We start from the raw sequence: 144,179 nt of genomic DNA on the forward strand, positions 1-144,179 counted from the left end.
TTAAGATTATTAGTTTTTGCTTAATTAAATTTAGGAAATTGGTTGCTTATACATTTCGCCACAATTATAAATGAACAAATACTTTAACATATTGAAAGAAACTGCGTTTAGCATGTACTTAAACCACATGTGCGGGAAACAAGAATATTTCACTTAATAAACAGTCGTCTAGGGGTGGAAAACGGGACGAATGTGGTGACAGATAGGGAAAAAGATGTCACAGATGTGAAGCACCGATGATGAGGCCGACACTTTAAAGTCAATAGCTGCGAGTAATGGCAAAGGAAGAGCCAACAAGTCAGGACACACATATTTCAACACCATCTACCACATGATTTGCATTTGTCTCTTTGCGCTTTATTGTTTTGACTTGTTTTTTTGCAAAAGAGGGCTCCGCCAAAGAAAATAAGCATCTATAGGGTTGCAGAATGGGCTTGACGATTGCCACGGGCAACCGAAAGAACAACAGAAAAGTTAAAATAAAAAACTTGAGATGATACTAAAGAAAACCAATAAGAAATTTGTGCAAAAAAATGTATATAAAGTTGAAGTGCCGCTGCGGTGCCAAGCAAAGTTAAATATATATTTTTGGCCAAGGGCATATCTATTTTTAAACTTTTCAGTCGTTTTCAATTTTCTTTTTTTCATACTCTCCCTCTCTTAAGCTTTTGAGCCCGATTAAATTGCATCAGTTATGAATCGAATCCTCCTGTCTTTGCTGAATCATTGATCATCGTCACAGATAAATGCGTCACTTGTTGTCAGGTTTGGTCTGATTTTGGCTATAAAGCAAAATGCTGACTAAATTACCTCATCTAATTACCCTCATATATTTATTTAGTATGTGCCAAGCAACTAGTTTACGGCTGATAACAAATTTGACCCCAATCCAAGTAATTGTAACGACTAATAATTAATTGATTTAACATATTTTACAAATTAAGTTATAGAATCGAAATAACACCTACGCAAATGGGTTCACGTAGTGACATCAAATGTACTGGATAATTGGCGAAATTATTTGTATTGATAACTCATTTCGATTCTTTATCACTGGGCAAATATTTGTGGTTTATATTCGTACTTTGTGGATTTTTCATATATTTGTTTATACTGATTACATTATCTCCAGGTGGTGGTTACATTCTTAATTAGACATTTCATTGACGTGATTTGACAGCTTGTTTTTTTTTTCCCCCAAAAATCTCTCATCTAATCTCTAATTTATGACTCGAAATTTGCACACAATATGTGAGAAAAGTAAATGTAAAGGAGCAAAAACAAAAACCCTTGAAATGCAAATGTAAAATTAAAAAATTAAATCCCTCAAAACCGATTGCCGCTTAAGCCGGAGTCTGAGCCTGAGGTTGAACCTCAGAGCTAACAATGTCCAATTCCTGTTCTTCACCAGCTTCTTCTTCACCTTCTTCGGGAACTTCATCTAGTATTTCACCCATAATTATCTCCTCGGCCAGTTGATATAGTTCACATATGTCCTGAGGGGGATTTTTAAAAATTAGTTTGAATTATTCGTTTCCCTCCTCTACCACCATTCACTCACCTTGGCATTCCTAAGAGCCACAATTTTCTCGTCTTCGAAACGCAATTGATCGTATTGCTCTTTAGAGATTAATAGGCCTCGATTGAATTCATCTTCCATTTCAGCCTCCAGCTCCTCGGCGTATTGTTGCTTGGCCAAGGTAAGACTGATGGCATCTTCGCTGGGTATTGTGTCATCGGATATATCGGTGGCATCGTCCATGTATTTAGATTGCAACACACCCGGATATTCGGCTGTGGACACCGATGGCTCGTGTTGCAGATCCATACTTGTTGCCAGCATATCAGCTTCGGCATCCATTTCCTCCATTAGCTCAGATAGTTGAGAGGCCACTATAGAGGATTTGTGTACCTTTGTATCTTTAGATTTATCGTCCAATTGATTGCGAATTCTTAGTTCCGTTTCTCGGAATTTTTGTCTATAGATCGAAACCGCGAACTGATGAAAAGAAACTTGCGCTTAGGCATATATATATACATACCTGGCTCGGACTATGTTCTGTATATCCATTGGATCCGATGAGAAAGGCTTAGGTGTACGCAAGGAGCGCTCCTTCATTTTGGCACGCTCATGCTCAAGGAACTGCTGAAGGCTCTGTTCACAGTCACGCCAGTCTTCGTTCTCGATGCTATATGTTGGGGGGGGGGTGAGGGGAACGAAAAGTTAAGTTTTCATTAGCCACGATTTGTGAATATTCAACTCATGCATATTAATGGACTACGCTGGCATATAAGGCTTCTTTATTCCCCTTCTCCTACCACTTTTAATAAAGCTCGCGAGCGCCTCTAAGGCCAAGGCTGGGGTCTTATCACTTTTGTTTACTCTCATGCTAAATGGGTTATGCGAATAAAAAAAGTTAGGGAAAAATAAAAGCAACATAAATAACGATTCCATTCTTTATTTTTTCTTAAAGTAAAACTCAATTACTGTAGATTGAAACTTTACCCCATATAGATTTCATCATTAATATGCATACTTTTGGCTTAATTTTTGATTTATTATCATTTTTTAGTACTTTAATATAGCGTATAAGAAATGTCAACTAACGGAAATTCATTCGAAACCTTTTTTCATACTTTTTTGTTTATTACTTCATCCCCCAACAACGCCTACCTACCTAAATCCTTAAAAGCCCCTGGCTCATCGTTTCACTTTAATTCTCAGTATCGCTGGGGAAAAAGAATACAAAAGTCTCTCCGTAATGTTGCTGCACCTTTATTCTTTTGATTTAACTGCTACAAAACGTTTTATGTAACCTAATTATTTGAAAATTAGGATGTCTTCAAGGAAACGTGAATTATTAGTATACGAAACATTTATGAGATTAAACTTTGTCCACTATCTAATGCACAATAAATATATAAGTAGTTATCTTTAGTCTTGAATTAGTTTAAGATTAAACAACGTGTTCATCTGAAACGACTTCACCAAATAAGACGATTGTACTTTGTCACAAGCAACTAACCTAGCATACAACTAGAATAAGAGTCAGCCACACACGTTATGGAAAAACACTTGTAATTTAAAATATTTAATAATAGTTTTCAACCCTCGAAATGGTGGCTTGGAGTCTGTACAATAAGATAATTGTCACCCCCTATTACTGTGTATAGGGAGTAGGGATCCCAGCCTACTAATCATTTATAAACTTTTCCAGGACTATACGTGAATTGGATAAGGAATCAGACTTTAGAATCCAGACTTCATTGAGATTAGTTGAGTTTATCATACTAACATATCATTACTTTGAAGCTCTTTCCCAGAGGACAGTGTGATTTTGGTCATACTCGTGCAGTAATAGAAGCCCCTACGACTATATAAAGCACAAGTTTTCTTGATCAGCTCAAAGAATCCTTTGGAGGACATACTATGCTGAAGTTAATCTTTTCATGTTCGCAATTTTAAAGAATTAAAATTAATTTTGAAATATTTGAGAATATGAGAGTCTCTCCCTCAGTAAAAAACCAGAGGGCCGGGGCTAACTTCGACCGCGTCAAAGTTTGTATACCCTTGCAATTTTTTTGGTAACTCTTTCCTTACCTATAGCCATCAAAGTGGAAAAACGTTTAAGCTAAAAAGGCTAATGATTCCGAAAGAACGGCCAACAATCTTAGCATAGGAAATAACGAAGATATTGATCAAAGTCACTGTTTTCCACCGATCGTTCCTATGGGAGCTATATGATATAGTTACCCGATCCATATCAAATTTTACACAGTCATTAACAGATATATTAAACTAACAAATGTTTAATTTGAAAGCAATCGCGTCAAAAGTAAAGAAGTTATTGACAAAAGTCACTGTTTTCGACCGATCGTTCCTATGGGAGCTATATGATATAGTCACCCGATCTCGATCAAATTTGGCATAGTCGTTTATATGTGTAATTAACTCACCAATATTAAATTTCACGACAATAGCTTAGAAAATAACGAAGTTATTAAGAAAAGTCACTGTTCGTGACTTTGCCATTTGTATGGGAGCTATATGATATAGTGATCCGATCCGGCTGAATCCGAGATATACAACGCCTGCAGTATATACAAGCCTACATGCAAAATTTCAGCGCTGTAGCTCTTACGGTCTAGGAGGAGTTTGCGTTGATCCAGACGGACGGACGGACGGACGGACGGACGGACGGACATGGCTATTTGAACTCGTCTCGTCGTGCTGATCAAGAATATTATACTTTATGTGGTCGGAGATGCTTCCTTCTATGCGTTGCACACTTTTGACCAAAATTAATATACCCTTTTTGCAAGGGTATAAACATACATAGATGATCCTGCCTACATTTAGTTAATATTATGACCAACTTTCAGCTATCACAATCTCCCGATTACAGGTGCCAATATATAGCCCTTGTTTCTTGTTCTTATTTTATGTTGATTTCAATTCTTGATAGTAGAAAGATCTGTCTAGATCTGGTAAATAGACTTTTAGAAACAGAATTGTTGTTCGACTTTAATTGTGCTTAAATTTTAATAGAGTTTAAAAAACATAAAGATTTAAAGACTTCTTACCACAGAGTTAGTAAGTATATCGAATGTGATTTTATAACAGATTGTACCCTTAGTCCCAGGACTTACCGCAATAGATCCATTCCCCTTTCGGCATCCTCCAATCTGTATTGCTCCACAAGCAATTTCTGTTGCCGCTTACGTTCCTTTTTCTTGGCCAAAAGTTCAGCTTCCTTGGCGGCATATTGAAGACGTTCCCGCTCCCATTTGACACCCTGCTGCTTGAGCCGCTCTGCATTCTTCTCACGGCTAGTCTTGAGCTATAGAAAATACAAAGACGGGACAAACTATTAAACTGGAATTCTATTTCTTATGGAAAAAGGCAATTATATCAGCACCTTGGAGCGCTCTTTCTGTATCTCCATATTGGCATCTTTGTTGACCATAAATATGGGATCATCGGCTAGTTCATCGGGTATAACATCTGTTTTCCCCTCAATAATCAACATGCGTTCTCTTTCCACTTCTTTCATCTATATCGAAATGACGAGAACGTTTTATTAATCAAGTTTAATGATGAGTCATAAAAATACTGATAAAATATTTCTGGCAAGCATCTGCTGTTAATTTGGAAACCAACTGCAGGTCTAAAATGATGGATGAGGTGGAATGGAGAAACACGCCTCTTACGCCCCCATTTGACACCTTTTCTTTTAGCCCGCATTGCGCACAAGTGCAATGGAGTCTTTCGAAACTTTACTTTCCATTACATTCAACTGCAATTTGTTGGATATCTATCAGGACAGACGAATCTCTCTAAGTATCTGTTTCCTCTGCAATGAAGTACTTATATAGTTTACACTTTGCATGTCTTGCAGACATAAGGAAATCGAATGACTGGTAGTTGACTACACTGAACGAAAAAGTTGCACAGAAATCTATTAAATCTTTTTGTTTTTTTAGAAACCCAATCTCGCTGGTTACATAAACCAATCAATACGGTAATCTATTAGTTTTCTCGCAGTGTAGGGCCGAAATTTTTATTACTTTGACAGCTTTGATTTTAGTGGCATTTTCATGTTGAGAACTCATTGAATTCAATTGTTTTGTTCCTACAAAGTCTGGGCGTAGGTTTATGGGCGTGACTTGAAAAACTTTTTAGGTGTTTGGAGGGCGTGACTAAAAGTAGACTGCTCACTAGGAACTTAAGCAAAAGTTAACACTACAAACACGTCACACAGTCAAAAAAACTACAAGGCTAAATGACTATACTTAAATTGACTTTTAGCTAACTTTAATAACCTCCTCTAATTTTGAGTGCATTCATCCAGGTCCTTGAAAAATAAGCTCAATTCTCTCTCCCTCCCTTTGTATTATGACGACACATAAATTTACAGCAAAAATAGAAATGGGCAGAAAAAGTTTCTTTTACGTGACAAAATACTTCAAATTTGAATTTGTGGAAACCCTTTTTCATTTTGGGGAATCGGGGAAAATTAAATTACCCAAAAAACATACAAATTGGTCTCATTTGTTTGTTAGCTTTGGGTTTTAGCCATGGCTTCCCTTATTCACTTACCTCGCGGGCCTTGATTCGGGACTGCAGCTGATTGCAGTAATCCTCCTTAATACGTTGACGCAACTCTCCCATGTAGGCTCTGTCCGTTAATTTGACCACATTGGTGCCCATTAGACGCTCCAGACGAGCGCTAATGCGCGGCAAATTGAAACTGTTGAATTTGATGGAGAAGACAATTTGAAAGTCACCGTTAATGAGTGGTAAAAAAAAGAACTAAAACGTGGCTTTATGTTTTGGGGTTTTTGTTTCCTCGTTGTTTGGTTAATTACAAATCACAAACAAAACAAAAAAAACCTTGCCACATGGGTCCGCCAGGACACCGTGACGCTGTGTATTTCGCGCTTGTAACTGTTGGTAACGAATGAGGTCGTCGTCGATAGACGGGGTTTTTCTGTATTTTTCTTTTTTCCTTTTTTGGGGAGTTGCATATAAATTTGTGTGTTACTATAGCACTGGGAAATTCTTCGTTTTGGGTGGATTGCTTTTTTTTTCTTCTTACTTTTATTATTTTTTGTTGCCAAAACACCCGAAACTAACCGACAACACAAGGACAAGGAGTCGCTTAAACTGCCATTTTCGGTTCGCTTCCACCTCATGCCTAACGCTCATGTCAAAACACCAGCTACGAAATGTAAAAAGACGGCTCACAGTGGGCTCTAATCGCATTAGAATCAAGTTTAAATCTAAAGCGATCACAAACACAAAAGTGCTGCTCCCAAAGGTATGCTATAAAGTGAACGAACTGGGAATGACAACAAAAGTTAATAAGTTATGTTAATAAAACTTAAGCACACCAAATTGAACTCATAAATCGATTTTTATTTGATTCTCGACAATATCGACAATAACCACTGTGTTTTGTCTATACTATATAGCATTACACATATAGCATTTCTTCGTGATTTGCAACAACAACACCAGCAATTTAACGTAATTCTAGACATGCATCACACACAGTTGAGGAGCTTGAACTAAGAGAGAGCCCAACTGTGGGGCAGGAAGGCAAGAAAAAATGTCTTGACTTTCGCTGGGCTATTTAGCAGATATCATGGGATACTACCTTAGACAAACATACTACATATGAGCGGGGGCAGGGGGTGGTGGGGTGATACTTAAATATATGGTAAATAGTCATTTCTATGTCTTACATGTCTCATAAAACATTTTTGGCGTACCCTTAGTAAGCCAGCCAGGTCATGAATACAAAAAGAGAATGCAAAAACACCCACGACTACAGATCACAAAGGGTTGTAGTAGTTAAATATGATTGTCATATTTAGTTGACAATTAGTACTGCATATAGACAATAGCATTGAGCAGACAGCCAAAGTTTTGTGGCCACATTAGATTGCCTGACTCTTGGTTGATACTATAGACAACTCTTGGTTGTGAGCCAACAATGTGCTTCTACAGTTAAATTTGATTTAAGCCCAATCCAAGGGATAAAGGTTATGGTATTAGTAGAAGGCTCAACAACTGCCATTGGTATATCACATATATTTTTAGATTTAAATTCTTAAAATTTCCACTAAAACAAATCTGGAATTAAGGATAATAGTATGAAGTAGTTTTTATATTAATAGTATATAAATTTGTACTATTTAGTAAGTATAGTTTATATTAATAGTATATAATATATATCCCTGCAGCGCGAAAGGTTGTGAAGTTAATACGAAACATTGACTCGGCTTTTAATCAAGAGTATATATATCTTATTTCTTCTCTGTGTTCCAAATATTTGACTAAAATTAAAATATCCTCTAAAAGATTATACAAAAAATATCACATAAATGTCATAAATATCAAAAAAATTAATAATATTTGATCTACTTATGGTACCTAAGAATTATGTTTTGGTCATTTCATCCTAGAACCAAGGCTATTAACTACTTAGCTTAAGACTTCTCATTTAAGGCTTTTCATTTAAGAAGCACTTTTTTTGGGGTAAACTTCCAGATTCATTAGCCACTACGGAAAATTGAAAACCAAAAGAGAAAAACTAATAATACAGTTAATAAGATAATTTACATATAATAAATTTCAAAGGCATTGCTCTTTCTCGTAAAAGTCCCATTTGCACACTAGCGCACCTAACGTGCAACTCCGCTCCCTATTTTCTTACTTTTAATACTAGAGAAAATAGTTTCAATAGTTTTCTTTTCCGAATTACAGGGGCTTTGTCGTACGTATTTGAACTAAACTTGGTCTTTATACACACTATTCAAGTCAAAATTCCAAATAAGGGAGCTCAAGGTTTCATAGTTTCGGTTGGAGATAGTTTTCTATTTTATGTAATATATTTTCCACCCATGATTTAGATATAAACTTTAAAATGTGGGATAGAGAGCTTTGGAAAAGCCTTTTCCAACTCATATCCTACCTAGCATTTGGAAGAGGTTTGACAGAAATCAACTTTAATTAGTCTATATTGGAGAACTGCATGAATAACATTACACAATGTTCCAAACAAAACGAATAAAATAAATAAATGCGACTTCGACTGATTTTCTAATTTAAGTACGAAGTATTTTTAAAATAAATGCGATTACTTTATGTTAGGGATGGTTAAATTATAACTCGAGTTTAATGGTGACTTTTTATCGAAGTGATAAAAAAGGTATTTTAATCGGGAATATAGTGCGTCAGCAAATAAAATTTTTTGTCTTGTTATTTTGGTATTTAATTTCAAAATCGTATTTAAGTTTTCTGGTCTTATGGTAATTATACAACACTTCTTTTTTATTGACTTTCTCCTGTTGTCTGTCTCTGTTGTTTTCGATAAAGCTTGGTTTGCCTCAAAATGTCCCAAATTATATGAGACAGTTCAAATTGAATCGAGTGTCTTTGACACTCATTTCATTGCCTTTCCTTTAACAGAGGTAGATATTTATGAGATCTGACAAATATGTACACTTATTCATTTCATTGAATAGTTACCACTTAATCATTTTAATTCAATTCATATGGATTCATGCAGCTCTCTATGGTAATATTCTACTTGTTGATAGAAGATTAATTGCATAGTTGATCAAAAAAAGATTCGTTCAATATTCAAAATGTAACTCCAAAATGAGTTGCGCACAAATCAAAATATGACTAAACGACAAAAAAGATAAAAATTGTCGTTTATGATTAAGAATATGATTTAAAAAGAGTCGAAACCGATTAAAAGAAGGGGTTAAAAGCATCATATCAAGAGGATAAATGGTTAGGGTACTATTTTCGCTCCGACACAGAAATCTCTATAATCAAAGAACGTGCTCATTTCAATCAGAAAAAGGTTTCGAAAAAGATTCCTATATGAACAGATAATATTTTATGTTTATTATGCTTGAGTATTACACTGAAAATTTCAATCATTCAAGTCTTGATTCGTTCTGCAATTATCTCGAAATAATAAACCTTGGCATTCTTCGTTTGATTTCTTGCATTGTCTGATTTAAAGTTTAGCCCTTGCAATTTCATTCCCAATCAAATATCAACGCCAACAAAGCACTTATTTATAGTCATTCAACAGCAACAAAGTTGATGTCGTTGTAGGTCTTTGATGTGTTCACCAAAAACCAATTCGAACCCCACGAAAATCGTAGCTCGTAATAGTTGAAAGTCGTCAAAGTTCAATTCAATAAATTTTCAATATGCGAACACAGGTGGTAAAGGTGGTGTACATATCCTTATACCTCCCCCTTCCCCCTGGTGGTTCCCACCATTACCCCATCAGCATTGACATTGATAATGAAATATCAGAAGGATATGTACGCTAGTGTTCGTCGTCGTGGTTGTCGTATCAATAAGTCAACCCTTCTACACATGCATAAATTACGGCTTTGAGTATTGCCGGAAAGGGGAAGCCCATCTATCTATCTGTCATGTCTAATGTGACCTACAAAATCTCAAGCACATGCAGAAACAATGTAGTTTGAACTTGACGAACAGGGCGGGGGTGCGAAAGGAAACCAATAAGGAAGGAAGCCATTAGGTGGGATTTTCACATGGAAGTACACATGTTTGTATCTATGTATATTACTAGGTGGGCTTATTTCTTTTACCCTGATCTCTTTCAATGCAACTCTTATTCTCTCTCTCCGCCTCTACCTCTCTCTAGAGGGAGAGAAGACATTTACAGGGGTCACGAAAATGATTTATGTCCCACCTATTTGTCATGGCTATACACAGATATTATTATTGTCATTACAACTTAGTCGTGCGTGTATGAATTGGCTGTTCCCCTAAAAGGATATCCCTGTAGGCAATATAAATTTGAGTGAAATATTGTCTACCGTTTAATATACTTATACATATATTGACTCTTTACGTACAAAGTTTTCAATGCAGTCATTTCTAGTTCTACATACTCAATATATTATATGCGTACAAAAATATGTTTCATAATTATTAGATAAGCACCTGCACTTTCTTCCAGCATTGCTTAATATTAATTAAAAATGTTTACCTTTATAAGCAACCTTCTACGGACCTAATGTTATATACATACATTCAATCCATTAGAAAAATTTGGAAATGCCGAATTCATCCATTAATAATTTAAAACAACAACTTGCAACTCATTTCTGGTAAAAATTTGATTATGATTCATTTCATTGACTGAAAAAGTACAAACTGGAAATCCAACAATAGAACTTGACATGTAAAGTGGGATCCTAAGATCCTGCTTAGAATTATTAGAGAAAAACCCTTTATCAAGATGTACAATGTACCAAAAATGTTCACTTTCGTTTTGTGGTTAATCGTAATTTTTGGTTCTTGTATGTAATTCTGGTGGTCTTTTCACCTGAAGATTTGCACCATGAATAAAAGTAAATTCAATTTCACGATAAATGATTTATAAAAATGCGATAAACAATTACATAGTTTTGAAACTCCTCTCTTAATTAAAAATCGTTTTTGATTAAGATCAGAAATGAGAACACGACAATTTCACATTTTCCAAATGTACAATAATAATAAATGTCGGTATACTCGTAATACCCTAAAGGGTCAGTCTCAAAAAATTGAATTTTCAACACAAATTAGATAATTTGAAAATGTTTTCAAGTGTGAAAGTAAGAAAGAGCGAAGCGTCTTCGTCTTCCCCACATAAAATCTTAATCAGTACAATAAGAAGTTATTGTTCTTCCCCTGTCTCTTTCGTCTGGATCAACGCAATCTCCTCTTATTGTTAGATCTTTAAAGCTATATATGTATAATGCTGATCCATTGCTTGTAGGCTCATACACAACACTGCAGGCATTTTATAGCTTTTATCAAGTCATACCAGTTCACTTTACCATATAATTCGGATATAATAAAATAGTCCAAAATATAGTTTCACTTCAAAGAGCTATGTTTAAAGGTCAGCGCCAAACTTAATCAAGATCGGATGACTATATCATACACATAACTTCTACGGGAACGACGGCTCGAAAAAAAACTTTGGTCAGTAAAACTTTTGTCTCTTATTCGATTATACCTAAACTAGGCACTTGACAAATTAAAATAATAAGCAATATCTCTTTAACATTCATAGTTATATCAATTATGGTTATAAAATACCTATGATAAAATTACATGTTGGGCGGCTTTTAAAGTCAAGAGGAAATTGTAACAGAAAAACTAGACAATACAAACACGGACGGAGTTAAGCACACCTTTTGCGTTTCTCTTTCCAAAGAAAACAAGTCTCCGAAATCAATCACCTCAAGCAATTATATTCAAGTTAATCTGGATTATTCAACTGAATCTGAACTATCTATATATTTGATCAAATTATATATTTTTGTTTAAAGGCAAAAGAATTTTATGTCCTGTTCAGTTAAATTTGAACATCATTATGAATTTATATTTCATTATTAATTTAGGTATATATTCGATTGGCTTAAAGTCAAACATTTTAGTTTTTCTGAGATATTCTCAATCAAGTTGGTTATTAGGTTAACTAGCGGTGCCTTAAAATTACCCTATTTAATCACAATTTGTGACTTTTTGATGGGGTAGACATGAAAGTGTTTGCCATATGTGCATTCTACAAAGGATGGCCTATACAAAGTACATTAAAACTGGGTGGCATTTCCATGATGTTCACACTTAAACTCCATCTGCCTTCAAGTTTTCGTCATTTCATTTAAAGGAACGTCATAAGGTCGCTACGTTTCGTATTCGTGTCATCAAAAGTTTCATTGATTACATTTATGACTTAATTAGAGCGTTCTGAATGCGCTAAACTATATTTACAGGGCTGCTCCACTATCACCCACTCTCCTCTCCTTATCCTCCTCCTGTTTCTCCTCCGACACTAACAATAAAAGTCTTTTGTAAAAATGGAAAGAGTCGAGTCGCGTTGAGTTTGAGGGGGGAAGGCGAGGCGCAGTAAAACGAATGCAATGCTAATTAATGCGTGAAACGTGCATAAATTTTACCACCCAAGACTTGACATTTATGCCCATTAAAATTGATAATTGCAGCACGTAGGACGAGGTTTTTGTTGCGGAAATCTAGCGGGACAATATGAAAGTATGCTGAAAGGGATGATAACGGAAATAGAAAAAATTACCCATCCTCCGGCTCCAAATTGCACTGAACAAAGTCTATGAGAAAATCCTCTTCGACTTCAAGATCTTCCAGTATGGTGGATGGTTTTTTAGATCTTTTTCGCTTGCTTATCATTATCCAGGCAACGCAAATCACTTTCGCGGGGAACTTTCAACCAACAGAGACAACCGGCGAATGTCGAGCCCTTTCGACTGGCTTAACTGATTTTCTTGCTATTTGAGACTATGCGTGTGTGCTTGGCGTTGACACTCGTCGTGTGTGCATGGATATATGAGTGTAGATATTTTTGGGGAGCAAGGAATGGGAATTCCACTTTCATTCTTTAATGTCACATAGCCCAGGTATCCTTCCCATGTGCTCCTTTGCCGATGGCGGCGTCGTCGTCGTCCGCATCGCATGTTTAATGTTAGGCGTAATGACATGACACCAATGTCAATATTATAACAAAATATATACCACCGACTAGAACGCAACGCAGTGTGTGTCAAGTCAACAAGTTCTCGCATCTTGATACACTTGCAAGTTTACATGGGTTAGAGACTTTAAGGTAAAAGCCTAATGCCTTGGCTCTTTAAATTGTCATTCGATGACGTTTGACAGAAAGCGTAACGCGAAAGGAGATCGATCCATGATCAACAATCGATTAACTTTAAATCTAGAGTTTTCGTCCCATCACTCTTTTTCGTTAATCTTAAGATTAATCGGTAGGACCTAAATTAAAGCTGTTTAAATAAACGGTCCTAAAGAGGTATTTATCTTCAGTGTAAAGAAGTAAGAAAAAAACAAAGTCTTCTTTATAGACAGGTGACAACTCTGTCTTTGTCTCATTCTCCTACTCATTCATTTATGCCTCTTCTAAGCCTTTGTTTTGCTTCTGTTGTTATTTTCTCTCTTGCCTCTTTTTGTTCATTCCGACCAACTGTCGGTGTTTATTTCACCGTTAGTTCCATAGTTTTGTCCCCGCAAGTCCTTCTCTTTTTAGCCTTTGGCACACGCGAAATCGGTTTCGCCCTATGGCTAGAAGGGTGAGGAACAGATGAGGGAAGGAAAGTCATTGTCTCACATTACTATGTGAAACCAGATAACAATTTTGCTTTATGACCAGATTTCATGCCAACAAGACATACAATAATTTCCTCTAATCGACTTTGAGCGCGGAAATTGAGCAAACACTTTTCAGTGCATACTCTTTAAGACGCGGCACAGTGCGGGGTCGGCGGAAGGAAACCGAAACTTGTAGTGAGATGTTTTTGACAAAGCCCAAAAGACCTTCTGGCCACGTTTTACGTGTCATTTCCGGTTTAATTTGCATCGGCATCTCTTCAGACGGTGACTTTATATGCACAGAGATACATTTCAATGTATTTAATTTCCCTTGATTGTTCTACCATGCACCTTTTGTTGCTTAAAGCGTCCTTGAAAACATACTTTTAATTTTATACAAATATCGTTGGTTTAATTAAAGTTCCCAAAAGACGCCAAGAACAAAGGCTTTAGGAAAGATGGTTTTGAAAATTACCAAAAATTAACTATGAGTCTCAAGAATTATCTGACCAATTTGCTGCTGTTTTAATTTAACTTAATTTTGATTTATTACAATTTGCAAGAACACATTCCATATAATTATTATAACTCTTCACGCCAAATATTCAAAATCTTTACTTTATTGAAGCTTTCTTGAAAGCTCTGAATTCGCCTGAGGCGAAATCTTTATCAAAACAATTGTTGTCGATAAACACAAACCTATCGATATTTTCAAAACTGGGTGGGAACTTGTTATAGATATACAAAGTTTGGTTGTGCGGCTTGGTAAATTGTGTTTAATAAACATGGAAAAAGCGTGAGTTGAGTGTGCGGCGAGTACACTAAAAACTACAAAAATGTCCACGAAATATTCGCTAATTTTGTTAGTTTTCTTTATATTTAATAAATATACATAGGTCTAATCTTTCTAATTTATAAACGATATGTTGAATCACATTCTTTTTAGACTAAGGAAACATTATTATGTTGGTGTAGTAAAAAGGCACCAATCATAAGTTTAATTCTAGAATATCTAGGAATTCGGCATAAGTTGAGATTACATCATCTAATACAATTTCATTTTATATTATATACATTTTATATTATAAAACAAGAAATTACCAAAAAATAGGTTTTCTGAAACAACTTGGGGGTCAATAAGTGAAAAACCTAACCCAAAAATACCTAGATCCTAGATAGTGGTTTAGTGGAGACCTACTCAAACTATAATAATGTTACTTTAGGTCTTAGCCGCGACCTAAGTGGCGATTTTCCTCCCATAAAAATTACTTAAAAGGTACTTCCATCGGGGATATTGGAAAGGCTATTCAATTAACGAAAGGAAAAACCGTATAGGAACTCACATAAGGCAGAGTGTCAGGTTGTGGACCGGATTTTATTACATTTTTATATACGAGCGTGAATTTGTCATTCCAAAGCTACATTCCTTACGCAACTTTTTTGCAAAGAAAGCAAATTGATTTTAGCAAGTCATCATTATTTGTAACTGACTTTACAAAGACAATTCTTTTCTTAAAATAAAAATAGACCAACAAGTTGGCCACCTGTAACAATACATACGTAAAATTTTTATAAAATAATAAAAATTCTTCTACAAGCCTTCTGTAAATTGATGAAACAATTAGCCCTCAGTCGTCTAAACTGACAAGAAAATTGTGTTCTTTTTCTGGATTTTTTTTTGCAGTCATTCTTTCATTCACCCAGAAAAATGGCTTAAAGAACCTAACTGCTTTGAAATTTAAACAACGAATTGTTTAATTAAACAATGAGACAAACTTAACAAAAATGCAGGAATATGTTGGTATTTATAATACCTCAATAAGGAAGAAATGTATCAAGAAATTTTAAAACACCTTATTCTATTAAGATTGTATTGTTTTTGAGTCACTTTATTTGTACGTCAAGTGGAAATCCTGAAAACTTTCGTATATAAAACAGCCTTGTCCAACAAGTTACCAACAATTAACCAAATCTGTGTACGAGAATTTTGGTTTTAAATAAAAGAAAGGCTTATTTTGAGATACCTTTTTTAAAAAGAATTGGAGTCGAAGATGCTTCCTTCTGTGTGCGCAAAAATCTGATTAAAATGAAAATATCCTTTAAACAAGGATATAAATAAGTTTACCGGATGAGCCAAGTATATGCCAAGTGAGATCGGAATGGAGAAACATATTTGTTTCAATACACAACAAATGAAAAGAAGCCATTAATATACCTACAAAGGGCAAAAAGTCATGACTTGATTTGACTACAATTTTCTTTTCGATATACTTTGGCTTATAGCATTTTGGCTAATCGCCTTCAAATATTTCTAAGTTTCCTCCGTATTCTAAGATTTTTCTTACTTGCACTTGACCAGATCTTGTAGATCTTCCGGCGAAAGGGCATACTCGGGATCCAAACTAATTTCCCGTTTCTTTCGACGACGAGCAGTCCGGTGCTTGGTTCCTCCGGAGCGTAAGGCCACAGTTAGATTATCACTCGATTGGACACTTGTATGAAAATCCTGGATGGGATCTGCGACACCGACACCGACACCTCCAATGGATCTACGATTTGCACCCCGCTCACCTTCACCATACTTTCCACTGCCCGATTCACCGATGTTCTTGATGCTGCCGACAATCTCCTCCGCTTTCGTCTTCTCCGCATAACTGTCTCGTCGCCACGAAGGGGTCAGAGTACGTATCACATTGTGGGTGTCCACGAAACCCTCGTAATTGTAACGCTTGCGTAGACTCAGACTCGATAGATATTCCAGAGTTTGCCACACATTCATTTTGTTTGAACTGTAGCAGGGCTCATTGTCGACTGACCAGCCGTTGTTGCGTCGAGCTATACGTTGGGCCAGTAGCATTGTTACCGTGGTACAACCCCCGCCCGGCGGTCGGGCTGGAGCCCATTCTCCCCCATTGGACGAAGAAGCAGGCGTAGGAGCTGAAGAAGAAGGAGAAGCAGAAGCACCAGCACCACCACGACCAGCAGCAGCAGCAGCAGCAGCTGTGAGTGACATATGCGGAACAGTTGGAGAAGACTCCTGAAAGTTTGTTTAACGTCAAATTGAAATGTAATTAAGTTGCCTATGCTTTCCTTCCTCTTCCGGTTGCTTATGACTTTTAAAACTCCATTCTCATCAACGACCGAACTTGATGGGCGAGTGTAGAGAACTGCTGCATATCCAATTCCAACTGGAGGATCCATGTCATCATGGCGTTGCGTGGCTGCCACGCGTCGCCGTCGTCGTCGTCGTCGGCGTTGTGCTTATTGTTTCCATTTTGGCGCCATTAAAAATAATATCATTCTGATTGAGTGACGCGCCGTTTAAGTACTTTCTTTTTGCCTATTGTTGTTGTTGTAGTTGTTGTTGTTGCTGTTATTGTTGTCCTCGTACTGACACCATTTTCCGCTCTTTTCTTTTTGCCTTTTTATTTTCCCCGTGTGTTGATTTCTTTCCCTTTTTTTTATTGAACACGCAAAGTGTTTGGCTTCCACAACACTTCTTATTATTACTACCAAAGCGGTACGCAAGTGTTTAGTCGAACTTTGAGTTATGACATTGCTAATGGGAATCTAACGCCCTGGCACTAGACCTAATATATACATAAACGTGCAAATTGTGTGTATGTATGTATGTACATCTATGTATGTTCTTCCAAAGTTCTTTCAGTCCCAATAGTGATGATGGTCTTGATAATGGTTATCGATAGACGGACTGATTTTCTGTGTTAACTGAATAGCCTCTAGAAAAATCGACCACTTTTTATTATATAAAATCTTTTAATGAAATTAATTCATGATCTTTTTGTTAGATATTCCATCACCATTGGCTCATACTAATAAATCTATTTCCACTTTTCCAGTCTTTACGATAATCGTTTTCTCTCTAATTTATAGCTACTCATATTTGGTGCACATTGTATACCCTGCATACAACATGGTATATTGAAGTTGCAAATCTACGCGACAGTCAGAAGTAATCGTTTCTGTTCCCTATAAGATGTATATAATCTTGAGTAGCGTCAACAGACGATTCGATCTATTCGTCATCGAGTCACCAAGAAATCAGATGTAGGATTATCAAACTTACTACGCAGACTTTTTAAAGGTGTACGTTTATCACGTTTGCCCACCAAATTAAAAAAAAATGAATTTGAATTACATATGTCAATCAGATTCCCATCCGTCTTCTTAATCCTTCCTTCAGAAAATTTCAAAGATATTGAAAGTCAAGTGTCCAAGTAAAGACGTATAACTTACAATGACTCAACTTTTTGATCACACGAATAGACTAAAGTTCTAACACAATCTAGAACTGTCTTTTAAAAATTTTTCCGCAAACTTTTGTTAAGCAGATGATATGTAAATAATGATGACACAAAACAAAAGCCGAAAAAATGAGATTAATGAGTTGACTCGAGATTAAATCAATTATTATTTTGGAAATTTAATTCAGTCTTTATTCCAGTTTTAATATTCCCAGCATTTGTAAGTTTGAGCAAATAAAACAACTTTTCGCAATCGGAAATGCCAAGAAATTTGCCAAAAAAATGTGGAGGAGAAGTTCAGGCTATTGGTCTACAGTGGGTGAACAACTTCGGGGGCATATCGAAGAGTCAGTTGCATCACAAATCAAAGCAAATTTTCGGTTGTTCTTTGAACACATGATTTTATTGTTAAATAGGAGAGTCCCAAAGTATAAAACAAAAATGTTTACACAAAAACTACAACATTTTGCAGCTTTGTTTTATAAAGACAACAGTAACCCCCCAAGCCATGCTTCAAGATTCAGCTGACATTAAAAACTTTCATAAATTTAAAAAAACTTAAACCACAGCGAAAAACTCTTGCCAACAAATTGGAGTTTCCTCCAATTCGAGTCGAATAAAATTAGTTAAAAGTTGGACTAATCGTATACAATCTGTTTTTGGGTTCCAAAGCCTCAGAAAATATAAAAATATAAACTTTAAGGGGTCGGAAACGTCTTCTTCTGTGGGTTACAAACATGTGACCCATTTTGTAATAACCTCTGAAAAGGTATAATAATACATAAATGTACCGAAATCGATATTGCCTCAACTAAATAATTTTTTGAAGATTTCGGTCAATATAGATGAATCATAAAAGTAAATATATAATTTCGAAATATCAAAACATTCACTAAAGTGCTCATGATACTGATGGATATACATTTATCAGTAAATAGGGAAATGTATATCTGGATTTCGCATTTGGAAAAGGATATTCTCAAGTCGGTGTGACATGTATAACTTTATTTTGAATATTGATTTCTGATCTTAACCTTAACCGACAACCGGAAAGTTTCGCCTAATGAAAGTGAGCCCAGAACCAATTTCCTTTCCATTCACAACATATTCCGCTTTACCCCAATTACTTGGCAAAGTTTTTGCTGACAGCTGATGGGGTTGCACTTTCTTAGTGTTTTAGGACAACCTTACCCACCTGCCCCCTCCTTTGCCCACCATTTCATGAGGTTCATTTGCATTTTGTGCTTTTTCTTCGGGTATGGTTATTTTGGTTGGGTGTTTTCCCTCGGAACTTGAGCTATCATTCAATCTTGATGCTTAGTTGTTAGCATGGCGTGACGCCAATATGAAAAACAAAAAACTTGTAACCCAGAAATTAGGGACTTAACTTGAAAATGAAAGAGAATAGACATACATATGTATGTATATGTAGTTTCTTGAGAAGTGCACTTCCTCCTACAGACATACAAGCAACATGCACTTATAAGTCAGTGTATGCCCTTGGCTAATATTTCTAGGTGTGGCTGCTGTGATGCAATTTGATGGATGCAATAGAAAAGAATTTTAATTGAATTGCAATTGATTGCTCATGGCTCATGGCGCCTGGCGACCTCGAGTGCACGTGTCAGCTATATGCAGATTTTGTGTTTGGGTATCTACTTTTACATAAAATACACCAAATATTTTCTTTACTCACGCAACAATGACATCGGGATCTTCCCACCATTTCCTATGCGAGGGCTGTAGCAAAAGACTGACTTGTCTCCAATGATTCTTATGCACTACCTAAGCGGAATATTGGATTAGAAATCGAATCGAATTGAAATATATTACGCACCTTGTACTTCTTTGGGTCATAGGCATTTTCGTCTTTCTCTGTGAACACCAAACGAGCCATTTAAAATATGTTTCTTTTTTGTTTTGTATAGTCCCTAGAAAAAATAATATATCTAATTATATAGAAGTGAACTTAATTTGATTGTATTGTGTTAAATGACTTAAGATTTTGTATTTATATATTTTTGGAATTTTGTATATGGAAGTATAAAGTATCGTTTACTGGGATCAACAAAACAGCAGAAAAACTTTTGCTGTAAACACAAGAAAATGCCACAAAATGTCTTACATACCTAAATAATTCCATTATTTGTTTTATTTTTCAACTCTTTATAAATTTAATATGCTGTTTGCATGACGAATTCAACAATTTAAAGATCATTTGACCAGTTTTTGGCTTGTTCTACATTGTTATACCCTTGAAAAGAGTATTATGAATTGTACAAAAGCCCAGAGACAATATCTTTACAGTTTTATAAGGTATATATGTATATATATGTTCTTGATCAGCATCAATCCAAACAAAGTAACTGATGGCGTTGAAACATGAAAGTCCATTAAATGTTCTAAGAACTAAAGTATAAATGGACTAGTTGTACCTAGAAATGCTATTCACTAAAGAGGGCACATTGTAGAGTTGACCGCTAGGAGCGCTTATGTGCTGATAATAGAGAAACAGATGGCATGGCGCTTGCTGCTGGGTAGTGGGAAGTCGGTGCAATACAGTATTCTTTTGCCTGCCCTCGTATCAGAGCCAATTTACTTGATATAATTAATACATATTGATGGAGAGAGATACAGAGAGAGAGAGAGAGGGAAGGAGAACATTTAGGGGTCGCATGTTCGAGCGGTGCAGCGTGTTGGTTGGCCACTGCGCTGCATAAATGCAAATTGGCAGACAAGCCAAAACGGTTTATCGCCCCAATGCCGGCAAAAAGAGAAAAAAAATAGTTAATTTCAGGGCAAACATTTTATTGTAGCTGATGAAATTTCAAAGCCAATTGGCGATAGATTTTCTACGTAGTTGAGTTTTTATCGTTAATACTCTTTTGTTGTGTACCAGTTTTATTTTATTGATTGAATGGGCCGATGCCGAAGCAAGGCTTTATCTTTGGTGCTTGTCAACCATGGTCCATGGCTAATTTGCCGTTTCAAAGAGATCTTGCTGGGAGGTCAAGAGGGGGCATTGTGTGCTTGGGGGCCCAGTTTCCGCATCTACATATGTGGAGACAACTTCTGGATCGAGATCGAACTATAAAAGCGGTTTCAGCCCCAGCAGATGTCAGTTAGTTTCGTTTCAAGCGTTGCTTAGATCACACACATCAAAAGTTAACATGAAGGTGAGACCAGGACACTAGAATCTTAACCATAGCCATTAAATTGGAATCCTCCCTGGATATTGATCGACCCCCACTTTCATTTACGTTTTCAGTTCGCCGTTGTCGTAGTCTTGTTTGCTTTGGCCTATGGAGCCCACAGTTCGGTGGTTCCTCTCTTGACCGCTGCCCATGGAGGTTTGATTGTCGGTGCCCCCGCCGTCGCCGGTTCAGTGGCCATTCAGGCTTCTGCTGTGCCAGCTGCTGTTCCCCTTGCCCTCTCCCCGGCTGGTCCTTTGTTGGTTCAGTCAAGCGCTGGTGTGGTTACTGCCCATGCTGCCGGCCCCACCATCATTGCCGGTCCAGGCCCAGCCATTGTTTCTGCTCATGCTCCCGCTATTGTGGCTGCCCCAGCTCCTGTTGTGGCTATTGCCGCTCCTGCTGCCAGCTATGTGGCCAAGACCCGTGGCGCTGTTCATGTGGCTCCTCTGCCCGGACATATCCAATCGGCCGCATCTGTCAACTTGGAACCCGCACCAGGCACCTTGTAAATCAACATCAACGAATCAGCCAACCAAATGGATTTAAATCTCTGGACCCCACGACCCCTTCTACAAGCTTTCATTTTCCTAATCGCTGCCAGTTGAACGATCTATTAAGGAGAGTTGACATCTCTCTTCCAACCACGCTTTCCATGCAATCTAAGTCATCCCCACTATACAACTATCCTTTCTATTGTCTTTTACTTTTTTGTTGCCCCTTGGAAAAATTGTTTCAAAATATAAAAAAAATAAACAAAGAAATGTTAAAACATATAAGCAAGGAATTATGTCTTCACTGTAGGCCTTACATCGATCTCAGATTAGTTATTTAAAAGATTTATTTTAACTTCTAACTTTTGTGTCTTAATTAGAAAAAAACTCATGCTCTCCCAACCTGCGGTCGACATTTTTCTGAGCTGCAATTGATTTGGACTAAATTGTATGAAGGATTTCTATATTTCACCTTCTTTTTGATCATCATTGATGGCACTAACGGACAGATTTGCTTTACAGGTTGCTACGTACATCTGGAAGACAAAAGGCAACGCCTCAATAGTCCGGAATAAAACTGTGTTCACCTGCAACATTTATTTAGAACTCTAAAATTTGTTACAAAAATTGTATTCGGCTCACCAAATCTTATAAAATTGGATTTCAAAAAGCCATTTTATTCATAAAGGTTTTTACTATGACTACCAAATTGGCGATGCTGATTTGAGAGCTTTTGAGACAGATCATACTGACCTTGTCAAAAAGAACGAGAAAAAATAGAATAAAACATATTCACTCTATTTAAAAGCTTCCAATCCTTTAAAAATCAGACGCATCTTTAAGTCATTTCAAATAGCTTATCATAGTGAGAAATGAAAAAGCTTTTTTGATCTTAGAAGTTTTAAGACTGATGTATTCCTACTTGATGTACTCGTTAAGGAACACTCACGGCTCTGCCTTAGCCCATCTGGATATATTTGGTACTGCACAATGGATAAAGGCAGCTACCTTCAAACCGAAAATGGATACAATATAAGATCCTTAGAGTAATGAGGCTATGAAATGACATTACTAAAAAATTTAATATCAATCAACTAAAGTACTATTCAAAATCACTCCCAAATGAGCTGGGAAATTCTCTGTCCAAACTAGTTCAAAATAAAGTGATAGAGCAACTTAATAGGTGTACTTATGACCCACACTTTACTAGTTTGTTGACCTAAGTAAGAATGAATATCTCAAATTTGATTGTAACTGATGAAAGAATACCAAAAATGCATGAAATTATAGAAAAAAAAAACAAGAAATTTCCACTGCAGATTCCTGTAAGGTCGAATCTGATTGTAGATTTACTTTACTATGACGTTTTAATAATAAAGGCAGTTTCTTTAATATTGCTTTTGTATTTGTATTTTTTTGTGAACAATTGAAATAGTATCTCAAACCAACTATATGACTATATACCACCCATGCAGTAAACTAGCTAATGCACCCACCCACCACTTAATGCGGCTTCAAAGTATCGTAATGTCTCCGAAAGCAAGTAAAAAACAAAACAAAACAAAAGAAAAACAACCCAGCTCCGATCGATTACCCTGTGAGAGTGAAGCAATTAATCAATTCCGGGGGCAGTGGAGTACGGGTGGTGGTACTCAACTACCCGATCGAAAGTCAAAAAGCAGGGGCGTTGACAAAAACCTCAACGCCATAGAAAAACTAAACCGACAATGCATAGCAACAATTCCAATAGCAGCAGCAGCAGCAGCAACAGTCGCCACCACCGCTGCAACCGCAGCACCACCAATAGCACCAAATGTGGCAGCAGCTGGACAACAAGTTGCCAACGTCGCGTCGACGTCGTCGTCGACGTCGTCAACTGGTTACACAAAACGAGAGTAAAATTAGAGCAGGGGGCCGTTTGCCTTGATCGTCGCACACTCGTCTCGCACTTGCAATTATTAATAGCAGCATAAAACAAAAAAGAAAAAAATAATAATAATAATAAAATGTGTGCAGTTAAATAATAAACTAAATACCATTAACAACTGGTTAAGTAATTTCATATGCAAATTTTCCTACAGGTCCGCCTAAGATGAAAGGGAAATCCGTCTTCAGTAAGGAAGAAAACTGAGGCAACTCTTTTCGTTCTGAAATTATCAAATCATCTTAAGCGATAAATTGGCGCCCAACGTAGTACTTTATGTAGATTTTTATTGAATGAAAATGGCATGTCAATGGCAAGAATTCAAAACAAACTCATTTTCCGTGCTGTATGTTCAAAAAGGTGTCAATTGGCGCCCAACGTGAGGCACCACCAGCAGCAGCAGCAGCAACAGCAACAATGTTGTCGGTCGGTGTGCTGTTTCTTGCCGTTGTTCGCTGTCGTGTTGGCAGCCAAGCCCCATACCAATCGCCCATAAATCTTAACGCCAAAGCCATTCACTTTTTTTTCTTTATTTTATTTTGTTGTTTGCTTTTGTTGCCATTTTTGCTGTTTTGCTTATTTCTCACTGCGTGACACGCAAATGCAAGCAAAAAACGCATGACGCAGCAGCCACAAGAAACTGCAACTGGGCTTCCTCTTTGACAACCAGCAACAAACACACACACACACCGAACACACACAAGTTCAAGTTTACGCACAACCTGGCAAACTTGGCTTCCTGCTCGGCGACAGGTTAACGCACTTAACGTTTTTGCACTGGTTTTTGACCGAGCGTACGCAAAAAATGTGGGCGCACTTCACGCATTCAACTACTTCTACTACTACTACTACCTCTATATACTACAGATCAGGTTTTGCGATTCAATTTCATTATTTTTGCGTCTGTTATGCAATTTTGGTGGGCTGTGTGGATGAGGATTACGATTCATATAGTTCAAAATGCAGGTTAATGGCTCAATGTGAATGGGAAGCGAGATATGGTTAAATAGTGAGTAAAAAGGAAAACATTTCAAGTGAATTCTTTCATATTTTGGCTGACAAAACTGATGCGACTCATTCAAATTTTGCCTATTAGCAGATTAAACTTCCATAGCCCGGTTTCTATGATTTCATAACATTGGTCTATATCTCGCACCTGCTTGTACTCCATCCACCCTCGAACAGCAACTGGTTAAGTGGCCTAAAAATAGTAACAACCTGTAAATATATTATTCAAACGAAAAGCCAAAGAAACAAAAAGCTAAAGACAAGTAACTATCTCGTGTTGCATGAAAGAGCTGCCATAATCTGAAACTTGTTGCACCCTCCATGCACCAAGGCAAAAGCAAAACCACTTGCACGTCATCTTAACCACACACCCCACCCCACACCACACACACACACACCCTTATATATATGGATAGATATTCCTATTGATAGAACTTGTTGAATATATTATAATCAATAATCATAGTTCGAGTTGTGACAGTTGTCAAGTGATCCAGAAATTGGTTAATTATTAAGCAATTAACTATGATTTACTTAGCATACTAATTGCTAGTCGCTTTAATTACCATTAGAGCTTGTTCAAGAGAGCATAACGGTTAAATTATATACGCAAAGAATGAGCGAGAAATAGATATATAGAGAAAAAGAAGGAGATAGAGAGAAGCGGGTGCTGCTGATTCGTAGGTAAATTGCATCATTACCAACTATTGCATTCAAAATTCGCACTTCGGAGGCCAACCCACTCGAAAATTCCTACCAAAGACCCAACTGGAATTGTGATTGTAGAATTAGTTACATTAATTAAATTAAATCGACTAACAGTTGTTATAGATAAAACATTTTCTCAATCTAGTGGGCTACAAAATACTCTTAAATTCATATGAATTTTACGTTGGATAGGCTCAAATATAAAGCCAAAAAAGGTCTTAAACGTACCCCAAAATTAAATTCTATGAATAATTTTAGACGACTTTTACCATGAAACATCGTGTCTTTAATTAATTCTTAGCCATCGCTTGGAATCATGACCTTTTGAGATTATGCTTTTTTTTATGCTTAAAACAAGGTAACAAATTTTTATGAAACCTTTTCCTCTATTTTTTTACAACAAAATTTCAAGGGTACTTTTGACTTTTAAGTAAAGTTTAGAAGTTTTTTTAGATTTGTCGAATATTCCTGTTAAGATTTTTCTATTCCATTTTTTCTTTGCTATGTAAATACAATCCATTGTACAAAATAAATTTCTAATATTATCTAATGTCGCAGCTGAGAAGAAATAAGTCATAACTCTAAAACGTAAATAGCTAGCTTTATGTCCTGATCCACTTTTTGAAAGTGGGAGCCAATCGAATTAAACTAATATTGTTGAAGACTATGAAAAGGACATGGTAAAGGTTTTATAATTCTTTGTAGAATCCTATTAACGCTTTTGGCCAAAAGAAAAATTGAGCCGCTCTAAAACACATTTTTAACTTGTGTGGAAAATATGAAAAATATTTAGCATATTTGAATAATACTTATACTTGTTATTTCAGTTTTCATTAAATGGCCAATTCTCCAAGAAAATCAACAAAGCGTAAAATGTATGCTTTATTCCCTTGATTATTTACCTTTAAGCTAACTATACACATTTCAGATTTTAGAAAATAATATAAAATAATTTTTTATTTTCACAATGAAGAACATTACGAATAATTGCCTTTTACTATATAAGTATGTAACTATATTGCTCAAAAACAATATTTCGTAGTTAATTATTTTTAAGAATTCAAACTTCAAAAGGACTTTATCAGAATAGAGAACTCAAATGAGACTTTTTAACAATAAATCGTCATAAATTCTGCATCAAATTGGTGTTTCAGTTTGCAAATGAATAATTTCAAATGGTCTTATTAACAACCATTAAAAAAAACAGTCCTATGAAGATAACATTTGAATTTTTTTATTTGAGACAAAGACAGCATTTACTTCGCATTGAACAAACAAGTTTTCGCATTTTAATTGTCATCATAAGCCAAAATTTCAATTTAGCTTACGGCAAATTTGTTTGGAACAGAGTTCTCTCACCCCACCATATGGGGTATGTTTTATTGATAAGTAAATCTACCCGAAATTTTAAAGTGTATGGAAATTAAATGAGAGACATGCCGAAAATGAAAATGGAGAGCAAAAAAAAAAAACACATTGCAGTTGGTGTGGGTGCCAAACGTTGCCATTGTTGCAACAAAATTCATAGCAAATCATTAGCAAGAGCAACGTAAATTGAATTCAAGCATGGCTAACATTGATTTGCCTCCCCTCTGCTAGAGTAGTCTTCCTCCCCTTCCCCAGCACCAGCTATTGCCCCTTCTGTCCAGCCACACTTGACCAATTCAGGCAAGTGGAAATCGGCATTAAATCCATAATTAGTTTTATGCTCTTTATGCGATTTTAATATTGAAAAACTGTTTGGTCGTTTCTTATTTTTTTTTGCTTTGTCTTCGTCGACTTTAGTGGGCGTTGCAGCTGAAAAATGTGATAAGGACTTTTTTATGTCTGGGGCATTTTTGTCGGATTTTTGGATTTTTGCATGATGCAATCGAGCAATGAGATTGCAACAAAGCCTGGAACTATAGTTGGGTGGTGCTGCTGCTGCGGCTTTTCTTATTGTTGTAGTAGTTGTTGTTGTTGTTGTTATTAAAATACCATTAAAATTGGGCCAAAAGAAAAAAAGTTATATCCATTCAGATTTCAGGTTTTTTGCGTTGGTGGAATAACAACAACAACAACAACAACAACAGCGGCCACAACATGTGCATTGTTCTCTCTCACCCATTTGGATTGTGCAACATATTTTTTAAGTAGGTATATGAATGAATATACACGTGTATGTGTGTATAAAGGTGTCTGATCCAAGTCAATTTCAATTTATACCACTTGACCAGACCCATGAACATTGGTTCCCTTGTTGACTCTGTTTATTCTCGCCCCGGATGTCATATTCAATCGATTGGGAGATGGAGTCGGAAACCAAGATCAATGCCAAAATCAACCGAGTGGAACTCTAATGCTGAAAACCATTGAGTGTTTGGAATTCTGTCAATTTACTCCACTGTCCAATGGGAGTGCCAAAGATTAGAAGCATTCGAATGGTAGACATTTGCTGTAATTGCTCACTGTAATTAGATAATTAGCTCCAACTAGATTAAATCAATCTTAAGTATAAGCACTACTGTGCTAATTCTATGCTGAGTAATAAAGCCTTTCTTAATCTTTGGACAATTAAAATATATTCATTTAAGTACACTCATTCTGTGCGTATGCAAAATAATTCACAATTGTTATTCGATTTAAAATTGAAATTGTCGAAGCTCTTATACCTTGTAGCCCACCAAGTGACGACGTCCAATCACTTCGCCCATGAAGAACCAGGTGATCACTTCAATGGTGACCAGAGTGTTTAGCCAGGCTTCGCGCACGGTTATTTGGCTGAAACGTTTACGCGATGATTTCATATCCTTTTTGGCCTTCTTTGCCGTCTCTTCGGCACTCTTCTGCAGCATCTTCAGATCGGCTGGCAATGGAGGAGCCAATTCGACTTTGGCATATTTCCAGAACTCATCCAAATGGGGGCGTGCCTGAGCCACAAGTTCTAGAAGAGTTAACAACCAAACTGTGTAGACTCAATGAGAAGCCACCAAAAAAGAATACTTACTATTGGCCAGAGCCGTGACCTTGGTACTTAATTGAGCCATTCTGAGCTATGTGTCTGAAAAATAGAATTTTAAAAAAATTTCGTTTTCAAACGACTAGCTAGCGAATGAGAGAGATTTTCAGTGAATTTTGTCTTCCACTTTTGACATGCAAAGGCAGGGTTACCTAGCTAATCGAAAGTTCTAGCTATACAGATGGCGCTGCTGGCCAGGAAATGTAAAAATTAGTGTTACCCTGCTAGCAATGGGACGTAAATATTTAAATAGCTATTAACAAAAAAGGCTAAAAAGCTAATGCCAAAATGAAATTCATTTTCATATGGCAAGTCTATTAAACAAAAACAAAACAGGTCGATTAAATTTTTCAACATTTTTTCAAACTACATGTTTTTGCACAATTTCTGGGCCAATTAGATGATGTTATAGAGCGATAAACTGACCAATCATTACAATAGTCTGGACAAGATCTACGCCCATTTTGTGCTTGCAAAAAAGAAACACAATGGTCAAAACAACAACAACAACAAAAATGGAACAGCTATTTATCTTGTCTATTGATCATCAATGGGGAAAAATCTTAAATATTAATATTGATATTTCACCATCATCATCATCCATTATAAATTATGGCTATCCAATCAAACAAGTCAAGTAAATTATTGCAATGAAGGTGAAGGGTTCTGAATTACAAAATCTCCGTTAATTGATCCAGTTGAACATTCCAATGCGACCCCGTTACAGTCATTCATTTGCCCTTATGCATAATCATATAAATACCGTTTCAACTACGTTTCTACTTACCTGTCAGGTTATGCAGCTGTCCAGCTAAAACGCACACACACACACACACATGCAGCACACCACACACATTTGACACTTTGACCCTCAAAACGTGGCACAAAGACAATTTCAAGTTGAAGCTGCAACACAAAAAAGTCTCCCAATTATGGGCATGTAGTTCAGTTCATTTGATTTGATATTTTGCATTTTTATTGTTATTTGTTTGCCGCTCTGACAGCGTTTGATTATATTTATTTCTGCTTTTTGGGCGTTGCCTCTACCGCATTTTGCCTCACCTGGGGGCGGGTGCTGCGGCGGGGGCGGGGTCGCTGTAGGCGACTTAAAATGAAACCAAACGGATTGCAAAAAAGCTAATTGTTTCTCTTAAGAACACTGAGAGAAATCATTGACTTGGCTAACAGAGAGAAACACCTAAAATTTTGATCTCTTAAAACGTAGTTAAAACTAATAATTGCTGTTATAAAGCTTAAATAATTGCGATTTTATTGGAAACAAACTTTACTATTAAAATGATTTAGTTTCGAATTAGCTGAATTTAGTTTAACACACAAGAATTCGCATTAATTTACCGTTTGTTATTGTTTGGCTCTAATTATGTATAGTTTAAAAAATAGTTTTGTTAATATACATAACACGAAGTTACTTATTTTTTATAAGATTTTGATTAATTATTGTCATTCGACGGGAAATTTAATTCACATTTTTGTATAGTTGAACAAAAATAACAATTTTAAATCAATTAGCACCTTATTGATTAGCACAAGAACTTGTGGTATAAAGTTAATTTTAGTCTTAGAACTCCAACTCACAGGTTTCATATAGAACGGCTAAGACTATGTTGACAAAACTTACGGTGCATTAGCTTAATACAATGACCAATGTTTTTTGAAAATCGCATAAAATCAAAATTAAGAAACGAAAAACTGTATGTTCCAAAAACTTTCTCGCCATTGTAGATGTCATTACCTTCTTTTCGAAGTTGAGTTGCTCAGATATCCAAAACTTTCAAAATCAATAAACTTTTTTATAATTACTAGCTCCAAGCTGTTTATTAAGACAAGAGCATACAATTTAGTCATAAGTAATTAGTTTATTAAGTTGCAATCAGATCAAAAAATAATTATAGGTACATACATATATGTATGTAAATGTTTGCCTCATGAATAAGAGACCAGAATCATCACAGAAATGAAAAATCTTTGATATATTTCTACTTCTTATATAAAATGAAATGTCATTAATTCAGTCCAATAAATTAATTTTACAAACGTTTGTTTGGGAAAAAAGATGCCAAGCTAGAAGAAAGTGTCAAGATAAATGGTTAATGTTATTTCTATTGCCAAAAATTATAATCTATAATTATATAAACACCGTTAATAGCAATTACTATTGTTTCTTTTGTGGCAATCAGGTTGAAATAGTTTGGAATAACTTGGAATATATTGAAAATTACGAAGGCAAAAGGATATTCGCAAGCATTCCGAATGGAGATCCACTCCTGTCAGAGTGCACGTTGGACAACGCTTGGACAAAAAGCCTCCCCCTACCTTCCTGCTATTTACACTGTGGAGTTAACAAATCTTTATAACTCGATGGTGAATAAAATTTGACAACGTATAAAAGAAAGCTCAAAAAATACAGTTCAATGGTCCGAAAAATATGAGTCTTGGTTATTAAGATTGAATTTAATTTTTGAAGGTATAATTCTAATCAATATTATTAAAATGACATAACTTATATTAAATAATATTTCACACTTAATATATGTTGCATTTGCAACATTGCATTTTTAGTAAATTCGGCGCTGCTATTTGGTAATAGAAAGTTTAAAAAGTTTAAGGGTTTAAGAAAAGACAGAAAGTTAAAAAGAATATTGTTCACCATGGCTACCATTCCTTCCGTTTGATTTAGAAAAAAGATTCGGTTCCTTCGAGGTGGTTAAATAAATAATAGATCCTTCGAAGCGACAAATCAACTGAAAATTTGGCCAAATCAATACAAAATATCTTGTATGTACTTTTTATAAGCTGGCACTCTAACGACTCGATTTGATACAAAAAGTATGCAAAATTTTCAAATCGTCATATTTATGTCCCAACAATTGTGGAGACATTTTGCAGAATACTGAAGAATTAACTCATTCGTTCTGATATATATTTATATCGTAACTTAATTCTTCCTAACATTGCATTTTATTTAATGGCCTATATCGAATTGTATAAGATATTTACCCTTTATACAATTTGACCATTGACCATTTTTGTTTCTATTGATTATTGTTTGCAGTGTACATAAATTCCTTGGATACTGCACATATGTTTGTATGGCATTAAGGGGTAAGTATTCTATGTAGAATTCTGTAAGGCTGAAAGGAATTCAAACAGTTATCAAACTTATAAGCATATAAATAATTATGGTTTTTGCTGCATGTTTCTCTGAATTGATTCGATCGATTAGGTGGTATATAGTATTCATATACAATGTATATAGAATCGGATTCTTGTTTCAAATGTAATTTGCGCAATTGCGAACCGCCCTCCTCCCTGCCCTGGCCCCTGGACATGGACTGGGGCACAGGCATAGGCATGGACTCAGACATACCCAAAGGCAGATCTCAGTTGGACGATCGAGGCAGAGCGCAGTCGCTGCAGCTGGCAGTGAAAGGTGTACAAAGTTTACTCCAAATTCTGCTTAGCTGCTGCTGCTGCAGCCGCTGGCACGAGCTTCGACATGGCTTGGCTTGTGCCTGGCCAGAGTTGGGCGTCGGCGTCTAGTTTAATGTGTGTGTGTGTGTGTCTGTGTGTGTTTTGTGTTTTTTTGTGGGGCAAATTCGTTTGGTGGGTTTAGTATAAAAGTTGCCACAATTTGGTAGTCGAAATCAGAATCAACTCGTTCGCCGAGCAATCAACACTTAGTTCTCCTTCTTCTAACTAAAGAAAAACCCCCAAAAACCCTCAACATGAAGGTGAGTAGCTCTCTTCCATCCTTTGGGGAGAAGTATTGTCTAAGAAGTCTCTTCTACCCCTCTCGATCCAGTTCGCCGTTGCCGTAGTCATGTTCGTCTGTGCCTTCGCCGTCGCTCAGGCCTCTTGGGCAGCTATTTCTCCCGGAGTGTCCTATGTGAACTCGGTGGCCCATGGACCTGCTCTTGGTCTTGGTCTGTGGGGAGGTCATGGTGCCTGGTGGAACGGTGCCCCCGCTGCCGTTGCTGCCCCATGGAACGGTAATGGCTGGAATGCATGGAACGGCGCTGCTGCTCCATGGGGTCTGACCGGTCACGGATGGAGCGGTGCTGCCATTCCCGGAATTGGCCTGTCTCAGGGACCCGCCGGACACGAGGGTGTCTATGTGGCCAAGACCCGTGGAGCCATCCACACAGCTCCCTTGGCTGGACACATCAACTCTGCCACTTCCGTGAATGTGGCTCCTGCTCCCGGAACTCTGTAAATATGAGAAGATCTCCACCACCATCACCACTATAACCGATGCCAAATGGAAGCGGATGCCATTCACTTCCTATATGACTTTCAACTTGACTCCACTTGGATATCTTCTATCACACAACTTCTTCAACTCTTCAAACACTTATTGTTAAGCACCACACACCGACCGATCTGAGTCCCTTCTATTTCCTCTGATACCGAATACTGAATACTGAAAACTGAGATCTAAAGATCACAAAAAAAAGCAACAAGTCCAACAACAATTACAAAAAAAGAAACCAACATAAGATAAAATGCCAAGTCTTTTCTATTCTTTGACGAAGTTTTCTACCATCTACGACTTTCCTTTCTCTCCTTCCAATCTCTGTATCTACTCTTCTTCCTCCACTTCTCCTTCTGTCTTCCCTTCTGTAAATACATCTTCTAGACGTTATACATTTGCAACAATTGACAAAGATTGAACAAAAATGTTATAAATAATAAACACACACAATGCAAGTGATTTTATTTATGCCAATAATTCCACAAATGAGTTTATTTTTTCTCCAAGCAATTCAATTCCCAAATAGCTCAAAGATAAAAACAATGAACAAGTTCTAGAAATGATGTCAAATGAAATCGAATCTAATCAAGTGATAATCAAAACTTTAGGAACTTGGGACTATAACTTTTATTTAAATTAAATTAAACTAACTCTGCCCATTTATGCTCTTACTTAAATTATTCGAATGTTCGAAATCCATTCGGTTAGAAGATAATTTTATGCATTTTTAATCGTCTCGATCTACCTTGCTGATGTGTGACCTGATAACATTGTTATTATTTAAGGCACACCCTGTTATTAGGAAGTTAATCAACAACTACAGCCTGGCCAATATACTCAAGGTACCCCTTGTCTACTAAAGACATTAAGTATAGTAGAGGCAATAAAGTACTTTTATTACAGAAATGGCTTAATATGAAATTGACTGCTGAAGTTGGCTCAACATTGTTGTTAATATAATATAAACTGGTCCATAATGGACGTGGTGTTCCATTTAGGTTCAGCATGCATAGTCGAATCTCTGGCTTTGGTTTACCCAAAATAAGTTTAAAACTAAAAAGAAAATAATTTAGGAATATATCTATCCTTTCATATTCAAATCGAAAACAAACAAAGAGAAAAGAAGCTTTAACTAAATGTGCTTTGCATTTAGTTAGAGTGATTTATGTGTAGATTTGAAATATATTTCTAGAAACTATTTAACAAATGACTCGTCATATAAATATTTCAACTAGATCATAAAACTAAAATCGCAACCTTGCGGCTATTTTGCACCTGTTTAAACATGACCTTGAAATTGCATTGATTTCATATCTTTATTGTGGTGGACGGGGAGGGGAAAGGGAGTGAAATATGTGTCTTTGTCCATTCTTAAGTGGCGGCTTAATCAAAATGTATTATTATATATCAAATACAAATCAACATTGTTTGGTCAATAAACGATAGTTAATCGTAGGTACTACTTACTGAAACGGTAGTCGGGGCCAATGTTCAATTCATTCACGATCCAATTAATTGACAACTCAGCCACAAAGTATTGGGACCACAGGGCGTATGCTTAATTATGCGAACGCTTAAAAGGCTAATTACAGAGACAAAACCAGAGACAGAGTCAGCTAAGTCGGCCTTCCCCCTGCTCACCTCCATCATCGGCAACAATCACCACCTGGTCCCCTGCAATCGAACTGATATAATTGTCGACATCTAATACATGGACAACACCATGAGTACTTAGCTAAATTATGGCAGCAACAGCAGCTAATTACAGATTATCATCACCAAGAATTCAACTTGAACTCTTTTCTTTTTTTTGGTCGATTGTCCACAATATTTTTTGCTCTAGCTATTTGCGTTGGCGTTTTCTTTTGAGGCCAGAATCAAAATGCATAAAAATCATTGGCGTACCTGACATTTTTTTGCAAAGGGAGGACTAAGGTTGATGAATTTGTATAAAAAATACCTTGAGGCTTGAAATCGTAATACATAAAAATAATAAATAGTATTCTATAAAAGTTTTTGTTTGGGGCTTGTAAAAGGGATAAATACATTTGTAGCTATTAGTAGTCCTATAAAAAACCATCTCACGGGTTGTTCAAGAATGACGTGAAATTTTTCGATAAGGGACGAAAATCAATAACCTATTTGGCGGTCGTTAGGCAGGACTAGTGCTAAGTCCATGGGGTCTATGAGTTCTATTTACATATATAGATTATTGAAACAATTTGTTACCATTAAGACTGCCTTCAGACTGATCTTCTGACTCATTGTGAACTTAAAAAACTAGTTTAAAGTCTAAAGAGAGATTTTTTGTTAAAATCTGTCCAGACTTGGATAATGATAAAATTAGATGAAAAACATATATAATATGGCATTAGCAAAAGTACACTCAAAAAGCAAAGCCGTAGAAGGGTTCATTGGGTGGGTCTTCAATCGTCATCTGCTCAGACCGGGGAGAAAATCCCTTCCAATCAGGATAAGTTCAATATTACTCCTTATTACCGTAAAATCAAACAGTTTTTGAAGATTTCTATTAAATTAAAATTCTTTCATAAGAACCAATAGGTATCATTCTTTTTAAACATCGTGTTCCTAAGGGTGATCCCTTATATAAATAAATCTTAAAAACAAAAGATGAAACTTCTCAAAAATCGATGTGATTTGAAAATCTATAAAACTAAAATGAGAACGACGAAGAAAAATCTTAAATGTTAAATGGGTATCCGATAAAACTGTTTGTCGTAAGGTTTATGGTTAATAAGCGGAAACTTAAATAATAGATTTCCCCCTTCGACTACACCCATGACGGTGTTTGATTTCCTTGCCAAACCGAGACAAGAAGAAACTAGTTTGGCATGCGGCACCCAAATGTTTTTAATTTTTATTTCTGCATTGTGTGTTTTTCTTTTTCGAATCGAATCGAAGTCAAATGAACAAAAACCACTTGGGACATAATTGAATTGTTTGTCCGTTTGTACGTTTTTGCCTTAAGAAAGATATTTAATGGATCTAGCAGAGCATTAGCCTTATTCAGTGGCGTGACTGTTTGTCTCCCTTCCTTCTGGCCACCTTAAAAGGTGTTATATAATGGCCACTATTCTGTCTGCGAATGGAACGATGTAATAATAATAGATATTAATAATTTTACTTTTGGTTCATTTCGCCTTATTTGTCGTGTAATCGATTGACTTATTTCAGGATATATGTATGCAAAATAGATTCTGCTCTGATCCAATATAGCAGTCATAAATCTTATAAAATGCTAATAAAAATCGAACAACAATTAAGTAATTAAAAAAGAGAAAAAAAAACTAAGCGTATTGACGCGAAGTGAAAAATCCATCAAAGCGACTTACCGGAACTGCAGCTGAAAAGTGGGTTGGGTCCCCTGCCCATGCATAATGTCAAGCAATGAATAGTGATGCGACTGGTTCCGATTTCCGAACTAGTTCTAGAAAGTTCAATTCACTCCAATCACAAATGGAAACAACTAATATCAAAGAATAAAGGTAATATAATGATTTATGCTTTGTTTGATTTACATTGCATGAAATAAACTAGTTCCTTCTGAACAAACCTAACTGTTCAGATCTATGTATGCATATATGTATGTATGTAGGTAGCTTACATGGGAGCTACTCGAGTTCAGGGTGAGATAATGAAAACAATGTCGAGGCGGGTCGTCGGGTGGGCGGTCTGTGTCATTAGCCGTGATCTCACATGCATGCTGCCGCTTGTGGTGTCCACTCCATGTCCATGTCTGGTGTGAACTCTCACTTTCTTGCATGCATCTGTATGTATGTATGTATGTATGAATGTATGTACATATGTACATACGTTAGTACATGTGCATATCTAGCTTCTTAGTTGGTTGATCGAGTATAAAACTGACTGACAGAACTGCATTGAGATCAGTTCAGAACAAGAGTTCATTCAGAGCGACCAACCAACAACCAAACCAAATCAAAATGAAAGTGAGTTTTCTATTGGAAAAGTCAAAGAGGTTATCCTTTCTTATCCTTCATCGTTTGACTACTTTCAGTTCGCCCTCGCTATTGTCTTCAGCCTGGCCCTTGCCATGGGAGTGCAGTCTTCAGTGATTCCATTGGTCTCTCAATTGGCTGGACATGGACTCTCCTACACAGCTGTCTCAGGACCCTCTGTCGTTGCCGCTCCCTGGGCTGTTCCCTCTGCCCACTGGCCCGCTGCCGTAACTGTTGGAGCCTGGCCACCAGCAGTCTCTCATGTGTCTCATGTTGCCGCTCCCGTTGTGGCCGCCCATGCTGCCTCAGTTGTGGCTCATGCTGCTCCCGCTGTTGTTGTTGCCCCTGTGGCCCATGAAGGCGTGTACACTGCCCAGACTCGTGGAGCCGTACACACCGCCCCTCTGGCCGGACACATCCAGTCGGTGGCTTCCATTAATGCTGCCCCTGCCCCAGGAACCATCTAAGTAATGAAATCTGTCTTCGTGCAATTTCTTAATCTTTGATTGAACCACCCCCCGCCTTGCCATGGAACTGCCTGATGATGATCCTTTAGACTTCTCTTTATTCTGAGAGAGATTAAAGCAGATTGTTGTCCTTGATATTTGTAAATAGACAGGGTACGATGCACCTGAATCAAAATTTCCTTTCGAATGCACCCGCTCCTAAAAAACTCTACGTTATTTATTTAGACAATAAACAAAGGTTTTCGAAAAACTTTACATACAAAAGAATGAAAAAAATCTTTTATTTTTAACATTTTGCAGAAGTAGCAACAAGTGGACAAATCTTGCAAATTCATTGGGGCCAATTCAAAACCAATTTTCAACTTCTTTTACATGCCTCATGAAGATCTAACAAGGGGAACTTCAGAAATGAAATGGCACTGCTTGGCAGTTATTAAGCAGTTCGATGCCCCGCCAAGGTTCTTGTAACATATAATTTTAGAAATTTTTGTGTAAATCTATTTACCTCACAATTAAAGGGTATTTTTGTTTCATAACCATAATGCAGCATTATATTAAATTCAATAAATGTTTTTTATTTCCATAACATTTTCTTTAATGTTTATGATCCCGGTTGAATATCAAAAACAAATTCTGGAATTCAGTATCTTGTCAATTGGTAGAATAATTTCATTCTAGGTTAACTTTCGGAAGTTGAAGATATTAAACATATAACGCAACTACGTTGCATCGTTGGTTCACAAATTTCAGTTAATAAAATCGATTTAACATTCGTTTAATTCCCCAATAAACACCCTAATTCCTGCTTCTTGCAAAATCGTCATCATTCAAAGTCCCTAAATTCCGCAAATGTTACTTTTGGGAATCCGAACAATTTAAAAATTGTTTAACCTAAATGCTTCTGCCGATATAAGAAATTACTCCTGATTTGATCAAATCAAATCCATTAACTGTCTTGGACTACCGATGAAAGTTCTAAAAAATACGAATTAATCTATGATCGTAATGTTTAAACATGTATCACCATTAAATCGATAATGTGTGAGTGCAACTTAAAAGTCAAGAAACGATACAAAGTATCTTTTATCCGAATATTTCCCATCATCATAATTAAAAAGACTTATGAAATAAACCTCTCATAATCATTAGCTTTTAATTAATCTTGCTGGTTTCGCCAATATGCGGTTTTTGTTTTAGATGTAATTGTAGGCTTACTTTAATTGATTTTAGGGACTATTTTATTGTTGTTGGGATGCAGTTACACTGTTCTGAATGTATGTATATATATTATGCGTAAATCGGCTCTGTGCTTATGATTTGCAAAATTACACATTTAACGTTTGAGATAGAATAGGTGTATTTATAGTTTTTAAGGTCTTAAGGTAATAAAATATTAAGGGTGAAAATTGAATCCGGGACAAATCGGATCGGAACGATACAATTAATAATAACATAAAATGCATATAGAAAAGTTATACTAAACCATTTTTGTATAAAAAAGAGTAAAGAAACATTTAAATTTAATGGCCTAAATTAAATCGAACATATCATTCATTCAATCAAGCAACCACGCAAAAAGCCAAGACCAAGTCCCATTAGCTTTTTGCAGGAGCATCAAATGAAAGCGAAAGGAGGGCTTTCAGTTTGTTTGTATAAGGACTCTTTCGTTTTAGTATATAAAACTAAAGATCTGCTGCTGGTGTTGCTGTTGGTGCTGCGGCTGTCCGGATCAGAATTTCCGCAGATCCAAGACAAAGACACTGCCATCGGAGGCACTAGCACCCACTTTGGTGCCCTTTGAGTTCCAGCACACTTCGAATATGCCGCCAGTGCCTTTGTAGCTATGCACTAATTGTCCCGTTTGTGTGCTCCAAATGTGCACGCATTTATCGAAACTGCCCGAAGCCAAGTGTTTGCCATCGGGGCTGAAGGCCACCGAATAGACCGGCTCAGTGTGCTTGGTTAATGTATGGATGCAACTGCCGCGCTCCACATCCCACAGCCGCACAGTTGAATCGAATGATGCAGAGGCTAGAATTAAGTTTGTATTCGGGTTATTTGTTCCTGGTCCGGTAGGTGACCACTTTATCGTGTAGATCTCCTTGGAATGGGCCTGCAAGTCGTGACAACAGTGAATCCGATTCATGCTCCATATCTTTAGTGTCATATCATCAGAACAGGATGCCAGCAGTTGGCCCTGTGGACACCATTTGATGGCATTCACTTCATTTGTATGACCCCGGAACGTTTTGATCGGTTCATTGACACCCAAACGACACACATGAATCCTTTGATCTGTACTGCATGAAGCGAATGCCTGATTCGACTGCCAATCCACATCCAAGGCAGGAGCACTATGGAAAGCAAATTGCTGGGTACATTGGCCAGTTGAGGCGTCCCAAATGATGGTGGTCTTATCCACCCCAGCAGAAAGTATATAATTGCCGCACTTGTTCCACTTCAGAGCAAAAATCGGACCCTTATGCTGGCCCAGAGTGGAGGCCAGCCGGCCGTCGGTATTCCAGATGCGGGCGTAGCCATCGTAGCTGCCTGTGGCCAAGAGTGAACCATCGCACTAAAATGTAAAAAGTTAAATGGATTAATGTCGTCAAGGAATCGGTAAGTGGCAACCAACTCACGTTCCAATCGAGCGAAGTGACATCTTTATTGCTGGGCACTTCGGCTCCTCCCTTTTGAATGCAATGCCTTAGAACCAATTGATTGGAATTTGTGTTTGCATCGGACATGTCCCAAATACGTGCCGTACTGTCACCGGAACCACTCGCCAATAGATCTCGACTGGGATTCCAGGCGCAAATGAATACCTCGCTCTCGTGCCCACGCAGGACGCGAGCTTTGGATTCTGGTATTTCAATGCTTTGATCAATGTCCATGGCTTCCACGCCCGAGCCAGCGCTAGATGGTCCTCCGACTGTGCCTCCACCGGCGTTGCCAGTGGATGATGAGATGCTGCCACCGGTGGCTGAATTTGCAGTGGATGTGGCCGTTTGGCCACCAGTTAATGTGGTTACTCTAGTAGTGCTAACTCCTGTAGACGGTGCTCCTACCCCGGTGGCTGCCTTGGCAGCCTGTAGTGCGTTAGCCGCTACAGTTCCTGCTCCTCCAGCTGCAGCTCCACCTGCTCCAGCCCCTCCGGCATTTGGTTCTGTTGCATTTGCGGCATTGACCCCTGCCGTTGTCTGATCTACGCCGGTGCTGGAATTGCTACTGTTGCCGTTTGTGGATGTGGTTGAAGTAGCATCGTCTGTGCCTGACGCATTAGCTGCGGTTTGACCAGTTGTCGGGGCAGTCGAACTTGTGGTGCCAGTCTCCGATTTCTTAGGCCCGCCTCCGGGTGCTGTTGCTGTTGCTGCCGAGCCAGTAGAATCTCCGCTAGCATTGTTGGACGAAGAGCCGTTATTTGATCCAATCGCAGATCCTGTGTTATTTGTGCCGCTTGTTTGGTTATTGGCATTACCTCCTGCACCGCCCGCATTGCCGCTGGAGTCCACTTCATTTATGTTGCTGTTTGGGTTAGAGGACGACGTATCTGTGGGCGTGACAGTGCCGCCCGTTCCAGCATTGTTGCCGTTATTGCCAGAGGCAGTCTTATTAGCTGTCGCTCCTGCTCCAGTTGCTCCCGTTGAATTGGTTCCTGAGCCCACTGCACCGGTGCCTGGTTCCACTTTAATCTCGGTTTTGGTATTACCTGCCGACTGGGCATTGCCGGTTGCATTGGAATTTGCATCCACCGCATTTGTGGCATTTGCATTGGAGGCCACGGACGGTTTGCCCGGTTCTGTTTTCACTGTTGGCTTGACGGGCTTCACTTCGGGCATCACAGCATCAATAAGGGACAACCCCTCTATGGGTCTGGCTACTTCGCCATCCTCGCCTACACTCCACTCCACTTCTGTGTAGAGCAGACCCTTCTGTAAAATAGTCAACAGCGCTGCGGGTGGAACCAAAGCACCATTGATGTTGCTTTGCGAAATGTGCGACTCAATGCCAAATACGTAGGCAGAATGAAGAAAACCTAAGACAAAGATAACAATTAATATCATTCGCACTATGCTCATTCCCCTCTCCTCTCACTCGGCGATTAGCTTACCAGACTCCTGTAGATATCGGTAAACCAGAAAGTTCACCTCGTCACTGGAGAAACTCATGACTACCAGGGTCAGAATATATCCTTTTATAAAAACTCTTCTTTTCGCTGGCCAATTTGTAGCAAAATTGTACAATATTAAAGACTGAGATTAGCGTAACACATGCGTCTTCCCCTCTACTGTCTTTCGTATACATTTAGCATAAGCACTTCTCCCGGCTCCAGTGTTTCGACGGCTTTTTATGTGGTCTCACTCTCTCTTTCTTGTATTTGTTTATTTGTCTGCTTTTGCTCAATTTACTTTGTAATGCAATTGCATTTTACATTCCGCTTTTTTCCACTCGACAAATAAAAAATGAATTTGCCCAATTTACGCCAGCCCTGGCAACGCTCAAGCGAAAATGGCGGCTCATGGTTAAAAGTACTAAAGGGTAGTTCTCGATTCTCGCTCGCCTCAAAAATTATTTATTTTAATAATTTTGTCTAAACTAACTGATCTTCTCTAAAGGCAGGCCGATACTGTGTAACGCTTAAGTAGGTGTTTACAATAAAATTCATTTTTTTGGTCTTTTTGTAGCTGCATAACTATTCGCATTTATATCTCTGACGTCATTATTGACGACATTATTTGCTGCCCTGTGCATTTTCTAGCCCTTGCAAGTGTGACCGTGTCTTGGCGGCATTTCAGACCGAACTGGAATGTGGCCACACATACGTACTTCTGAAACCGCCAGATGGCGGGCAGTTGCACTTACAGCGAGCGAGCGAGAGAGATGAAAAATCAATAGAAATTTTCAATGGTTTTTTCTAGTGGCCCACTGAAAAGAGTTTACAAAAATAAAACCGAAACTCTCAGCGTAATATAATACAAGTAAATTGCCCCATTAGCATTGGAGTTATATAAAGTTAAAAAACGATACGTGTGTAAACATTCCGCCAAAAACACAGCCAACACCCCAAGAGAAAAAAGTAACGCAAAGGAAACGCAAACGCAAACGACAAACCGCAAGCAAGCCAAAAAGAAGAAAAGAAATTTAAATTCCATCAAACACTTCGAATTTGTTATTGTTAAAGTAAGCAACTACAACAGCAACCACTAACAACGTTAATAAAGTTTGATTTCGGTTTGTTTTGTGCGAATAAAACGTCTTCGTCATCTTTCTAGCGAAAGAAAAAAAAGTAGAAAAAAATTCGTGACGTCGACTGCGGCAGCGACTGGACAGCAGCGACGTGACATGAAAGCGAAACGGGCACAAAGAGTGTTTAAACAAAAAGAATAAAAAAAAGATGCAGGCCGGTGGTCGCCTAAGGTCATTCATTATACTCAGAGAAAATGGGAAAAATATAGAAAACTCTGCTTTATCAACAGAATTTTTGATGGTTGCCAAGTTAATGCAGTTGCCAAAAAATTGGTTGTGTGTGTGTTTGTGTGGGTGTATAAGGGGGGCGTACATGTAAGAGTGTTTGTGTGTTTGTTTGGTAAATGTCAAAGTTTATGCTAGCTTCTCTTCTTTCTTTGATTTACCGCTATCAATTGATCAATGTTTCTTTCTCATCTAATAGAGCTTTGAAATTATCAGAAAAAGAGAGCGCAACAGAGCAAAAAACGTTAAACAACAATAAATAACAAAAACAACAAAAGAACAAAAAAAAAAGCAATTGCCATCTCCGTTTGCCGATAAGCAGTAGCAGCAGCAGTTGACCCCGCCCACTGCTAAACAGACGTTTTTCTTGCGCCCCCAAGTTTAAATAAATTTAGCGAAAATTAATAAGCTAACTACAATGGCGCCGGTGCGGGGGGATGGCATGAGAGGCCTGGCCGTGTTTATATCGGATATAAGAAACTGTAAGTAAATCCCTGAAAGAATTGTACACAAAACACCCCTACCAACTAAGATATTCATTATTTAATTCAATTTATCAATTACTTACAACACACACATACTTGAGTAAATTGTAAGAGTGAGAGAGAAACAGATTAAATCGAAGAGCTTTGCTTTTCTTATCCAAAACATACATACATACATACATATATATGCGGGTTCGGGGGGCGGAATCCGCTTCGTTTCTTTCTTCAATTACGGGGCGTTAGTATAGTATACACTTGATATAACGATCCAGTGTCTTCTTGGATCGTAATTGCATTCGAACGATCGTAAATAGAACCTGTCTTGCTGTTCAGTTTAACGACAGTTTTTTCTAATGTTATCAGTTTATTAACGATTTTACAGTTTTCTTATAAACATTGAACACCTACATACGTAGTGTACATGTAACAATAGAAATACAGCCTAAGCCTACCCTTATTGTCTAAGAGATGTCCCTTACACGAGTTTGCACTGTATATGTACATATGTATATGTTTATATTTATGTATGTTTATTTGGTGATATGCCTCAATTGTTTGCTATTTCAACTCGACGCTGCTTCACTTTGACATTCTCTTACTCTGTCGCACTTTCCGACACCCTGTGTATGTTGTCTGTATGTATGTGTGTGTCCCATTATCGTGAAGCTGGTTTCCTCGCCAGCAACATAAAGTCGGTGACTGGTACTAATTGGCGCCTATGTGACCAGTAATATACGATGAAAAGAAGAAGAGAAAGAGAGAGAGAGAGAGTAGGAGAGCCGCTCTTCCATTGATGATCTGAGCTAAGATTTAATTTTTTGTTGTTGGTTTTTCCCTTTATCACCAAAATCTCCTTTACTGACCTTGACCCATTTCACTATATTTTCGCTATTTGTCTTTTAGGTAAAAGTAAAGAGGCCGAGGTAAAACGGATAAACAAGGAATTGGCCAATATACGAAGCAAATTTAAAGGAGACAAAACTTTGGATGGCTATCAAAAGAAGAAATATGTCTGCAAATTGTTATTTATCTTTTTGCTGGGCCATGACATTGACTTTGGCCACATGGAGGCAGTCAATCTGTTGTCCTCCAACAAATACTCAGAGAAGCAGATTGTATGTATAACAAAAAATCATTGACTAATCTAAGTGACTAAAACTAAATTTACTATTTCAGGGCTACCTGTTCATCTCGGTGCTGGTCAACACCAATAGCGATCTGATTCGACTGATCATTCAGTCGATTAAGAATGATCTGCAATCTCGGAATCCGGTTCATGTTAACTTGGCTTTGCAGTGCATTGCCAACATTGGCAGCCGTGACATGGCCGAATCCTTCTCGAATGAGATTCCCAAATTGTTGGTTTCCGGCGATACAATGGATGTGGTAAAGCAATCGGCTGCATTATGTTTATTGCGTCTATTTCGCTCATCGCCAGACATTATTCCGGGCGGAGAATGGACTTCGCGGATCATTCATTTGCTCAACGATCAGCATATGGGCGTGGTGACGGCTGCCACCTCATTGATTGATGCCCTGGTCAAGCGCAATCCAGATGAGTACAAGGGTTGCGTGAATTTGGCCGTATCACGTCTCTCACGCATTGTGACGGCCAGCTACACGGATTTGCAGGATTATACATACTATTTTGTGCCAGCTCCCTGGTTGTCTGTGAAACTTCTGCGATTGCTGCAGAACTACAATCCCGTGACCGAAGAGCCCGGAGTTCGAGCGCGCTTGAATGAAACTCTCGAAACGATTTTAAATAAGGCTCAAGAGCCACCTAAGAGCAAGAAGGTACAGCACTCGAATGCTAAGAATGCGGTCCTGTTCGAAGCCATCAACTTGATCATTCATAGCGACAGCGAACCAAATCTCTTAGTGCGAGCCTGCAATCAGTTGGGCCAATTCCTTAGCAATAGGGAAACCAATTTGCGTTACTTGGCCTTGGAGTCCATGTGCCATTTGGCCACATCAGAATTCTCGCATGAGGAGGTGAAAAAGCATCAGGAAGTGGTTATACTCTCAATGAAGATGGAAAAGGATGTGTCTGTCAGGCAAATGGCCGTCGATCTTCTCTACGCCATGTGCGATCGCGGTAATGCAGAGGAAATTGTCCAGGAGATGCTCAACTATCTGGAGACAGCTGACTATTCCATAAGGGAGGAGATGGTTCTCAAAGTGGCCATCTTGGCAGAAAAATATGCCACCGACTACACTTGGTAAGTGGAGGGGAAATTACCAAATTACCCAAAATTAAATCTTTAATCGCTCATCGTTTTGCTTTAGGTATGTCGATGTCATTCTCAATCTCATTCGTATTGCTGGCGATTATGTGTCGGAGGAGGTCTGGTATCGGGTCATTCAGATTGTTATCAACCGCGAAGAGGTGCAGGGCTATGCCGCCAAAACTGTATTCGAAGCTCTCCAGGCTCCAGCCTGCCACGAGAATATGGTCAAGGTGGGCGGTTACATTTTGGGTGAATTCGGTAATCTCATTGCCGGCGATTCCCGTTCCGCCCCCTTGGTGCAATTTAAATTGCTACATTCAAAATACCATCTATGCTCACCCATGACCAGAGCTCTGCTGCTCTCCACCTACATAAAGTTCATCAATCTCTTCCCCGAGATACGATCGAACATCCAAGAGGTGTTCCGGCAGCATAGCAATCTTCGGTCAGCGGATGCTGAGCTCCAACAGCGGGCCAGTGAATATCTGCAATTGAGCATTGTGGCATCCACAGATGTGCTGGCCACAGTTCTCGAGGAGATGCCCTCATTCCCAGAGCGCGAGAGCTCCATTCTGGCGGTCCTCAAAAAGAAGAAGCCAGGTCGCGTGCCCGAGAATGAGATACGTGAATCAAAGAGCCCCAATCCCGTTTCCAATCATCAGAATGCCAATAGCCACCACATCAACAGCAATTCGACAGCATCCAATAAACTGAATAATAGCAATGCCCATGCCGATCTCTTGGGATTGAGTACACCGCCAGCCAATAATGTGGGGGGATCGAATAGCAACAGTAATAGCACCCTCATAGATGTCCTCGGAGACATCTATGGCACTAATAATAATGCCAATGCTGCCGTCTACAACACCAAGAAATTCCTCTTCAAGAACAATGGAGTCCTTTTCGAAAATGAGATGCTACAGATTGGTGTGAAGAGTGAATTTAGACAGAATCTGGGACGATTAGGTCTCTTCTATGGCAATAAGACGCAGGTTCCTCTAACGGTGAGTGGAAATTGAAAATATTTAATGATTCCGACACACTAAATCGGATTATCCATTTGTAGAACTTTAATCCTGTGCTGCAATGGTCGACGGATGAGGCGCTCAAATTGAATGTCCAAATGAAGGCGGTGGAGCCAACATTAGAGGCTGGCGCACAAATCCAACAGTTGTTAACCGCCGAATGCATTGAGGATTATGCCGACGCTCCAACCATTGAAATCAGTTTTCGTTATAATGGTACACAACAGAAGTTTAGCATTAAGCTGCCACTTTCCGTCAACAAATTCTTTGAGCCAACTGAAATGAATGCTGAATCCTTTTTTGCGCGATGGAAAAATCTCAGCGGGTAAGTAGCCTAGAACTCTTTAAACGATCCCATACTAATCTATATTATTGCTTACTTCAAAACCAACCAAAAAGAGAACAACAAAGATCCCAGAAGGTGTTCAAGGCTGCTCAGCCACTTGATTTGCCTGGGGCACGCAATAAACTAATGGGCTTTGGCATGCAGCTGCTCGATCAGGTTGATCCCAATCCAGATAATATGGTCTGTGCAGGCATTATCCATACACAATCCCAACAGGTTGGCTGTCTCCTGCGACTGGAGCCAAATAAGCAGGCACAGGTAAGTAAATCTTCTTTATTTCGATAATTAGCCACAATTTAACCATTTTATTTTTGTCTCTAGATGTTCCGACTAACCATCAGAGCCAGCAAAGAGACAGTGACTCAAGTGATTTGCGACTTACTGTCGGATCAGTTTTAAGATCATCTGCGCATCCCACAACCCATGAACACACACACAGACACACACAAACACACTTTATAAAGATGCACAATCCAAAATAATCATCTAGGGAAATATCAGAAGAGAGGGGAACACAGATTATGATCCCTTGCTTTCTTAACCCTCCACCAACACTCCACACATGTTGTATGTACCTTTCCACTCTAACTATTGCTAAATGCTATGGAGCCAGCTATATATATACACTATATAGGGACACTTTTTTCTAACTAGTTGTAAAACCCAGCCCTCTGTTTTTTGTTTATCCTAGTTTCCGTTTTTCCTACTTATTTTCATATATACTATTTTCTTGTAAATGTTAAGCTCAAAGTGTTGAAGAAGATAAAAAAGATAACATAATTCGATTATGTTATGTTGACAAATTAAATATATATACGAATATATATACATATATATATAGATTTATATATATTAATATAGTGTTGCATCAGTTCGAAGCAGTAGCAATTGGATATTATAAAAAAAAAAACAAATATAACTATACCTATAAATGTATATGTGTGTATATACAGATATATATACCTATATACATGAACATTCAGACAAAATACCCGCGTATATACTTAGTATATACCTCAAAAAGAAAGAAGAACACATAACGGAAAGCTTAAAAAACAAAAGAATCATATGCAAAAAATAAAAAAACAAAAAAATCGTTATCTAAATATTTATATATACACAAAAAAAAAAAAAAGAATATATATTGAAAAATTCATGTTTAGTGTTTTTGATTATGAGATAACGAGATTGAGATGATGATTAAAATCTAGGACTAGCTCGAATCAGGATTGTAAAATATTGAATTCAAATTGCACATTTTAACTAATTTGTATCTATATCATTTGTAATTATTTTGCATTATTATTGCTATTTAAATTTGTTGTATATTCGAGAATCGATATTTATAAATATTTACAATTCCACTTCGAGTTCGTCTGCTCTCAAATGACAATGAAAATCTCATTAAATGATAGACAAATAATTGGATGGTGAACAAATCACACACAGACACACACACAAACACATACACATGATCATTGAATCAATTTTTTAAATATTAAATTGTTGAACAAATCTAAAATGTAGAGAGGAGAATAATGGAGTAAAGTAAAGATAAACCTAAAGGCAACCTTCAAAATAATTATATATATCGTATAGCAAAAATTCTCAATTGATTCTTCTGTAATATTCTTTTGTTTTGTATACATGCAAACATACATACATACATACATACATATTCTATATACATTTGTACCATAGATAAACCTACATACAAGTACATACATATATACATGTTGTTGTGCCGTTTTATAGAGCACCAAGTATTAACTGATAATCCCTTGAACCAGATCCATGCCCACACCCACAGCCACACCCAGACCCCAGACCCAAAAGCAGCCATAAAAATGTGTCGAACAAAACTAATTCATGTAAACTAAACAATATATACTATATATTGTCTATATATTATATATATAAATAGATATTGAATACTGGAACTTGACATCTCTTATAATTCTCTCTTTTTTGTGCATGGAGATTTTTGGAAAACGTTTTCAAAAAGTGCAATAGTTAAATTGTTAAATGAATTCCACAAAATACACACAAAAGAACATTAACTAAAACAAACAACAACTACATATAGCAAATGCAGGAATTTAACTGTAAACGTAAAGAAAAATATGTATTTAAATAAATTAATAAATATGAACAAATATGCCTTTTCTATTGCAATGGGCAAAGTTTGAAGCAAAGGCAATGCCTCTATAAAGTCTCTGTATACAAAACCGGAACAATCTAAATATTTAATCTTGCGAAAAATTCAAAAAATCAGAGCTGACTACTAACAAATTCTACGGATTTCCTTGGCAGCAGTCAAGTGCTAAGAATCATATTTTGAAAAAGGCAAAATCATGCGCGTTGAGGGAAGCTTCTGAGTTAGTGATCAAAATTGAGGAAGTCAACATCTTCCTTTTTACTCACTCATTTATTTATTCAGTGACTCAATTGTTCTCCGACTCACTTGTTCACTAACTCACTAGTTTCTAGTCGGTGGCTTAGTAGAAACATACAAAATCCACAATTCTTTTGTCCCTGATGAAGCAATGCGAACTTTTTTTTAGTACATCTAAATAAGTTCTGCTGACTTATAACAATGATTGATCAAATAACACATTTTCTTAAATTTTTACTCGATATTTTCCGAATATTTTTAACTTTTCTTTAAACGAGAAAGAAGCTAACTTTGTCTGCACCGAAGTGCAAAAGGGCATATGCCCATTTTGATTACTTTTTACTTGTATTTAATTTAGTTTTCTAAATAGTTTTGTATTTTATTTCTTATATTATGAAAAATGTTTCACTAAGTCTACTTTAAGAAGATTTTTCTAAAATTCTACATAGATATTTTTCATAAAGGCTTTTCCATCGCTGTTTTCAAAAACGGCTGTGTAGATCTTATAGTGGTATTAGCTTAAATACCAAGTTTCTTTTCATTAGAGTTCTTATTAAGGGCGTGAAGTACACTTGCACAGACGAACAGTAGGACAGACTATTTCTACTAGGCTAGTTTATGGGTTCTGAAACATCCTTTGACTGCATTACAGACACCTGATTAATTAGACCCTTGCAAAAAAAGGTATACTAATTTTAGCTCCCATAGTAACGATCCGTAAAAAAGGGGGTTGATGCAAGCTAAACTCTGTCAATAGTATAGTCGGAGATGTTTTAACCGTTGCAATCTTTGAACTACCGTTAATGCATACATATATCCTTTCCACAAAGGTGTATGAACCGGTCAGGGACCTCTGAAAACAATAAAAAAGTGAACAAGAGAATCGAGTCAAAAGTCACCGAAAAAGTTAGTGAGCTACTAAACAATTGAGTGAAAAACTCAGTAAGTAAATCAAATTTTTTATTTATTAAGAAGATAGTCAGTCAACTTTTTTATCAAAGTTGCCCTAGCACCATTAAGAATTACTAAATCTTATCTTACTTTTTTTTACTTAAATTAAATTAATTTCTTATATCAAAAATAAATTAAAATTATATACCCCACGGTAAGTGTAAAAGCAGATGATGAATGCTTTAAATATTGGCCACGCCTCATACTGCCCTTGTTATCTGAAAACCAAATATTTCTGTAAATAATATTTGGAAGGTTTTGTCTATGCATTAATGAATTGATGATACTGACAAAGAGTTTGGAACATGTAAAAATATTATGGCCAAGGACTACAAGGGTATATAAACTTCGGCAAAGTCGAAGTTAGCTTCTTTGATATTTATTCATAAATTATGGATACAAGATTTTTTCACTAGATGGGTCATAAGGCCGTTGTTCGCCGGTGGCTGGCGGCATCGCTAGAGTGTTTGTCTTCATCTTCGAAAATGTTTTCACTTGGTGAATGGTATCCGAAGTCGGAGAGACGACTTATTTACCTTATTAACATAACTTCGATATTTTTGGTCCGATGTCATTAAAAATTGGAATGATTAACATAGTCAACCAATTGCGGGAAAGTGGGCCGAAAGTGGGCGTGGCGGATGTTATAAAAACATTCATTCTGGCTGAACACTACATTGGGCTACAAACCAAGTTTGGTGGTTCAAGCTTTTATAGTCTCTTAAATTTAGGTGCTCATACGGATCCAAATGTCTGGACATGGATAAATCGACTCGGCTGTTGATGCTGATCAAGAAAATATATAGTTTATACATTACACATATCGATTAAAATAAATAATTCAAGCAAACCGTTGAAGTATGAAGCACGACCACTGATTGTTTCAAAAAGTTTAACTACGAAACTCGATTTAGTAATTCTACCCATGGTTTTTTCAGTGGAATTAAGTATTCTTTGAAAGAAACCTTAGACATAAAACCAAGAAGCAAGACTTGGGTGACAAGACTAAGCGCTATATGGGACGTTTCATCTGGAAAAAAGTACCAGTCCAGTACCATCAAAGTACCAGTCTAATTCTCGTGGTAAGAATTGTTCATTGAGTCTGTAAATCATTGACCGGGTAAACAGCACCAAACTTGCGTTTAAAAAATACAAAGGTCCTTTCTCTAGATCTGCCTAGACCATCAAGATGACACTTACTGAGACACACATTGACGAACATAACTGTATCACCAGTTTGTAGTCATCCGTTGGTTAGCACATTACTCGATTCAGATTTAACCTACAATTAGTTTACTCTCTTGTCCTTTTTTGAAGTCATAAGAATATCCAATTCGATATATGTATGTATGCTAAAAGCATCATTATTTGAAATTCCAGTGGATTAGCCTGCCAAATGTTATTTAATAATGCCTTAACTCTCAGAAAGTTTCTTATTTTATAACTAAGCAATCTTTTTATTAACTTTTAGTTGGATTTATTTCTGCCAGTATGAAATCCATTTTCTGTTGCCTTCTTAATAATTGTTAGTCCAAATATGATCACAAAATTGCTTTATCAAGGACCAGATCCTATGTTTTACTCCATTATTGTTTCTTTATTATTACTTTATGTTAAAATGTTTATGTTCCGTTGGTAATTTGCATTGCCTGCTTTTGTGGGCAAACATCCGTTAAAGTTTGAATTAAGAGAGTAGGTGAATATGTTTTGTATTTGAATAAATTAGTTGTTTTCTTTATTGTCGCACACACTTAGTAGATATAGGTATATGTATGTATTTATGTGTATATATTATATTTAGGTATATACTATATAATATTGTATTCAGATAAATTACACAGTTTAGTTTTAGTTATTTTGTTTGTGTGAATGTGAACGTCTACAATATAATATGGGGATCTATAGTATTAGAATTAACGGTCTGGGCCAGGCAGACGCAAATGCAGCACTCCCCCTCCTTCGTCCTGTACAAGTTTCTTGCACTATCCTCTCTCTGCAGTAAATATTTAGTCTCTGTCGTAGTTCCTCTAAGTGGTAAGCTTTGGCATGCATTATATGTCATGTGATTTTTCTCTACATATCTAGCTACTCATTATATCTGTATAGATAATATATGTATGTATATATCGATCGGTCCAGGAGATTCTCCAGGAATACTGTGACGATACGTGTTGCGTTTCTCTGTCTGGTCATTCGATTTTTGTCTCTGTCTCTCTCTAGAAGCACTTGTAGTACCATTCCAGCTGTTTACGTTGAGCCTCCCAAATGCGTTGGCTCTCTCAAATGGCCGCCTCCTGTAGGTTCTCCTTGTTCTTCTGCAGCATCATCAATTCGCTAGGAGATTGCAATGGTTGGACTCCCGCACCGCCGCCGCCACCCATTCCCAGCAAACCACCCACCACTCCACCGCCTGTTGCTGCTCCACCGACGCCACTCATCTGATTGGGGCTGGGGCTGTCGCTGGCCTCTGGTCGCTGCAGCTTGCTCTTGCAATAGAATTGCTTGTGGGCCAAAAAGGTTTTCACATAGTTGAAGGATATGTCGCAGGTGGAACAGTACTTTTTCATGGCCTCCGCTGCAGCGGCAGCTAAAACAGGTGAAGACACAGGGGGTGGAGCCAAGACCAGCGAACTGGGCGGCGACACATCAATATCGAGGCCAGGTTCAGATTTGATGTGCGGTGTGGAAATGGGCGAGTTATTGTTCTCATGTATCAAGCTTAAGGTGGGCGGTGGTGGTGGAGGTAGAGCAGATGGCGCCACTGTGTGATCCATGGGCTCTGATTTTATATGAAAACTACACAAAAGAGTGGATTAGAAACTCAAACGATAAAGAAATAAATCCAATGTTCTTACCTTGCCACTTCCCCGTTGACCACATCCGGCAGGGAGTTGGCCAGGATGTCCTGTTGGTGGGAATCACGCGATTCGGGCGATATGGATGGTGAGTTTATGGTAGCCACATGGGGATGCAAAAGCTTCATGTGACGCAGCTAAAAAACAAAAGGAATATGGATTAGCTTCATTCGATTAAGTCTTTGCTCAGAGCTTACCACATTGCCCTTGTAGGTGGAGGCATAGTTGCAATATTCGCAATTGAAAATCTGTGGGGGATGCTGGTCTAGTTGATCGGGAGCTAAAGCTGAAGCTGGCAAATCTACCCCACCGCCACCTCCTGAGGCTGTCAAGGCGGCTGCTTCCTCTTCGAAGATGCAGGTCATGTAGTGCTCCTCGTTGACATCGCTGGTCTTCTTGTCGAAATGGGTCCGGATATGGGTGCGCATGCCCCGCAGGGTGTTGCCCTTGTATTGGCAAATGCTGCATCGAAACGCCTTAACCGTTCCATGCATTTCCATATGCTTGCGGGCGAGAGCAGCGCTGGGACTGACCACGCCGCAAACGGGACATTTGTTGACACTAGTTGTGGAACTAGTTGGAGTTCCACTCGTTACGGCACTCGCAGGACACGGCGAGTTGGCATCATGCGAACTCTTGCACTTCATGCACTTTTCCTTGACCACAATGAGGCGCTCATCAGCGGTGGGCGGCGGCGCAGCGGCAGCTGGAGCCGCATTGGCTCCCTTGGGACAGTAATAGTTCTGATGGGCTCTTAGATTATCCAGGGATGTGTACTTGATGCCGCAGGCTGCACATATCAATTGCTGATAGGCCACAGCTGGTGAAGATTCGGCTGAAGCAACTCCACTAGCATTCGAAACGCCCGCAGCTCCCGCTGGAGGTGAGGAGGATTTCGAATTGGAGTTATCGCCATCAACACTCCCCGCTCCTCCTCCTCCAGGTGTCTCCTGGTTGCGTGCCGAACAATAATGCTGCTTGTGGGCCAAATAGTTCTCATATTTGCAGAAAACGATGTTGCACTCCTTGCACTTGGACACGCCCTGTTTCACATAGATCTGCGGCTGATTGCTGGAACCTGTGACAGGTGCTGCAGGTGGAGGCGCTGCTACCGCCGGCGCTGTGGCCACTGAGCCTGTGAACCCAGCCGCCAGTTTGCCAGCGAGCTCGGCAGCCAATTTCAGTGCAAGTTCCGGATTCGTTTTGGCCAGCAGGGATTCGGTTAAAGCGTATTCCGCCGGCAACATGGAACGTAGTGGGGGCAAGTTGTCCAACAAATGTTGTTGCTGTTGCTGCTGCTGGGGCGGTGACATGGATGCTGTACTTCCGCCGCCCGAAGAGCTTCGTGCTGGTGCTGGACTCACGGCTCGCCGCTTTGGAGAAGGACTCATCGAGGGACTGCTGGGTAATGATGGGGCACAGACAATCTGTTCGGGTGTTACCACACGATGATTCTCATTCATTAGGAGATTCTCTTTGCCCAAACCCAAGCCAAAGCCTAGGCCAGCCATTAGGAGATCCGGTCGCTGGAGCAGAGCAGAGATGGGCGAACGACGGGACAATGAGAGATCCAATGGAACCGTTTCACTAGTAGAAGGAACTCGCATTACAGATTGCTTTTAAGGGGGGTTATCTAACGGTTTAACTTACCGACTGCCAGTGGCTTCTTTGCGTTTTACTCCCTCCGAGGGACTGCTCCTTGGTTTAGCTGCAGCCGTTGGCTGCTCCGATGTGGCAGATGATGATGCCGTTTCCTTGCCCGCATCCAGCAGGGGATTGGCCATGTTGAGGGCCGTCGCAAGGGGTTTAAGTGCTCCATTGTCGAGAGTAAAGCAGGTGGACTCTGGATTTACGATTCCCGAAGTTGCAGTGGTGCTAAAATGGAATGAGAACGACACGAGATGTTAAATTGTTCTTGCCGTGAAATCGGTTTTTGGATTACTCACAGTGGTCCGGGTATGAGACTGGCTGCCCTGATCAATGAGCAGGGCACTATAATGATTGGATTGGTGGGCAGGGCCAAAAACGGCTGAGGAGGCGGGGGCAGAGAAGCGGCAGCCGCTGCAGCAGCAGCAGCCGCCGCCGCAGCTACCATTGCGGGAGTGGGAGTCTTATTGGCATGATTGCGATTTGTCTGAGGACTTAGGGCCCCACTGGCTCCACCAGTTGTTGCTACAGCTTGCCCACCTCCAGCTACGCTGCCACTGGCAACGCTGGCAGCACTTTGGCCTTCGGGTTTGGGTGTCACTTGGCCATCCGATCGCCGGGAACTGCAATAATGTTGCTTATGCGCTCGATACGTTTTGATATTGTTGAAGCGGATATCACAGTCACTGCAATAGCGATCGATTTGTTGATGCTGCTTGGAAGAATCGAGGATTAGAGATGATGAGCTTGATTTATGATTTGCCTTCGTACAACTCACTTGACTAGAGGTGTCCTCTTGCAGGGGATTAATCCCCAATCCCACGCCGTTGGCCGTAATTGGCGGAGCTGTTGGTGGAGCTGTTGCTGGCGAAGATTGATGCATCCGCATGTGACGGTTGAGTGAGACCTTCTTATCCGCGCTGTAGGAGCACTGCGTGCAGGCATATTGCTTGCCCAGGCGCGGCATTTTGGCTGGCGGTTCGTTGGAGGAGCCGCTACTGCTTGCGCCGCTGGCTGCATTCGAGATTGACCCATCAGCAGCCTTCTCACCTCCCGTCTCGTCCTGCTCGGGCGTTTCCTTGGGACGGTGCGAGCAGTAGTAGGCCTGATGAGCCTCCAGGGTTGAGGGTGAACTGAAGGCTATGCCACATGGCAAACACATGAATCTCGCAGGCTTCAGCAGGGGTTCGACAAGCTCGGCTTGCTCAGTTGACGGTGGTGGTGGTGGGGGCAGTGAGGATTTGCTCATTGCTGGTGATCCAAGCAAATTGAGCTCCTTAGCGTCTGGTTTCAGGGCAGGATCGGAGGCCAGCAATGCATTCAACCGCAGTTTTGGAAGCGAAACTGCTGCCGGCAGCGGTGGCGGAGGGGGCGATGGAGGAGCAGGCGAATGACTTGTAGGTGACGGGCAGGGCGAAGGAGGTGTTGGTGGTGTTGCCGGTTGCTCCACTTTGGGGATTATCGATCCATCGACCACATTGATGCCCGTCGCCTCAGCATCGTCCTCAATCTTAGCTCTGGGACTGCGCGGTGGCGTCGTGGCCATTGATTCATCTTCTCCCTCCTCTTTTGCGTCTTGTTGCTGTTTTCCCTGTATTCGATTGATTTCCTCTAATTCATCTATAGACTCTTCTAAGGAATTCGTTTCCTCTTCGGCTTCTGTTGCCTGATCGCTTCCATTGTTATTGTTGGTTTGGTCATCATACTGATGCTCCTCGCCCAACTCGTGATCGGCTAAATCTTTGGATTCTAAATGAGAACAAGTCAAAAGTTTTCGAATTAACTTAGATTATTTTTCACTTTGCGGAACTTAATTTTAAAAGTATTTTAATGTAGTCTTTACAGTCATCCCATAACAACTCGAAATTGCAATAAAAGGGGCTCAAAACTGGATAGGAATTTGTAGTTGGGAAGAAAAACAAGGTTTTTATAGTTAAACTTGAAGTTAATATTTGAAAAAGGAATCATTTTGGATTACATATTTGAAATTTGTTGGGTAAGTTAAAGTTTCAGATGTGATTTTGAAGTATCAAGTTTCAGTTGCTCCACTTTTTGAAATACATTCCATTGTGGAGAAGATATATGTATATATTGATCTGTATTGCTTTAGTCTGTGGGACGGCGTGGAGTTTGAAAATTTTCCATCGTTTAGCTCATTAAAATTGCCGCTTTTTGCTCGATTGACCATAAACTAGAGTCAAGTCTTGGGAATCCTTTTCTTTGCTATGTGTCAACCTTAAGCTTTGGCAATTATTATCGAACAAATTGTCAATATGAGATCTACCTTCCCTCCCCTCTTTACACACTCACACACACACACACATACAATTCCTTTACACATTGAGAGGAGCTGTGAAAACAATGCGACAATGCGACCGAAACGATCGGTCGGCAGCGTCTGCGGCGGCTTGTTGTTGCTGTCTAACCATTTGGTTTATCAACAATTCGCCATCTGCACTCTTCTTGGCCGAGGATTACGTGGAAATGTAAGCTGGTACTCTTGTTGTTGTTGTTGTTGTTGTTGTTGTTGTTGTTAGAGGAAAAACTGTACATGGTGGTCAACTGATGATTAGGCCAAGAGACTTGAGAACTGACATCTGATTTGTTTTTAGTTTTTTCTGTTGGTTATTTTTTTTTTTGTTTTTGGGTTGTCCACAAAATATTATAACGACCCCCAATGGAAGGAATAGATGCTGGTAAAGATTAGGGGGAGAGGATAACAGAGGAGGACATTGGCATGGTTAGAGCGGCCGCAGCAGCAGAAGTCGATGGGCAACAGCCGCAGGAGATGAAGTTGATGATAAGAGGGCTTTGTAGCATTCGCTTCGCCAGAAATCGACGAGTAACATTTGGTTTACTTGTGCGGGCTACCTCCTCCTCGCCATCGCCATCACCTACCAGGCCCCCCTACCACTCCTCGTTCCCCTCTATCGACTGTCTTCTGCCCGTATTCCCCTTGGAACTCTCATGTTGCGCGTTGACCTGTCAATTGGTGGCTATTGAAATGTCAGCACAGCTTGTTCTGCCGTCTACAAGTTCGTCGCTTGAGTCTTTTGATTTGCCCAGGAAAAAAAAAGGAATGAAACATGCAACAAAAAAGGGGGAAGATCAGCAGGAGTACAAACAGCGACGCACTTGCCACACCAATTTCGGTTTCTCCCTTTTTTTCCGTATTTTTTTTGACGGCCTCGCCCTAATTGCCGCTGTCGATTTTCACGAATTCACACAATTCTGCACGTGAGCAAATCCCGAACCAACCAACCATCCAACATTCGCTCTCTTCCCCCCTCTTTCCCTTCGGTCATCTGTTTCAATATTCCTGCTGGCGGTGCTGCTGCCCTTTCTCCTTTTATTCGTGGGGCATTCCAGCGCATTCTGCTTATTTGTAAGATATTTATTGCCTTCGATTTGCCAGGCGATAAGCCGCACACGTAAAGTGTTTTGTTTTGCAGCCTAAAAAGAAGCGAGAGAGAAAAACACTGAAGGAGTGCGAGAGGGGACGACTAACAATGGGGGAAAATGCTCTCTCTCTCTCTCTGTCTGTGGCCCCTAGCGACAGCTGCCGCTGCTGCCAGAAGATTTAACTAAACTGATTGACCCCTTCCCCCCCTAAACAAAAACTGTTTTACTTCGCTGAATTAGTAGATGATTCCACTTTACAAAATCTCCAAAAGTAAAAAATAAGAAGATAAATAAGAAAACTATTTAAACTTGTGGAAAATATTCTAGAAAAAGGTTCTAAACTTATTTATGACACTTTTGATTATGTTCCTAAATTATTTTCTCCAATTTTCCTTCTTAAATTTTTTTTATTTTGCTGCTTAATTTTTGTTTATCAATTTTATAAAGACATTATTCGCTGGTATTTTCCATAAAAAATGATAAATTGATGATGACTTTCCGTTAAATTTGTTCAGGTTTTCAACTTTGCATAACGCTTTTCGTGGAGTTTCTTTTTGTGAACGGAACACACGGATCGTCATCGTCATGGTCGATCGTTTGTTTAGTCATTTCGTAACGTTACGCCGCCTCTTCATCTCTTCTCAATCCCCAGCCCCCATCTCCATCCCCAACCCCCGATCCCCGATCTCCACCATATGCACAACGCCAACAATTGTTTATCAATTTGTTAAATCAGACTTCGAAGTCGTCGCCAGGCCCCCATTGCAGTTGCTAGTGAGCGATCGATCCTCGCCGATAAGCCACACAACAAAAACACATACACACTCACACTCACACACACACACACGCTGGATTGTATTGTAGAGAAGGAGAGAGAAGAGAAGAGAAGGCGGAGGAGGAGGAGCTTCCACTTTTATCAGCCGGTAGATTATTGTTGCTGGTTTCTCACTTTGGCCGTAGTCGCTCGCTTCAGTTAGTCCCAGTGGTGGGCGTTATAGGCAGCCATAAACAATCGAACAATTTGGCCGATCTTGGCCCAGGAGGCCAGGCCAAGGCGCAAGGATCGACTTTAGCTTCAACTCCAACTCCAACTCCGACCCTTTGTTCATTTGTCGCTGGAGCCTCAACTCGGGGGACCGCCGTTGCTGCTAATCGTTCGAGGTCAGTTAACCCAAACCGAATCCCTGGCGTGGCGAAGGCGAAGCTCATTTTTGGCTGTATTGCGAAGAAGATCTTGATCATGGTGTTGGCGGTGGCATACCAGAGACACCAGAGCGAGTGGATGCTCCTAGATATGCCGATGACGACGCCAGTTTGTCTGGCATTTTTTCTTTGGTAGTCTCTTGCATTTAACACTTAAAATCTTTAGCTCATAACTAAACTGAGTGATCTAAAATTACCTAAATGTCATATAAAATTGCTCATCAAAGTTCTTCGGTACTTTAATCACATTTATTCGTTATATCTTCTTGATTATAATGACAAAGTTAAGATTAACTAGTTTAAATCACCTTTCGATAAAAATTACCTTAAAACGCCTTTAAGTACTAAACATTATACGTCATTTCAAGGTGATTATGGTTAGATCATAAACCTTCTTTAGATCAAAGTAGTAAACACTATAAGTGGAACTAAGTCCTAGTCCTACTTATCCTTACATCAAAGTGAACTGAATAAAGAAGTCGTACATTACTATATTGAATTTCTCTTAAATTCAAACTGAACTAAATGAATTTCAATGCCTTCAGCGAGTATAATTAAACAAATTTTCACAATCCGCAACAAGATCAGAAATTGAAAAACGTGAGCTAAATGAGTAAATGAATAAGACCCACAGGGGGGGTGGTGTGAAAGAAGGAGGCAACTGAGAGAGAGAGAGAGAGGTGGAGAGATCGGAAAGCGGAAAGAACGAGGCAGCTGCAACCGCTTGAACCAAACGCTGATAAGAAAAATCTTCATTTTAACGCGAAAATTTTGCCACCTTGCCCAAGAAGGAAACCTGGGGATTGGGATGCGAATTCGGATTTGTACTTGGACGACCTGGGAGAACTGCAAACTAAGACTTGGTTTGGGTAATCATCGCCATCTCAGCAGCAGCAGCAACAGCAAAAGGTTCCTGGTCTCTCTCTTCTTTGGCCAGTTTTGCTGTTTTATCAATTGTTATTAATCAAAAGAATACAACAACAAGAACTACAAAAGAAACAGCAGAACAAATGCAAAGAGCGCAAATTCAAGAAACTGATTTCTTTTTCATTTCATTTCACACTTTCAAGCAAAGATGATGGGAACAGGGGGAACCAAGGGAGCAGGGAGGGGCATTGGGAGGTATGTGGGGGTGGATGATCCGTGCAAATAATCAACATTCTCATATCTTAGGCTCGCGAGCTATTCGTGATTTACTTGCCGAATATGCTAGCCAGCCTCTCTCCACTCCCCTTCAACGATCCCCACTTCTTTTGGTTTCCCTTCCACTTCTTCTTGCTGTTGCTTCATTTTCAGCACCTTTTTAGCCCAGAGTCGTCTCTCAGCCTATGGGAACGAGCAGCAGACATAAAATTCTTTGATCGAAGGATAAGAAATTTGGTTACTTTTTGTGTTCGAATCTCATTCGAATTTTCGAAACTGCAGTTAAATTAGTTCGCTACGGGTAGATGTCACGGGTGCATACATATATATAAATAGTAGGTATATATATATATATAAATAGTATGTGTACTCTACAATCTTTGATCTATAGACGACTTAACCAGCAGGACTGAGAGAATGGAGGCCAGGCGATTCCTTGAAATCGCTCTCCAAGTCAAACTCTGTTTTTTTTTTCTTCTTAGCTTTGTCTTCTTTTGATGTCTTAATTAAAAAACGTGCAAATGATTCGAGGGGGGCAGGGGAAGGAAAGGGTAGACGAAGGGTGCAAAGGGTTTGCTGTGCACACAGAGTTCAATGTTGAGCAATTGATGCAACTGTTGAGATGTGTTTGCTGCTGTTGTTGTGTACTCTGTTGCATGGCACAGGAGCAAAATGATAAGCAACCGAAAGGGTAAAGACGGGGGCGGGCGGAGCGGGTGGAGAAGGAAAGGAAAATTGTCGCAGTACTTGAAAATTTCGTGTGAGCACGCTCAGCGTCGATTGTTGCTTGAGTCTGGTGATTGCTTGATCAGCAGCAGCAACAACAACGGCAGCAGCAGCAGCAGCAGCAATGGCAAATGCAACAGCAACAACTTTACTGGTTGTCCATTGCAGTTGCCTTTACATACATATATATATGTACATACATATATATGTGTAGTTTTCGTTAGCCTGTGTGATCAATTGCAATCTTCAATTTTTTTTTAGCTTCTGCTGTTGTTGCTAGTGCAGCAGCTCCCACCAACATATCACATGTTGCTGGCGTTGCCAACGAGTTGTTGCTGCTGTTGCACAAATTTAAATTGACCCAAGTGCAAGTTTGAATGTTGCTAATCTGTAATCGAGGTGAGAGAAGACTCAGTAGCCTGGCCAAGTTAACTAGACCCAGCAACCCAGCAACAGTCTGTTGCTAGTAACCAGACCAGACCAGCAACATGTTGCTCTGGTGGGTTCATAATTTGAGTTTATTAAACAAGTCGTTTGGAGGGAATTTGCATAAAAATGTTTCTTTTGCCGTTGGCAAAGCGATTAAAATCACAATTGACATTTACCTTAACTTTAGCAAACATTTAACACGGCAGAAGCATGTCACCGTAGCAACAGCAACAGAAACAGCAACAGCAACAACAACATGGCCAACATATGTAAGCAAATCGGGATCAATCAAATTGAAAAGTTCACAATTCAATAAAGTCCTTTCACCTCTACTCCCCTCCTCTTTTCCTATTCATCTTTCACTTGTTTTCTTCTTTAGCCTTCGACCCTTTTCTTTCTCTCTTTTTGGTTTTTGTCTTTTTTTGTTGTCATTTTTGACACGACAGCAGCAGCAGTAGTAACACTCAATTCGTGCAGGAGGCGTGGCCACGCCCACCCACTACCACCCAAAAGAGAATCGTGTCTGAAATTGTGTTAACTTCATTGCTCTTTTCTTTTTTCTTTTGCTTTTGGTTGCTGCTGTTGATGACTTTTGATGTGTTTATCATTTAAGACACGACAACAACAATAACAACTACATACAACCGAAACAAAACGGTTAAAGGCAACGAAAGGGGAGCAGGGGAATTGAGAGTTTTTTCTTTACTCCCTCAGGGGTGAACAGGGAGGGATGAAGCGCGAAAATGACCAGGAAACAAGCAAAAGAAAAACAAAACAAGAAAGGACCTCACAGAAAGACAGAGAATTGTTGCTCCTGGCGTTGACCAAAAGTTGCTAACAAGCGACAACAGCAGTAACAAGAATAAGAACAAAGCCAAAAGTGCCGCCAAGTGCAGCATAAGGAACCCAACCTCAAGACCTACCCTCCCCTCTCTCTGTCGCCATGCATTGGCTACCCATTCAACTGGCAACATGATTCGCCACGCAACCGGCTGCTGACTAACAAAAGCGGCAAGCCAGACACATCATTACCTACCAATTAGGCTCCAAAATGTGTGTGTGTGTGTGTGTGTGTGCTTGGAAGATGAGGAGCCTTTAGCTGCTCTTATGGTGGCACAAAAAACGCCGGCCCAGGTCGTTTACAACCTGACCATTGTCTGGGGGACTGAGGAGGAGTGGAAGACTTTGCTGACTGACAGACAGCAAATAAGCCATAAATGTAAAAGCATAAAAGCATAGGCGCAGTCAAGGGGGGAATATATAATTTGCATTTCTTTTATCATCTCTCACCGCTGATTACCTACATTTAGCGACAAACCTCTTTAAATCTCCGCCCCTGCCATGGGCTAAGGAAAAGGTAAACTCTTGAGAACTACCTGGCTTTGTCTTTGCCTCTGCTGAGGCGATGATGAAGTGCAAAGTGCTTGTTAAACAGCTTGTAATGAGTTTCACAAAATGTATCTCCAGTTTCCACACACACACACACACGCCACTCCCCCCCTCACACACACACTTGACTTGTGTTTAAATGTCCTTCTTTAGCCAATGCCAATTCATTGTAATTTATGTTCTACAAATGTTGATTGAATTTTGTGTACTGGATTTGTGCTATTTATGTTTGTTCTATACATATATCTGAAGGGGCTTTTGAGCACTCAATACCAATCCGTGATGATGATGATGATGAAGAAGAAGTATGAAATGGTAGCAATTGAGGAGGGGGCAAAGGAAAAGCTGAAGCCAGATGCAAACAGAAATGACAAATCAAAAGAGGACAAGAATGTATAAAGATTTCGTACAAAATGAAACTCTTTCAAAGAAGATATATATTATTAAAGTTAAAAGTAAGTGATTTTTATATATGTACTGGAAAATCGAGTGTAAATCAAGTTAAATCTTAAGCCGCTTAAACCGCTTTTTAAGGCTCCAATTGACACTCACTTTGACTTGAAAACTAAACTCAATAGATAAGGAATCTTCACAAGTTTTGAAACACTCTCAATTAGATTTAGAGATTTATATGTTTTCAAGTTGTAATGAAATTAAACAAACCCTAAAACAAACTAAACAGATGTAAGCATGGATTAAAGCGTATCTTAAAGGTTAATTCAAACTAATCGATCGTTTCAAAGTTTCATTTTAAAGCTTGAACTTCAAAATGTCGATTAGTTTAAATTAAACATACGGCTAGAATTAGTTAGGATTGAATCACATGGGCAAATATTACCGCAGATTTATAAACGAAATCAAAGCGTTAAACATTTCGGTTTAGAGTCCTTTTTAATATAACCTCAAAATTTATATTACAAGTTGAAAATGCCATAATAAAAAGGATTTACTTTGCCTTTCCTTAAAAAAGAAATGACATGATGAGAAGTCATATAATGCTTACTATATATGTACATACATAAAAAGAATTACAACATAAATCACACACACATGCACAAACACCACACACACACACACACACACACACATACACACATTTACGAGCTTGAATTTTTGTTTGTATTAAAAATAATATCGTCGTCTGGTCGACAAAGATAAGAAAATTTATCCAAAGGATTGCGTGTGGTGTGTTATGGCCACCACAAAAAAGTGGCCAACAACCAACCCCCTGTTCCCCAGCTCTGGTGGCCCTTCCCCCCCCCCCCCTCCATATCCCTTACCCATACCCCAGTTGGCCCTCATCTCTCATAGATTTCTTTTTCGGTTTTTATCTGCGCAACCGCAAGGACAACAAGACTTTCACATTTCGAGAGTTTTGAGGGCAAAACTCATGCCTCACACAGCCCTTAGGATTCGGCCCCCAAGTCGAACTCATCATCATCATCATCGCCATTGAAGTCAGAGCAGGACTTAGGCCAGGCCAAAAGCAAAAGCGATCTGTGGCCAACGATAAGAGACTGGAGGAATAAATTTCATAAATGCCGCGCCACAAAAAGGATTACGATTCACTACCTTCCTTCTTGGCCCTTTTCCACTTTTTTCACTCACTCTCCCTCGTTCTCTGTCAATATTGGTTCATATCCGTACAAAGACCAACCACGTCTCTAGTGTAATTTATTGTTAAAATGTGGCAATTTTATATTCCTTTTCTCCACCATCAACACATCTTGCTGGGAACAAGAAAAAGACTGTTCAAGAACGAAAAGAATATGTGAATATACATATACATTATATGTACCAATATCCAAAGACGATTCCAAATTTTTTAGGCATATGTCTTAATCAACCTAAAATACAGCTTAAACCGATTTAATCTGGACTTTTCTGTTGATTAGATTCAGATCAACTTAAACAATGGGGAATAACTTTTGTTTGGTCTGACCACAAGTTGATCTTTCGATACGATGGAATGAATATAGTGGAAAAATCCTAATCTAATGTTGGGCAAGTTTCAAAATTAATTTAGACAAAGAATTCTTTATATATTGTACTAGACACGAAGACTTTATGTAAGTGTGTTAGAATCGAATGATCGATCAAATGGCAAATGTTCAAACAAACAAAAAAAAAAAAACATTATCTGCTTATATCTACTAGGCGTATGCGTAATATTGCCTAGGGGAACAGAACTGAGTGGAGCTGGAGAGGATGTTTGATGAGACATGGCTGATAAGGCTGTAATGGAATTTTCGTTAGTTGTTGTTTTTGTTGCTGTTGTTGTTGGCATTGCTGTTGGTTGCCTCAGCCCGCAGCATTTTTGTTGGTCGAATCTCTTGTCAAATGATTAATTATATGCCGAAAAGCTATCTAACAATTTGACTGCGTTGTCTGTGTGTCATTAAAGGAGCCAAAGCAAGGCAAAAGCAAAAGCATAATAAAAAATTATGCCATAGATAAAATGCCATTAGAAGCCAAGCGAGAAAGAGAGAGCAAGAGAAATGAGGCAGAGTGAGTAAGTGAGGGGAAAGTGGAAAGAGGTAGGTGGTGCGGTGGGGGTAGAGGCAAAAGCGAGACAAAACTCACATGTGCCTGGCTTGTAGCTGGGGGGTCACTTAGCGCCATTAGAAGCCAACCAACGAGAGGCAGCAACAGCAACAACAACGAACCAACTAACAACCAACCAAAAGCAGGACAGGAAAGGATTGTAAAGGGAAGGGTGTGGGGTGTGGGGTGGGCGGCTGAGGGCACAGCTAGCCCAGAGCAACTGCAAGTATGCAATTCTGCAAGATAAGCCGAAGCATTCATGAATTTCATAGATAAAAACCCAAACACACAAACACACACACACACACACATTCGAGTGAGAGAGAATGCTAGAGATAGAGGAAGCGGCAGGAACATACACACAACGAAAGGAGAGTTGTGGAAGCGGCGGAGGGGGGACCAAGCGAGGACGAGTGAGATAGAGATGCGCTTACAGTACATTGCACAGGAGCAACAACAACAACAACAACAACAACAACAAAATCGGAGCGCCAAAAGTGAGCATCATCATCATCATCATCGTCATCAGTTCGAGCCACAGCAGTAACCAACAACAAATGGCTGAATGCCTAACTGGGCGGTCTGAATGGCAGAGTGTGGAGGAGGGGGCCAAAATGGAACACTAGCAGCACCATCAGCCAGTCCAAGCCAAGCCAAGCTAGCTCAAGGAATGAAGAACAGGGCTATACACTTTACTTCATAGTTTGATTGCAAATCTAATGCAAATCATAAGTAATTGATGGTCAAGTAATAACTACTTTAGATAATTATTTAAATGTAATTAAATGCTGAGTAAAATAAGAGAGAAACGAATATTGAAATGACTCGTAACATTATTTCTTTCATTATAAAAAGTAAATATAACCTTTCAGGATAATTCCATTAAGGACTTTAGCATTTAGTCACAAGCTAAACTTATCGAAGTAACCAAAGGAATGTGACCCTGAGTTTTGCCATACTTTTTGGTTTGGTTTTGGTTTTGGTTTGGTTTGGTTGATTTCGGTTCGTTCGTTCGTTGGTTCGTCGGTCGCCATGGAGTGTCAACAGCTAGATAAAGATTAGCGCAGACAAACGCCCACTTTTCGTTCGTTTTTTTATTTTTATGTCCCCCTTTCCTCCCCCTCCTACAGCCATTTGTACGCCCACTTGTCGGTCCTGGCCACTCAACTAGGTGGAGAGGAAAGGTTCTTTTGCTGCTGCAAATCTTTCACTGACGCAGCACAAATAGACCAGCACAAAAAGGCCAAAACCCGGCACCAGGGCAGGGGATTATTAATGATGAATGCTTGAGATGGCAGCGAAATGGCCTGGAATGTAGAGAGGGGTGGAGAGCGCGGGCGGGAAGGGATGCCTGTCGTTGTTGGATGACGGGTGAGGGGTAAGGGGAGGGGTTGACATTGGTTATGATTATAAAGTTGATATGAAATTGATGCCAGGTTAAGTCAAAACGCAAGCAACCCCCATTCGGACTTTGTCATTTCCGCGACGAGGGTTTGTCATCATCATCATCGAACCAATCAACCAACCAACCCCTTTGACTGGTTTTTTTTTTTTCCTAAAAGGGTTTATGTCGCTTTCGAGTTGAGGTGTCAAAAATCACACACAGTCAGGCCTAAGTCATAACTGGAATTGTTCAGATAAAAAATTGCATTAAATTAGAAGCAATGTTTCTTCTATTTTTTTCCTTTTGCCCCTTGTGGGTGGATTAAAATTTTTTATTGGCAAAGTATCAGCAAGGCACAAGCCAAACAGGATACCGGATACAGGACAAGGAGAGGTGGAGAGGTAGGGGAGGTTCGAAAAGAGGGTGGTCACAGACAGATCAATGAAAAGTTATGGGACCTAATGTGACTATTCTGCGGTCTGGCTGATAAAGTGTGGCTACAAAATGTCAGACATAAGGGAGTAGAGTTTCCTTTCACATTCCTTGGGTTGATATTAAACAATCTGTGAAACTCACCTCTACTGTCGACAGTCATCTCTTCTGTGGTATCGGAACAATCACCTGCAATGAGAAAAAATGAAATTAGAACGCATGGATTGAATGGATTGAATGGATTGAAAGATTGTCCCCGCGTATCGTCCCCAGTTTATTCTTTCCTAACTACCGATAATAATTGCTTCAAGTGAAACAATGTTGTATGTTCGTTTATTTGCCTTTTCTTTCGTTTCTTACGTTTCTTAGGCAGAGTCATATCGCGTTTATATCTTTTGTTTTGTTTTTCTTTTATTTCTTTTCAACGCCAGTAGCCTCCCCCCGCCCACCTCCGCCTCCCTTGCTCATGTGGCTCTTCTTCCACTTTTACTCACTCTTCTCTACGAGTTTCTCATTTTTGATTATATTTCGCTGATTATTCACTTCAAGGAATTATAATAACAATAATAACAACAATCCGCAGAATTCCTTTGGTTATTTTTTTAACATACACTCTCATACATATGTACATATGTATATATATATTTCTCCTTCGTTCGCCACAGATTGTAGATATGAAAACACACACACAGATACACACATGTCTGTGTGTGTATAAGTTGAGCTCTGGCCGTGGAATGAATGTGAAGCCACACAACGCAGATAGTCGACTGATAAGCAAACTGAAAGCTGGCTGGAATGGACATGATGCCGGACGTGGACGGTTGGACTTGGTCTTGGACTGGGACTTGGACTGCAAACTACTACAACTACTACAACAACTTGGGGGCAACCCTTTCCCTTAGAGTGTTGGCAACGTGTGTGTCGAAGAGCCGTCGAGATATTCATATGCAATTGGCGGGAATTTTCACCCACACACATACAAACTCGGACACGCATACACAGGTTGTTTAACCGAAGGTTAAATCATAATCTATTCTAGTTACTCTATCGAAGAAAGATTCTCCAACATTCATCAAAAGGTTAGTCGATGTAGTCAAAAGTTTTAGTTTATAAAGGATATAACTTTGAGGGTTAATTCACTCTGGAGCTTTGACTTCAAGAATTTACTGGAGTTGAGAATAATTTCTTCCTTTTAAGTGATATTTAGAGTTCAACCATACTTATCAGTCAACAAAATCTTCAGATTTTTTAAACTTATATATGAAATGTTCCCTCAATTCTATCGCAATTTACTTAAGTTACTAAAATTGATTTAACCACAACTTAACCAAAGGCCAAGAAACACATTTACCATTTTTAACCGAAGATTAAGTCACAACATATTCTAGTTAATCTTTTGGAGAGCGATTATCCAGGACTTTACTAAAAATTTCATTTGTTGAACTTAAGATTAGATGAGAATTTAATAATCGAGTTTCTTGGTAATCGTTAGTCTTAGTCTTTACACTTCACGAAATGAAGAAGTACTAATTCTGTTTATAGTCTTAATAATATGATAACTTAAACTGAAGGTTGGCTTAAGTAGGTTACTTTTATCTAGTAAGTAAAGCCTTATCAGCTCATTGAAAGATATATAAGCGAATTGCAGTTTAACCAAAGGTTAAATCAAACATATTGCAGCTTATTAAAATGTTATCACCGTGTTTTATTTAGTATTGATCTTACCTTTAGTGCAACTGCTAAGCATGGTTTAAATGTACATATAATATCTATGGTTATTCCAAAGTTGGGTGCATACACACATGTGTGTGTGTGTGTGTGTGTGTTTGTGATTGCACTGTATAGGTGGGTGGCTTTACCCACCTGGGGCTTTGCGCTAATCTCTGATTAGTTTACTTGGTTTTAGTTAACACTTCACTCGCGAATTGCACTAGATATTATTAAAATAATTTCTCAGTCTCTCTGTTACTCTCTCTCGCTCTCTCTCACTCTCTCTTGTTTTCTCTCTGTCTCTCTCTCTCGCTCTCTCCGTAGTTTCGTTATAACGCACTGAGCTACAGCGACGGCGCTGCGATTTTCTGTTATTTGGGTTGCTGTTCGCTTCGCGTTCTACAACAAACTGAAAACCTCTGGCCAGGCGTCGGTGAGTAATGAAATTTTCGTTCGTTTGTATCTGAGAGATACAAAGATATCGAGTTAGCCGAATGACGATGACGATGACGCCGACGACGACGTAGCAGAGCCGCACAGCTGATGTTTGTTGATGGCTGAGTATTGTATGGTGGATGGTGGATGGAATGGGATGGATGTATTTGTGTGTGTCTCTGTGTGTGTGTGTGTGGGGACGACAACGACGAAAAGTTGTTTATCTTTCATTTGCCAGTGTCTGCCAGTTGGTCTATCTAGTGCCCTATCTCTCTGTCTGTGTGCCCTCGCTGCCCGCGCTGCCTTGAGTCTCTCAAGTCTCTTTCTATATTTTTTGGATTCGTATCTTTCCTCCGCTCACTCGCCGGCTCTGCGGCTCGGTTGGCTGACAACTGAAATAAGATATCTCTGCTCAGAGTGCTGCTGCTGCTGTTACTCCGGTCGACTTCCTTCGTCGTCGTCGTCGTAGTTGTTGTTGTTGTTGTTATTGTTGGTTTGAAATTATTCGAAACAAAAACTGATAAAGCACTGATAAGAAGCGCAGCGCAGCGCACAGTTAGATAACATCGACGAATGAGTTGGTAAGCGAAGGCGAGGCCAAAGCAAGCAACCAACCAACCGGCAGCCGCAGCAGCGAAAAACGGATACACAAACAAAAAGCAGGCGGTGCGGTGTGTGTGTGTGTGTGTGTGTGTGAGTGTGCGAGAGATGCTTTTGACTGATATCGCGTCTACGGCTAATGGAATTCTGATTATTGCTTAGTGATAAGTGTTTTGTGTTTAATTGTATCTGCTATGTATCTGTATCTGCCTGCCTGCCAGCCTTGCATATGGAACGACGGAACGTGAATGACGTGAGTGAGTCAGACACATGTGTATATGTGTGTGTGTGTGTGTGTGGGGTTAAGAAGGGTAATAGAGGTATGAGGGGGAGCAAATTGTATTTCAAGTACAGTCCCCAACAAATTTCCTCGTTTTGCTCCACTGTTTTGAGGGGATATCCACTTCCTCTTACATTGATCCTAATCGTTTCCTCTCTCTCTCCCTCTCTTTTTCACTAAGTCACTTTCTCTCTCTTTCTCCCCATCAGCTGTTTATTGTCGCTGCGTCGCTGCCTCTGCATGTTGCGCATGCGTTGCGTTTCACCAACCTCACATCCCTCTCCCCCCCACTCCTTTGGTAGTGTTGGTGGTTTTCTCGTCTGACTGTTTTTTTTTTTTTTTTTAACGGCGATTATCTCGTTTGCCATTGTTGACTTTTAATTAGATTCATTAAACGTGCCGCTTGCCGTCACTAGGCAAGCGGGCAACCCTCTTTCACACACTCTCTCCTCCTGTTTTAATCCATACACGGATATACTCTAAGATTATTAGCTTATTAACTAAGCGTAGAGCTTTCCCTAACTAACAAAGAACCTGCAACGTCGGGGTCACCAGCATGAAAATTATTAGTTGAATGTAAAACACTTTATTAAACTTTTATTTTTTATTAAATTGTTGTCTCAAAAAAGACTCTAGTGGATCTGGCTAAAGATATTTACTCTATTACGTCGGGGTCACCACTGTTCTCGATTGGAAGTGTATACAAACGTCTGTATGACAATAGTTATTAGTTTGTTTTTTTTTATACGACACTTTTCGGTGGGTGTTTATTTTTTATTTTTATTCGAAATTTATGCAGCGATAAACACCTCATGCGTGAATATCAGCAAAAGGTTTTTTCTTTCCTCAATATTCTGTTAAATATTTTCCTTTTTTTTTTGTTTTTTGCTGATAGAAACTAGCAACGCACAAAGAGGAACTCAACTCAGTGAGTCTAAAAATTAGTTTCACAATTATGTTTGCTTGGAGTTAAGTGTGTCATATGTACGTTTGGATACGTGCCTTCAGTTATGGGCATAAACTATGGATATACATATGTATGTATATATGTACATATAAACAAATATGGCTGATCGACTTGGTTTGATTACGGAATGAAAGGTAAGAGAAACAAAACCAAAAAATGTTTCTCTCTTGTTGCAACAATTGCAAATGACGCAGCAACAACTGCTGCCTGCTGCCATCCTCCTCCGCCGTATCCATTCACCTCCTTCATATCGTTGACGACCTCGAAACGAACTCAGAGCTGAGACCAGAACTGGGTTCAGTTCGGCTGAGAGATGCAGCCAAATGATAAGATCCTCACGCTGATAAGCTTACAGTATTTCTTTCTTATTGTTGGTGGTGGTGTTGTTGTTGTTGGTTTCTTTTTTTTCGGGGGGGTTTTATTTCTTTCTACATCTACGACGTAGCGTTATTTCATTTCGTTCGCTCGCTGCTTTTCGGTTAGATGCATCGTTAAGATTAGCCCAGGCCAAGCATAAAGAAAACAACAACAGAGTAAAACATTTATCAAGAAATAAATCTACTAAAGTTTTGTTTTTGCTTTTGTTGTTGTTGTTTTATGCTACAACTTGGAATTGTTTGTAAGTCGAAACTTGAAGCCAAGCTTCAGGGTAGGGACAACAAAACGAACGTCAACCGGCAAGCGACAACCGACGAACTTATATAATCACTAGACTTGTCCAACTGTCCAACCAACCTTGGGCTTTGGGTTTTGGGTTTTGGGTTGGCGTTGCGAGACAGCTGCCTATCTGGAAATCTGTTCAGTTTCAGGCCGCCTGTCAGCAGGTGCTGACAGACAACTTGTAAGTTCGGCCCCCGCTCCAATTGCAACTCCCATCCAAAAGTCCCACCCTGAATTGATTTATTTATGAAATGCCGATGACTTCATTGTAGTGAATTGAAATCAATTAACATACATATAAAAGGCAGAAGTGCGAATGCCCACCCCAACTCTGTCCTCTTCCCTTTTGCCTTAATCTAGCAATCAATCAAAAATGATTTGAATTTCATGCCACGTACTTCATCTTTTACAACCACCGAGCATAAAGCTTAAGCTGGTTTGAGGTGAAATTGTCGATTAAAAACTCTTAAGAGCTTGAATACAAAAATTATCTTCAACCAAACAGACAGGGACTTAACGAAAGAAGGTCGTAGGTGGAAAAAGCACAAGATATATCTGATCTTGTTCAAATATAGAAATTACAGCACCTTTCGTTTTGACATCCCTCTTAAAATGATTCATTCAGGTGAATTCCTTCTACCTACTACTTACTACCTCCGCTTGGTTTTGTTTTTTATTGACCTCCTTTTTTTTTAGGGTTTGCTTAAGTGGTCATAAAATATGCTTAATGCATCAAGAAGCCATCTCACTATTCCTGACGCACTCCCACTCCAACCCTTACCTCTTACCCCTCACACCTTATGCCATCCTACCGCCTTGCAAGACTCGCCGAACTACCCCCATCGTAAAATCCTTATCAACTCGGCTCGACCGTCCGTCCGACCGTCCTCGATTTCGATTTCAACTTCCAGTTGGAGCTCGGCTGAGCTCATTCATCCATCCGTTGGTAAGTGCAAGATTAAAATATTGGATAAAAACCTACGCCGGCAGCGCAGTGGAACGATAAGAGGCCACAAACAAAATGTGGAAATGAAAATGGATAAGTTTCCTTATGGACATTGTTGTTGTTCGGTTCGGTTCGGTTGCATTCACAAAACAATATATGTATATATATTTCTCTTTCTCTTATCGACATCGGCCCATACTTTGAATATGGCGACAACGTTGCCCCGTATTCCGGAGGTATTCTTTTTGGTTAAGTGAGTGATAAACACGAGTTATCGCATCAATTAGTTCGGCGTCAAGTTGACGCAGCTGAAAACAAAGCCTCGAACGAAGACGAAAGTCAAAAATACAATACAAATTCAAGAAAGAAGAGAACCATAAAAACCTGACTCTGTCGCTGAGCACAAAGTGTCAATGATCCTATAACCGATATTGAGAAACGTCGTCGACGTTCGACGTTCGACTATGTCGCCATACGCAAATTGAGCTCAAAAGTGGCTTGTAAAACAGTAAACGTTTTTCAGTCTCACTCTCAGTCATCGACAACGACAACGACGACGTCGCCAGTCATCAAATGAGCAAATGACGGCGGGTCGGTTGGATGGTCGGACGGTCGGGTGGGCGCCTTCAGGTAGCGAGATTTAGATACAGCACACGCCAAAGTCAAAGCTAATTGCCAGCGCAGAATACACACACACACACACACAAGAAAAAAGACCTGCCCACAGAATCCTGATATTTGACTGACTAGTATTCGTCTCCCTTTCTGTCAACGTTTTCAGTGCGTCAAGATCTCGAGTGGATAACGAGGTAGACGATGACAATACTGCTGCTGACGTCGCCCGCTATCTCAGTCGTCGTCGCAGTTGAAGCCGCAATGTATGCCGGAAGTGCCATCTCATAAAAGGAAGGTGCAATAAAAATATATTTTACACGCCTCCTTTTTTCCAACTGATACTCCTGATGCTGCATCCTTTGAGCTGATCGGAACGACGCCTATGTCAATTGACAAACAGAAAACAGCAAAGAAAAAAAAAGGAGACAAAGATATAAAAATCAAACTATGAAGGGAAACACAGACTTGGATGTATACCCTGTATGAAGTATAGACCTATAATATGATTAATCGTATGAATACAACCTAGATAAAAGCGTATAAAAATGTATAGTATAAGCAATGTCTGTCTACATTCCCATGAAAAGTTGCTTTCCCATGGCCATATATACCCCAGGTAGAACGGCAGAAAACCAAGGGGTATCAGCAGTGTCTGTGTCTCAATCTCACACATATGATATGACGACTACGAAGTGGAGGACGACATCATCGGAAATGTTGCCTCTGCTCTGAGTGTTTGCGCTTATCAGTTGAGCATTCCTTTTGGTCGTCGCTCGTATTGTTGCCTTTTGCTTTGAGAAGAAGGTGGCAGGAACTGAAGGAAACAAAAGTTGGGGGGGAGTGGCAACGTTTTGCTTGGGACGAGTGAGTCATGTTAAAAGTGTTTGACTGGGGCCGACGCCATAAAAATCATAAGCATTTATGTTAGGAGAAGGTTGCTCCCGGCCTGGGGGGATGGGATAGGATGGGTTGGAATGGGTGTTGCTTTGCCATATGGCGGTTGGTAGGAGATTCTTATCGTACAGCAAGTAAATAAAAAAGCAGTTGACCCTAGTGGTAGTACTTTAGTTGGGATATTCTAAGGGATATGTGGGTAGGTATGTTCATATGTGTATAATAACAATTTTTGGTAAATTACAAATTACTCGAGGATAAAAAGACATAAATAAAAATACCGAAATAAAAATCAAAATAAAAATCATGTTCATTAAACCAAAACTCTTGGCGCACACACACACACATACACATAAATCGCTTATCCTGTTTTTATCCTGTTGCTCTTTCTCTGTGTTGCTTTTGTTTTTGTGGCGATAAATTTTGTCTCTCCAACTGGACGGCCAAACTGCAGCAGCAGCAGCAGCAGCATCATCCAATGACAAACTGCAAGGAGCACGCAGGACCAACAGCGGACTGATAAGAGAAACAGAGACACAGAGAGTGAGACAGAGAGAGAGAGGGAGAGAGAGAGCGGGGTCTCTCGACCAAAAGGAAAGGGGCAAATGTGGGGTTTGGCCCATTAAATTGACAAAATACCAACACACAGCATCGAGAGCTGGAGCCACAAAAAGGACAAGCAGCTGCAGAGAGTAGAGGAAAACAGAAATGGTGGCCAGGGGAGAGAGGAGTGCAGAGAAAAGCAAGCAAATGCCATATTTTATATTTTACATTCTTATCGCAAACTCTCACTCAGCCATTCCAGCAGAGAGAGCGGTGGGCAAGGGGAGATTGCCTGATGGTAAGGGATGTGGGCAGGGCCACACATTCTACCAAGCGGCAGCAAAAAGGAATCAACTCGCCGGAGAGCTGGAAACTGATAACACACCCGCGCTAATGGGACCAAACAATGCCCCAAAATGGAGCACACAGAGTCAATGCAGCCAGGACAACAGCAACAAGAACAACAACAAAAGCCGCCCTCCATTCCATCCCCCTTTACCACCAACGCCCAAAAAAAAAACTGGGCTGGGCCGTCTTATCTATGGCCATCAATCAGGCGAGCAGCGAATGGTGATAAGCAACAAAGATTTTAAATGGAGTACACAGAGACAGGACCAACAAGCGCGTGAGGCGAGGAAAGTGGCAGGATACGTGAGAGAAAGAGAGTGAGAGACAAAGTTTCACCATGGAGATGAGAAAAAAGTCGCCAAGTTGTGTAGTAAAAAAAGGTCCCTTCTAACATGGGAATCCCTGTTGTTATTCTCGTCATATTTCAAAACTATCGTAATCGTACTGGCTTAAATCATTCACGAGCTCATCTCTAACGGGTCTATAGTTTGGGGTCCTAGTGTTGGTCTCCTACTGCTGCTATGTCTGCTAAATGAGATAAGCAAAGCTCGCTGAATGCACAGGAGGGGAAGATGGAGGCGGTTGTGAGTATAGCTCTGCTTGCTTGGTCAGGTAGCTGATAGTTGGCCCTAGACACCTCCACCACCACTCGGTGGATGGTGGATGGTGGATTGGTCGGGGGGTTCTGCTACTTTTTGCCCATTCACTTCTTTAGCCTGCTGAATTTTCATTTCATGCTAGAGGGCAACGAAAAATTTTCACTCGCCCGTTGTCGGGGCGTTATCAACATCAGCCAGCCAGTCAGGCAACCAGCCAGCGAGCCAAACATCGTCCAACCGCCACCCATTACCACCCATCCAGCACGGCGGGCGGGAGGGGGCAGCAGTTGCTTATCGCAGCACACACGAGCGCGAAAGGACGAACCTGGGGCCACCGAGAGCATAAAGCAATCGCAGCAGAAACAATGACAACCAGTTGACAGGCAGCTGCTGCTGTTGCTACTGCGACTGCTGTTCCTGCTGGCTAGGGGCTACCCCCCTGCCACACCTCTCAATATTATAATGAAGCCTTTCAGTGTTGCGAAATACGCGATTTTCGCATTCATTCTGGGGAAAATTGTGCGTTAAGTGAAATCATCACGTTGGAAAAAAAAGCCCTTTTGTCGCCCCATGACGGCCTTTGACTGATTGACTCTATGCGCTCGAGGGGCGTCAAACTGCCTATTGATTAAGGCCATGCCCACTATCAAGGACTGTAAGCCATCATGGCCTTTACTTAATTAACTGAAGTGAAAATTGCCACTAAAGCCAGAGCTGTGTCTGGTACCCGATAAACAGGATATACTCATACCCCTTTTAAATAGGATTTGCCCAAGAATAGCTTATCGCTATAAAAATGTGCAGAGCCATGCGAAGCTCGAGGCCAGTTCGGCAAAAGATAAGGAAGAGACACACACACTTACACACACACACAAATACTTTCCATGAACAAAAATAGGACCGAATTGAATCAAAAGGAGCAGCTTCTAAATAAGACACCGAATTAGTACAGCGGTTTGGGCATTCCCTAATTTTACACTGAGAGAAACCTATTTGATAATATACATAACTGGCATTTCATAGAGTCCATGCTGTAGGCCAAGTCTTTGATAAATAAAAAATAAAATATAGTGAATGAGGAAAAGTAGTAACCACAAAGTTGGATGTGTTGGGGAACAGTATAGGAAATGAGGCAAATCGTGAAATTCTCCAATTTGAAAAAAATTTAACATTTTAGTAACTAGCAACAATTACTAATCATTTGGCTTAATGCCACGTAAAACACCTCCAAAACACGTCGGGGATGTTCGCTTGCGTTTTAAGTTTTCAGTTTAAGGTTACTTTTTCATAATTATTGTTTTTAGCTTAGCTTTTTTCTGTCGACTGCTCTGTTAGTTGTCGTAAATAAATAATTTCTTTACAACTCTTTCATTTATTATTATTATTATTTGCATACATATTTCCCTCGAAGGATTCGTTAACCACAATCCTCATTCCATTATCCCCGATGGAACTACCTTTTAGTATTGCATTATCGAAGGGGAAACGGCAGCTACATCGGGATTCGCGCTCGTTAAGAGCGGCTAAAGGACTAAATGGCGGGTAGAAGTCTTCAAACGGCAGCTGTAGAAAGGTTCCAGCAGCTCGTATGGCTTCTATATTAAAGATGGCGGTTAAAAGAGTATTGCATTATCGAAGGGGAAACGGCACCTACATCGGGATTCGCGCTCGTTAAGAACAGTTTTATGGATTGAGTAGGTCTTCACTGAGGCACCGACTAGGTTCTCCCCTCGAAGGATGTCTTTGTCTTAGCAATATACTACCTCGCAGGTGAAAATGTTGAGTCGGCTAGTGTGGAATTAGAATGCTCAGAGTAGCAGATTGGATGGACTTCGTTTCGCCAAAAACACGAATTTAATGTTGTCCAAAGAGATTGCAGGCAACGACTACGTCCTTGGGGATTACTTTCAAAAACATGACACCTCCATCTTTAAGCCAGAATTCAGCCACCTATGGAACTTCATATAGTATTGCACAGTGGCTGATTTCGCTGAAGTTACTAACAAAAATCTTTAAGTTTTGAACCTGACCAGATATTGATTTGAAATTTAGTATATATATTTCTAATACACCTAAAATATTTTGAATAATATTTTTTAATGTTTAAAGTTAAATTTAATCGAAATTTTATAAAAATTTGGTTGACCTGTTTTTCCCGTTTCTTTTAATTGTTTTACCTTTGACAAGCTGTTAAAAATAAAAAAAAAATTACAATAAAAATTAAGTTTGCTGAAAAATTCTATAATCTATTCTTTATTTAAGAATATTAAAACTTTTGTGAAACGGAAAAACTCGATATTAAATTTGTCGCCAGAAACATATTCAATATCAGCCACTGTGCAATGTGAAAATACATAAATGGCAAACTGTTTTTATTTATTTTTGTTCCAATAATATTTTCCCAAAAGACAAAGTTGTATCATTAAGTCACACTAAGGACCAAAAAACACAAGTTTTGGTTACCTGTTTTTTATAATCCTTAATACATATAATCGTTTTACAGGTCCTTAGGTTGGCCCTTTGTGCCAACATCAAAGACATATTTGTATCTCTGTTAGAAAACAGGACCAGTATCCTTTCTATTCCTTTTGCTGTACAGTGCATAATTATATTTTAACAACAAATAGGGATTTCCGGAATGTCCAAGGAAGAGATACGTGTGAGAGAGAGAGAGAGAGATAGCGAGAGAGTGAGAGAGAACGAGAGCGTTTTTGGTAACGTGGCCCAAAGTACCTGGCGCCCAGATACAAGTAAATAGTAATTGAACTAGAGAATTGTTCCACATGCACAACATACACACCCACACACACACCCACACATACACCCACACACCAAAACACACACTTGCTCACTGTCTAACTCTCTTTCCACTTTCTCACACTCTTATTTTGCAAACGCTCTTCGTCTTTCTCTCACGCACACACACACACTTTAACACACACACACGCATAGGCACACATACACAATTTCACACACCACACTTATTGCGTTGTGCTGCGTTTGTGTGTGTTGCCTTGTGTGTGGCATAGCAGGAGCGCAGGAAATATTGTAACCGGCTGAATGAGAGAAGATACATTTGTATCTCAAATGTGTTTGGCGCGAGACTCCGTATGCTGCGGTGGCTGCTTCTGTTGCTGCTGCTGATGTTGATGCTGTGTTGCTGTGTCTGTGTCGTAGTTGTTGCTGCCACGCGCCAAACGTCACTTGAAAATATTTCGCTGACCCAGATTACGCAATCGTGAATCGTGAACACGTGTGGAGTGATATGAGAGAGAGAGAGAGAGAGAGAGAGGGAGAATCTCTTCTTCTTCAGAGTCATTGATAACATTTACCTGACACGTTGCACGTGCAACATTGGCAAATTCAGAAATTCACATCGAAGATGATTAGCAACTTTTAGCCATTATCTTATCTGGCCCCAAGAACATGTATCCAACTTTTTATCTAGAGAATGGTAATTGCAGCTGCAGCTGCCAGTTCGCTGGGAATATTTAAAAGTCCGATAAGGAATAAAGAACAAAATTAAATAAAATAAATTGCTAGAGATTATTTTTTCGTTTTCCCTTTTTTTTCTAATTATGATTCCCACTGATTGATAATCATCGCCCGCACCCCTCAGGGCATAATGTTTATAATTGGCAAAACAGAATTTTGTTTGAGATGCCAAAATTTTGATTTAACTTTCCGTTTTTTTACCTCCCATTGATGGATTCTTTGATGATATCCCAAAATGAGAATGTAGTATAGGAAAAAAACACACTTTGTGTTTATGTCAAGGTATTCTAAATTGGACTTCAAAATGGAACAAATCCGACAATAAAATTAAAATTTAAATTAAAGTCAAATTAACTGAAATTATAAAAAACTCTCACTTAAAGAAACAACTTAAATTAATTACGGAAAAGGTCCATTCAAAAAATATTAAAATAAACAAAAAGAATGTTAATTTTTCAAAAATATTTTCCACAATTATTTAACACTTTCTCTTAATTTTATTAAACCGTCCAAAAACACATATGTGCATATGTAATACATATTATGAATGTACGTATATACAAGTTTTGCCTGAACTCCCTGCGAAAAGCCTAAAAATCATTTTGTTTTTATGAGACAATCATTATCTTTTACTTGTGAGTTTTAATTTTTTTTTCTGTTTTGTTTAGTGTGATTAAAAATCGCAGGTTTTAAAATTATTGTAAAAATGTTTCAAAATAATTATGCATAGATGAATATATTGGTATATTTTTGTCTGTTCTAATATTATTAAAAGTGAATAAGTTTTTTAATTAAAAAAAAAACAAAAGAATTATTATAAACATTCCCTTGTCAAAATAAATCATTGTGAAAATATTTAACTTAAAACGAATCTTTTAGAATTTATACATAAAAAACTCTAATAATAATTTCTGTCAAATTAAAAAAAAAAACAGGTCAATATGTTATGTATGTATCCCTTAAAAATTTAAGTGTTTTTTAATATCGCATATCAAGAACGTAGCCTGGAACGGGGAGGGGTGGACAGCTGCTACCCTTTAGAGCTTTAAATCTTACAGATTTTTTTCAAAAATTCGTTCAATTTAAGATACAATTTCTACAAATTTTTATTTTCAATAATTAATTTAACTTAATTCAGTTAAAATTAAATTAAAATTAAATTAAATTAATTAGTTAAATTATATCCGTGTGATAAATTTGCATTGGCTAATTTAACAAATTTGATATTCAAAGAGTGAGTAGTTTGTTTTAGAAGTTGGTATAATTTTGATACACTTAACTTGTTTGGAAATCATTTGTATTAATTTTCTGACAATCTCGATTTAAGTCGAAACTAAACCTAATGGGAGAAGATCTTAAAGAGCAGCTGCGATTAATGCGATTTCGTTTACGACTCTGTTTGGTAAGCATAACTTATGCATATATTTCGTACCTCGTGGCGGGGCACGCATTGAGAAGGCATTGAATATCGCTTAATATTGATGAGGCTGAAACGAAACAGGCCAAAAGGGGTGGCCTAGGGGGGTGTATTGAAGAGGGAGGAGAGGGCGCCATGACTAAATAACTAAATGTGCCATGTGAGCAAACAGAGTCATAAACTTCTGGTTTATGACCGCACACACACACACTCACACACACACACACACATATGCCCACCTATATAGGTATGTATGTATATCAATAGGATCTCGCCCTATGCCCACCTCCTATTCCCCCCGTGCGATGGGAACAGCAAAGCCAAACAAGTTATCGCTTAGTGGGCATCTCATTCCTCTATACTTTTCCTTCTACTACTCTCTTTCTCTCAGGATATTTGCCAATAAAAGCAAAAAAAAAAAAAAACGAAAAACAAAACCAACAACAGTTTTTATAGACACGCACACCATGACACACCATTTGGGGCATAGACCTTATCAATCAATCTTAATTAATCACAAGCACAGATCGCAATAAAACTGAACTGAACCGAACTCAGAGAGGATGATGATGATGATGGTGGTGGTGGTTTTTGGTTTTGGATTTGGTTTGGTTTGGTTTCTGTTTTGGTTCAGTTAGGTTCTATACTTTAGGGGCGTGTTAGGCAGGTGCCTAAAACACACACACACACACCACAAAATACGAAAAAGTTTCGTCATCGTCAGCAAATCGATGGGGGCCCTAAAAACCAACCGAAAGAACTACAAAAACAGAAAACAGAGTTCAGTTCAGAGTTTGGTGGCAAACAAAAGTTTTCTGGACAATAAATGGGACCAAGAACAAAACAGAATTGAACAGAACAGAACAGGTGAGAGGACATGATAGACAGGTACTCTAACGAAAAAAGATTACATCCTTAAAAAAGGAAATACAACGAAAAATACAAATTCGAAAAGTTCTTTATCATATAGCAAACATTTGATTCTAAATAATTGACAGTATAAGAAATGAAAGTGAAATGACCAGCGATAAAGAGACTGAAATATTTGATATATGGTTTAGGAGAAGTCGAAATCTCCAGAAACAGTATAGAGAACAGAGAATGGTTATATATTTTCAATAACAATTTATTAAGGGTTCTATTCAAGTTTCAATTCCATTCGAAGAAGGGTAAAACTTTCTAGAAATTAGTTTGAAAATTATTGCGTTTAAGGAGCTTATCATTTGTGGCAGATCTCCTCTGGTCGCATATATGTCTGTATGTATGTATGTAGCTAGTATTTATGGGAATCGCACTGTGTACAGAAGTTTACTTTACCATATTGATTCGTTGCCCCGTCGCCTTACCTCTCTCTTAACACTCTCTCGTAGTCTTTTGCGCATTTTGCCCGCTGCTTTGCCACACCTGCCCCAGTTTTGGGCACGCCAGCCAGCAGAGAATGGACGTTTATTTTTGTTTTTGTTTTCTTTTTATCAAACCCCGACGTCGTTGTGACGATAATGAAGACGCCACCACCATCAGCGGCAGCCACATCAACGGATTTCAAAGCCGCCGCCGACGACGCCGTCGTCAGCACCGCCAGCACCACAAGCAGCGGCTTGGAGCGCCACTCGAGCGCCACTTAGATGAGATGTCCGCCCTATGTTTGGGTCTTATCAGCCCGAAAAAAGTATAAATTTTCATTAAAATGATTTATGAAAATGCAAAGCAAGCAACTTGGCCAAAGGAAAAACGAAATTCCATTGAGGGAGAACCTGAATTCGTCTCATAATTAATTACAATTTAGTTGATTAACTATTTATGAAAGTTGGAGCAGCAATTGATGGATCGCTCTATCGATAAGGTTGACAAATTTTGCTTTTAATGGTCTTAGAAGGGGAGAAAATGTGCGAGAGAGGGCGAGGGGCCAGTGGACTGGCAGATAAAGATAACTCAGAGATATAGGCCATAAAAAACTTTTACCAAAAAATACCACATAAAATGCCAACTCGAGCAAAAAGTGACACCAACAATGAGAAAATAGAGAAAAGAATAGAGACGGAGAGAGGACGTAGAGAGAAAAAGAGACAGAGAAGAGTGGTCGAGTGGGATAGGAAAAAGGATAACACTTTACTTTTATGCTAGCTAAGCAAAAAAAAAACAATGAATAAATGAAGTGAGCCTGAGAGATTGCGGGGGAAGTGTCAGAGTGTTTGCTGGGTAGTCCAAGATGTCTGCAGAAATATTAAAATATCATAATTCAGCATTATCACAAGTGAAAAATCGCATTTAAATTGCGCGATGAGCATAAACAATGACATGTCCAAAGCTAAGCAGAAGGACGAAACGAAAAGAGAAGGACGAAACAAGTAGATGCAAGGCCAGAGGCCGGAAAATCAGCAGAAACACAACAACATAACTTTTTCTTGCCGATAAGCATAGACAATACAAAACCAAATAGTGGAACAACCGAAAATTACACGATATATACGATACATATATACATATATTCCTGACGAGCATAAAAATAACAGCTTGAAGTTTCATTCATTAATTTCGTATATTTATGTGAGTATGTACATAAGTAGATTTGAAATATTTTTCAGCGTTCAAAAATAAGACTTAAACATTCTAACTTATTAATTTTTTTTTCGTATCACTATTTACAGAGACTAAATTATGGTTGCAGGCCGCTAGAGTAATCATTTAACACTTCTTATATACTTATCTAAGCAATAATTCTAATAAAATAACCCTATTATATATACAGGTAACCTTTATCCGAAAGTTAAAGTTTATCAACTAAGTTGTATCGATATCAACGCTATGATATCGATGACAAAGTAAGAGACAACACTAAGGAAACCTTTCTAAAAAGCTCACAACGACAGACGTGTTCTAGAAGACTAGTTAATAATCCTACATAAACTAAACCATCCGTCTTGTATTTCTTGACTATCGCACTATGAACTATTTAAGTTGGAATACAAATTAATAGTTGTGTTTAAATTGATCCAGCTAAATCAGATGATAACACATAAAGATGATAAAAAATAACAAATACTTTTTTAACCGCCTTCGGGCAGATTTTAATTGGAAGTTCAAGGATTAAAGGAACTACACCTACTATACCTACCTTTACACGGATTCGTTATAACACGGTTTTGAAATAATCTGGCAATACTCATGCTAAACTGTCATAATATTTGAATTAAAACAAAAACAAAGATGGAATATACCCACAAATTCAAAAGCAAAAAAGTTTTACTACGAAAAAAGCAAAAATTAACAAAACCGCGATGAAGAGAAAAATGATTTCAATAAGTTCAATAAATGTCATAAAAATCGTATTTATTCTGTTTTTCGCTTTACACGGTTTTTACAAATATAACAATTTTTTGTTTTTTTGCTTTACACGGTTTTGTCAGGAACTTATCTACAGTGTAAAGCGAGGTACAGGAACATATATTTTAAAATGGTCTTAAGCGAGAGTTAAGGCAAAAACAAGATTTGTTTATTATAATGCTTTTCCCTTATACTATGTACATTTTTCTTCATGATAGTTCTACAAATTTTTGAGATTCCTTTTGTGATTCTGTGAACTTTTATATGGAGAGTTCTCAAGTCTAACACGTCTTAATATGGGCATGAGTGTAGTAGTGACAAAGATTTGTATTTCGAAACTATTTCATTTAATGGAATTTCGATATATTCTTATTTCTTCTTAGAACTGTATCACGACCTCTCACAAAAGACGGATATTTATTCGAAAGATTTCGTAACTTTGCAAATAATTATGAACAATTAACGATTCAGGGGTATGCAAAAAAAAAACGGCCATCTTACATGGCAAACGCAAGTATATTCATGTCAAGTGTGCCAAGACCTGTAATTGTTGCTCTCTTATTCATGCTTCCTTTGGTTTGTCCTTCAGCCGTTTGTTTTGTTTGGTCCTCCTTCTCTTTCTGCTGCCGATTACCGGCACTTAGTTGGTTTGTGTTTTTGTTGAAATTCGCGACCGGCAAGGAGCAGGCGCTCAGAAAAATACACAAAACACAGCAGGGAAAAAATAAATGTGTGTGTGTGTGTTTGTGTGTGTAAAATAAAAAAAAACCGCCAAGATAAACAACAACATAAGCACACAAAAACAAGCACACAAACAAACACCCTCAACAGGGTCAGAGGCAGAGGAAGCCGGCAGAAGCAGCAGCAGCAGCTGCAGTAGAAGCAGAAGCAGAAGCAGAAACCAAAGCAGAAGCAGAAGCCAGGCGAAGGCAATCAAAATGTATTAACAAACAAACAACAACAAGCCAAACACACACACACACACACACAGAAGCTAAACAAAAAAAAGTGTTCTCCCAAAAAGGTAAACGATTATCCTCGAGAGAGGAAGAGAAAGAGCGTTGGAGAGAGCAAGCTGAGCCGAAGTTTGCGTCGTTCGTCGCCCGTCGCGTCGTCCCATGTTTCGTGTGTTTGTGCCGTTTTGATAAGGCCACGTCCAACTGATAAATCATTGCCAGCCGAGTATTGCTATAGATAGAGAGAAAGATGGTGAGAGAGAGAGAGAGGGGGGTTAGGGCATTTTGGAGGGCCAAGAAATGACAATATCCATGGATTAAATAAGTTGCTAAGCTAAGCGAAAGTTCCTCAAAAAACATTATGCGATGATTCATGAACACAAAAACTCATACATAAATCTTGAAATGATATATATATGTATATGTAGTATAAGCTAGCCGATAAGTGGATAGTTAGTATATATACTAGTGGTATATTTTGAAATAGCTAACTAAATTTTATGGAATGTAAAATGAACGATAAGCGTAACAAAGCCAGCCGGCATTGCACTCGAAGAAAAAGGGGGGGAAAATAAAACAATTACATTATTTATTTTTCAAAACAATTGGATTTGTTTAAGAGAGTTTCAATTAACTTAATTGTTAATTAATAATAACAAAATAAACACCATAATTATTATAATCATAATCATCTATTATTATTTTAGTCAACATGAATAAAAAAAGAAAATTATATATTCCAAATATTTATTACTTAGATGATGAGATAAATATTCAAATTATCTTTTATCGTAAAGAAATCTTAAATTGACATTAATGTTGAAAAAAGTTAACAATTGAATCATAGTTAATTATGCTAACCATCTTTATCATTCTTTCATATTCTATTTCTTTAAGTAATAACATAGAATAATACTGCGCCAACGACTCTTATAAAGATGTCCAACACTGGTCAGGTGACCCCGACGAACTGTACTTCTTAATATTAATTTCAGTGTAAGGAATTGGTGCGTCCTTCAGGATGAGAACAGAAAGCATACACATACCGCAGATGAGAAGAGTGTGGAGAAGGGAGGGGGCGGAAAGTAAACAGGCAAGAAGCAGTCAGGAGTCAGCAGGAGCTATTATGCATCGTCATTACGAGTTGATTACGAAGTTTTGCAAGAGGCAGAGTTTGCTGGTGCAGTTGCTGTGTTGTTGCAGGAGGCAGAGGCAAAAATGATACATTTTAATGCGAATCTTGATAAGTGCCACAGAGATTGCTGTAAAAAGAGGAAACAAAACTCACAGCAGTAGCAGCAGCATCTGCCCAAGAAGAAGACAACGACGACGACGACGACTACTACGTTGCACATGCACACTGAGACGTAGAGAGATAAGCAAGTAAGCGAGCTGCTTGCCTGCTGCTCATTCGTGTGACAGCTGAAGAAGTTGTAAGCGAGGGTGTAGATACCAGGCCAGGGGTTGGGTAACAGGGAGGCAAATGTCTGCAATCACTTGAATATTGCATTAACAGGCACGTAAAGTACTCACACACACACACACACAGACACACATATATAGAAATATACACACAGGGACTATGGGGCGAGAATGTGGCATGGCGCGAGCTATAAAGACATCGCAAAAGTTTTTAGTTTCCCCAAAAAGTTGCCATACATTGCGTATACGTATTGTAATATTGCTCATACGCCGCGTTGTGCTTGGGTATATACGTACGTATATGCACGTGATTTCCTGCCAAGGGAAAAGGGAAAGGGAAGTGAAATGCAAAATGATGCTTGCAAGCAACTGATAATACGAGAAAGCACAGGCAATGTGAAAGAAATGAAGGCAAAAGCTGATAAAGTAAACATAACAGAATCAAATACGATTCAACATGACATTCAAATTCACTTAAAATGCTCTTCAACCACTAAACACTATTTAAGTAGAAAACAAAACAATTTGCAAGTATTCATTGCAGTTAATAAGACATTTTGCATCCTTCAAAGCAACTTCCATCGAAACATTGAACAAAAAAAAGACAACTAATAAGCAACTTTTCCATTCAGGACATTTTCTATTCAATCGATGACCGCATTTAATTTCAAAAAGTTGTCAAGTGAAATCATTAAATGAGATCTAAACTGTTTTTGAAGCTCATTATTTGTGCCGTGGCCGGAAAAACACAGTCACCGAGGTGAAGGTAGAAGAAGAGAGTTGGTTGCAGTAAGAGCAGGTCTCTAATTACCAATTGTGATGTAAAAAGCCTACGCCAAACTCATTGCATTCGAGTTGTCTAATTACTAAGCGATATTATCCCACATTTTATTGAAATTCCATTTACAAATCGGACAAACATATAACACAACCAACCAACCACATTATGTAACGCACACACAAACCCACAAATTGCAAATTGTTGATCAAATTGCAATTTAGAAATCGAAAAACAAAAATTTCATAAATATAAATTTTCGCGAAAAATAGACAGACAGGGGCAAAAGAATGAAAAGAAGAGAAAAACGACGAAGAGAAGAGGGTGGGGGGTCTACCACATCTACCACATACAATATGAAATAAAGCCCACTGATGTGTGAACCTAAAAAATTCTGATAATATTGTCAACGTTTTCAATTTGCAGTAGACGTCACTAGCAGCCACGCCTCCACCCAATCCCGGCAAGCTCCATTTTTAGTTGGCATAAAACAAAGCGAGGCGCAACAGTTGGCGCACAGGGTGGTATGGGTGCTATGGGTGATGCGGTGCGAGGAAACGGTAGGATAGTGCAGATGAGAGCCACCCGTTGAGTTGACAACCCAACAATGACCAGGCCTGCGAAATTGAAAAATAAAACTAAAGTGCGAAATGCAATAAAAATAACAAAAAGCAAAAAAAAAGAGTGAACAATCTTTCTTTCTTTTTCGTTTTGTTTTTGTAACAACTGCATGGGGAAATGTCATTGCGATTTCAATTTAAAAATGCAATCGATATAAGAGGAGGAAACAGAAGTGGAAAACAGAGTACGTACATACACACAGAGGGAGAGTGAAAGGCGGACAGGAAGAAAAGAATGATATATGTATGAATCTAGTCGCTACACGGAGCAACAATTGGCAGTCACTAACTAAATGTCGTATTAGTCAATAGACTTTTTAATAATATCTATTTTATGTCATAAAATGTTGAGGCTATTTTAGAACACAAAAATACCAAAAAAAAAGTAGTTAACTTTAGAACTTCTGTCTAAAAACTTTAATAATTCAGTATGCAAATAAGTAATGACAATTAATTAAATTAACATGGTTTTTACTTCTACTCTGTTGATGGCTTTGTTCAAGCAAAGAATCGTCAAACTAAAGAATTCGCAGCTTGGTTTATGGATACAGCTCCCTTATGTCCTTTTTGCATTGACTCTATCAATCCAAAAGATGGGCATTCAAAAATAATTTTTTTTTACAACATTTTAGTTTCGTAGTATTAGTTTCTATATCAATATTGGTTCAAAACTGGGTTTCAGCTGGCTTTAGGTAAATAAATTTTACTAATTTATAAAATTTAACATCATAGGCAGCACAAAAGGTGAGTTCAAATATAATTTTAAAATGTTGTATTAACGCCAGGACCTAAGTTTTACCCCATTTAAAGTCGTTTTTGTCTACAGTATGTTAAAATATTATTGCTTTACTGGAAGAAACAAAAATTCGACTCACAATTCTTTTTTGTAAAATGCATAATTATATTAGCAAAATATGTTTGGTGGGTACTTTTGAATCAAATTTATTCTAATCTGCAACCATAGAGTAAAAGTTTTAGAATACTGAACTTTGTCCGTAAAATTTTACGCAGGTCTAGCACTAAAAATCAGTCAAATCAAAAGCAGACTTTGCAGATACAAGTTATAAAAAGTATATCTATTGGTTTCTTTTTGTCAAAACATTTCGATTATAATTACATTCAGAGGTTTTTGTTAACTGGTATTTCAGGAAATCCCGAGGTTACAAGAAAACCTCTGACTTCCTACCTTCACGTTAGACCAAATTTGATAAGAATGGAAATTTAAATGACGAATTTGACGTAGAAATTATTTTTTACTGACTATCGATGTATGGCGGTTAATCGTTAGCTAACTGCCCTTAAAATATCAAAAGATAACGATCATAGTTCAGACTCATCTGATAATTAAGATATAACTTACAAATCACATCAATGATTTCAAAAACAAAAGCTGGCCACTTACTATTTGATTGGGTTTCAAGAATCTTAAAACATTGCTTACCTGAAAATAAATGAGAGAAGAAAGAAAAGAGATTAAAAACACGTATTAAAATGCTTCAAAATTATGTATCCTCAAGCATCATAAAGTCATGGGAAACAGATTGTACAGTGGCACTAAAAAGTCTCTAATCGAGTGAGTGCAACAGAGAATGGGAGAGACCGAGAGTCGGAGAGAGAAAGCTAGCGATAAAGCGAGATAAATTGCTCTCTTAAATGCAGCTCTATAAAACTAAGTTAAAGTTTAGGCCAAAAGCAAAGCGGAGCAGCAGCTTGTAAAACCAGATTGGGGCGGCGCCCGAAAGCCACAGAGCTTCAAGCCAGGGTCCAACTACCAATCAGAGCTCAATGCTGGCTCTACCTTTGGTTACCTTGCCCCTTCTATCGCTCAATTCAAAATGGTTGACGGCAGCAGGCCGCAGATTGCCTCCAAAGATAATGTAAAGTGCGTCCGATCTCAGACAAGCGACTTGCCTCAGGTCTCGGCAGTGTTGAACAATGTCAGAGAGATGAGATGATCCCCCATCCTTGGGGACAAGTTTTTGGTAGGTTTCTTTTTTTTTTTTTTGTTTTTTTGGTTGTTGGCAACAAAACCAGTTTTGCATTTTGCTCCATGTAATTTGCATTTTTCCACCTTTCGCCTGGTTTGGTCTTTTATTTTCCTTCCTTATCTAGACACACACATACACACACACACATGCGAACGTCCTTATGTATGTATGGCCAGTAGAGCCAAAACGAATACCAATTATCGCTATGGCTAATCAATGTCCCCTGCACGTACAGAGGATCTTAAATAAGAGGTTTTAAAAGAAACACAAAACACTTATTTCAACGAATCATTCAGTGAACGTTTATTCTTTCTACAGCTAAATAATTTCCATAGAAATTTTTGGATAATTTAAGATTAGTAATCGCTCAACACGCGGTTACATACAAAGAATATTATCTAGAAAAAACTACTCTCTTTTACTCCCATTTTTCCCATTCTTCTTCGGACCTTCTTGGTTCAGCAAATTTGATAAGAATGGGGAATTTAAATGACGAATTATATGTAGAAATATTAAGGTTTTACTGGATGACTAACAATAAGAGAGATTGATTTCGTTTGCTTTTCTAACACGTATTCCCTTTACATTTTATTTGAATTAGTCATGATTACCATAATATAGAAACCCTTTACTCAACACTGTGTTAATCAAGTACGCGTTGAACGCGACTTGGGCTTGATATTAAATAATGGATTACGTTCCAATACTTCTACAAAGACTAAAGAAATTTTTTTATTGTTTAAATTTCGTTGCTTTTACACAGCAGAAGATTTCAAGCTGTTTGGTAATTTATTCTATAACTTCAATATTATTTTGAATTTCGAATCGGTTTATTGTCAGCAAATTCTTGGAATACATCTTGCACATCCTGGATAATCTGATCTTTCACTAGTAACTAAGTGAGTATAGATATGTTATTTTATCACAGAGTTCCATTCTATGAGAACCAAAATTATCTTTAAAGTTTTTTCAACTAAAATCGATCGAAAAGGTACTGTTGGAGGAGACGTCATCGTTAACTTAGATTTGTATATATTAAAATTTCTTACATTATTTGTTTAAGATTAAGCTTCTCTTACATGGCTCATGAAGAGCTTCTAACTCATGAAAGAAGACTTATTTTTCCTTACTCCACTCCACATGCTATTGAGCATTGGAGTTTTGTACCATCTGCAACTGGGCAGATCAAACAGGTACTAAATTCTTAATATTGTCTAACCGATTCAGTCTTAAAAGAGGGTGGGCCAGTTGTAATTAAAGATATGTTTTAATTAGTTATGGCAATTTTTCGATTATTGAATTATATAATTTATTAAAGTCTCGTACTATGTATTTACACTTGCAATAATGTTTTATTAACCTGGGGTCATCCTCAGAAGGTGAGACAACACAAGACAATAGCTGTTAAAAGTAACCTGAGCTCGTCCTTTATTTGAGGATACAACCAAGCGTTCATCTGATTAACTATTTTATTAAATAATCAAACTGATTTTTAACGATAAATACGATAAAATAAAATCACTAATTTTAACAAAAACTCGATTATTGTTTATTATAGCAAAACCAGAGGACCAGGGGTAACATTGGCGGCGCCGAAGTTTTTATACCCTTGCAAGTTTTATTGTTCCCCTTTTATTGCCGTTAATATGGCCAAAGTTTTTTATTAAAAGTCTAATTTGAGAGTCTAAGGCGAAAGACCGACCTATATAGCTTTACGTTTGTATGACAGCTGTATGATATAGACACCCGATCTTGATAAAATTTAGCACAGTCCTTAGCAGAACGAGTGAGTAACGAAGTTATTCATAAAAGTCACTGTTCTTGACCGATCGTTTCTATGGGTGATATATGATATAGTCATCCGAACTTCATCAAATTTGTTACAGTTATTAATCGTCAATACAAAACTAACAAATATTAGGACAAAACGTATCAACAAATTGATATTGTTCAGATAATTCGGTCCAAGTAAATTAAATGTCATTCAATAATTTGAGGCTTATCCTTCTACTTTTTTTGTATTGAGTGCAGGGCATTAAAATAAATGGCTAAGGAATTCACAAATAAGTTATGGACATAAAGCAACTAGTAGCAGATCAAAGCCATAAAAAAAATATATATTTTTTCTTACCCCCTTGCACAGAGTATAGGTTAGATATTGGTAGCAAAGAAAGGGATACGATTTGGATTCCGATGATCTTGATTAGATTGAATGGGAAGTCGATTTGTCCCACCTCCATCTGTTAAGGTCAATCTGACTTTCTCAATTTAATAGCTACACTACTAGCTACTAATCAACACCCAAAATCTAAGCATTTTACTACCATACGTAGATGAAGTCTGATAGATGGCTGAATCGGATCATTATTATCATATAGTTGCCTTAAGAACGATCGGTCTTTGGAAACAAATTTCTATGTAAAATGGTCAAAGACTGAAAGGATAATGAAATCTTCAAAGCTAAACTAAGACTTTGGAATGTTCATATCTGTCAGATGGACCACATTTTCAATATTCATTATTATTTAAAAATTGTACAGAATTAGAATTTGAGATAGTATTAACAATTTAACGATATGAGTCAATGGCTTAATGGATCGAATTGAATTGATCATAAACAGAAATCAGGCACGTGATTGCATAAAACTTTAATGGTTACCCTCGTCGCACATATGTATGGATATATATATATGTATATATATACATAAATTCGATGTGCTGCATATGGAAGAATCTAATCAAATTTTCGACTTGATGTTATAAACTTTTTGCGACTAATTTGGTCGCATAAAAAATGGAATCAATTATCATATTATCATAGAATAATGCCAGAGACGCGGCGACGCTCTGACAAATGCTTATCATTTATTGAAAATCAATTAATGCGATCATCATCATCGTCGTCATCAAAAACTGGTCCACTTAAAGCGCCGGCACAAAAACAAAAAAAAAAAAAAAAACCAAAAATCAGAAACAAACTGAAAAAAAAATGAAAGAGATTGCTACAAAGATAATGAAACATTTCGATTCGATGACTTCATATGAAAACAACACAAAAATAAACATCACACCTTTAGATGAATATAAAAATCGGTTCGGAGCACTTAAATAAGCATCTGCATATATAGAGAAATTTATATACAAGATGATCATAAATTAGGCAAAACGACAAAAACAAAAACAAAAGTAAAAAAAAACCTTCCAGCAATTTAATCGCATTGAATCTCACTCGCTCATCCTATCTCTTTCTTAATACGCCTCACTCCCTCTATCGATTTATATATGTACATACATACATATACATATATATGTATAAAATTAGAAATTTATGGAAATTAGCTTTTTGCCCAGATAACAATAACCAAAAAAAAAAAATATATTTAAAAGCTTAAAACTAAAAATGTGTCCCGCTAATGCGCAAAGCCAGATTTATAGAGATTGCCATCGAGAATGGCGAGTAGCGAGTGGCGAGTGGGCAAAAACAACAATCAAGCTAAAAATGTGCTATACATTTGATGCAATCTCTTTGCCTTTCTTTTTTTTTTTTGTGGGGTTTTTTTGTTTTTTGATTTTGCTTGTCAGCATTTTGGATAGCATGTAAATATTCCTGTTATAATGGCCCAGACCAGACATGAAAAATTAACATAGTGAGCGAGTTTTTACACTCGACTCGTTTCCACTCGTTCTGCTATTGGCCCTCGTCCCTTCTGCCACTTCCATGCCCCCATCATCAGTCAGTGTCAGCAGTTGGCATTTTGTCAGCTTCCGTTGTTGCTTCTGATGCGCTTACTTGGTGTAACCTTTCTTTAGGGTTAAACGTTGTAATTGGAGTCCAGAGTATGGACCTTGGAAGCATCCTTTGAAAAACTCGAAAATGTCTTAAGAAAACTCCAAACATCGAACAATTTTGGGCTTCAATATTCGTAGTATTAAGTGTTCGATTTTTGGGGACAATTAGTAGCAAATACACGAATGTATTCGGCTTGGACGATTTTTATAGGGTCTGTACCTGGGACATTCAAGTATTAAAGTTACTAGTTTTAAAAGTAGACGATATCCGTTTTTTATTTAGAACGTCATTTGGTCTTTTTTCAGTTGGCATCTTTAATGATATCGATCTTTAAGATCGATAACTCCTTTCTTACTCAATGAAAACTTGTCAACACTACGTCTTAACGATAGTTATCAACACTACATAGTTTCTTATAAATAAACTTTATCCACAACATTCACTCTCTACAATTTTGGAGACTTTACAGACTGATTTGTGTGAAGTTGTGAGAATTGATTATTTTAGTCAAAGTTGTTAGTTTATTTTACAATTTATTTTGCAGAGTATCATTGTGTAAATAGAATTTGTAGTTATTTTAACAAATTATATAATCCATTCGTTTGGGGGGGAAAAAAAGCGTATCTTGCATTTCGTCTGACCTTATTCAGTTTTTTCTCATTATCCACTTCTTTGTTTTCTGTTTCGGTTATTCTCTTTTTGTTGTATACTCTTTTTTAATATTTTAAAACGGATTTCGCCGTCTGTTATCGTTCGCTCTGCTATCATCATCTGCGCCGTTCTGCGCGTATTTTGTTGTTTTTGAGCCGCGGTTTTTATGTCCGCCCACAAATTTATATGGTTGGCGATAAATGGCGATATTACAAGTAGAGATGCACACAGTACACAAAGCATTTATGGGAACGAATTTTATCGGGGGATAAACAACGAAAAAGACCCCGCATCATCTAACTAGTCAGCGTTTGTTCTATTCTATTCTCAATAAACAAACACAAAAAGGAAAAGAAAATGGCGTCTCAGCTGACAAATGACTGCTGATTGGCTGTAACGAAATGTCGTCTTATCAGGCCAATTAGCCGTATCAACTCTTTGGTATGATAAGATAACAGTTGGCTGGGAATAGTAGGGGGAAGTGGGCTGTATTTCTCTGGCATTTCCCACTGGATATGCGATAATTGCAACATTTTAATTAAAAAACTAAATTTAAACCGTTAAGCTTGCACCATAACGACCAATTTATTCAATATATATATTCGTTTACTAGGTATCAGAAAACAACTTAAAGTCCAATCAAAACGAATGAACTGCCAGCCATTGTTGCCTGCTGTTGCAGCTAACCAAAAATGGCAATGGAAATGGGAATTGGCCACGACAAAATCAGCATCAATTTAGTTGAGGTGAAGTGAGCGGTGAGTGAGACTGAAGTTAAGGGGCCAATACCAAAATGATTTCAATGCAATTCGCACCTCATAAATCACGAAACGTGGAGTGCAACAAAAAAAATACGTCCAAAGTTTGGCTAGAAAAGATTTAGCAGAAGGCGATTTTTACAGATCAGGTCAGCGTCAGAGCTAAGGGAAATGTAGACGGAACAAAAGGGAGTTAGTTACAGCTAGACGAAAGTGCCAGAGGTTGAGAGAGAGGGAGAGAGAGAGGGGGGAGAGTCTAGAGTCTTGGCCATGCAGTGGGACGTATTGAAGGTAGGCGGTCGTGCCTGCTGTGTTTTTTTTTCTATTTCTTTTGATTCGATGGTAAACTTCTGGGATCCAATTTGTTATGCAGAGAATCACCGAACGCAAAATACACTGTGCAACAAAATTTGGGTTTAATTTAAAGACAACTCTATCGAAAACAATCATGGATTCTGAATTACCAACTATGTATATCCATAAGAAATAGTTTCTTGAATATAGAATTACAGATTGTTTTTGTTTTTGAATCGTTTCCACCAAAACAAGTGAAGAAAATTGTTTAATAGAACTCCTAACAATTATTCATTCCGAATCCAAAACCAATAAGGGATAAGGCTTGAATATTTATCAATAAAACCATGGTGTGAATTATTGTTTAAGAAAAGTTTTCGATTGATAAAATATTATAAGAACTATCAGTAAAATCAGCAAAGATATCATTTCTCAGTTGACAAGTGATGGCTAAACATTTTCAGATAAACTTGGCATTTCCGATGATAAGATAATGCTACTTAAAACCGTAATCAGGTGAAATGTCAATATCTTTTTAAGAAGATTCCCAACTGTGGTAGGTAGTGTTCAGTAAGCAGCTTTGCTAGCTATTGGCATATTTGTAACACTTGCACGGTTCGCTTCGTTTGGAATGCTGTGGCCATTAATTGAAAATGCTTTTTAAGCCTAGACTAGGTAAAGAAAATGAAAGATGGTGTCGAATCGTGCACACTCACACACTGAGACGCACACACAGCACAACACAACACAACACAACTTCAACCCAACCCACTGTGCTCTCAGTCTGCGGCAAGCTCAGTCGTCTAGAGTCCTCAGTTTCACACCAATCACGATGGCATGCAACGAAATATTGCAACGCCCCCCAAGGGTAAAGAAGAACTTGAATTTAGACAGAGACCACATACATCCGACTAAGAACGAAAGAAAAAACTCGTGCTCCAAGCAGATGATCGCTTCAGCGGATGATGATGATGATGATGATGTGTTGAGGATAAGTGAAACAGAACCAAACGAGCCGTGAAAGTGTTATAATGGGAAGAATGCCAGCATAATGTTTAAAGGGAATATATACTACATATTGGAAATAAAATTTACAACTTGAAACATATCAAATGAAATAGTTTAAAGGATGAATATTGAATCTTTAGAGAGGAGTTAAATAAACTTGGGAGTCCTAAGACAAAAGTAAATCATCTTTTAGTACATTAAATGATGCATCCTTTGCTTATTGTTTAGTTTTCAAGGGTATAGAAACTTCGTCAGTTTAGTCCTTTAGTTGGCTCTAACTTCTGCAGCTGTTTGACTTGGCACATTAGTTCTGGCTAGTTCTACGGGCTGTATTGATATCATAATCATAATCGTTAATAGAGCACGCCCCTTACCTACATCCATATACATATACATACATATACAGAGCATGGTAAAATAAAGTCAAGAGATAAGAGAATTTGCAATTATTTGGCCAGGAACTGTAGTAAATCACAACCAAATACAAGTACGTGGGTTAGAGATTATTCGTGCCAACGGTTTTCGGAAAATGCATCTACAAATTGTAGAGACCCCAAAGACTATCTCTCTCGCTCTTGGTGTGTCTCCTTGCCGTTCTTTTCTTTTCCTTTCTGAGATTGACCCTGGTGAACCAGCACGCTCGTTTTGCAGTTTTTGTGGTAATAACACAATGGTGGAAAATGGAAAGAAAACTACTATTTGGTGAAGGAATCAGTTGTCGAAATTAACACCTTTTTCCAGGTGCTGCTGCACGAGCTGATTTTGCATTCAAGATGGAAAACAGAGCGGGAATACGGAGAAAGAGAGAGAGAGAGAGTGAGAAAGAGATCCAACTTTGAGGCTGCCTAATTGGCATGCTAAACAAGCCAGGCTGCTGCGTTCAACACGATCTACAAGCCAAAGAGACCTATCAGCAGGCAGTCGTCGTCGTCCTCTCCACCTCTAAAAGTCCAAAAAAATGTACAGTGGTCCTGCAACTAATGAAAATCCTTAAAAAAAAGATGCATACTCAACCATGGTAGAGTACAAACATTCAAGACTAACCAACCATTTATGTATATTCATGTTTTTTTTTGTGTGGCCTTGAACCACTGTGCGTATGAAGCACATTGTGTGTTTAAGCCTTGTTTGTTCAAAATGGTACGACATTAGTTTCACACGAACGCCCACCACTCTGCCATTTTGGACAACAACAATGACCATCATCAGCTCGACCCAAAAAACCAACTCCACCTCCGCCTAGAAGAGGAGGAAACACCAACGACGGCGACGGCGACGTCGGCAATGACGATGACGATGATTCTGCCATGCAACAGGCATACCAAAAAAAAACCGAGAGTGAGAATACAAAACAAAACAAAATCAAAAAAGAAAAGAAACTCCAAAGCCCAAGCAGACAACAACAACAACAACAGAAACTATACAAGTTCTTATCAATTTCTTAAGATTTTTGCCAAAGCCTTTTATGGCACACACACACAGAACTAAGAGGCAAAAGTAAAGGTAAAGGTAGGCAGGCAGGCGAACTAAGTGTCAACCCACCATCTATAAATGTAATATTTTTTTTCGTTCTTGTTGATTTTATTTTTTTCCTCTTTGGTTTTTGCATAAATAAATCGATAATCAAATAGAGAATAACAAATACCAAGAATTTCACAACAACACCAACAACAATAAAGGCGATAAGAGACAACTAAGTTGGTCAGGCTGGACATTCAATGAGTTATCAGTAAACAGAATCTGTAAAATAGTTTAAAACAAATATAAAGTCGATGATTGAAATACCTCGTAATTGTTGTGCAACAAAAGGAAACTCAACTAAAACTAATCCAAAATCAATTTACTATATTCTATATCAAATCAAATCTTGTGGACCAAAGTCCTTTTAATGATAAATGATTTGTGAACAATGATTAGGAGGATATCATTCCTATCAAAAGCCCCAAAAAATGTTTCACTTTACAGTTACTGCTAAAAGTCTCTCATGCATGGATGAACAAACTTGATACCAAGATTACAATGTACGTTTCATTTAGCCATGAAGAGCAGAAATGTTTTTTCGTTTCGTTTTTCAGACTTTTTGAATCGAGTTTAAGGCTAACACTTTTGGATAAATAATTTAAAGATATGCAAGTTTTTGAAAAAAAAAAAAACCATTTGCTATCCTATCCTGGCCTGTCCCGTTGTTGTCTCTTGTCTCTCTTGTTGTGCCTTACATTATGACGATGGCGACAAGGTCCAGCCTCTTAGCTCGAAAACGTTAAGCTGTTATCGGTTTGCCGTCGCCGACTCCGTCGTTTCTCTCTTACTGCTGCACTCAGCTTTAATCTACATGGAATTATCATGGGACCAGGCCACCACCATCCACCGCATCACATGAAACTTCTTCACATAGTCGCCCCCTCTCCCCTCCCATCCAACCGAGACATTAGCATCGTCGTCGTCGCCAAGTGAATCAGCCGAATGGCATGCCGGGTGGATAGGAGCAGCTACGGATAAGACGACTTTGACTCTGTTGCACTTATAAAATAATTATACGAAATGGATGCGGTGGCGGGGGGCCTAAGGTGGTGATGGTGGAAGCGGTGGTGGTTAGGGTTAACCCACCTGATGGCGCTAAGTTATCGCCATGAAGGCATTTTCAAGAGAGCGACTCATTTTTATCATTATCGAGCAGCGGAATGCGGGTTTTGACTTTGACGTGGCAAACCAACAAAACAAAAAGTCGCGGGTTCTTCTTATCACTGACCTCGATCTATTTCCCCCCCGTCTATCCTACACTACCCTACCCTACCCTACGCGTTTCCCCTTGCCCTATCTCTTCCTCATTGTGCCCTCTCGCTCGCACTCTTACTTGGCAACCGAAATTGAAATCAAACAAACAAGAGAAATCATAATGACAGGCAATGAACAAAAATTCGAATGTAAAGCAAAAACCGAAAAAAATGTTTCACGTAAATCATAAATTGCGCTATCAGTTTGAAAGATCGACAAAACGGATGCTACGAAAAAGCAGAGCAAAGCAAATATAATTAAGAAACCGAACCAAAAGAAAGATTGAGAGATGGATGGATGGATGGCTGGATGGATGGATGGCTTGGCATCCATATCAGAGACCCAGCCATTTTTTTCCTTTTTCTTTTTTTTTTTTGTGTGTGTTTTTTGGGGGGATGATGATAATGATGATTATGGGGCGCCTCCATTTAATGGCAACACAATGACGCACTACAGTTACTCTTCAAAATTACACATTGCGAAAAGAAAAGAAAATGAAATCGATTTCAAATGGTGCTAAAGGCTTCAAAGGAGTCAAAATTCGCAAATATGTGAATTTCTTAAAATGCGTGTCATCTCCCACACTCTTTTCTCAAACGAAGACTCAAGCGCATCTAGCGGTCTTTTTTAGTATCTATATTCACCTCGACTATTTTAAAGCCAATTTTTGTGAAATTTGGTAGATCAAAACAAATAGAAATAAATTTACCTATACTAACATTTTAATACCATACGTTTCCGCATTTTGAAATTATTTAATTCTGAATTTGGAAGCCTTACTTCTAATATATAATTACCTAAAAATTTTAAAGAATTAGTTCAACACATTTCACAAATAAGTTGTTCGTTGAGTTTATCTTTGTGATGATACTAAGAAAATTGACAGTAAAATAAATAAATATTCAGGAATTTTTTATTCTAATTTTTGTTATTTGTAGTTAATAATAAATTTTTTCATAGCTAATTTAAAAATTCAAATGACTATAACTATGACTAACTTTAATATATTTATACTCATAGTCAAATAAGAGGTCCTTTCTTTATTTATGTTTTCAAAAGGCTTCCCAAAATACCCATTATTGCCTTTTTAAGTATCATAGTTAAAAAAAATTTTTTTTTTTTTGGGTATCAATATAATTACTGCTTAAGTTTCGATTGCAGTCGTCTACAGTGAAAACAGAATCAAATCAGAAAACAATGACCCCAATTTATTTTAGTACATACTTAGTTAGAGCAATTAGCTAGAGAATGGTGGATATTTTTTTGTTCCGGCGACAAAATGTCTTTATATTCATATTTTTGTTGGTTTAATTTCTTTTCTGCTGTTTTTATTGTTCTTCAAATCAAATTCATATTCAGCCATTACTTTTGGACTGCCTTATCAACTTGTCCATAAAATGACGCACACAACGAGCATGAAGGAGGGGATGGGGGGGGTATGAGATGCTAAAAGTTGATGCTAGACAAGTGCTGAGCTGGCTCAAATGGTTGGCTGAGATGGTTGCCTTATCAGTATTGTCATAAATCGATGCCCAATGGACAATCAATTCTTCCTCTGTGGAAATGAGGCTTCAATGCAACTTTATCTAAATGCCATTTAGAGAAAGAGACAGGCACACACACACAAGGAGTCATCCTCGGAGGGGTGGAGGCGAGGGGAGCAGAGAAAAGTCAGACACTTCCAGGTAACATAATTAAAATGTTTTAATGCTCAGGCGGCATCCTTAAGAAGGAGTCCACAGGACTGAAGCTCTGTAGACGCTGCTGAACATGTTGTTAACATTAATTTTGCGCCCTGCGGAGGACATGGACACCTGGACACGGGGGCAGCGGCAATTACGCTAAACTGAACAAACAGCCAAGGCTGTAAACAAACACGCATCCATCAGAGAGAGAGAGAGAAGTCAACGAAGAAACAACGTTGGACCCAGCACATTCATATATATATACCTACCTCTGGTATGTATATGTCAGGAGCAACAGGTCTTTGCCCAGTCATGGAAAACCCGTTTCGTTCTGGCTCTGCGCAATTCCCTGACTCCTGCTTCACCTCTTCTTTCCTCCGTTCATTCCATTTCACGGCAATGCCTTTTTTAAATAATGCGGCGCCTGTTGTCATGTTCATTTCTGTTTCCTTCAAACACTTCGCTTCCAAAGCCACTGGGACCTTACGTTGATCCGAGCGTTTTAAAGCTTTGTCCCATTGTAAGAAGAAAGATTGGTCTTTGGGGAATAGTTCTCTAACAATTTTATAAAGTTGCAGAGTGTTCAAGCAGTAAGTAGATCAATTTTGAACTCTTCTTTTAAGCTTCACTCTCAGATATTTACCAAGTCTCTTCTGATCCACGCTGTTATCCACGTGTGAGTCTTCATCGTCTTCGGCGTCTTCGCCGGTTGTCGTCTTGATATCGTTCCAGTATCATAATGGAAGACGAGACTGTGAGGCTGGCATTTAGATAAGAGTGGCGGCGGCGAGAGTCTTCAGTCTCCTGTCTCCCGACTCCTATCCTATCTGCCTCCTGGCCTGGAGACCATTGAAATGATTATGCCTAAAGTGCTCGTTGGCGGGCAATGCAAAGAATTTCAATTCGGTTTCCATAACCGTTTCAATAGAGTTTATTTCAGTTGCCAATTCCATCAATAATTTGGTCTTGGGGAGGTTAAGGTGCGAAAATCGCTCAACAAAGTCAAGCTAATGAGATTTCAATTTCTTTTCATTGAGATAATGACATGAGTGATTTGTTTTTAATCTCTGATTTCATTTCTCTTGTTTGTCTGTCGCATTTTTGTTTGTTTGATTGTTTTTATTTCATTTTTCCCCGCCCAATTTCAGGGGTTGGAGACAAAAACGCACAAGATAAACAGAAATGGCCGAATGTCTGGCCTATCTGGGCTTTGGGATCGGCGCAAAGCTAATGGCATAAATAGATTTCATATTGGCCTAACTCCTCGCCCCTCGTATCCGTCAACCACAATCAGACGTAATTACACACACACACATAGACACAGACACAGCCCAGGCGGGCAGACTGGCAGAGACACCAGCAGCAGCAGCGGCAGCAGCAGCAGCGGCCATTTCGATCAGTAAATAAAATCTAGAAATATATTTTTATGGATTTTTAATCGATTGCCGGCACCAACAACAACAACAACAACAACAATCATAAAAGTAACGCAACGCATTGGGTCTGTAGGCCCTTTTTGGCCAGTATTTCCATTTGGTTCCATTTCGATTGCCAAGCGCAAACAAGAAGGAGCTATTTGCGATGGGAGTTCGAAAAGTTTACGCATGTAAAGGGAAATTTTTTTCTACTTGACTGACATATTTAGCAGCTCAAAACTCAAAAATAAGAGTAAGTAACTGAAACAACTATTTCAAGTACATAAGATTAAATTACGTGTCGTCCATGGCGCCTGGGAAAAACACATAACTTGACTACTTTTAATCCGATACTTATCACAGATTGACAGTTGTGATATCTGTGATAAGTAGCAGAAGTGACAGAAAAATTTATCAAATCAAAATTTCCCTAGTAACAGAGAATTTGGTGAAATTCCTGTACTGAAATCTAATTTTATCAGAGAATTGAGTAATTTATTGAAAAATAGAGGAAGGCAATTCGTGTTTGCTTATTAAAAAATTAACGTTCGATTCGAAAATTTAAAACTAACTATAAGAGGTCTTAAAATCGCACAGTGATATTGGCCAAATCGATATGAAAAGGTTATAAAAGCCGAGACCGACTAAAGAGCCAAACCCTAGACCTATAAACCACAGTACGCTTTGTTGATTGAATTCTTTAGATTGACTCTGGTTCAGACAAAAACCTAACCTGGGAGTATCTACTTGCTATTGAGGTTATTGAGCATAAACACTTATGTTTTCGCTCTTAAAAAAACGAAAATATGACTTTTGATATTTGAAATACCGTTGAGATTAGTAACATACCTTTATATTAACACTAGGATAAAGCCTTTTCGGCTCTATGACTTTGGAGATGTCAGATATGCTTCCCCTCTCCTTTGTAAAGTTATAATTCCCAACTAGTTTTGGTAATTAAGTAGTGCTGTCAAGATCATACTATAGTGGTTAGCGAAATCCTTTCGACAGAAAACTTTATACACATTATACTTATTCATACGATTAAAATAAACTATGTCACAAAAAAGAATTCGATCATTTTTCATTTTTTGATTTATAAATCATAATTTCCAAGTTTTAAATTAAAAAATATACAATACAAATAAATACTAAAGACTAAAATCAGAATTGGTATTCGAATGCGTTCCAATCATAGGAACTCATTATCTTACTTTCTAACTCATTCAATTCGTTTTGTTTCGTCAGCACACTCATTTACTTAAAGTCGATTTTCAAACCTATTCAATTCATTCATTTGGTTTTGAATATTGTTAACTCGAATTAATTTTTCCATCATTCATGCAGCTCTAGTTTGAATAATATGAAGAATTAATAAGAAGAAAATTACCGATTTGAAATAAATTAAGCCATTATATGTTCTTTTTTAAAGTTTTCCAATTTTCGGATTTACACAGAGAGCGATTGCAAAACTATAATGGCAGCCCTCGTAGTAAATGGATGTGTTGGATAGATGAGATGGAGGCATGTTTTGTCATTTATCGCGTAATTAGTTTGGTATATTTTGTGTTTTCTCTTTCGCATTCGCTGTCTCTCTCTTTCCCTTGGATCGTCATCGAATTGAGACATCTTCGATGCGTAGGTGCCCCACTCTATCCCGAACTGATTCCTTTTCCCTTATCTCTAATGACAAATGTTTGCTTACAAAAATCTTTTAATTGCACTTGTTTTCAGGTCTCTCCGTTCGTTTTTCGTCTGTCTACCCTGATAAGCCAAATTAATCGTAGCACTTAAATTTTCATTTTCAAAATGTGTGCGAGTGTCGTGGCTCGATTTCGTCGTTGATGTCGTCGATTGTCGATTGTCAAGTGGATGCTCTTAGGCAAACGGCAGCGCAGTAGCAAAAGCACCAAACCTAACAACATTGGACATGTTTTACTTAATCAATTTATCAAACCATACAAGAAAAGTATGCATGGATGTGTGGTGTGCGGGGGGCGATTGAAGGGGAAAAAGTGACATTGGCTGCTGCTGTACAATTTGTAATTAATAATTGATTGATGAGGCTGGAGAAATATAGTGTGTAAGCCAAATATAACTAGTTAACTTGGCAATCAATGGGGACACAGCGCGGAGGGGGCACTACATCTGGTTGCTGGGTTAGGTCATTCGGAATATTGGTAACACAATGAAATTGTAGAGAGTGTGACTCACGCGACAAAGTCTGATGAAAATAGCTCGATTGGCCTCAATGACAATATGTTAAAGGAAGAACGAATATCCACGAGATAATTCTCTATCCATTTTGGCCATTTACTTGGCTTAACTAATGGTCCAGATCATAAATAATCATCGATATTAGACTTCAACCTTCGATAATTGTCAAATAAAACAGCTTTAGTTAACTAAACTTTTCATTTTGGTACTTGTAATCTTATATTCTTGACATATAACCAAGAAACTTTACCAAAATGATGATATATACTATAGATTTCGATGTTATTTATCGATAGTTATCGAACGACAATAAGAAACAGCGATATTTCGTATAAAAAGTCGATAATTATTGAATGAAATATCACGAATTACAGCCAGGGATATTTTCTTTGTCCCAAAGTTCATATTTTCATTGAATAAATTCGTTATTTTTGATGTTATGTATAAAAATAGATTTCGATTACTGGCAAACCTATGATGCCAAGATCATTTAATGATTTCTGTCAAGGTCATCAGTTTTGACCACCAGCAATAGTCGATTATCAGCTTTTGCTCTAGTCAGTATGTATGTATGTACATATTTTCAACAAGAACAAGTATATACATACATACATATGTATATACTCAACATGTATATAAACGATGATTTGCGGTCTAATGCCCTGTGGCCATACCAAACCAAGGCCCCAGCGGCTTAATCAGAGATTGCAGATTGCAGGCCAGAGACAAGACGAGACGAGACGAGATGAGACAAGAGACGGGGAAACGAGGAGACGAGCCATGGCACACACATGGACGTGGTCAATTAAATGACTGAATGTGCTGATCGCTGACTAAAGATAATAAGACATCGGGACCTCTGCATGAACTTTATTATACACAAAGATAAGACCCAAATAAGAGAGAGCGAGAGATTGATAATGCTACAAATGAAATTGAAATCATCAAATTGATCGACAAAGAATATAAACCAGAGGGCCGGGCTAGCAACGACCACTTCGATGCTTACAATACCCTGCAAGTCATTCAAATTATTGTAGATAAGACTTGACCATATTAATTAAATTTTAAATACTCTTTAGAAACATTGATCACAAATTCGAATGTATAATTCAGCTTTAAAAGTTTGAGGTTGGCAATATAATTGGAACCCAAGTGAAAGGATAAACATTTTTCTTACACAGTCTTTTCAAAGACTTTTATAGCCCATCATTTACTGCCAGGAAGTAAGTCTTTGCAAAAATATATGCCCTAGAATCGTAGGGTATCAAAAGAAACTAATTAAGTGGGTGGAGGGGACAGCATGAGTCTAAGTTTGAAACTGATGATTATCTGACTCGACATTTCCTTTCAATCTATCGACGAAAATCAAAGAGCCAAGCTAGTTGAAATTATTCCATGAGAGAGACGTCGTTCGAGCCGGCACGACGATAATGATTATCACTTATCGCTGACAACCAACAAGAAGAACATCAAAAAAAAAAAAATATATAGAACGAGCACTCGAAATTGGAAACCCAAGAACAAAAACAAAACAAAAAAAAGGCGAAAGATGCCCGCACTGTGATAAGGTGTCGAAATATGGAACTGAGATTTCAAATTTTGATATATGTCTAATACCAAGAGAACAACAACAATACCAACACCAACACCAACAACAAAAAGAAACCATAACCAAAGTCTTGATAAGAGAAATACCGCGCTAGTCGTCGGCAAAAGGAACTGAACTACTAAGTAGAACTACTACTGCCTGATGGCTATCTGTCCCCCGAGTCAACTGACAGAGATTTATGGGGCTCTAGCCCTAAAGCTCTGAGGTGGGAAAGGAGGGAGAGGTAAGGCGGAAATGTTATCACAAAAATAATGAAACCGATATCTTAGTGGTAGTGCTGCTGCTTGCTGAAAATGAAAATTAATTAGCCATAAGGTTAAATGTTGAAATTGCCAAAATCATCATCATCATAATCATCATCGTCATCGTCATCAACGGAGCGGATTTCTGAGCGGACGTAGATGTATGTATATAGTATATGTATGTATGTACATGTAGATTGATCACTAACCACATCCAGCACATTGAACAATATTTCTTTTATCTTAAATTTTAAATCAAATTGTTATAAAACAAACCAGCAACAACAAAATTGTTATTTCGTTCGTTTGTTCAGTTCATTCTCATTTTGAAGTAAAGCGCAACGACAATCTTGCCATCAGATCAGCTGATAAGGGCCGTTCCCGCCCGTTTCCCCCCATCCCCAGTTCCCAATCCATCCCCTCCCCTACCCTCTTGCCCATCGACCATTGTACAAATCATACAACCAACAACGGTGTACAACGTACAACAACAACAACAACTAGAACAACAACACTCCACAGCTGTTTAGCTTTAAATTTGTAGTTGTTATTGTTGTTTTGTTTCGAAAATGACTTTTAAATTATTATCAGACTGAAGCATTGTTTGTTTTTTTTTTTCTTTCTTTTTTTTGCATCAAATTTCATCAAATTCCTCAATTTTTGATCGCATTTTTTCATTCCCGATTAGCTGAACGAGGTAAGAAGGTTCAAATGGGGGGGAGGGCAAAAGTGAAAAAGTCAACGATGCCAACGATAATGATTAGTCAGGGAATATGAATCATTCACCATGATCTTCACAGTCATGGTAAATGATTCTTGATATTCCATTCTAAAAAGAGTACGAAAAGTTAATTCACTTTATTGAACGCAATTACTTTTCAGTAATTACATATTGCAAAGAGTATCGAGAATTAAAAATAATTATTTAATAATGAATTTACTTAGGTGAATTTAAATAAAGAAATTAAATTTACGAAAACAAAAGTAAAATTATAGAAAATGTACTTATTTGATTTTAAGTAAAAAAAATTAATTTACGACAACAAAAGTAATTACCTAAGTAATCAATGATGATGTATTATACATATGTATTCGAATTCAAAATTAAACTATTAGTTTTATTTCAACGCCGAGTGAATTTTGTAAAATCGGCATTGTAATATTGTCATTTGGTTTTATCTAGTTTCAGGTTTACGGACTGGAATGACTTTTCAGTATTTAAAAGATGAAAAATGTTGTGAATTATTTAAAGGAGTTATGTCCTCCAATTCATTGAGGGTCACAGGCATTAGCCATAATAATTTAAAGTACTGGCAGACGAAATACTTCAGCTGTGTACTTACATAGTACTTGCTATTAATACACAAGTACTGCTTTAAATGATGCCTTTAAGTGACACTTTATTAAGTAGAATATGCATGTAAGTACTTGGTTTCTCATTTTAAGAATAGTACTGGAAAAAATTCTAATAATTCAAGTAATTGCTTAAGTAATGATAAATTATAGTCCTAAATTATTTACCAAAAGTTAAATTTGTTGCTTAAGTCCTAAAGTATTTTTGGTTGAGTATTTAAAAGTTGAAGTACTTTTTTAAGTATTGTCAAATGATTGTCGTACTTGCTAAAAAGGATTTTAATTATCTTTGGTAGGTATAACATGTATTTTAAATACAATTGGTATTAAATTAAACGATAAGTATATAATATAAATAATTAAAAAAGTAAAAACAAATCTCATGTATTTTTTATTGACCAAATTACTATTGAATTAATCGATAAGTATAATTCTTTGACAATTTCGGTACGTGTCACGTTTGGCGTTTTCGAATCGCATTAATAGCAATATCTTCAGGTCGAACCGCTGGCAATGCGGCGAAATTATAATCTGCATTAACAAAAGCTTCGACATATACTTATTATAACTATTATTCAGAGCTATAATTGGGTTATGGAGAGTATCTAATCAGAAGGCTAAAAATAAATTCCATACAAGTCGTAGTTTTTGATTTCACACAATGGGGAATTATTTGTTTGCTATGACTCAAACTTGGATTAACTTTGTCAATCTTCCCTATTCTCCTTCCGCTCCGCTTCCCTCTGTGTTGGGCATTTGGATTGATATGCAAATGTAAAAATGAAATAAAAACTAAACGCGAAGAACAAAAGCAACAACTGAAAAATAGCAACATTTTTTGTAATTCGTAATTGTTGTTGTGTCTTTTATTTATCTGCTTGATATTTCCTGGTACGACAAATCAACAACAACAACAGTAACAAACAAACAAAAACAAAAACTTATCATGAAAAATTATTTTAAAACTGAAACACAATATAATAATACAAAATGAGTCCAAGTGTGAGTAAAGAATATTATCAGACTCAGGGCTGGATCAGATATCAGTTAGGTTCAAGTAATGAATAATAAAATACTCGAATTTAATCATAGAAACCAAATCATGTAACTTTTTTTCCATTTTGAACAAGATATTATATTCAAGAGATAACTATAAGATCAAAGTCAAAGTATGCCAATTGCTTGAGCCATCGAAAAATATAAATTTCGAAAAATTTCTTTTTACATTTATAGAAAAATCATCTGTATTGTAATATACGTTCATTAATTCATTACACAATACAAAAATAGCCTTTAGGAATATAATTAGAAATAATATTTTTAATCCATAGCGTGAAATTATGTATTAAAGTAGCCAAAATGTATGTAACAGGCAGAAGGAAGCTATTCTGACTCCAAAAAATATGTACATATATGTATTCGTGATCGGCGTCAACAGCCGAGACGATCTAGCCATGTCCTTTGGTCCGTCTGAATGAACACTTAGATCTCGAAAACCATAAAAGATGGAGCCACCAAATTTGGTATATAGATTCGTGTAGTATGTAGAGTGATCGAGTGCAAATTGCTCTTTTAAGTTGTAAATAAAAGTTTAACTGTCGTTTTTTTATGACATTCAACTAAAGTAATTTAAATCAATTATTAAAATGTCATTAAAACACTCAACCATCTTTCTTCATATATATTTTTTCAATCTGAATGATGTCTAACTACAAATTGATAACATTTAGTCCAACAATATGCAATAGAAACAACGTTTGACATATGTTTTGTGGTGGTCATAATCCGGCCCTGATGTGATTGCAACCTGAGTTTAGCTTTAAGTTGACTTATCAATTGCCATTCAAGCAAGTGCAACTGTTTATTATCGACCCTCAGAGAGAATGCCATGTTATGACACGTAGTCGCCGATTGTGATATGGACTACATGTATATATTGTATCTACATATATGTATGTATGTACATATATATGTAGCAGATACTCAGTCTATATGTTTGTCATGCTGTCATTGTCGCTGTCGTCACCCGCATGTCTTTTGGCAACAGCAGCAGAAGCAGCAGCAGCAACAGCAGCAGCAGCTGGGTCGCAATTAACATAAAAATTAGTGATAAGACGTAATTAAAATTTATAAAAAAAAGAGAACACAGAAAACGCAAAATGTTTTTTATCTTACTTATACATACATACATAGATATATGTATATATTAGTCGATCTAAAGGGGCGAATACTGTTAGTGGTCGTGTTGGTCACGATTCTAAATGCTTATGTAAAATGGAGAACACAAAAAAAAAAACAAAAGCTACGCAAGTTGTTGCTGCTGCTGCTGCAATTGTGATAAAAGTTTATCGCGTTGCGCTTTACTATACATGCATATATATATATATATATATATATTTTATTTTTTTCCTTCTTCTCTCTAAACAGAAGGAGTGAGCAGCGACTAAAACGACGGAGACGGAGACGGAGGCGGCGCAGGCAATGCCAGAGCCGGAGCCAGAGTCAAAGACAAGTGTGCTAAAAGATAAATATGCAAAGTGTAGAATTGTTTAGGGGGCAAGGATGGGGCCAAAATGATAACCGGCAGCGAGTGCAGGTGAAGCGCCAACAACACCAACAACACCAACAACAACAACAACAACAACAACAACAACAACAACAACAGCTGCATAGATAAATGCCCTAATTTATCGAAACTTGAGTTTTTTTCCCCCAACTCTTAGTGATAGAGCAAAGGCAAAGTCGGAAGGAGGAGAAAAAAGAATGAGATAAAGGTAAAAGGTATTTTGAATGGGTTTTAAATACCCTTTAAGTATAATATAGAAATATGAAAATACATTTCCAATATCCCTTGGAGAATTTGCATGTAAATGCTTTTTTTCATAAATTTTTAAATAAAATACCTTCTAAAGGTATGCACAAAAAGATGTACTTTGATATTGCCAATCGCTTCATTTAGTTACAATTCTCAACTAGTTGAAGACGTTAGTAGTATGGCCATTGCAATTATGGACTTCTTTAGCTGTTCACCTTTTTGTGTCTTTTGAAGATTGACCTCGAGCCGGCTTAAAAGAAAGGTTGATATTGAAATTTCCGACTATATTATTGTTTTTTGACACTAATAAAGTTCTCAGTATTAAACGTAGTTTTTATGTACTTCTAGTAGTCCAATTGGAGTCATTGACTACCTTTTTTTGGCTGGGCATTTTGAAACGGATTCTATACGCCTTTTTTTAAAGACACTCAGAGAGCAAGAAACGAAAAATTTGAGTAAGAGTAAGTATATAAAATGATTGGAAATTCTAATACATAAAATTAAAATTTTTTATAAAGTCGTCGTCGGGAGTTATTTTGGCGCCAAAGGGGAATAGTCAAATCAGTCGCCTCACGACTTTGCACCTAAAGATAAGGGCCTAAACATTCCTTAACAACCGACCAATATCTGAAATTTGTAACATTTAGTTGATAATTGCAAGAAAGAAACCCAAAGTGAGGAAATAATAATACCCGACACACGCCCGTAAGGTTCCATTATACCATGGAACCACCGGATGGGATTAAATGATGTGTTACCAACGCCAAAATGTCTGTACTTTAGTTGACGAACTTAGATCTCAATGACTATGACAATTAGAGCTACCAAATTCTGTCAGTAACAAGGCAGATCAAATTTACTTAAGTTTTTATCCACGGTAGCTTACTCCCCGATAACATGTATTGGAAGAGTTTTTTACTCTTCGCAACTTTTACTGGCTAGAAATATATATTGGACAACTAAATTTAATAAAAATTTGGTTTAAAATGACTGAGTTATGGGTAAAAGCGAAGCTAAGTATACAAATTACAGATAAGATCGGTAAGTACATAGTTTGAAGAATAAGGGAGATGCCATTATAAAAATAGATTGACTTTAAAAAACTCATTCGTTTCATGCATGGTATACCGGAATCGTTGCGACGTCATAATTACTTAATATTGAAAAGTTATTATTAACAGAAATATATTTTAAAAATACGTGTAAAATATTTGAAAGCGATATATCACAAGGATACTTCTGTATACTTGTAGTCCCTAAACTCCACCTAACTCCTTTAAAATTATCCTAAAGTAATGTTTCGTAGCTAACATTCTTAGGGCTGGTTAATGTTTATGTGAATTATTATTAAAGTTTTAAGTTTGTTCCACAATCCGGTTTATAGAAATACATAAATGCTTTTCTCATGGCAATTTCGAATGCAAATTGATTGCAAAATAAAATTATAAATGTCAAACAACTACGGGATTTGGATTATTATTCAATAAATTTATTACATTTTTTTAGGACCCACATTTTATGCTGTTGTGGAAGAGTTTTAAATGATATAATATTGTAATATTTATTTACAATATTTAAATAATGCATTTAACAATCATTGAAAGTGACTTACATATATTACATATGAAAGGCATTGGGTATTATTAAATTATTTAACAAACATACGAATGTCAGTTGACAATTGTAGAAACTCGATAGGGTTCATAAAAAAAGCATAATTATAGTCATAACCAGTCATTTATCAGATGACAATCTGGCTGATGAAATCATATATTAAATGCAAATCAGGTTCGATAAATCAAAAGATTGCGGAGAAATAAATTATATATAGTTACAATATATTTCAGCCCCGATCTGTTGACCACTTTGGGTTGGGTGTTTTCTAATGCTGTTTACAGTAATTTGATCGCCATGCCACATATCAAAAATGAGTTGTGTGAAGAAACGTGCTACGATAAGGAGACCAAAAAATATATATCACACTTTTTTCCGAGTCGAACTTCAGTTAAGGTAAGAGATGAGGTGGTTGATGCTAGAGGAGGGAGAGTGAATGATTCCGATTAAGTACAAGTGAGTGTCCAGAGCTCTGGGCACGTTTTATCGATTTCGAAAATGCATTCATTGAGTGTCAAATGGCTTTGGGGGCCATATATCAAATGGCAAACAACAAAACAGCGAAATGTAATTAGTTAATATATTGTAAGGCAAGGTGTGGCTGAGTCGGGGCTCACCCTTACCACCATCCCTCCCCCCTCTTCGGCTTCCCTCCGTAACACCTTTGTTAAGCTAAAACAGAGAAATTTCATTTTTTGTTTTTGGTTGTTTCTTATTTTTTCTCCCTCTCTTTCTCAGTGTTTTTTTTTTGTCCATATAATAATAACAAGCAGAACCAAAAACCAAAAATCGAGTTGAATTCAACAACTTGGCATAGTTTCTTTACATATCTGGTTACCCCACCGCAACCCCCTACCCCACCTACTGTCACCCCCTCTTCGACGAGCAACTCTTGACCCATTGTTTGTCTGTTTGCTGTGTTCGTCCACATGTTGTACAGAAACAGAACACAAAAAGCTGACCTAAGCACTTAGGTATGTCTATGAGAAATGCAGATTTAGCCAAAACAAAAAACTATGTAAAATATTAAATAACTCAAAGAACAAAAACAAGATTGACTTATAGCAAAAACCAGAGTATTTATTTTTATCTCAACCCAGGAACTTTTTTTTAGAACGTCTGACCATTATTAACCCTTTTAGGACTAGACCAACCAAAATACTTTGGTTTAATGTGGCATTAATATTTGATGTTGGCTTCCTGAAAGGACACTTAATTTCTCCTCTTTGTGGAGTGTAGTAATCTTAGAAGATATTCCAATAAAACAAGATAGGTTTGTGCAATAAAATATTGTAGAATCTTGTCTTCTTATGCATAGATAAGTAAGAAAGAATCGTTGCATAATTTAACACTTGAATAGATTATCAAAAACCATTATATCGACACTGGTTTCTTTTGACCTTATCGTACATATATGTACGTGCAAAATTAATATATACAAGACAATACAATCATAAACTATTTCTCAAGTGTCTAACAATCCGAATGATTATATGGCTCATATTTCATGAAATTAGCCCATTGTCAGTCCGAAATGTTTGAATATTGCACTTATTTGGAATTCCAATGGTAATCAAATCCTGAGATTTCGATTGCTATCTTCCTGTTAGATCAATCATTTTCCTTACCTTTATTCAATGGCTTCGGATTCAATTGTTTGCGGCGTGACATTGTTTGCATGAAGACCAACTTGTTGGTGGTGCTGGGCTCCTCCTGTTGGAACAACATTAAAAATTTTGTTGGCACTCTTTCAACATATTTCACACTCAATTTTCAGATCACTTTGATTGCACAGTAGAATAGAGTTGTTGTTGTTGCTTGTTATTAATTATTAATTATTTTGTATAATTTTATTTTTCTATTTTGATTTCTGCGATTATTGAATATTAATTGATTTGGGTTTAGGGATCGGGGCGCGGGGTGAAAGATCGCAAAGCGTTTTGATTAGGTTTCTTGCTGTTTCGATTGTTGGCGCGTGTTGCTTGCGGAGCAGTCAATAGCGGCGGCAACGCGTCTATTCACGGCAAAGTCTTGCTCACAACTGAAAACGCTGCGGCAGGTTGGCTTTCGCGGCGTCCCAATGCTCCACAACCGGTAGCCGATAAGAGACAGAGCGAATGCCAGTGCCACTGCGAGAGAGAGTGGGAGAGTGGATTGTGGGGCTCTCTGGGGGAGCAGCTCGCGCTCTCTGCGCGCGCATTTCGCATTTTGTTTTTACTCGATTTTTCATTGCCGTCTTTTGCTTTGCTGTCTGCTTCGTTGCTGTACGATAAGAATCAAAACAAAAACGCTAAAAACGAATTAAAACAACACGAGACATACGGCGGTCGCCCATTTTGGGTATGCAATAAAAATTGTGAGGTGGCAAACCTATCGATAATTCAATTGACCAACAATCGAAATTTAAAAATACTAAAATTAACTGGAATGCATTTGGTTTGCATTCTGCTTAGTTTTATATTAAAACTTAATTTGTTTTACTGAAAGAATTGACTATAACGGGAGGTCAACGAACCCGATGGTGTGCGTATTTCGAAATATTCTCGAAAAGCTAGTTTTTAGCCACATGATTCAAATAATCATTTATATTCGTCCACCGTATTGTCCAGTCACATATTGAAAGGTATTGACTTGGTCTTTGCCCGTAATGTTTAAATCAAAGTTGTCAAAAATTGAAATCTATCCATTTTTAAAACACTCAACACTTCGTATACAAGTACAAATTTTAATAAAAATCTAATTTTTGAAATTCTAAAGTACACCAAGTAACAAAAAAAACTCCAGAAGTTAAAAAAAATTGTTTAAAAGGCTCGCTTCAACTACTGTGATATGTGATCCGTGTCGTTGGTTCCAAAATTGTTTTTTTTTAATTGGGAAGCAAGCCGCTTAGATTTGCTACTAGACAAGATGTTTCCGATCTTGGCGGAGTTTACTCAAAATTAAGACTAATAATATTTAGAAATAAGTTAGAAACGGACACTGTAAAAGGTTGACTTTACTCAAAAAGTGGGTTAAAGGAACATTTGAAGACTTCTGAAAACCACCTAAAATACTTTAGATTTTGCAAAACTTGTACATTAATGTGTTTAAACAATTTAAACAATGTAATTTTCCTTTTGAAACATCAACAGAAATTAATTATTATTTTTTATTTCTGCAAAATTGTGCTACCGAAAAACATGTAGATTTTGGGGCCAGGCTACGTAATTTTCAAATTTTTCTTTTCTGACATCTTATATTTTTTTGTCGTATGAGTGACCGAAAAAGAGCAAAAGTTATTTTAACGTTTACATTTTTTAAGGAGAATAGATGAAAATGTATTATTAACATCAAATAATCAAAATACAAAATACAATAAAAATAATTATTTTGTCAAATAGTTCTTTTTCTTAATTGCGAAAGTTTGTCGTGTGACCGTAAAGGCAAACGCTTATATAAATTGGGGGAAGTTGATGGAACTGGTGAAACGGAAAGAAGGAAAACGTTCTTCAAAATGCCTTTTCCTTGTACAAATGTGCACGGAAAAAAATAAGTGGCGTTTACCTATGTTTTACGTATTTGTAGAGCAAATACAATTTGAATATAAATTCAAAAACCTTGTTCTGCTACATTAAATTCACGAATATCCCATTTTTATTTTGGTTTGTATTAATATGCAAAAAAAATATTCAAAGTTCAAAATTCTCACACAACTCGCAGAGTTTGGCGATTGTTAGCAATGATGTCTAGAGACACGTACATTTTATGTCGTGTAAGTGACCGTTCTCTTAGAGATTTTCACTTTAAAAATACTTCAAAAAATTATTTATTTCACATATTAAATTTTATACTGCAATAACTGAGAAACGCGTGTAATAAGCCGGGCTTTGCTGGAACAATCAAGGAAAAAACAAGTACTAAAGCGGGAGAGCGGGCCGTACAATGCATTTGTTTAAATGGAAACCAATCAGGTGCCAAAAATTTAAAAAAAGAATAAAAAACGTCTGGATACAAAGGCTTGAGATTTGTGGACCAATGAGGGACATTACTCAGATGGAAATCTGTTAAATTCAATGGGGGCCGTTTAGCTATTCATACTACATTTACGATATTAGAAAATATGCCCTCGTTTTAGATAAATTACAAATGTGCCAATGGTTAGGGAATGATCTACAAAATGATAAAAGTATCTCGATGGTTGAAAATCGACTTCCTAGAGACGAAATGCATTTTTAGCAAGCAGAATTAATAATCAGTGATGGCTGAGTCACTTTGCATTTACAAAAGACTTGTGCGAATTGTTGAAGGAATTGGAAATTATTTTGTTAACGATGTCGGTAAAAATTCTGATGACTTAATTAAAATGTATTATGGCGCAGTCAGACTGAGATCCGAATACGAACTGAACCGTATTTTGTTTTGTAAAGTCAAGAAATATTGTGAACAAGACAAACGAAAAGTGAGTCAAGGACAACCCATGTTTGATTCTATATTGAATTCCTCTGTGAGCAAATCTATCCCGCATTTCGGAGACTTTAAAAGCTAAAGCTTCATATGTATGTGCATCAATTGGCATGAAGACTCAAGAAGTAATCAAGCACATAATGTTTAAATATTTTTAGATTTTTATTTATAGCCCGATCGTTCCTATGAAAGCTATGTACATATGTAATATAGTCCTCCAATATTAAATTAAATATTAATTTTTATGACAACAGCTTAGAAAATAACCAAGTTTTTTTAATAGCCCTTGTTAGTGACTTTTATTTTATGCGTTGAAAAGTGGTTGAACTCTTCCATTTTAAAACTTTTTTTTCTGCTTCGCTTATCCGCCTTGTTCACTTGCGGCCTTTTTGAAAATAACCACGTGCATTACAGCTGGGAAACCATCGATAGTGGCGTTCATCGAGTGCTTTTCCCATCGATATCATCGATGGTTACCCAGCTCTAACGTGCATGGTCCAAGTGAATGCGATACTTCGATTATAAATCGACAACTGAGTTATTGATAGCAGTCGAGGTATCGATTTTTTCGCAATCGATAGTGCTTTTTCATTTCAGCACATGGTGAAATAACATAAGGTGGTCCCGTCGGAAAGAGACATACATATGTACATACACTTAACGTATGCTTGCAATAAGTGCGAGATAAAGGAATAGTATTCTAAGTCTCTATTGAGGGGGAGCGAGACGGTGATGTGAGTGAGCGAACGTGCACTGAAGTTAAGTGTTTACTTCGGTAAGCTTCGGCTTCCGACGAGACCACCTTATGTTAGTTCAGCATAATAATTTATTATGCAACATTAACGGAAACCGAGCGGACATCCAGCAAGGCAAAACTTACAACCGCAAACATTCGCTTAAAGCAAAAAATGTTTATATACTTATACTTTTGCAAAGAATTTTTGTTGAATATAATTTGTTTTTTTTTTTAATCTTTCTAATTCTTTTAAATAGGTTAATTTTGAATATGTTTGTGCTGTTATCTAGCAACTTAATTGCTAGGGGATTGCTGTGATTGCCCAGGCGTTTGAGGTATGCAGTGGATAACTTGGCAATTTCATCAATCACTATTGGGATTCGCAGACGCCCATTTATATCCCTATTGGTACGGACTGGGTGGGCAGCGTAGATGATAATGGAGATATTACTCCGGCTCGCAGTACCCCAGATCAGTGCTTCATACGTCCACATGGGCTTGATTATTGTCTTATAGACAAGAAGCTTCACTCTCAGTTCGACTGAAATGATGTCACTTTTTTCTTTAATTTGTGCCAATTATTAATTAATTATTAATTGTTAACAAATAATAATCTTAAATTTCTAATACTATCGATAGTGTCGAATTTCTCGCTTTTTTGAAATGCGCTAAAATTTTTACGCAAAAACTGAAAAAAAGCTAAAAATAATATTTTTCTTTTAATACTTTAAGAAGTCGTCTCTCAGGTTCGTTGTGACATGTCAACTGTAAACAAACATAGCAGGTGGACTGACGGTAAAGTCCTTCCAAATCTGTGGCCTTGTACTAATGGAGACCATGCCGCTCAATGTCTCCATGATCTTTTTGATAGCCCTGTTGCAGCACTCACTTCTTAAAACCTCAACATGAGAACCCGCAACTTTGGCAATAAGAAAGTCGTTTCTGCCTATTTTTTGATCTCGAAAACTATCGAAGCATTTACATTTTATTTGATCAATAGGTGAAGACGAACGACTGCAAGACGAAGCAACATCAATGATAGTTGCCGTTTTCGTCCAGTCTTAGTCCTCTGACCATTCATGTCTATTGCTGTTTCCCAACACTATTCTCCCATGCTGCCACTGAGAGTTTTTCAGTCGGAGGAGAACTCGACGGATCCACATAATGGTCCAGCAGGGCAAGTAGTACACATCTGAAAAGATGGTCGACCCGGTTTTTCTTTGCCTGCTGGAATCCGCACGCGTTGTTTCTTTTCTGCAGCGACCTCTTCTCCGTGTATTGCGGATTCATTTAGCAAATCGGAGTTGTATTGTAGCGGAAACTGCGGACTCGGTGTTACGTTTCTTAATCTCTTTGTTGACATAATAATACGGGCAGGAACAAGGAACACACAATAACACCATCATGGTATTATTGTCTGGGGCTTTCGAAAGTGCCGAAAATGGCCAAGTTCCTTTGACGCAACACAACATTCGGCTTTTTTGGTGGAGGCTGCGCAATGATGGTTTCCACACCCCTCATTATGGGTATCTTCCCGGGCAGGTCGAGGAGCATCATGGAGTAAGCGGCCAAAAATACTTCCAGTAGACATATCGAGCTAAAATTTTTACTGAAAGGTCTATAGATAATTGTATGTGTAATATAGAAAAATGGATCCATTTGTACACACGCACTCCCATCTATGCACCGACTTTCACCCACAATGTGTTTTAATCTGAATATTTTAATATTTCCATTTCTATCCGATTGATACCAAGCAATGTTTTATTACTTCAGAGCCGTGAATTAATACCTTATGGACAGTCGGAGGAAGATAGCACCAAGGATATTAACTGACAAACAGTTTAGAGGTTTCAAAGGCATAGTCCCTGAAATTTTCTTCTTTTTTTGTGTTCTGAAGACATGACCTGAAGAATTGTTGAGCATCTTATAATCAAAGCCTCATCGAGACCTATAATTTTGGCAAATTCATGTGGATTCTTGAAAAACTTTGGAAATTCCACTTCCACCAGCCTTGGGTTTGTCGACAATTAATCCCATTACATTTCGAAAGTCGGTGTGAATTTGTTGTTTTCTTTTTAGTAGCTTCTGCTTTCCTTCATGTTTCCGAATTCAAATGTTATTGGGAGAGCCCAAATCTATAGCTTTCATCTCGAACTGGTTTTTCGATGCATTTATCTAACAATAAGTCGTTCATTTCCGCATTTCTTTGCCCCGCATATATAACACTTAATCGAATCCCCACTTTCCAATCAGAATCAAGTTATTGGCTGAATCGTCTTTTATATTTTGAATAACTTCAGCCTGAAGTTGCAATGTGCGAGAGGCAGTGTGATCCAGCAAACTTTGAAGTTCAACTTCAGCGTGGGATTCGGTCACCATAATTTCCTTCGGATAGCCTTTGCTTTTGCCATTTAAAATTTGTTCATAGCTGGGCAATATATCGCCTTGTTGAGTTTGCTTCCATGAAAAGCGATAAAACTTCATCAATATTTTCTTCCGACCATACTGGATTCGATGGAAAACTGAAGCAGCAGACTCATCATGTTTTGCCAGATCGGCTATTCTTCGTCGTTTTGTCGTTTAAGAAGATTCGTTGAAATCTTTTTGCGTTCTTTCACGATTAGCACTTTTTGGTATAAGTGGAGACTTGTTGGGAGCGCAGCTTAATAGATATTTTTCTTTAGACATCTTGCGATGGTATTTTAAAAAAAAAATTACAATTCTTTTACAAATGTACCCAATACGATTCCGCAGTTGAATCAACTCGGGAACGTAGCCGCTGTCTTCTATGTTGCCTTGTACAGCTTTAGTAACCTTTGACAATTTTTCCGCGTTGGTTCCATTTTTAGTGCACCATAGATTTAAAATATATAGGCGGTCAAAAACACACTTATAAGTTTCGCCTACCAAAATAAAATCCAAACGAACAAATAAAAAAAGCATTAAATTATTATTTAATAAACAAAAAAATTTGCAACAAAACTACACAAATATGTATTACAGGCGAATACGAAGACCAAGACAAAAGCAACAGTAGGTAAACAAACTACTTGCATCGCAAAGTGACCTTGAAAAAACGTAAGACGTCTTTAGTATTTTGTCGTTTATACGCACATCTGCCAATTTCGGCAGCTAAACTTAATACAATTATTACCTGAAGTCCAGACAAACACAGTGACATATAAGTCAATTGTGGAAATCATAGATAAACAATTTTTTTTTTTTGGTAATTATTTATTCAAAGCTTTAAAGTAAATAGCTTCAACTTTAAATACCAAATAATATAATTCGTAGAACGTTACTAAATGACTGACCACTTTGAAGAGCAACTTTGTTGTGACAAAAAAACCGTTAGATTTCCAGAAAAATACAATTTGGGCAACGAAGACTAGACACATCAGAGACAAAATAAATACATTTCGCGAATATATTTTTTCTCGAGAATTTTGATTTTTGGCTTATGGGCGCAACCAATGTGCGTACTATCGTCCAATCTGAGGTTCTTGTAAGCTTCGCGCAATGGCGCCATGGTGTCGTAACCACCGCACCGTGTCCTGTGCGTGGTGAGCTCTAAAGTCCTCTACGTCGCATGGAGCTGTGTAACGGCCCAGCAGACGAAGGACCACACATGTCAGAAGATGTTTGACCCGGTTTACCTTCGTCTGCTGGGAGCCACATGCGAAGCACCGAATCTTTTTGGCGCCTGTCAACTTTAAGAAATACTGAGATACATCAACCTCAGTAGGGACCTCTTCTCGGAGGACTTGTTGGATTTTGACGCGAGTCTCCGAGAAGAGGTCCTGACTGAGGTTGATGCTCTCAGCACCCCGTTTGTTGCAATTGCCGGCGCCGGAGGTGTTGGCACGAATCACTCTATCGGCCCAGTCGAACTGGCCGAGATCGAATGGTGATCCTCCGCGTTGTGTTGGCGTCACAATTGCCATCGGTGTTACTGATGCGGTTGTTGTTGTTGTTGCAGGAGCTGCGAATGTTGTTACTGCTCGAGCCGATCTTCAGAAAATTTCAAAAAACAATGCCGTCTGCATCTTATTATTTTCGTTCTGGATATTTTGAGTTAACTTTGGACGGCGAGAACTTCTTGAGCAGCCCCCGTACCAATAAATAAATTGTTGTTTTTCTAACTTTAATGTGTCCTAATAACTCTTTGTTTTCAAATGCCTATTTATTTAAAAATGGGTCAAAAAAACACGCGCCAAACAAAGAATGTATAGTTTTAGAATTTTCTGATTGTACACAGACAGTTTCCCAATTTGAAAACGTTAAAAAAATCTCAACACTATCGACATATCTATATATATAAAATTTTAAGCCGTTTTTTTTAATCTAATAAGTCATTCAGGAATCAACCAATTTCGCCCATTTTTTTTAAATATTCGTTATGCCCCAAGGAAGCTTTGTTTTTCCAAAAGAAAGCTAATTGTGAATTTAACCAATTAACTTAAGGCGTTTTAAAACGAATGAGTAAAAAGAATTCATTTCAATTCAATGTAAACCTCTAACGTATAGTGCTGCCATACATTTAATGACTGATGTATTGTTTATATGGCATTCGTTGCCAGATCATTGCATTCGTGACTGTTATATGTCAATTTTTTGCGTTCAATAAGAAAGTGAGGTTAGAATTTAAAAAGTTAAGTGAATTGCATATAAACCACATTCAAAATGCCACTTCTAAGACGTAATGCAAACACGGTTGACAACAACATGGAATTGGCGGCTCTTAATTATGATAGCACAATTGATTATAGCATATATTCCAATATTGGACATTGAATAAAGAATGTGTGCATTGCAGAGCATTGAAATTTATGAACGAAACGCCTGCCATGTGCTGTGCTTCTGGAAAAGTTCAATTGCCTGCATTAGAATATCAACCAGACCCTTTGCACTATTAATTTATGGCAGTTCACAAGCGTCAAAGGAGTTTTTGAAAAAGATTCAAAAGTACAATTCGTGCTTTCAAATGACATTCTTTGGGGCTACAAATATTATAAGAGATGGATTTATGCCGACCTTTAAGGTAATTACTTCTTAGTACTTACTATGCAATTTGATTTATGAGAAAAAAAATTCCAGATTCAAGGTCAGATATACCATAGGGCTGGGTCTTTTTTTGTCACTCCCAGATGCTGACCATCAGTTTTTACAAATATATTTTATTGGTGATGTTGATAGAGAATTGAACTAGCGCTGTGCATACAAATGTTAGAAGTAGCAAAAAAATTGAAAATTGCCACGTCGAACATTTAATGGATGAACTAAACATTTAATTCGCCAGCAAGTAAAAAAGGGGGCAGAGCAACGCTATTTTTTAATTGGCGAAGGAAAAACCTCTGAAAACTCTCAGTGGCAGCATGAGAGAACAGTGTTGGGAAACAGCATTTTGCCAAGTGCCGCTTCTAAAGGTTGGGCAATGGCATCGCATGGAATTTCGCAGCACTACTTTTGCATTCTCATTTTCTGTGTTAAAAATTTAATTGAATAAATATATTTTTAATCTAATATTAATAGACGTGAATGTAAACTTCATTAGTATACATTTCATCATGAAACGCTACACACTTGAGCAACGATTGCAAATCGTGCAAATTTTTTATCAAAATAATCGTTCTGTTGCTGCGAAAATGATCGAGATTTTTTCCAAAAAATCATCTTCAGTGATGAAGCTCACTTTTGGCAAAATGCAATCCACACGTGATTCATGAGGCACCGTTGCATCCCGGTGCGATTATTTTTGGCCTCAATTGAATGGTATGGACTTGGACGACATGTGGCCTCCAGACTATTTTCTTTGGGGTTATGTGAAGTCATTGGTCTACAGTACAAGCCGGCGACGATTGGAGAGCTCAGAGCCACTATTGAACGCGAAATTGCTGGAATTTCGGCCGCTTTATGCAAAAGAGTGGTCGACAATTGGGTTCAACGTTTGGACTTCGTAAAACGTGCACGCGGTGGTCATGCAAAAGAAATCGAATTTCATACTTAAATATATATGTTCAAAATCGATATTAAAAAAAAATCAGTTAAAAAAGTCAAACCGTTTGCTTTATTCAAAAAAGAAGTTGAAGCGCTCTTACTGAAAAACACATTAGATGGAATGTTTGACCAAAGCAGTTCACCATCGGAGTTCGAAACATAGAGAAGGTACTTGGCCGATTAAGTTGCTTTAATAACCAAAACAGCATAAATCAGCAAATAACTACATATATAAGAACATAACAGTAATAGCTAGTTAGTTAATATTTAAGTTAGAAATGTTTGTAAAAGTTAGTAAAAAGCCATTCGTTTCCTTTTTTTGTCCGTAAAAATATATTCTCGATTTTTACGCTCTTTTAAATCTCAATTATTTCTGAGTCTATATAGCGAAGTAATTTTTTGAACAACTCACAACAATGGAAATAAGATAGGGCGCAATCAAATTTGTCGTTAGCTGTTAAAGTTCCGTTTTTCCCAAACCTGATGAACGCGTTCGAGACAGCGAAGAATCGTTCAATTCAAGTTAGATGAACGATTTGATGATTTTGTTACTTTCGATGATGACGTCAGCACTGCGGGTCTTGTTACTGACGATGACATTGTTGATAGTGTTTTGAACAGAAATACAGTCGACACTGTTGAGGAGGATCAAGAGGTCGAGAACGTTATTACTGCCAAAGGAGACAAATGGTTGAAAAGGTCCAAACTTCTCTCGAGGTTAAGGAAGATGTACAAATAGTTAAATCGATGCAAAGTTAATGCTAATTAAACTAAACGACCTGAATTAAATATTAAATAAATCAATTGATGAATTGTAATGACACAACAAAACGAAAAAAAAAATTTTATCAAAATCAAATAAAAGAAGTATTTGATTTGTTTGTTGTTTTTTGTATGTATTAACAGCAACAAAAGCCGGAACTCTTTTTAGCCTTTTTAGATATGTATTCGCATCTGTTGAGCGAAGTATTGATGGCTACGTTCGATCTTGAACAGACATGGAAAAACAATCCATTAATTTAATGAAAGCTGTTTGAAAAAATGTAACACATTTTATTTTATATATCCATTATTATTCAGTGCAGTTTTGTCATTATTTTGATGTAAACAGGAAAAAACAGTTTTTTAAAGATCAAAGCAACACAGTGTTGCATCGCCAGCGGCAACAGGAGCAAAAACCTCTACCATAGCCCGAAGAGGTCCTGTTTGATGATGATTTGCAGGTTGAGATGAATCCGCAATGCCCGGAGAAGAGGTCCCTGCAGAAAAGAAGCAAAGTGTGCGGGTCCCAGCAGGCAAAAACAAACCGGGTCGACCATCTATTCAGATGTGTACTACTTGCCCTGCTGGACCATTATGTGGATCCGTCGAGTTCTCCTCCGACTGAAAAACTCTCAGTGGCAGCATGGGAGAATAGTGTTGGGAAACAGCAATAGACATGAATGGTCAGAGGACTAAGACTGGACGAAAACGGCAACTATCATTGATGTTGCTTCGTCTTGCAGTCGTTCGTCTTCACCTATTGATCAAATAAAATGTAAATGCTTCGATAGTTTTCGAGATCAAAAAATAGGCAGAAACGACTTTCTTATTGCCAAAGTTGCGGGTTCTCATGTTGAGGTTTTAAGAAGTGAGTGCTGCAACATGGCTATCAAAAAGATCATGGAGACATTGAGCGGCATGGTCTCGGCGATGTAGCCCGGAAGAAGAGCCCCACAGTCCATTAGTACAAGGCCACAGATTTGGAAGGACTTTACCGTCAGTCCACCTGCTATGTTTGTTTACAGTTGACATGTCACAACGAACCTGAGAGACGACTTCTTAAAGTATTAAAAGAAAAATATTATTTTTAGCTTTTTTTCAGTTTTTGCGTAAAAATTTTAGCGCATTTCAAAAAAGCGAGAAATTCGACACTATCGATAGTATTAGAAATTTAAGATTATTATTTGTTAACAATTAATAATTAATTAATAATTGGCACAAATTAAAGAAAAAAGTGACATCATTTCAGTCGAACTGAGAGTGAAGCTTCTTGTCTATAAGACAATAATCAAGCCCATGTGGACGTATGAAGCACTGATCTGGGGTACTGCGAGCCGGAGTAATATCTCCATTATCATCTACGCTGCCCACCCAGTCCGTACCAATAGGGATATAAATGGGCGTCTGCGAATCCCAATAGTGATTGATGAAATTGCCAAGTTATCCACTGCATACCTCAAACGCCTGGGCAATCACAGCAATCCCCTAGCAATTAAGTTGCTAGATAACAGCACAAACATATTCAAAATTAACCTATTTAAAAGAATTAGAAAGATTAAAAAAAAAAACAAATTATATTCAACAAAAATTCTTTGCAAAAGTATAAGTATATAAACATTTTTTGCTTTAAGCGAATGTTTGCGGTTGTAAGTTTTGCCTTGCTGGATGTCCGCTCGGTTTCCGTTAATGTTGCATAATAAATTATTATGCTGAACTAACATAAGGTGGTCTCGTCGGAAGCCGAAGCTTACCGAAGTAAACACTTAACTTCAGTGCACGTTCGCTCACTCACATCACCGTCTCGCTCCCCCTCAATAGAGACTTAGAATACTATTCCTTTATCTCGCACTTATTGCAAGCATACGTTAAGTGTATGTACATATGTATGTCTCTTTCCGACGGGACCACCTTATGTTATTTCACCATGTGCTGAAATGAAAAAGCACTATCGATTGCGAAAAAATCGATACCTCGACTGCTATCAATAACTCAGTTGTCGATTTATAATCGAAGTATCGCATTCACTTGGACCATGCACGTTAGAGCTGGGTAACCATCGATGATATCGATGGGAAAAGCACTCGATGAACGCCACTATCGATGGTTTCCCAGCTGTAATGCACGTGGTTATTTTCAAAAAGGCCGCAAGTGAACAAGGCGGATAAGCGAAGCAGAAAAAAAAGTTTTAAAATGGAAGAGTTCAACCACTTTTCAACGCATAAAATAAAAGTCACTAACAAGGGCTATTAAAAAAACTTGGTTATTTTCTAAGCTGTTGTCATAAAAATTAATATTTAATTTAATATTGGAGGACTATATTACATATGTACATAGCTTTCATAGGAACGATCGGGCTATAAATAAAAATCTAAAAATATTTAAACATTATGTGCTTGATTACTTCTTGAGTCTTCATGCCAATTGATGCACATACATATGAAGCTTTAGCTTTTAAAGTCTCCGAAATGCGGGATAGATTTGCTCACAGAGGAATTCAATATAGAATCAAACATGGGTTGTCCTTGACTCACTTTTCGTTTGTCTTGTTCACAATATTTCTTGACTTTACAAAACAAAATACGGTTCAGTTCGTATTCGGATCTCAGTCTGACTGCGCCATAATACATTTTAATTAAGTCATCAGAATTTTTACCGACATCGTTAACAAAATAATTTCCAATTCCTTCAACAATTCGCACAAGTCTTTTGTAAATGCAAAGTGACTCAGCCATCACTGATTATTAATTCTGCTTGCTACAAATGCATTGCGTCTCTAGGAAGTCGATTTTCAACCATCGAGATACTTTTACCATTTTGTTAATCATTCCCTAACCATTGGCACATTTGTAATTTATCCAAAACGAGGGCATATTTTCTAATATCGTAAAAGTAGTATGAATAGCTAAACGGCCCCCATTGAATTTAACAGATTTCCATCTGAGAGATGTCACTGATTGGTCCACAAATCTGAAGCCTTTGTATCCAGAGGTTTTTTTTTTAACTTTTGTTTCTCAGTTATTGCAGAATAAAATTTAGTATTTGAAATAAATCAAAGAAAATGAAATTTTTCGCAAATCATCACAAATAATTTTTTGAAGTATTTTTAATGTAAAAATCTCTAGGAGAACGGTCACACGACATCAAATGTACATGCCTCTAGACATCATTGCTATTAATACATACCAAATTAAAAATGGGATATTCGTGAATACTTTATTCATTTAATGTAGCAGAACAAGGTTTTTGAATTTATATTCAAATTGTATTTGCTCTACAAATATGTGTTATTTGAAATACGATTTTTAAGAATATGAAGTTCGCGCTACTTTTATTTTGGTCTCCGCGTTGCACGAAGTGAAAAGCTTTCTCTTGGTGGCAAAGATATTCTTGGCTGCTTCCTATTTTTGGTGTTTTTTTATTTTTCAATGTGTTTACTTCGTCGTCTGTTGACATAAACCTAGGTAAACGCCACTTATTTTGTTCCGTGCACATTTGTACAAGGAAAAGGCATTTTGAAGAACGTTTTCCTTCTTTCCGTTGCACCAGTTCCATCAACTTCCCCCCATTTATATAAGCGTTTGCCCTTACGGTCACACGACAAACTTTCGCAATTAAGAAAAAAAACTATTTGACAAAATAATTATTTTTATTGTATATTATTTTTATTGTAGTGTAAAAAAACACATTTTCTGTGGATTTTTTTTTTTAATGTGGTTTGAGCAAATTTACTAATACCTTTTGTACATTATTAAGTATACTTTTAACATTTTAAAATTTTTTCATGAGAAACCATGCGGTGGCAGAGCTTTTCCCAGAACGTCTTAAAAAAAGACAATTTGCTGGCTCATCATATCTCGGTCGGAAATTATCTGAAATCAAAAACCATTAAAATTTAGTTAAAGTATTATAAAATCCTCCCCCCAACGTAAACTAATTTTTTTTTTTACTTAAATATTTTTGATTGCCATCTAAAGCAAAAAAATAACAAAGAAGCTTACTTGGGCTATGCCAATGTTTATATATCCTTGCAGTCCTTGGCAATAATATTTTTACATTTTGAAATTTCTTTCCCTGCAACTCAATTCATCAATACACAAACAAAACATTCAAATTATTTCCCTTTTTACTACAGTTTTTCTTCTTCTTCCATCACTTCCTAAGCAGAGCACGGCATGCATACACATACAGTTCATCATGCATCTGTGTGTGTGTGCATGTGCTCTGTTGATTTGATGATGACGTAGTAGGCAGCAAGCAGCGCTGCCGCAGCGCTTCAACCAATTTATATCGACTGCAACTTGTGTTCTATTTATCCGATCAGATTCAAATTATGGGACTAATATGAGTAAATTTCATGGCGACACTAAAATCTTTATGAAAATGTTTCTGCTATATGATATAGTGGTCCGATCCTGATGATTTTCATACTTTATCTTACCCCAAATTTTCATACTTTATAAAAAGCCCCAAAAAAAATTTCATCATTTCAGCAGCCGTTAAAAGTAGAGAAGCTTTATCGGGAAATATAAGACCACGAACGCGGCGGGATAAGAATTTCGTTTCACTAACTGTTGAAGATGTTAGATTAGCCAAACTTAAGTAGTTGGCCAATACCAAAACTAACATAGGCCTACACCACCACCTCATGGCAACGAACTTTGATGACAACTGAAAATAAACTGAACTCCATATGAAATGCCTACATTTCAAAATTAACACTTGCGTACAGATGTGCGCTAATTACAAGAAACGTTATCTCACACGCAAATACATATTTAGGGACACATATACAAACTGTTTTTGGTCAAAACAAAAGAGGGCTATAGACAAATCCCGAGAATTCGCCCATTTGAACTTAATATTCAAAAATTCATTAGTCGAGCATATTTTATCATGTGTAAGTTAAAAGAATTACCTATAAAGACGATAAACTTCATTTTTGTTGCACGTTTTATATATTGAAATGAAATCCCATCAAAAAATGATTCATTGTTGTTTTGGAAGTACTATTATATTACATTTTCAAGATGAGTTAAAAGTTTGATTTGGTTTTATTATGGGATGTGTTTAAGATGGGATAAGAAAAGCCGAGGTAAGATAATGTTTATACAAATCTTAAATTTCCATCAAGTGGGCCAAGACAAAATTCAAGTTTTCACCAAGTTGGCCATGACAAAAATTTTGACTAAGAATTTAGTTAACTTGTGCAAGTGATTTCTGTAGATTTATCATAAGTTTTACAAATTTGGTTCATTTCGGCAGCTCATAGTTTAGTTTTTATAAAAATCAAACAAATATGGTGAAAATGCAAGGATCGTCAAAAGTTGTAATTAATCGTTGCATGGAGTTGTTGCATCCTCGGATCGCAGGCGCCCATCACTTCGAAAAACGTATTGTGCCTCAGGCTGTCCGTCGTGCCAGTTCGTCCGCCAATCTACCCAAGGTGGAGCTAGACAGGGAACGTGAGAAAACCAAAATCTATCAGATAAACAAGCATCGCTCCATGTGGGACCAGGATGACTCGGTTGAGCGTCGACAGAAAATGGAAGCTAAGTGGCACCAAAGTCGTTTGGATGATATCTTGTATAAAAAACAGGATATAGAACAACGGACCTTTGATTGTACTTGGGTGAATTTTCCGGAAGCCATGGTCGCCAAGCCGAAACGTCAGGTGGTAAACTTTGCCCTGGTTGAAAATCAATCATCGACATCTGTCACATGTCGTCGTCGCTGTCGTGAGGAGCGTCCGGAGACCGCCAAGCCATGTGGTGACGAGGCACGTCAGTTCATTAGCCAATGGGACAACAATAATGCCATGGTCAATCGCAATCGTTTTGGCCGTGCCGCTCACAATTGTCCACCACCAATTATGACCCGTAGTGCCGTGGACTTGGGGCGCGATCGTCAGACGCAGTTCTACTACTAAAATGAAAACAGCTACCCATCCAGAGTGCCATGTGAAGTTTTCAAAATTATAGCAGTTCCCACCGCATTGGCTGTTAATATTCACAGATAATTAGACTTGCCGAAAGTGGCGAATATTACATAAGATTGACCTTAAATTTCGAGTGTGTAATGAAAAAGTCTTAATCGAATACATATTGTATTATATGTCAAATCTAACACGAGCATTACAGATATTTTTAGTACCCCTTTTGGCAAAATCGTAAAGAAAATTCGAAATTGTATACCAAATTTTATATCAATGCCTCAATTTGGTAATTTTTTGTGCTCAAGATGGTAAGATGTTTGGCCACTCGCAAGGGTGGACTATTTAAATTACCAAATATGCCCATTCGAGGACCACGGGATTTTAATTATTGGCGTCGCCTAAGACGGACCGGCAAACAAAAGGAACGTTCACCCAGGTCCATTCAGCACCATCCAAACAGTCCTGATCATTTTTTTCGTCGTCCCCAGAAACGGAAGGTCCAAAAGAAAAAATTTATCAAGGTATATAAACCTAAACGAGGAGCCGATAATGATTGTGATAATTTTACAGATTGAGAAATTTATTTTTTTTTTGATAATATAATTTTTTTTTTTTTTTTTTTTATTTGACAGCAATATAGCGAATTTGCAATCTGTCCGGGGACAATCAGCAAGTTTTCGTGGTTGGACATTGGCGGTTATAATGTTTGTGTGTTATTGCGTTCCATAGGACGATATGGAGCTTTATTTGCATTTTTGGGCCGTGATTGACGTTAGGAGCTGTGTCATGGCAGCAACTTGGTCCATTATCTTCTCCATAAGAGCTTCAAGGCGATCCAATCTTTGGCTTGTTTGGGACGAATTGACAGGAGGGGCCTCTGCCTGCTCGGGAGGCAGCTGATTGCCTTTTAATATATTGGCGAAAGTGACGCCTGGCTTGCTCGCAGAGGTTTGCCAGTAACCTGGTGATGGTGTCGTTGGGGTTGACCTTGGCTTTGGCAGGGGGTTTTCGAGTTAGTATTTCTGTTAGCATTTAAGAGTCCTTGTTGTTGTCCGAAAAAATAAAAGCATTCAAATGAAATATACTAATGAACAATACACAGAAACAAAATGTAAATGAATTTCATTCCATGTTCCAATTTCGTATGAAAGTTCAATTTGCAACTTGCGGCGTGAAACGGCATCCGGTACAGTTGCAAGTTGTAGCGTCTTAAATTTTTGACAAACCAACAAAAAGGTAAGATATTTTGTGACTTTTTCTCTTATTAATTTTTATAATTTCTTGCACCCCTTGGAAAATGTGCGTGCGTATGTTTATACCCTTGCAAAAAGGGTATATTAATTTTGGTCAGAAGTGTGCAACGCATAGAAGGAAGCATCTCCGACCATATAAAGTATATATATTCTTGATCAGGATGACGAGTTCATATATTTAGTTTATATTTAGTTTACTCATTTATTCGTTTCAACTTTTTGGCACTTGCGTCGAGCAACAATCTCATATCAATAGACAACATAAATCTCTTAGAATGTAAAACAAAAAACAAAAAAAAAACAAAAAACATGGGGCACCTTAAAGTTTGTGTTTTCGGAATGAACATTCATAATATTTAATCTATTTGATGCTTATGATTTATTCAGTATACATACTTTAGAGGTATTCTAAAAATCAGCAGTTGCATTTTGTTGAGCTAACAACTGACGCTTTTTTAGCCTGCTTTTGCGTTGAGCGCTTCGTCTCATCTGGGCCAATTTCACCTTATTCGGTCGTGGCGGTGGCTTTGGCTGATAAGGCAAAGGTTTTCCCTGTCGACGTGCTAAGCAGCATATTTTGCATACACCTGACTCTGGATTGCTGTGTCTCTTCCAGGCAGAGTCCCGTACCAAATAGTTACACCAGCCCTTCGTATGAATGTATATGAAAAATTTGCGCTTTTTGTATTTGGGATCTTGAGCACATTTTTGAGCATGCGTGATCCATCCATTTTGCTGTTGACGTTTTAAACCACAGCGTGGGCAACTGTCCCACTGGCTGATTTGTTTCACGGTTACCCAATAGTCTAACGAGCTGAGTAGTTTGGGCTTAAATTTAATGTCCAACATTTCATCGGGCGGATTATTATTTTCATCTTCTTGATCAGATACCACCGATATGACATCGCTTTCATTTGCAACTTTTTTGGTAACTTTTTGCTTACTTATAGCCATCAAAGTGGAAAAACGTTTTATCTAAAAAGGCTAATGTTTGCGAAAGAACGGCCAACAATCTTTGCATAGGAAATAACAACATTTGCCGGTTGTTGCTGTTCCACCGGCTCCTCTGGCGGCTGGAATATTAGAGGTGATGAAAGTGGTACGGCAGCTTGCACTTCCGGGTTGACCTCTGTCTCTGGAAACGGCGGCCAGGGCGTGTTATAAACAAACACATGCAGCTTATCACCAATACAAGATGCATGCTTCTCATGCAATAAGACGTCACGCCACGCATTACAATGGATGCATTTTAATTTTGGCGGCTTGGCGCAGCAAAAGCAATGAAAATCATAATCTGATCCGCCATAGCAATAGGGTATACTATTTGGCAAAGATCCACATTTGCAGCAGACCGCCACACCGCTCATTTATATATCAGGTATATATCAGGTGTGTTTTTTTTTTAGAAAAATGAATGTCGTCAATCAAGTTGTCCAGTTTAAAAAGGAAAAAAAAAGTCATGTCCGTCCGTCCGTCTGTCCGTCCGTCTGGATCAAAGCAAACTCCTCCTAGACCGTTGGAGCTACAGAGCTGAAATTTTGCATGTAGGCTTGTATATACTGCGAGCGTTGTATATCTCGGATTCAGCCGGATCGGATTACTATATCTTTTAGCTCCCATACAAATGGCAAAGTCACGAACTGTGACTTTTCTTAATAACTTCGTTATTTTCTGAGCTATTGTCATGAAATTTAGTATTAGTGAGTTAATTAAACATATAAACGACTGTGCCAAATTTGATCAAGATCGGGTGTCTATATCATATAGCTTCCATAGGAACGATCTTTCGAAAACAGTGACTTTTGTCAATAACTTAGTTAATTTTGCCGCGATTGCTTTCAAATTAAAAATTTGTTAGTTTAGTATATCTGTTAATGACTGTGCCGAATTTGATAAATATCGGGTTACTATATCATATAGCTCCCATAGAACCGATCGGTGGAAAACAGTGACTTTGATCAATACCTTCGTTATTTCCTATGCTAAGATTGTAGGCCGTTCTTTCGGAAATATTAGCCTTTTTAGCTTAAACGTTTTTCCACTTTGATGGCCAGAGGAAAGAGTTACCAAAAAAGTTGCAAGGGTATACAAACTTTGACGTGGTCAAAGTTAACCCGGCCCTCTGGTTTTGACTTGTATTTGCATTCGTTTTGGATATGGGTAGAGTTTTCCCTTCTCTCCGCTTTTATTTCTCACTTATGCAACATCTGAAATGGAGAATTCTCTTTTGCTTTTGCATATATGTATGTATGTAGAAAAACTGTTCCACTCCACACCCACAAAAGCCAAACATACTTCAGATGGAAAAAATGTATATAAACTAAAAGCGAGAAAATACTAGTCAAAATCTTTTTTTTTTACCTTTGCTAAGAGCCATTTACATTTAAGCTTAACTACAATCCACCAAAAAAATGTTCAGTTGATAAATCTTGATCATCCTGAGAAGCTGAGTTGATATAGCAATGTCCGTCTGTCCGTCCGTCTGTGCGTATGCGTTTTACACTGCCATCTTAAAAGCTATCGGGATGAAATTTTTTTTGGGGGCTTTTTATTACCCGGGAAAAATAAAGTATGAAAATCTTTAGGATCGGACCACTATATCATATAGCTCTAGAGAAACATTTTCATAAAAATTCGAGTATCCCCATGAAATTTACCAATATGATAGTATTGGATATTAAACCTCAGATCCCATAATTTGAATCTGATCGGATAAATAGAACACAAGTTACAGTCGATATAAATCGGTTCAACCGCTGCTTGCTGCCTACAACGTCATCATCAAATCAACAAAGCACATGCATACACACACAGACGCAACGCTACGTAATCTATATGTGTATGCGTGACGTGCTTTGCTTAGGGAATGATGGAAGAAGAAGAAAAACTTGTAGTAAACAAAGATATAATGTTTTGTTTGTGTATTGATGAATTGAGTTGCAGGGAAAGAAATTTCAAAATGTAAAAATATTATTGCCAAGGACTGCAAGGATATATAAACATTGGCATAGCCCAAGTAAGCTTCTTTGTTATTTTTTTGCTTTAGATGGCAATCAAAAATATTTAAGTAAAAAAAAAAATTAGTTTACGTTGGGGGGAGGATTTTATAATACTTTAACTAAATTTTAATGGTTTTTGATTTCAGACAATTTCCGACCGAGATATGATGAGCCAGCAAATTGTCTTTTTTTAAGACGTTCTGGGAAAAGCTCTGCCACCGCATGGTTTTTCAAAATTTTCTCATGAAAAATTTTTAAAACGTTGTTAAAAGTATACTTAATAATGTACAAAAGGTATTAGTAAATTTGCTCAATCCACATTTAAACAAAACCAGAGGGCCGGGGCTAACTTCGACCACGTCAAAGTTTGTATACTTTTGCAACTTTTTTGGTAACTTTTTGCTTACTTATAGCCATCAAAGTGGAAAAATGTTTAAGCTAAAAAGGCTAATGTTTGCGAAAGAACGGCCAACATTCTTAGCATAGGAAAAAAGTAAGATATTGATCAAAGTCACTGTTTTCCACCGATCGTTCCTATGGGAGCTATATGATATAGTAACCCGATCTTTATCAAATTCGGCACAGTCATTAACAGATATATTAAACTAACAAATGTTTAATTTGAAAGCAATCGCGGCAAAATTAACTAAGTTATTGACAAAAGTCACTGTTTTCGAAAGATCGTTCCTATGGAAGCTATATGATATAGACACCCGATCTTGATCAAATTTGGCACAGTCGTTTATATGTTTAATTAACTCACTAATACTAAATTTCATGACAATAGCTCAGAAAATAACGAAGTTATTAAGAAAAGTCACAGTTCGTGACTTTGCCGTTTGTATGGGAGCTATATGATATAGTGATCCGATCCGGCTGAATCCGAGATATACAACGCCTGCAGTATATACAAGCCTACATGCAAAATTTCTGTAGCTCTGTAGCTCCAACGGTCTAGGAGGAGTTTGCGTTGATCCAGACGGACGGACAGACGGACAGACGGACGGACGGACGGACATGGCTATATGAACTCGTCTCGTCATGCTGATCAAGAATATATATACTTTATATGGTCGGAAATGCTTCGTTCTATGCGTTGCACACTTCTGACCAAAATTAATATACCCTTTTTGCAAGGGTATAAAAATCCACAAAAAATGTGTTTTTTTACACTTCTCCGAAATGAAAAATAGATGAAAATTTATCATTAACATCAAATGGGTTCAAACATCATTAAAATACAATAAAAATAATTATTTTGTCAAATAGTTTTTTTTCTTAATTGCGAAAGTTTGTCGTGTGACCGTAAAGGCAAACGCTTATATAAATGGGGGGAAGTTGATGGAACTGGTGCAACGGAAAGAAGGAAAACGTCCTTCAAAATGCCTTTTCCTTGTACAAATGTGCACGGAACAAAATAAGTGGCGTTTACCTATGTTTTATGTCAACAGACGACGAAGTAAACACATTGAAAAATAAAAAAACACCAAAAATAGGAAGCAGCCAAGAATATCTTTGCCATCAAGAGAAAGCTTTTCACTTCGTGCAACGCGGAGACCAAAATAAAAGTAGCGCGAACTTCATATTCTTAAAAATCGTATTTCAAATAACACATATTTGTAGAGCAAATACAATTTGAATATAAATTCAAAAACCTTGTTCTGCTACATTAAATGAATAAAGTATTGACGAGTATCCCATTTTTATTTTGGTTTGTATTAATAAGCAAAAAAATATTCAAAGTTCAAAATTCTCACACAACTCGCAGAGTTTGGCGATTGTTAGCAATGATGTCTTAAGGCACGTACATTTGATGTCGTGTGACCGTTCTCTTAGAGATTTTTACATTAAAAATACTTCAAAAAATTATTTGTGATGATTTGCGAAAAATTTCATTTTCTTTAATTTATTTCACATACTAAATTTTATTCTGCAATAACTGAGAAACGCGTGTAATTAACCGGGCTTCGCTTGAAAAATCAACTAGGAAAAAAAAAAGAGGGCGTCTAACGGTTAGACACGATAGAAGTGAAACAAACTGTGAGAGAATGAGACGAAAGCAGCATTAGGAGCGGGATAATTATATGTTCATTATAATATTGCTATAAAGGTCATGTTTTATTTTCTTCATTTTATTATTATTCATCCTCAATGTTTTCAATTTCAACAAATGATACGAGTGGCTTATGATAGCTAAAATATGATACAAATCCTTTGGTTTCGATGTTGTCAACATATCTTTGTGTTGTTGATTCAGTGCGATTGTTACACATTTTTAAACTGAATGTTGTATTGAGAAAGTCAATTAAAGGAACCGCTGTGTCCAATGCAAAATTTACGTTAAAATCGCCACTTAAAATCATTGGAACTTTATCGTAATCTTTTCTAAGTATCCGCGATACTTCTGGTGTATACTTTATTAAATTTTCATGAATGACTTCCGTGATGCTATTTATTGATTGATTGGGTGAAATATAAATTGGCACAATTAAAACTGTTTTTCCATTGCTCAATCTGGTTTCGCATGCACATATTTCTCCCACTTTAGAGAGCTGAACAGACAGTGATTCTAGTTGCTGTGCATTCATTCATTATATATTTTGTGACACATTTTTATTTATGTATTGTAAAATTGGTCAGATGTTCGTAACGCACAGAAGGAGGCGTTTACGACCCCATTAAGTATATAAATTCTTGATCAGCATGAGAAGCTGAGTTGATATAGCCATGTCCGCAAAATGTTTTCTTCTAGACCTATATGATATAGTGGTCCGATCCTAATGATTTTCATACTTTATCTTACCCGGGTAATAAAAAACCCCAAAAAAAGATTTCATCCATCCAGCTCTTAAGACGGCTGAGTAAAACGCATACCCACAGACGGACGGACAGCCATGTCCGGCTATATCAACTCAGCTTCTCAGGTCGTAAACGCCTCCTTCTGTGCGTTACGAACATCTGACCAATTTTACAATACTCTCTGCAAGGGTATAAAAAGTAAATAAAAATGTATCACAAAAAAATATATAAATATATAAAAAGCATTATGAAAAACTTCGACCAAGCTGGGAGTCGAACCCCGGCCGCCCGATCGCCAAGCGAGCACACTAACTACAGAACTCGACGGCAATTTACAGAGCGTCGACGTGGCTAATTGGCGTTAAATTCCTATGTTAATTTAGATAAAAATTAAAAAGCTATTAAAAAAGTTAATATCTTAACTATCACTTCCCCTAATACTCAACATTTGCTTACCAGCAATGGCAAAAAAAGAACAATTTTTTAACGATGTCGGTGAAAATTCTGATGACTAAATAAAAATGTATTATGGGGCAGTCAGACTGAGATCCGAATACGAACTGAACCGTATTTTGTTTTGTAAGATCAAGAAATATTGTGAACAAAACAAACGAAAAGTGAGTCAAGGGCAACCCATATATATTTAATATATATAATTAATATATTTAATTTCTCTGTGAGCAAATCTATCCCGCATTTCGGAGACTTTAAAAGCTAAAGCTCCATATGTACATCAATTGGCATGAAGACTCAAGAAGTAATCAAGCACATAATGTTTAAATTTTTTTCGATTTTCATTTATAGCCCGATCGTTCCTATGAAAGCTATGTACATATGTAATATAGTCCTCCAATATTAAATTAAAAATTAATTTTTATGACAACAGCTTAGAAAATAACCAAGTTTTTTTTAATAGCCCTTGTTAGTGACTTTTATTTTATGCGTTGAAAAGTGGTTGAACTCTTCCATTTTAAAACTTTTTTTTCTGCTTCGCTTATCCGCCTTGTTCACTTGCGGCCTTTTTGAGAAAAATAACCACGTGCATTACAGCTGGGAAACCATCGATAGTGGCGTTCATCGAGTGCTTTTCCCATCGATATCATCGATGGTTAACGTGCATGGTCCTAGTGAATGCGATACTTCGATTATAAATCGAGAACTGATAGCAGTCGAGGTATCGATTTTTTCGCTATCGATAGTGCTTTTTCATTTCAGCACATGGTGAAATAACATAAGGTGGTCCCGTCGGAAAGAGACATACATATATACACTTAACGTATGCTTGCAATAAGTGCGAGTGAAAGGAATAGTATTCTTAGTGTCTATTGAGGGTGAGCGAGACGGTAATGTGAGTGAGCAAACGTGCACTGAAGTTAAGTGTTTACTTCGGTAAGCTTCGGCTTCCGACGAGACCACCTTATGTTAGTTCAGCATAATAATTTATTATGCAACATCTACGGAAACCGAGCGGACATCCAGCAAGGCAAAACTTACAACCGCAAACATTCGCTTAAAGCAAAAAATGTTTATATACTTATAATTTTGCTAAGAATTTTTGTTGAATATAATTTGTTTTTTTTTTTAAACTTTCCTTTTCTTATATTAATTTTCGATATTTTTGTGCTGTTATCTAGCAACTTAATTGCTAGGGGATTGCTGTGATTGCCCAGGCGTTTGAGGTATGCAGTGGATAACTTGGCAATTTCATCAATCACTATTGGGATTCTCAGACGCCCATTTATATCCCTATTGGTACGGACTGGGTGGGCAGCGTAGATGATAATGGAGATATTACTCCGGCTCGCAGTACCCCAGATCAGTGCTTCATACGTCCACATGGGCTTGATTATTGTCTTATAGACAAGAAGCTTCACTCTCAGTTCGACTGAAATGATGTCACTTTTTTCTTTAATTTGTGCCAATTATTAATTAATTATTAATTGTTAACAAATAATAATCTTAAATTTCTAATACTATCGATAGTGTCGAATTTCTCGCTTTTTTGAAATGCGCTAAAATTTTTACGCAAAAACTGAAAAAAAGCTAAAAATAATATTTTTCTTTTAATACTTTAAGAAGTCGTCTCTCAGGTTCGTTGTGACATGTCAACTGTAAACAAACATAGCAGGTGGACTGACGGTAAAGTCCTTCCAAATCTGTGGCCTTGTACTAATGGACTGTGGGGCTCTTCTTCCGGGCTACATCGCCGAGACCATGCCGCTCAATGTCTCCATGATCTTTTTGATAGCCATGTTGCAGCACTCACTTCTTAAAACCTCAACATGAGAACCCGCAACTTTGGCAATAAGAAAGTCGTTTCTGCCTATTTTTTTATCTCGAAAACTATCGAAACATTTACATTTTATTAGATCAATAGGTGAAGACGAACGACTGCAAGACGAAGCAACTTCAATGATAGTTGCCGTTTTCGTCCAGTCTTAGTCCTCTGACCATTCATGTCTATTGCTGTTTCCCAACACTATTCTCCCATGCTGCCACTGAGAGTTTTTCAGTCGGAGGAGAACTCGACGGATCCACATAATGGTCCAGCAGGGCAAGTAGTACACATCTGAATAGATGGTCGACCCGGTTTTTTTTTGCCTGCTGGGACCCGCACGCTTTGCTTCTTTTCTGCAGGGACCTCTTCTCCGGGCATTGCGGATTCATCTCAACCTGCAAATCATCATCAAACAGGACCTCTTCGGGCTATGGTAGAGGTTTTTGCTCCTGTTGCCGCTGGCGATGCAACACTGTGTTGCTTTGATCTTTAAAAAACTGTTTTTTCCTGTTTACATCAAAATAATGACAAAACTGCACTGAATAATAATGGATATATAAAATAAAATGTGTTACATTTTTTCAATCATCTTTCATTAAATTAATGGATTGTTTTTCCATGTTTGTTGAAGCCCGAACGTAGCCATCAATACTTCGCTCAACAGATGCGAATACACTTTTTGGTACATCTTCCTCAGCCTCAAGAGAAGTTTGGACCTTTTCAACCTTTTCTTTGGCAGTGATAACGGTTTCGACCTCTTCATCCTCCTCAACAGTGTCGACTGTATTTCTGTTCAAAACACTATCAACAATGTCATCGTCAGTAAGAGGACCCGCCGTAACGACGTTATCATCGAAAGTAACAAAATCATCAAATCGTTCATCTAACTTGAATTGAACGATTCTTCGCAGTCTCGAACGCGTTTATCAGGTTTGGGAATAACGGAACTTTAACGGCTTACCACAAATTTAATTTCGCCCTATCTTATTTCCCTTGTTGTGAGGTGTTCAATAGACTCAGAAATAATTGAGATTTGAAAGAGACAAGACAAAAAAAGGAAACGAATGGCTTTTTACTAACTAACTAACTATTACTCTACTTAACTACTATATGTAGTTATTTGCTGCATAAATAAACAGCATAACAGCATAAATGCTGTTTTGGTTATTAAAGCAACTCAATCAGCCAAGTAGCTTCTTTATGTTTCGTACTTCCAATTGGAAGCATAAGGTAAATCCGATGGTGAACTGGTTTGGTCAAACATCTCATCTGTTTGGCTCATGAATTTGGGAATGTTGTGTATATCATATCATCGATGTGGCGGTAGAACTTTATTCCAACAGTCTGCCCTTTTAAATTTTTTGAAATTTGAGATTGACGTTGCATCCATCAAGAATATAGCTCATTAAATTGTCCATAATTCCCATCTTGTACTCCTCCAAATTGCTTACAACAATATTTAGCAAATCGGAGTTGTATTGTTAGCGGTAACTGCGGACTCGGTGTTACGTTTCTTAATCTCTTTGTTGACATAATAATACGGTCAGGAACAAGGAACACACAATAACACCATCATGGTATTATTGTCTGGGGCTTTCGAAAGTGCCGAAATTGGCCAAGTTTCTTTGACTCAACACAACTTTCGGCTTTTTTGGTGGAGGCTGCGCAATGATGGTTTCCACATTCCTCATTATGGGTATCTTCTCGGGCAGGTCGAGGAGCATCATGGAGTAAGCGGCCAAAAATACTTCCAGTAAAATTCTTACTGTAAGGTCTATAGATAATTGTATGTGTAATATAGAAAAATGGATCCATTTGTACACACGCACTCCCATCTATGCACCCACTTTCACCCACAATGTGTTTTAATCTGAATATTTTAATTTCTCCATTTCTCTTCGATTGATACCAAGCAATGTTTTATTACTTCAGAGCCGTGAATTAATACCTTATGGACAGTCGGAGGAAGATAGCACCAAGGATATTCACTGACAAGCAGCTTAGAGGTTTCAAAGGCATAGTCCCTGAAATTTTCTTCTTTTTTTGTGTTCTGAAGACATGGCCTGAAGAATTGTTGAGCATCTTATAATCAAAACCTCATCGAGTCGTGTAATTTTGGCAAATTCATGTGGATTCTTGAAAAACTTTAGAAATTCCACTTCCACCAGCCTTGGGTTTGTCGACAATTAATCCCATTACATTTCGAAAGTCGGTGTGAATTTGTTGTTTTCTTTTTAGTAGCTTCTGCTTTCCTTCATGTTTCCGAATTCAAATGTTATTGGGAGAGCCCAAATCTATAGCTTTCATCTCGAACTGGTTTTTCGATGCATTTATCTAACAATAAGTCGTTCATTTCCGCATTTCTTTGCCCCGCATATATAACACTTAGCTGAGGATGTTTGGTTTAAAGCATAATTTTAGACCCATCAGATTCACTTATTAATCTGAGGGACACGTACGAGGTTACAAACAAACTTGTATCTGATAAATCAATATCTGTAACCTTTTGTTTGTACTCAGGTTGCCCAGTGCTTCCATCGAATCCCCACTTTCCAATCAGAATCAAGTTATTGGCCGAATCGTCCTTTATATTTTGAATAACTTCAGCCTGAAGTTGCAATGTGCGAGAGGCAGTGTGATCCAGCGAACTTTGAAGTTTAACTTCAGCGTGGGATTCGGTCACCATAATTTCCTTCGGATAGCCTTTGCTTTTGCCATTTAAAATTTGTTCATAGCTGGGCAATATATCGCTTGATGTTTTCGAATTTACAAATTCATGTATTGGTGCCTTGTTGAGTTTGCTTCCATGAAAAGCGATAAAACTTCATCAATATTTGCTTCCGACCATACTGGATTCGATGGAAAACTGCAGCAGCAGACTCATCATGTTTTGCCAGATCGGCTATTCTTCGTCGTTTTGTTCTTTAAGAAGATTCGTTGAAATCTTTTTGCGTCCTTCCACGATTAGCACTTTTTGGTATAAGTGGAGACTTGTTGGGATACACATATAACAGAACGGGTTTTTTTTTTGAAATCTTTAATCTCCAAATACTGGAGTTAAACATGCCTTTGAATATGCAAAATGACAAATTCCGTATTAAGAAAATGCGTGTAAAGAAAATCCGTATTAAGAAAATAAACTGTTATGTTATTGTGTAAATTTAAATTTATTTTGGGGGAAAAAAAAATATCTAAAATATCGATATATCGATATTTTTAACGATATATATTAATATCTTATCGATATTTTTTCAAAAGCAAAAATATCATCGATACGATATTTTCAAAATATCCGACAAGTTCACAATGTGAAGAAAAACGGGTATGTCAAAAATTTAAAGATTATAATTATGTATTAACGTAAAGAATTTTAGTGTCAAACTAAATTATAAAAGTGACGAGGTTCCCTTTTGGCTTCGATAGTCTCAGTTTTCTTTTCAAGTTCTAACCTTAAGGTTGTGCCTGGTCGGTAACAAATAATATCAAAAAATATAGTTTCAGCAAGCGTTGATTTTAGTGTCAAACTAAATTATCATACATATGAAGAGCTATTGGAAGGTCTAGTGGATAAAAAAGAATCCTTGGAGCAAAACATTGTTGTAAATTGCATTGCTATTGCATACTTTAAGGGGCCCTTTATCCGTCTATGCTGAAATCAAAGACCAAAATGTATTCTTCAAATGAAACTGGCCCATTGAGCCGCCAAAACAATAGCAAAACTAATAATCAGATCAAATTTGTACAATTGTAAACTAAAAGACGGACAACAACCGAAACCGAAACCTTAACCGTAAACGTAACCGTAAAACAAAACAGAAACACAAACTTAAGGCAATAAACTGAGATCGTTCCGTAATGTAGGTATTATTATTATTTAATTATTTACTATCTTGAAAATTTAGTTAATCGAATATTTCGAATCTGATATGTTAATGTTTATGCTTAATACGACACACAAAAATAAACAATATACAAATGTGTGTGTGTGTGTACGATAATTTAAATAACTTTTCACCATAATGATTAAAACAAATTTGTAAATATGCAAGTCAATTGAATTTAAATCAAATATTTTATTATTTCACAGGCAAAAAGTGGAAATTACTGCTATATATAAAACAAAAAAGGATATCACATGGAAGGTAAGGTTTTATTTCGTGTTAGATGGAGGAACGAATGAACATTTAACAATTTTTTTTTGCCAAACGATTTTGTTTCTATTAGATGCTTGAGGTAAGTAACGAAATGGGGCCAATAATATTTAACTATTAACTCAAACGGTTGACAAAGCCAACAATAACAACGCGGATCCAGAATTCCAAGTGATTTGGAATGTGTCCTATGTAGATATGCTCAACATATAAAGTTGAACTAATATACAAAACCTTGATCCTCTCTTCTATCTCCCTCTTTTCCACTGTTCATGTGGAATTTTTGCGTTTATGAATCTGGGGAATTCTCAGGCTCCGGATCCTGATCCTGATCTTCATGTTGATCTAGATAGTCCTGTATACACATTCTTATATTACGCCCGAGTTCATCAATAGAACACAATGACTTAAGCAAGTTTTTGATTGCCTGCAAGGATGAAAAACAAAATTAGTTCCCATTAAAATTATTATCCTCTTGCCCTTGCTTACCATTGAAGGAACTCTCGATTGTTTGGCATGATTGCTCAGTATATTTACAACGCTTGGTTGGAGGACAAGTGTCATCCGTTTCATCCTGAGGAGCTTGTCTCTTCCGGGGGTCTATGATTAAACTTACTGTACGACGTGGTCGTCCGCGTTTACCTTTGCTGGATTTTGGCACAGTTTTCACACTTTTCTTACTCTTGGCTTGCTCCTCTTATTGCTCGCAGTCAGCTGGCTGGATTGTCAGCTCCTTGCAAAGATCAATTGAATCCTTCTGTTCGTCGCAACTATTTTGCTCGACAGCCAACGTGATGCCAAGATCATTTGCTTTCTCCTGCTGAGCTTCCACACCGTGAGGATCGCTAGTCAATTCTGTGCTTACATCGTTGGTCACATTTTCACACTCATACGACAGGCGCAGCGGTGGAACATCCATAGCACCTATGGATGGTAC

The 144,179-nt window shown here is 37.7% G+C and overlaps 9 protein-coding genes across 11 annotated transcripts; 5 read left to right on the forward strand and 4 right to left on the reverse strand.

The window, feature by feature from the left end:
* Positions 1-1,081: 1,081 nt before the first annotated feature.
* Positions 1,082-19,971, reverse strand: LOC6643867 (uncharacterized protein F23F12.8). The gene is made up of 8 exons (XM_002066694.4): positions 19,796-19,971; positions 19,655-19,743; positions 6,101-6,251; positions 4,920-5,054; positions 4,651-4,841; positions 2,043-2,189; positions 1,562-1,979; positions 1,082-1,496 (listed from the first exon to the last, which is right to left on the reverse strand). Exons 1-8 carry the CDS (start codon positions 19,853-19,855, stop codon positions 1,344-1,346), a joined length of 1,344 nt encoding a protein of 447 aa, XP_002066730.2. The 5' UTR covers positions 19,856-19,971; the 3' UTR covers positions 1,082-1,343.
* Positions 19,972-21,038: 1,067 nt separating this feature from the next.
* On the forward strand, positions 21,039-21,892 carry LOC6643868 (adult cuticle protein 1). Its single transcript, XM_002066695.4, is given in 3 exon segments — positions 21,039-21,112; positions 21,114-21,134; positions 21,227-21,892. Coding segments are annotated over 3 exon segments (495 nt in total). The 5' UTR covers positions 21,039-21,073; the 3' UTR covers positions 21,662-21,892.
* A 5,933-nt stretch (positions 21,893-27,825) lies between these two features.
* Positions 27,826-28,435, reverse strand: LOC6643869 (ATP synthase subunit g, mitochondrial). Its single transcript, XM_002066696.4, has 2 exons — positions 28,270-28,435; positions 27,826-28,206 (listed from the first exon to the last, which is right to left on the reverse strand). Exons 1-2 carry the CDS (start codon positions 28,307-28,309, stop codon positions 27,929-27,931), a joined length of 318 nt encoding a protein of 105 aa, XP_002066732.1. The 5' UTR covers positions 28,310-28,435; the 3' UTR covers positions 27,826-27,928.
* Positions 28,436-31,963: 3,528 nt separating this feature from the next.
* Positions 31,964-33,004, forward strand: LOC6643870 (adult cuticle protein 1). Its single transcript, XM_002066697.4, has 2 exons — positions 31,964-32,033; positions 32,105-33,004. The coding sequence occupies exons 1-2, from the start codon at positions 32,028-32,030 to the stop codon at positions 32,513-32,515; spliced, it is 417 nt and encodes a 138-aa protein (XP_002066733.1). The 5' UTR covers positions 31,964-32,027; the 3' UTR covers positions 32,516-33,004.
* A 3,460-nt stretch (positions 33,005-36,464) lies between these two features.
* On the forward strand, positions 36,465-37,265 carry LOC6643871 (adult cuticle protein 1). Its single transcript, XM_002066698.4, has 2 exons — positions 36,465-36,525; positions 36,594-37,265. Exons 1-2 carry the CDS (start codon positions 36,520-36,522, stop codon positions 36,999-37,001), a joined length of 414 nt encoding a protein of 137 aa, XP_002066734.1. The 5' UTR covers positions 36,465-36,519; the 3' UTR covers positions 37,002-37,265.
* An 864-nt stretch (positions 37,266-38,129) lies between these two features.
* On the reverse strand, positions 38,130-41,508 carry LOC6643872 (F-box-like/WD repeat-containing protein ebi). The gene is made up of 3 exons (XM_002066699.4): positions 41,113-41,508; positions 39,641-41,037; positions 38,130-39,576 (listed from the first exon to the last, which is right to left on the reverse strand). Exons 1-3 carry the CDS (start codon positions 41,168-41,170, stop codon positions 38,731-38,733), a joined length of 2,301 nt encoding a protein of 766 aa, XP_002066735.1. The 5' UTR covers positions 41,171-41,508; the 3' UTR covers positions 38,130-38,730.
* A 340-nt stretch (positions 41,509-41,848) lies between these two features.
* Positions 41,849-47,394, forward strand: LOC6643950 (AP-2 complex subunit alpha). 2 transcript variants are annotated; one of them, XM_002066700.4, is made up of 8 exons: positions 41,849-41,980; positions 42,673-42,955; positions 43,862-44,073; positions 44,135-45,180; positions 45,248-46,193; positions 46,256-46,539; positions 46,614-46,818; positions 46,882-47,394. In XM_002066700.4, exons 2-8 carry the CDS (start codon positions 42,892-42,894, stop codon positions 46,957-46,959), a joined length of 2,835 nt encoding a protein of 944 aa, XP_002066736.1. In that variant the 5' UTR covers positions 41,849-41,980; positions 42,673-42,891; the 3' UTR covers positions 46,960-47,394. The 2 variants fall into 2 exon arrangements, with proteins under 2 accessions (XP_002066736.1, XP_046866706.1); XM_047010750.1 differs by lacking the exon at positions 41,849-41,980 and adding an exon at positions 42,163-42,182.
* Positions 47,395-51,607: 4,213 nt separating this feature from the next.
* Positions 51,608-113,676, reverse strand: LOC6643951 (zinc finger protein ush). Of its 2 annotated transcripts, none has more exons than XM_023176743.2 (8): positions 113,518-113,676; positions 67,205-67,249; positions 55,187-56,157; positions 54,708-55,120; positions 54,412-54,636; positions 52,959-54,348; positions 52,762-52,898; positions 51,608-52,702 (listed from the first exon to the last, which is right to left on the reverse strand). In XM_023176743.2, the coding sequence occupies exons 1-8, from the start codon at positions 113,615-113,617 to the stop codon at positions 52,186-52,188; spliced, it is 3,798 nt and encodes a 1,265-aa protein (XP_023032511.1). In that variant the 5' UTR covers positions 113,618-113,676; the 3' UTR covers positions 51,608-52,185. The 2 variants fall into 2 exon arrangements, with proteins under 2 accessions (XP_023032511.1, XP_023032512.1); XM_023176744.2 differs by lacking the exon at positions 113,518-113,676 and adding an exon at positions 68,789-69,037.
* Positions 113,677-129,055: 15,379 nt separating this feature from the next.
* LOC26528784 lies at positions 129,056-129,953 on the forward strand. Its single transcript, XM_015178056.3, has one exon. The coding sequence runs from the start codon at positions 129,127-129,129 to the stop codon at positions 129,754-129,756; it is 630 nt and encodes a 209-aa protein (XP_015033542.1). The 5' UTR covers positions 129,056-129,126; the 3' UTR covers positions 129,757-129,953.
* Positions 129,954-144,179: the final 14,226 nt, after the last annotated feature.

The sequence above is a fragment of the Drosophila willistoni genome, assembly GCF_018902025.1.
Source record: "Drosophila willistoni isolate 14030-0811.24 chromosome 2R unlocalized genomic scaffold, UCI_dwil_1.1 Seg167, whole genome shotgun sequence".
Taxonomy (NCBI): Eukaryota; Metazoa; Arthropoda; class Insecta; order Diptera; family Drosophilidae; genus Drosophila; species Drosophila willistoni.

Excerpts from the sequence above, each read along its gene's own strand:
- LOC6643867 (XM_002066694.4), bottom strand. The coding sequence starts at position 19,855 with ATGGCTCGTTTGGTGTTCACAGAGAAAGACGAAAATGCCTATGACCCA. Across the intron at positions 6,252-19,654 it reads GATCCCGATGTCATTGTTGC|TTTCAATTTGCCGCGCATTA; the intron begins GTGAGTAAAGAA and ends CAAATTCAACAG. Across the intron at positions 4,842-4,919 it reads TACAGAAAGAGCGCTCCAAG|CTCAAGACTAGCCGTGAGAA; the intron begins GTGCTGATATAA and ends TATTTTCTATAG.
- LOC6643869 (XM_002066696.4), bottom strand. The coding sequence starts at position 28,309 with ATGGCTCAATTAAGTACCAAGGTCACGGCTCTGGCCAATA. Across the intron at positions 28,207-28,269 it reads GGTCACGGCTCTGGCCAATA|AACTTGTGGCTCAGGCACGC; the intron begins GTAAGTATTCTT and ends TAACTCTTCTAG.
- LOC6643872 (XM_002066699.4), bottom strand. The coding sequence starts at position 41,170 with ATGAGTTTCTCCAGTGACGAGGTGAACTTTCTGGTTTACCGATATCTA. Across the intron at positions 41,038-41,112 it reads CCGATATCTACAGGAGTCTG|GTTTTCTTCATTCTGCCTAC; the intron begins GTAAGCTAATCG and ends TCTTTGTCTTAG. Across the intron at positions 39,577-39,640 it reads TCACTTCGCTCGATTGGAAC|TGCGATGGTTCACTCTTGGC; the intron begins GTGAGTTGGTTG and ends TTTACATTTTAG.
- LOC6643950 (XM_002066700.4), top strand. The coding sequence starts at position 42,892 with ATGGCGCCGGTGCGGGGGGATGGCATGAGAGGCCTGGCCGTGTTTATA. Across the intron at positions 45,181-45,247 it reads TATGCCACCGACTACACTTG|GTATGTCGATGTCATTCTCA; the intron begins GTAAGTGGAGGG and ends GTTTTGCTTTAG. Across the intron at positions 46,194-46,255 it reads AGACGCAGGTTCCTCTAACG|AACTTTAATCCTGTGCTGCA; the intron begins GTGAGTGGAAAT and ends ATCCATTTGTAG.
- LOC6643951 (XM_023176743.2), bottom strand. The coding sequence starts at position 113,617 with ATGTTGTTCCAACAGGAGGAGCCCAGCACCACCAACAAGTTGGTCTTC. Across the intron at positions 55,121-55,186 it reads AAGAGGACACCTCTAGTCAA|CATCAACAAATCGATCGCTA; the intron begins GTGAGTTGTACG and ends TCTTCCAAGCAG. Across the intron at positions 52,899-52,958 it reads CCACCTACAAGGGCAATGTG|CTGCGTCACATGAAGCTTTT; the intron begins GTAAGCTCTGAG and ends TTTGTTTTTTAG.
- LOC26528784 (XM_015178056.3), top strand. The coding sequence starts at position 129,127 with ATGGTGAAAATGCAAGGATCGTCAAAAGTTGTAATTAATCGTTGCATG.